General features: G+C 44.3%; 3 protein-coding genes across 6 annotated transcripts; 1 reads left to right on the forward strand and 2 right to left on the reverse strand.

The window, feature by feature from the left end:
- Positions 1–5567: 5567 nt before the first annotated feature.
- RPUSD2 (RNA pseudouridine synthase domain containing 2) lies at positions 5568–12218 on the reverse strand. Its single transcript, XM_066608661.1, has 3 exons — positions 11791–12218; positions 9506–9802; positions 5568–6435 (listed from the first exon to the last, which is right to left on the reverse strand). The coding sequence occupies exons 1-3, from the start codon at positions 12196–12198 to the stop codon at positions 5659–5661; spliced, it is 1482 nt and encodes a 493-aa protein (XP_066464758.1). The 5' UTR covers positions 12199–12218; the 3' UTR covers positions 5568–5658.
- A 21339-nt stretch (positions 12219–33557) lies between these two features.
- Positions 33558–65244, reverse strand: LOC136633149 (protein-L-isoaspartate(D-aspartate) O-methyltransferase-like). 2 transcript variants are annotated; one of them, XM_066608662.1, is made up of 9 exons: positions 65137–65244; positions 51704–51855; positions 48773–48877; positions 44430–44461; positions 41821–41925; positions 39768–39888; positions 38016–38101; positions 35203–35372; positions 33558–33924 (listed from the first exon to the last, which is right to left on the reverse strand). In XM_066608662.1, the coding sequence occupies exons 1-9, from the start codon at positions 65148–65150 to the stop codon at positions 33912–33914; spliced, it is 798 nt and encodes a 265-aa protein (XP_066464759.1). In that variant the 5' UTR covers positions 65151–65244; the 3' UTR covers positions 33558–33911. The 2 variants fall into 2 exon arrangements, with proteins under 2 accessions (XP_066464759.1, XP_066464760.1); XM_066608663.1 differs by having other exon boundaries at positions 51704–51850; positions 65137–65237.
- A 90-nt stretch (positions 65245–65334) lies between these two features.
- Positions 65335–96452, forward strand: CCDC32 (coiled-coil domain containing 32). Of its 3 annotated transcripts, none has more exons than XM_066608664.1 (4): positions 65335–65399; positions 90322–90565; positions 92942–93098; positions 96011–96452. In XM_066608664.1, exons 2-4 carry the CDS (start codon positions 90343–90345, stop codon positions 96141–96143), a joined length of 513 nt encoding a protein of 170 aa, XP_066464761.1. In that variant the 5' UTR covers positions 65335–65399; positions 90322–90342; the 3' UTR covers positions 96144–96452. The 3 variants fall into 3 exon arrangements, with proteins under 3 accessions (XP_066464761.1, XP_066464762.1, XP_066464763.1); XM_066608665.1 differs by lacking the exon at positions 65335–65399 and adding an exon at positions 81301–81394; XM_066608666.1 differs by lacking the exon at positions 65335–65399 and adding an exon at positions 82556–82576.
- The last annotated feature ends 47727 nt before the right edge of the window (positions 96453–144179 follow it).

Consider the following 144179-nt stretch of genomic DNA (forward strand, 5'->3'; position numbering starts at 1 on the left):
TCTTTTCTGAGTCAAGAGTAATTACCAAAACTACTTGTTCTTTCAAAGGGAACCTGTGACCAGAATACAGTATATGTATATATGGTAGCACCACAAATTAGCCAAAACCCCCAAATCTTACTCTTGCAGAAGTGTACCCAATATACAAATGCAGCACCTTGAGTCAAAAAGGCAGCGCCCTTGCAGCCCCAAGTCAGCACATCACTCATCTAAGGCCTCATTCACATGAGCGTTGCGATTTTACACCAACTGCACCGTGGCCTAAAATCGTGTCAATGAAGAATAGCCACTATTGAGTCATGAGATTAATTAGTATTTTCTCATCTATTTACATGGGCATATCACGTGAAAAATACACTGCAGCATGGAATTCCATCGGTTGGCAGAAATCCTTGGAATTACTTCTAATGCTTAAAGAGAGCTATCTGTCTATGGGAGACTCCAGCGATTTTTGTCAAAATAATGTACAAAAAAATAACCTTTTTCTCGTCGGTATAGACGTATTCGTAACGACAGGTACAATTATTTGCACGTGTTTTTTATCCTGCACGGCAAAACGTGTAAAAAAAAAACCCCGCTAAAAAACTTAGGCAACATGCTAATGTTTAGCATTTTGCCTCCCAAAAAATGCAATAAAAGTGATCATAAAAGCCGTGGGTACCAATAAAAACTACAGCTCGCCTCACAGAGCTCCGTCCATGAAAAAATAAAAAAGTTCTAGGACATTGAATGCAGCGATTTAGAAAAAAATAAGAATTTCAAAAAAGGGTTTTTATTGCAGAAAAGTGTAAAAACCTAAAAAAAAATAAGAATTTTGGTATCCTTGTAATCGTACCGGCCCACAAAAAAAAATGAATTGTGTCATTTATGTTGCATAATTAACGTTTAAAAAAAATCTATGCCAGAATTGTTTTCTCTCCCTGCGATCATAAAAAAATAATAAATAAGTTTTCCGTGTCGACGGAAAAATAAAAAAAGTTATGGCTTTTGAAAAATGGGAATTAAAATCCGCCAAAAATCGTTTTTGCGTTCTTAAGCCCAAAATAGGCCATGTCCTAAAGGGGTTTTCCTGGTAGAATACTATTGATGATCTATCCTCAGAATAGATCAATAGTTGATCGGTCAGGGTCCTGAGCGATGGCGCTCAGCCAATCAGCTGATTGTGCATTCAATGACAACACTGCAAATACACAGGCGTCAGAGCAGAAGTCACTTCTCCGACCTCTGTATAAGGGCGAGCACTTATAACTGCAGGCACGGCTCTTATGGATTTTAATGAGAACCATGCTTGCAGTTACAAGTGTTGGCCACTAGAAGGAGGCCAGAGCAGTGACTTTCGCTGCTTCCACTGTGATCTCTGTGCATTTGTAGTGCTGACAGCATGCGCACAATCAGCTGATCGGTCAGAGTCCTAAGCAACAGACCCCAGCCAATCAACTATTGATAACCTACCCCAAAGATAGATCATAGTATTCTCACTGGAAAACCCCTCTAAGCCTCTCAGGTTCCAGGGCCTGATAGCAACTGCTACCTCTGCATCTCCTATAGCTGCGCCCATGCCTCCCAGTGCAGTGTGCACCAGATTAATCCTCAAGGGGGTATTAGTGTATCTTGACGCCACCAGGGGGTCCTCATTGGCTGAGCTGCTGCCTTGCCTGCAGGTCCTGGCAGCCCACTAACGTTACGCTGCAGGTGGCACTGCTTAGCATGCAAGGGGGCCTGCAGGTAATTATGTTCACGTATCCATCTTCAGATGCGCATTGGGCCACCTGAAAGCCCGTTCCCCGGCGCTGGTTCAGAAGACAGCATCCCGCTCTGTGTAGAAGAGCAGAGTGGGGTCATTGCGCATTGGGCCACCTGAAAGGCCGTTCAGAAGACACCACCCCACTCTGTGTACAGCAGCAGAGCGGGGTCGGCATGACAGAGGCCACAATGGCCTGAAGCGGCTGTGCTGACGGCGCTCTCCACCACGTTCGGCGGCAGGGAGAACACAGCGAGGGGGGGGTGGTGTACCTGACAGACGGCGTGCAGGCACAGCAGGGACACAGTAGCGCCACGCTGCACTGCCTGAAATCGCTGCTCCCGACAGAGCATGAGGACAGCAGGAAACCTACAGGGATGGCGGAGCAGAAGGAGGAGAGTTCAGAGGCCACAGCGGCGGCCACGGGGAAGAGCCGGTAAGCTGCGCACAGCTGCTCACTTGCATTGCTTACGGCTCCCACAAATTCAGTCTCACAGCTTCAAGGACCCCTGTCAAACCACTAGTTTTCAGTGGCATCAAGATACACTAATACCCCTCAAGAGAGGGGCACTATCATAGTGAGAATTGATCTGTTTGAGAGACAATAGTGCCTATAATAGGGCCCTTGGTTTTATGGGGGAGGCGGGGGGGGGGGGTGTTGAACACACACTAAGCTATTTTTTCAGCATTTTGTAATGGAATCTCTGGCAAAGGCTGCGCTGGAGACTGTTCACACCGAACAGAATTGTTCCACAATATACTGTGGAAATCTGCACTAAAACCGAAATGTGTGTTTTGCTGCAGAATTGAGCAATTTTCAAATGAGGCAGACGGGTCTGTTATGCTGTGGTTGTCAAGAACACAACATCTGCTACAGCAATCCTAGCGGCTACTTTGGGACCCGTGCCATCGGGAGCACAGGCTGCCCAACATTTGGTCCTCAACTCACATGTAGCTTCACATAGTTAATCTATTCTTTACACATTGCTATGCTGGCACACGGTCTACTGTGTGCCCTGCAACCTCATCCCCATGCCCCTCCTTGCTAGTTACTCTAATACCATCTGAGGCATCAAAGATGGGTCCAGAGAAGACAGGGGAGGGCGATATGGGACGCACAGGATGCAGTGTGCCAGTGCAGCGATGTGGTAAGAAGAGATTAATGATGTCAAGGTACATGTATGTAGGAGACCCGCAGGTGGGCAGCCTGGACCCCATGATGCTGGGGGTCCCGTAACAGCCACTAGGGTTGTTATAGCAGAAGTTCTGCCATTGGCAATCACTATCAGAACCACAGCATAATAGACTTCATGGGTTATAGTGGAGACTATGGGATTGTATTGTGGTATTCAGATTTTTACAGAACCATCATCACATTTGATTGGACTGGTTAACATAAATGGAAACTGCCTTACCCCTTCAAAACTTAGGTAAACTTAAGTCTCTGGAATGCAATCTTTCATGCCGACAGCCGGTTTGGGCCCTTCTGAGCTTACTGTATTTGATCACTAATAGAGATGAGCGAGCGTACTCGGAAAAGCACTACTCGCTCGAGTAATTTGCTTTATCCGAGTATCGCTGTGCTCGTCCCTGAAGATTCAGGTGCCGGCACGGAGCGGGGAGCTGCAGGGGAGAGCGGGGAGGAACGGAGGTAAGATCTTTCTCTCCCTCTCTCCCGCCCGCTCTGCCCCGCTCCCCCTCACCTGTCAGCCGCAGCGGCACCCGAATCTTCAGGGACGAGCACAGCGATACTCGGATAAAGCAAATTACTCGAGCGAGTAGTGCTTTTCCGAGTACGCTCGCTCATCTCTAATCACTAGCTGTGTGTTGGCAGTTGAGCACTGTGGCCCAAACATTTAACCCTTTAAAAACAACAGTTACTTATTCCAATCAGTAAAAAAAGTGTCTGTCTACCCATTTTGATGGCATATTTTATACCCAGAATCACTTTCGGATAGGCTAGACTAAACTGTATTTGAGGCGGGGCATCACTATCTGTGTGTTGGCGGTGTTAGATCAGTGGGCCAAACTCAGGTTTAAAATAACACTCCTGGATTTCCAGTTTAAATCGGTTTTCCGAGTTGCACAATTTTCGGTAAATTCAGATCCCGAAGCAGTAAAATAACAAATGATATATTCCCCTCTCCCGCTGTGCTCCGTGCCTCTCCTCGGAAGTTACAGGCTTCATCAGGCTGTTTATGGGATATTACAAGCGTTGCAGCCAATAAGAGCTCAGACGTTATTGGTGGCAACCTGTAAACAAACAGGCACAGAGGACCTAGCACCGCTGCGGAGAGGCGAGCATATATTTATTTTACTGCATGGGGGGTTGGATTTACAGAAACTGTACAACTCAGAAAACCATTTTAATGCCCATTTTTGTACATTTTCCTTTCTTTATGCTGTTTCCAGCTGTGTTCCCTTCAGGGCTCCTCCCTGCGACATAACAGATTATTAAAATAAGTTCTCATTAACAGATAAAGAAAAAATTGCGTTTACACAGTTGATATGTAGGCAATAGGATGTAGTGAAATGCAGTGCAGGAGTAAGTAACCGGGTTTTTATGGAGGGGGGGGGGGGGGGGTTATTGCAGACACAAAATTTGGCTAAAAAAAAAAAAAAAACAAGTGTCCAAAAGGAACAGGACAGGATAGGGAGTGCCAGCCTATCGAGAGGTTCAGCGGTGTAAAATATATAAATAAATAAAAAATTATATATATGCCTGCACCATGTAAAAAAGAAACATATAAGCCATTCATGATTTTTAACAAATTTAAAAGTAGAAAAACAAAAACTAATGGAAGCTTTAGGCCGCCTGCAGACGGGACACGACCCGAGTGCCTGCAGGGACGAGCGCGTACTCACCTACGCCCGGCGGCCCCGGCTCTTTCATGTGCCGGCTGCTGGGCAGCCAGCGCATGCGCAGACCGGAGCCGGCGGCCTTAGAATATGTTCACAGCAGAATCTGATGTAGATTCTGCCTCTAAAACCGCAATAGAAATCTGTAGACTTGTGCCACGGATCTGCATGTGGATTTAGCCCTTGTGGATTAGTAATATTTACGGGCAAAATTTCCAAGGCAGATCCATGTTAAGGAGGGACACCACTTTTTTTTAACCCGCAATCCGGATTTTAAATTCAAAGCGGGTAAATCCAGATCCTCGCTCAAGTGAATGGGACATGAATTTTATACAAAATCTATGCCAAAATCCACCATTTGAACATATACTTAGTTTAGTTGCCCACAGTATTTTTTGTAAAAACACCACTGCAGTTTCAGTTCTCTTTTAACCAAAACTGGCCAGAAAAGGAATGATCAAAACTTGATCAAAAATTGTAATGGCATTTAAAAAAAAAAAAAAAAAATATGTGTTTGAACCCACACTTCTAGAGGACCCGACACAGGATGAAATCAGCGGGGCTGCCTGCACGGCTCTGCAGCCACAGCCCTGCTAACTAACCACAGGCTTTATTTCTTTTTCTATTTTCATACTTGCCTTCATTCGCCCAGATAGGCCCTTCTAAAGTCCAGCTCTTAACATTGCCAACGTGTCAAGTGGTTGGTCCTCACAGCTCACTCTCAATGGATGATGTCAGACTGTCAATCAAGTCTGATGTCCCCCACTGAGAGTAAATGGAGAGGACTGTCCAACTGATTGGGAGCCAAACCCATTGGGAACTGAAGGGGGAAACAAACACCAAAAAAACGCAGATAGTCAGCGTGGCGTGGTTCCAGAGCCGTGCAGCTAGCCGGCTGCTTCTATCTTGTGACATCTCCTCTTTAAGATTATATAGAATAACGACACTAAATAGGAGCTGGTTATACAAAATATATAGGATTTTGTTTTACATTGAATAAAAACTTTATTTTAGATCACCGACTATGAGCGATCATTCTATAATGAAAGTCTTTAGTCTTAGTCATCTATCCAGTTGTCTTCTGCCCATTCAGGTAATTCAGTAGAATAGTCAAAATCCTCCCCTTTATATCGCAAAGCATGAAGATACATAATCATATCTCTAGGAGAAGGGTCTGGCCTTATAATTTTACACTCTCCACACAGGGGGTCTACTAGCCCTTGAACCTTTCCCTCCGTATCGTCAATTGAGTTTTTTTTAATAAGTTCTTCCTCTTGATTGTTTTTATGGACATCGCAATCCGTAACGGACGAGTGGTCATTCTCTTGAGGAGTACCCGCTGGGTCTTTGTTAGCCGGCAGAGTATTTGGTGCAGACTGTGAACAGGGATTGGCATCTTTGGCACCTTCAATCAGATCACTTTTCAAGACTAGAAGATCATCTTCTGCCACATCCAAGATATCCAGGCTTTGCTTTGCTTTATGTTCCTCTATTAGAGTGTGCAAGAGTTCTTCATTGGTCTTATTAATCTCACCCTTTTTCCCTCTGTTGGGACCCCATGCATCAGTGTTATAGATGGGGTCATTGACAATAGGATGCCCTAAATACTGTAAGTGAACTCGGATTTGATGTGTACGCCCCGTGTATGGGAAGCATTTGACAACACTTGATTTCCCGTTGTAGCTAAGTCTCTGAAAAAGAGTTTTGGAGGGTTTGCCTTTTGGATGCACACGACATACACCAATCTTATAGGAGACGGTCATTATGGGCTCCTCGCAGGTCACGGTTTCCTCGGGAAATTCTCCGCAGACTCTACACACATATTCCTTTTCTACCTGTATATAAACATAAAATAAAACACAACAGATCATAACATCGGTCCTTCTACTCACAAACACTCTTTAATTACCATGTTGCAAGTTACCACAATTTGATTAACAGTCCAGTAATAGGACCAGAGGTAAGGATACTCGTTTTATACAACTGCCTTACAACACTGCAAGAAAATGGATTGTTTCACTATGAACACTAAAACCCATGATACTGTAGATCCCAGGAATTTTCAGCTTTCACAGCATGTTAGGTCTATTGCAGAAAAGCTGCGGCCTTCGGGTATGTTCTCATATGGTGGAACCGCTAATTTCCCTGTGCAATTTATTCAGCGCTTACAGTACCAGCCATGTGGATGAGATTTTGACAACCTAAAAAGATCTCTTGGGAATGATTTTTCCTCATTCCAGAGTCATCAAAAATGTTGGCGTTTGCCCTCATCATCTCCCATCTAGACTACTGCAGCAGCCTTGTCTGAACACCTCCAAACCATTCGGAATTCTGCTACGCGGAGAACCACCTCTTCCCTGTCTCTTCCTATCAATCCCTTCACTGGTAATCCATCATCTAGAGACTTCAGGTCAAGAAATTATCAGCCCTACAAGTCTGTTCACAACCTGTCCCATGCATGCATCTCTAGCCCGATATCCCAATACCTACCCATATGTAATCTCGGGTCCTTTGAACCATTATTTCACGTTATTTGCTGAACTTGAACTGCGTTAATGTCAAAAATAACTGGAAAAATTGAGGTGTTCTAAAACTTTTGACAAGTACCTCAAGTTTAGGCAAAGACTGAATATTTACAGTGCAGACCCTTATTTCCCAAGACTTCTGCAATTCTCCCTGGCATGCAGGATATCAGCTTCTGGGCCAAATCCTGACTGTTAGCAACCCATTCTTCCTAATCAGTGCTTGGAGTTTATCACAATTTCTGTGTTTTTGTTTGTTCTCCCACTTTTTGAGGATTGACCACAGGTTCTCAATGGGATTGAAATCTGGGGAGTTTCCTGGCCATGGATGCAAAATTTCAATGCTTTTTTTTCCCCTAGCTACTTAGTTATCACTTTTCCCTCTTGGAGAGAAGTGGCTTCTTGGCTGCCCTTCTTAACACCAGGCAGCCTCCAAAAGCCTTTGCCAGTTAGTGCAAATGCAGATACCCGCCTGCTGCCATTCCCAATAGGTCAGCAATAGTTGATCAGCTGGGGTCCATGGCTGAGGACCCTGACTGATCAGCTAAGCGGGCGCATGCTGTTAGCAGCCGCAAATATACAGAGGTAGGAGTGGAAGCCTCCGCGCCGACCTCCGTGTAGTGGCCGGCACTTGTAACTGCAGGCAGAGCTCTCCTTGAAATCAATGGGAGCTGTGCAGGCAGTTCCAAACACTATACAAAGGTCAGTGCGGAGGCCTCCGCTACAGCCTCTGTGTATTTGGAGCGGACATCTCCACATTGATTTTAATGAGAACCATGCCTGCAGTTACAAGCTGTGGCCACTACATGGGAGGACGGAACAGAGCTTTCCACTCCGACCTTTCTTTATTTGCGGCGCTGACAGCATGTACCGCTCAGCTAATCGTTCAGGGTCCCGGGCGATGGACCCCGGCCATTTAACTATTGATGGCCTATCCTAAGGATAGGTCATCAGTAGCATTTCCCTCGAAAACCCCTTTAAGTTAATTTTCATTTCAAGGAATGACTTTGCAAATTGTTATAATTCATCTGATCCTTCCTCAAAACAATCTAAATTTAATGCAAATTGCCACTTATAAATATACAGAAACTGCTAACTTTGTGAAAACCAAACATTTTGTCAGTCTCAAAACGTTTGACTACAACTGGAAACTCTGGAACTCGCTACACCCCAACACAGCAGACTCTCCACCACCTTGGAAAGCTTCTAGAAATACCTGAAAACCCACAATAACCCTGTTGCTACAACTATATGAAAACCTTTGACCCCTTACCTCTTTGGTAGATTGTAAGTCTTTACGGGCAAGGTCTCCTCTCCTTCTGGATCAATTTGTAAAAGTCATTCAGTCCAAGTTTATTGTTCCCTTCATTCTGTGGTTTACCATATTTTATGTAATTAAACCTCTGTTTTCATATGTACCGTGGCCTCAACGTGGGAGGCTTTTCAGGACCTCCAAACACCAATCGGAGAATTTAAATGCTGCTGTCAGAATGGACAGCGGCATTTAAAAGCTTAACAGTCACAATCAGCGTGAATGCCGACTGCATCTATTGCGGCTTCAAATACATCAATAGAAACCCCGTGCGCCCAAGACGTAACTCTCCGGGGTCATGGAGGGGTGTGCAACCTGAGAGGTCACATAGGATGCCTCACAGATAGCAGTTTTAATAAGAAATGTTATGGTGCAGACTATCGGTGGAGCTGTTATTTAGTCACAGTAAGGGTGTGTTTACACGGGGCAGAAATGCTGCGGAATATCCGTAGTGGAATATTCCGCTGCAAATTCCACAGCATGTATGCATCCAAAAACAGGCAAAATCTGCAGTATACCCGCAGCTGATTTCAAAAGAGACAACGATTCCCTCCGAAGTCTTCAGCTGTCAGCGCACTCCTGGTACCAGGTACCCGGCGGCCTGTACCGAGTGCAGTGCTACTAGTCAAGGGATGGCATTTCCGCATCACCTGACCAGCGGCGCTGCGCTCACTAGAGGCTGCTGGGTATCGGGTGAAGGTGTGCGCTGATAGCTGAAGTCTTCGGAGGTGAGCGCTGTCTCTTCTGACATTATTTGCGGGCGCACAGCTGATTTGGAGTCAAAATCTGCACCACTGGTGCAGATTTTGACTTTTTTAAATGCAGAAATGCTGCGGATTTTCTGCTGCATTTTTGCCCCATGTAAACAGACCTTTTGTTTGGAACACTGCATTTACTTAGCCACTGAACAATATATTATTTTTTGCAGTGTTTTTCAGGTTGCACACTGTATGGCACTTTTAAATAAGTAGTGTATGAACTTAGACCAGAAGGTACCACACAGGCCATCTTCCAAAGCAAGGCCAGCCTGCAAGGCAGCACTGCGATAGTCTCCCATTTCTTGTGGCTCACCTTCCTCTCTCGTACTAGTTCCGCCATCTTCTTGGACACCTCTGAGGTTTTGGCAAACATGAGTACTCCAGAGGTTAAACGATCCAAGCGGTGGATGGTATAAAGCTCTTTTATGTTCTTCTCCTTGCCCAAAATAAAAATAACAGTGTTGTGTCGGAAGCGACCGCAGGGATGGACTGGCAGAGATGAAGGTTTATCGATGACCACAAGGTCTTCACTTTCGGTCAGGATTTGCAGGGGCTGCGCAGTTACGGGAGGTTCGTGGCGATGCACAGTGTTCCTGAGGAAATCATTATCCTACGAGCAGAGGAAGAAAAGTTGGAAAAGTAACTGACTAAAAAGTGCAAGAAACGACATCAACCCAATAACATTCTGACCTGACACAACTAGGATTGTACTACAGAAGCAGCCAATACTACTCAAAGAAGTGTTTGCTACCAACAGCTAAGAGGTGCGCCGACTAGGCATCTGTAACATGTCAGAAACTGGAAGACCAAGCCGTGATGTGCACCAACATAAGGCTGTTCTGATACAACATCCAGATCAATGATCTCAACATCAAGAGGGCCGTTGTTGGACAGTTTGAATTGGTGCGGAATGCCGCGGATCATCCGCGTCGGAGACAATCACGGATTCCGCAGTTCAAACCCAGTCGTGTACAGTCGGCCGTGCAGATAAGGTCGACACTACAAGCTCCAGGAAAACTCTCCGACCAATTCTAACATTGGCACTGAGTCACAACTGCATGCTGGACAGTACGGTTCTAGAGGCAAGCCTACATTGCTCAGCGGGTATCATGCACTGGTTCTCATGACTAGAGTGGGAGCCATGCCCAATTCTGGCTGGGCTTCAGTTCAGCTTCCTCCACAACTATCCCACCATCGTGCAGTTCCATGTGTCTACGCCTGGTCCTTGGAGGTACGCTTGAAGGACGACACGCTGACTCTTGCACAATACCATCTCTTCAACGTGCGACTCTGATGTAACTCATATGCACTGTTCTCCCACTAGCAGTTAGCGGTATATACATTTTGATACAGCATAGCTGTGGGAACATGAACTTGGCAACTTTGTCAATTGCATGACCAAACTGAACATGCAGCCATAGCCTAAACTGACAAAAAAAAGTAACCAATAAGTCATGTGATATGATATACAAAGATGGAGTTCCTGGACTACTAGCCCATACAGAACTGCAATTCATGGGGTTCACCCAAAGAATCCCTGAAGTAAAGGTGGCTGCATGGAGTTGTTATAGAAGATTTTTGTTTTTTCCATCACCCTTGGCGCCAGAATTCTGGCATCGAAAAGTCACAACTTTGGTGCAAACAATGTTTTACACCCAATGTTGCAACTTTTTAAAGGTTTTACATGGGCTCCAGCTCGCGGAATCCAACCCGCCCGTGGACACGAGGCCACTTGAGCCAAACAACAAAAAAAAAAAAAAAAGACCCCAAGAATACTTATGGGCAAGTACTGTATAATATCAAATAGATTAAAGGGGTTGTCTAAGTTGCATCTCCTCTGTAACATCTGTCGCCCATGCACTAACATAGACACTAGAGTTCATGCCTTTCAATGCCCGCGTTTTGCCGCGGACGCCAATCGTGCAATTGGAATCAGTTTGTGTGAGGCCCCTCTTGTGGAAAAGTGAAAACAAAATGCAGTGTGAATGACCCCCAGAGGTCAAGGGAACATAAACGTTTAACAGAAAGTAACAGAAGAAAAATATGCATGAAGAACAGAAAGTGACCCACGGCCGACGCCGACATATATCGTCGCCATATCCGCCCTGTAAATTACATATTCATTTTCTTTTCCGCACGGATGTACTGGGTCCTCAACCCCACCTCACTAGTTGGCTTTAGCCTTCAAATCCGCAGTGCATCCACAATCTGGATGCACTGCGGATCGTCCGCAACCACAGACTTCTATTGAGTCCGTCTGCCCGCACGGAGTCCGCACTGAAATAGAGCCTGCTGCGAATTGTTTTCCGCACCAAACCAAATCCACATGATTAAATGCAGTTGCGATTGCCAATGCTTCCCTATGGGCACTTTGAGTTGCGGATCTTCTGCACAAATTCCACAAATCAAATATATATATATATATAAATAAATAAAAATACAGCCTCTGATGTAATGGGAAAAAAAAAAAAAAACAAACACAATTTTGCCAGGCAAAAAAAAAAATCGGGCAGTAAAAGCACCATGTGGGTAAATCCCTAAAAATGTGTTTAGAAATCGTGAAGGGGTTAATGACAGCCCCCTGCTGTCTCCGCTCACCTTCAGCACCACGCCCAGGTCCTGCACCGGCTCCTCGTTGAGCCGCAGCCTCCCGCAGGCGGCCGCCCGCCTGTAGTACTCCAGTGGCTCGGCGCGGAACTCCGCGGAGAACACCTCCAGCAGGCTTCTCCCCACCCAGCGGCCCTTGCAGTACGTCTCGAAGTCGAAGTAGTAAGGCCGAACCTTCCGGAGGCCGTTCTCTATGTACGACTCCGTCTCACCGAAGTGCTCGTCTCCGAAGCTGACCCCGGCTCTGCGCTTGGTGGGCGGCGGCACATAGCGCTCGTTATCCCCGCGGGCCTTCCTCTTCCTTGCCCGAGCACTACCTCTCGCAACCTCTCCCTCCGACATCGTACACGTGAGAACGGACAGCTGTCTGAGCCCAACCAAGAGGCGCCCAGCGAGCATACCCACGTGGTGAGCCACGGGAGGCGCCTGGTGATGACGTCACTAATGAAAGATGGCGCCTATAGTAACAGCATAACTACCTCCATGCTAATAGTAGTAGCTGCACCGTCCCCATATCACTCTATTCTACAAGCGTTTCCAGCAATGGCCCTTGTATTAGCATGGTTCCACACACAGTCTTCGTTCCACATAGTAACCAATCACAGCGCAGCTTTCATTTCAACTTCTGCTCTTGGAAAATTAAAGTTGTGTAATGATTGGTTGCTAGGGGTAACAAACAGTTTTTTTTTTGTTTTTTTTAATTTTCTTTTTTACCATGAGTGGATTCAAAGAAAGTGAAAAAATATAAAGGAAGAACTTAATATGTCTTCCTGGTGGATCCACATCTGGTTTTAGCTCAAACTACTGCTGTGTCAACTTTCGAACAATGGAAAAAAAGGGAGAACTTTTGAGGCGCCTAGAAAGTGCTGTGGCAATTTTTTTAACACCAGCCCAGGCCCCTTCTAGGCTAAGCCAGGCCCTGCTGTCACACGCTGGAGCAGAGAGACTGATACCTTGAACTGACCCTAACCCTGGTGTTATAGCAGTCTTACCACCCTCACAGTATTACTATACCTATAAATAATGCCAGATGCCTCTTCTACACAGTGATTAGAGTGCAGTTACCTCCAGCGATCATAGGTGGCATCATCTCTGATAGGGGACATCTGTTGTTCTTTATTTGGTCACAGACTGCCATAAAGACTTGACTTTCCACTCTCTCTTCAATAAACCTCTAAGTAACTCCCCCCTTCCTAAATTATACTAGTGCCCCCTCTTAATAATAATGCAACCTCTATGGCTCCATTTATTTATAGTGCAACTTCTATGGCCTCACATAGTTATATGTCAACCTCGATAACCCTATTTAGTTACAGTGCAACCTCTATAGCCCCACTTAGTTACAGTGCAACTTCTATGGCCCCACTTAGTTATAGTGCAACTTCTATGGCCCCACTTAGTTATAATGCAACCTCTATGGCCCCACTTAGTTATAGTGCAACCTCTATTGCCCACATAGTTATTGTGCAACCTCTATGGCCCCATTAGTTATAATGCAACCTCTATAGCCCCACTTAGTTATAGTGCAACCTCTATAGCCCCACATATTTATAGTGCAACCTCTATGGCCCCATTTAGTTATAAGGCAACCTCTATGACCCCATTTAGCTATAATAAAACCTCTATGGCCCCACTTTTCTATAATGCAACTTCTATGGGCTCTCTTAGTTATAATGCAACCTTTATGACCCCACCTAATTATAGTGCAATTTCTATAGGCCCCCGTACTTATAGTGCAACTTCTATGGCCCCACTTAATTATAATGAAACCTCTATGACCCCACTTAATTATAGTGCAATCTCTATGGCCCCACATAGTTATAGTGCAACCTCTATGGCCACACATAGTTATAGTGCAACCTCTATGGCCCCACTTAGTTATAGTGCAACCTCTATGCCGGCACTTAGTTACAGTGCAACCTCTATAGCCCCACTTAGTTATAGTGCAACTTCTGTGGCCCACTTAGTTATAATGCAACCTCTATGGCCCCACATACTTATAATGCAACCTCTATGGCCCCACATACTTATAATGCAACCTCTATGACCCCACATACTTATAATGCAACCTCTATGGCCTCACTTAGTTATAGTGCATCCTCTATGGCCCCACATAGTTATAGTGCAACCTCTATGGGCCCACATACTTATAATGCAACCTCTATGGCCCCACTTAGTTATAATGCAACATCTGTGGCCCCACATAATTATAGTGCAACCTCTATGGCCCCACTTAGTTATAATGCAACTTCTATGGGCTCTCTTAGTTATAATGCAACCTTTATGACCCCACCTAATTATAGTGCAATTTCTATGGCCCCCGTACTTATAGTGCAACTTCTATGGCCCCACTTAGTTATAATGAAACCTCTATGACCCCGACTTAATTATAGTCCAATCTCTATGGCCCCACGTAGTTATAGTGCAACCTCTATGGCTCCACTTAGTTATAGTGCAACCTCTATGGCCCCACGTAGTTATAGTGCAACCTCTATGCCGGCACTTAGTTACAGTGCAACCTCTATAGCCCCACTTAGTTATAGTGCAACTTCTGTGGCCCACTTAGTTATAATGCAACCTCTATGGCCCCACATACTTATAATGCAACCTCTATGGCCCCACATACTTATAATGCAACCTCTATGACCCCACATACTTATAATGCAACCTCTATGGCCTCACTTAGTTATAGTGTATCCTCTATGGCCCCACATAGTTATATGTCTCTGATAGGGGACATCCGTTGTTCTTCTTTATTTGGTCACAGACTGCCATAAAGACTTGACTTTCCACTCTCTCTTCAATAAACCTCTAAGTAACTCCCCCCTTCCTAAATTATACTAGTGCCCCCTCTTAATAATAATGCAACCTCTATGGCTCCATTTATTTATAGTGCAACTTCTATGGCCTCACATAGTTATATGTCAACCTCGATAACCCTATTTAGTTACAGTGCAACCTCTATAGCCCCACTTAGTTACAGTGCAACTTCTATGGCCCCACTTAGTTATAGTGCAACTTCTATGGCCCCACTTAGTTATAATGCAACCTCTATGGCCCCACTTAGTTATAGTGCAACCTCTATTGCCCACATAGTTATTGTGCAACCTCTATGGCCCCATTAGTTATAGTGCAACCTCCATGGCCTCACATAGTTATAGTGCAACCTCCATGGCCTCACATAGTTATAGTGCAACCTCCATGGCCTCACATAGTTATAGTGCAACCTCCATGGCCTCACATAGTTATAGTGCAACCTCCATGGCCTCATATAGTTATAGTGCAACCTCTCTGGCCCCACATAGTTATAGTGCAACCTCTGTGCCTGCACTTAGTTATAGTGCAACCTCTGTGCCTGTACTTAGTTATAGTGCAACCTCTGTGCCTGCAGTTATAGTGCAACCTCTATGCCTGCACTTAGTTATAGTGCAACCTCTATGCCTGCACTTAGTTATAGTGCAACCTCTATGCCTGCACTTAGTTATAGTGCAACCTCTATTGCCCACATAGTTATTGTGCAACCTCTATGGCCCCATTAGTTATAGTGCAACCTCCATGGCCTCACATAGTTATAGTGCAACCTCCATGGCCTCACATAGTTATAGTGCAACCTCCATGGCCTCACATAGTTATAGTGCAACCTCCATGGCCTCACATAGTTATAGTGCAACCTCCATGGCCTCATATAGTTATAGTGCAACCTCTCTGGCCCCACATAGTTATAGTGCAACCTCTGTGCCTGCACTTAGTTATAGTGCAACCTCTGTGCCTGTACTTAGTTATAGTGCAACCTCTGTGCCTGCAGTTATAGTGCAACCTCTATGCCTGCACTTAGTTATAGTGCAACCTCTATGCCTGCACTTAGTTATAGTGCAACCTCTATGCCTGCACTTAGTTATAGTGCAACCTCTATGCCTGCACTTAGTTATAGTGCAACCTCTATGCCTGCACTTAGTTATAGTGCAACCTCTATGCCTGCACTTAGTTATAGTGCAACCTCTATGCCTGCACTTAGTTACTGTGCAACCTCTATGCCTGCACTTAGTTACAGTGCAACCTCTATGCCTGCACTTAGTTATAGTGCAACCTCTATGCCTGCACTTAGTTATAGTGCAACCTCTATGCCTGCACTTATAGTGCAACCTCTATGCCTGCACTTAGTTATAGTGCAACCTCTATGCCTGCACTTAGTTATAGTGCAACCTCTATGCCTGCACTTAGTTATAGTGCAACCTCTATGTCTGCACTTAGTTATAGTGCAACCTCTATGCCTGCACTTAGTTATAGTGCAACCTCTATGCCTGCACTTAGTTATAGTGCAACCTCTATGCCTGCACTTAGTTATAGTGCAACCCCTATGCCTGCACTTAGTTATAGTGCAACCTCTATGCCTGCACTTAGTTATAGTGCAACCTCTATGCCTGCACTTAGTTATAGTGCAACCTCTATGCCTGCACTTAAAGTGCAACCCCTATGCCTGCACTTAGTTATAGTGCAACCTCTATGCCTGCACTTAGTTATAGTGCAACCTCTATGCCTGCACTTAGTTACTGTGCAACCTCTATGCCTGCACTTAAAGTGCAACCTCTATGCCTGCACTTAGTTACTGTGCAACCTCTATAGCCCCACTTAGTTACAGTGCAACCTCTATGCCCGCACTTAGTTATAGTGCAACCTCTATGCCTGCACTTAGTTATAGTGCAACCTCTATGCCTGCACTTAGTTACAGTGCAACCTCTATAGCCCCACTTAGTTACAGTGCAACTTCTGTGGCCCACTTAGTTATAATGCAACCTCTATGGCCCTACTTAGTTATATTGAGACCTATAAGCCTGCACTTGGTTATAATGTGCCCTCTTTGACCCCACCTACCTTAGTTATAGTTCCAACTCTATGGCCGCACTTAGCTATAGTGGACCCTCTGGAGTATAAGTAAGTAGTTGAACCATCATACAAACACTAACATAACGTGACATTGATTCACTGGGTGCTTGAATGTGGTTTTGGTGTTGTATTGATCATATCGTTCTAACCATTGTCTACAGTTCATCTTCATTGTGAGTTTGTGGAAGAGCAGTCACTCCACGTCCAGTTGTGACCCACACATTGTTGATTGGAGAAAGATCTGGGAATCGTGGTGGGGGCAAGGAATTACCTGGACGCCTTGCAATGCATGCACGCTGATGTTCATGGTTCTGTTCGTATCTGTGCACCACAATGATGCACTTTTAGTTCCGCTGAATGCAATCTCCCACAGTTGTGGCATCCCATTGAGTTTCTCACACAATATGACACAAACAGCAACCAGTTGCATGTAGCCCTATGAGGAAACTCTAGTAAACCCATCAGTTCTTTGAAAAAGCTCTCACCCGTGTCTCAGAGGTATCTTCACTCTTTAATTCTTATCTGGACACATTAAAACAATGTGGGCTTGAGAAGGTCTCCAGACGCAACCAAAGCTGCCATGCACACCTGCTACGGCCAAATGATGTGGAGTCTCTGCAGCAGATTATATGCTGCAGATCCATATCAAAATCAGCACTTGACATGTGGATTTGGACAGGTATTTCATTCCTACATGTGAATGGGTAAATGTTCTCACTCAAAATCTGCAGCATAAATGGACATGCTGCTGCTTTAAAATTGGCTCCAGGGATTCATTTACGCTGCAGATTTTCTCTGCAACCCTTGGATGTGATTTAGAAAAAAAAAAAGTTTTACAACAAAATGTGGGTTCATTTTCGCAGTATTTCTGAAACATGTCAACATACGTTAGCAGAATTACACTGTTGGGGCCTAGGTTCTTTCTAAATAGAAGGTGTTGGTTTTTTTTTTCTAGAAACCCTTAATGACATACATGCATGGCATTCGTCACCAGAGGGTGTGTTGTGAGGGTTTGGGAGCCGAGAAACTGTAAAACATCTGACAGCTGTGCACAATGGCTGCAATCAGAAACATCTACTACTTAGATGTCACTATCAATGCTGACCAGGATCTCTATCCTTGGCAGCCTGGGGCCTTGTGAAGGCTCCCAGGCTTGACATAAGTATTTCGTCCTATTAAGCCCTGCCTGTGGCAACAATGACAAGAACAATACAATGCAATATAGTTTTGTAGTGTATTTTAAAAGTGATCAGATGTTCAAGTTTCCATAGTGGAATAAAGAAAAAATTGTGTAATAACACTCTAAAAAATATATTTAAACAGTACTGACTGCTGGGAAAATCGCTGGGGGGGGGGGGCATTCTGACTGCTGGGAAAATCGCTGGGGGGGGGGGGCATTCTGACTGCTGGGAGAATCGCGCGGGGGGGGGGGGGGGGAAGCATTATGACTGCTGGGAGAATCACTAGCGGGGGAGGGGAGGCATGACTGCTGGGAGAATCGCTGGGGAGGGGGGGAGGCATTATGACTGCTGGGAGAATCGCTAGCGGGGGAGGGGAGGCATGACTGCTGGGAGAATCGCTGGGGGGGGGGGAGAGGAAGCATTATGACTGCTGGGAGAATCACTGTGGTGGGGAGTGGAGGCATTATGACTGCTGGGGGAACCGCTGGGGGGGAGGCATTAGGACTGCTGGGGGACCGCTGGGGGGCATTATGACTGCTGAGGGGACCGCTGGGGGGGCATTATGATTGCTGGGGGAACCGCTTAAGGGATGGGGGGCATTATTATTGCTGGCAGACAGCTGGGGGTGGCATTGTGACTGCTGGTGGACCACTGGGGGGGGGGGGGGGTAATATGACTGCTGTGGGAACCGCTGGGGGGGAAGCGGGCATTATTACTGCTGGGGGACCGCTGGGGTATGTCACTATTATTGCTAGGAGGGCCACTATTACCACTGGGGTATGTTTACATGCGGCAAAAACTGGCAGGGCTGTTTCAAAATAGACACGGTGCAGATTTTGACAACTTTTTGAATGCGAAAATGCTGCAGAATTTTCCACATCCAAAAAGCAGTCAAAATATGCACCCTGTCTATTTTGAAGCAGCCTTGTCCTTTTTAGAACGACGGGGGTAAAATCATGTCGTGATAAGCCGTCACTGCGCTAGAGGATTACCTTCTTCCCCAAAGTGATGTGAGGCTGTTTTGACATGAAAACGCCTCACATCCTCGGGAAATTCACATAGTAGGGAGTGCGATATGTGTGCGGGATACACGGCCCCATATCGCACTCACCTGTGTAAAGTTAGCCTAACCCAGCCCAGAAAAAAAGACTTTATGCTATGGCTTACATATAGAGAGAAACAGGGCCTCTGAAGGGCGAGGTTGTAGAGAGGAATTACCCTTTTAAGGGTAGTCACTCAGCAGTTAAGGACAATTGGTAGGGGGTGATAGAGCAAGACAAGACTGAAACCTGATGAATTCATAATGCGTTGATGAAATATTTGCTAGAATTTGCTATATTTCCTAGCATGTGGTATTTAAACATTTGTAGCTTTTCACAGTTAGGATATCAGATCAGTACTATTTTTTCTGGTAAAATGCCAGACACCATGATGGAAATCAGATGGACCACATTAACGGCTATAGGGTTAATTGGGCTAATGAAGGATCCAGCACTTTCGTTAATTACATTGACACGTTCCTAGGAGCCGAACAACAATAAAATCAAAGTGCCCAGCACATGGCAGATGGAGCCCATTTACTATACTAGGTCCCATCCGGCTGCCATTATGCACTTCAGCATTTTCCCAGGCAAAATGCAATTTCTTCCTCGATTTTAGCGGAAAACAGAGGCTCAAATGCAGATGTGAATGAAGCCTAAGCAGAGAGCCCCAAAAGCCGTGTGGCTGAAGGACAAAGTCTTAATCAAATCCTAGTGCTGGATTTAGAGCTTCTATGTGCAAGTGCAATCTGATTTATCAGCAGGGGTGTAACTATAGGGGTTGCAGAGATAGCAGTCACACCTTGGTCTTGATGCCTGTGGGGGCCTAAAGACCTGTCTACCACATCAGAAGACAGAGGTAATTGCACATGGTAGGTGATGGCCCCATTCAGTGTCAGACTGGGAGCTTAGAGTCTACCCGTAGGGTTGCCACACGGCCAGTAATTCACCCGCCTGGCCAGTATTTTTTTTACCGGCCATATTACAGGTCAGTATTTTTAAATACCAGCCCTGACCGCCCATCTGACACTGAGGCTGGTATTTAAAGTGATTCCCAACCAGGGTGCCGCAGCTCCCTGCTGGTAATCACATTGGGTGGGTCTAATGCTCATCTACCGCCGTCATTCCGGTGCGCTTGCAGATCCCCGTCGCTCCTGCAGGCTGCCATGATGTCCTCTGTGCTGGCAGAGCATTTCTTTCTGGAAGTGGGGCTTAAATTCCCCACCTCAAGCAAAGATAATGCTCTGGTTGGCGAGCCAGCGCCGGCGTCAGCCAATTAGAAGCCGGTGCTGGGTTAATTATGTCATTGAATGGCTATGATTGGTTAACCCAATGCTGGCACAACTGAGTTGAATGCAGTACTAACTCAAGTCAGTGCAATGTGGACAGAGCTGTCTGATTTTGTCTCTGTCTGTAATGACAGCAAGCTTAACATACAGCTGATAGGTGAGGATCTTAAATAGGTTTTGTAATAAAAAAAAAAAAAAATCAATACTTACCTATTCCTCCCCAGGCAGCCTTCTTCAAGCATCTTCTCCTCGCTGATCTTCTCCAGGCCCCGGCTCACCTCACCTCAAGCCGGTCAGATCCTTTTCTTGCTATGGAGCATTCTTTCCTCTTCCTGCAGGTCAGTGTAGGTTATGTCACTAGTGATGTAACGTTTACTGCCTAGGAAGGAATGCTGATCTATTGCTGAGACTGCACATGCGTGCTGTTTCACCGCGAGAGTTCATATATGATTGCTTCGAGACCCAGCGCATGTGCAGTCTCAGCAATAGATCGGCACTCCCTGCTCGGCTATAAACACTACGTCTCTAGTGACGTAGCGTACATTGCCCTGCAGGAAGGACATTGCAGAGAATGGATGCTTCGTCACTGGAAGAAGAATCAGGAGGCTTGCGGTGAGGTGACCTCGGGGGACTGCAGGATACAGGAGAAGATAGTCAGGTAGAAGATGCGGCAAGTAGACTGACAGGGGAGGAATAGGTAAGTATAGAATTTTTGTTTTCTTATGACAGAACCCCTTTAAGTGACAGAGGCCTGCCGATTAACTTTCAATGACCTATCCTGAGCATAGGTAATCTATAGCCAAGTCCAAAAAAAAATAAAAAACTCTGAGTTTCGAATGGTCCAGTTTTTGAGAAGAACTTATGTAACTTCACCAATTAAAACTTTTTATGAACAGACCTGCTTTCAGATTTTCCTAATGTTTCAATGTCAAGCTCTAATGCGTTGTAATGGACTGGAAGAAAGTGCCAGCTGAGATACCATCTCTTGTCATCTGTACTTTCCAGGAGTGAAAAGTGAAATTTCTTCTTCCCATTTACTAATTTTACAGTGTTACAGCTGGTAGATTTGTTTTTGACTGCTGAGACTTGATCCACTGTCACCTGTACTTTGCAGAATTGCAGATTTCCGTCTTATCTTCCTGTTAATTTCATTCTTCCATGCAAAGATTCAATGCGAGCTCATGGGGCGCTAAATGTCATCTTCCTGCACAACTATTCTATCAATAAATATTAAGCTTGCAGAAGATGCCCACCTGCTGGATCTGAAAGGAAGACTGCTGAGATTCTAACATTTTTAACTCTGCTTTCTTGAAGTACAAAGTTAAATGGCGTCATGATTTCCACAATTGAATATAAATGACCTATTTAACAATGGTTTCTGCAAGCGGCGAAATTCTGCACTTCTTATTCTAGTGCAGGATTTGTACATTTACCAGTTGAGGAGTCCTCTTTCCAGCAGTTGCTACACAGCATCTGTGATATTGGTCAGAAATACTTTAAAGGGGTTGTCCCGCGAAAGCAAGTGGGGGTAAGCACTTCTGTATGGCCATATTAATGCACTTTGTAATATACATCGTGCATTAATTATGAGCCATACAGAAGTTATTCACTTACCTGCTCCGTTGCTAGCGTCCCCGTCGCCATGGTGCCGTCTAATTTCAGCGTCTAATCGCCCGATTAGACGCGCTTGCGCAGTCCGGTCTTCTCCCTGGTGAATGGGCCCGCTCGTGCCGGAGAGCTGGTCCTCGTAGCTCCGCCCCGTCACGTGTGCCGATTCCAGCCAATCAGGAGGCTGGAATCGGCAATGGACCGCACAGAGCCCACGGTGCACCATGGGAGAAGACCCGCGGTGCATCGTGGGTGAAGATCCCGGTGGCCATCTTGGTAAGGTAAGTAAGAAGTCGCCGCAGCGCGGGGATTCGGGTAAGTACTAAACCTTTTTTTTTTTTAACCCATCCCTTGGGTTTGTCTCGCGCCGACCGGGGGGCCTATTGAAAAAAAAAAACCCAGTTTCGGCGCGGGACAACCCCTTTAAGGATGATGTAAAATAATTGTATTATATTACCTGGGGCTTACTTACTAGGAATAACGTACACAATAGTCATTGTTTCTTCGTAGTTGTGAATTCTGGAAATTATACAGGTATAGCTGTAAGTGCTTCTTCAGATGACCATACTTGTGCGCGTTTCATATACTCGCGCAATGCGCAGAGTATAGAACCAATTGATGTCAATGGGCTAGCTCTAATGAAAGGTTTTTTGCGTGCGCAAAAACATAGGCGCTGCTATATCTTTCTGTGTATTGCACAGCAAAAGCCGTCATAGAAGTTTAAGGAACTAGCGCAATACTCTGTACAATATCGTGAAACCAAAACACATCTGGGCCTCATTGGGCTAAGTAGCCTTTTAAATCAGGGCGGGGGTATTTTGCGTGCACATGTGAACAGGCCCTGTGTACGCAAAAAGTACAGTATTATGCGCCAATACACGCGCAAATCAACGTCATACACTGCGAAAAATGCGTGGCACTGAAGCGCGCACAATTGTGCATACACTCGTCAGAAGCAGCCCTAATGGTGGGACCCCACATAGTATTTTCTGTGCGGCTACAGTGCATAGGAGATGTCCACAGTGTAGCTTACTGATTTAACCCCTTAGTGACCAGCCTATTTTGTGCCTCAAGGACCAAGCAATTTTCATTGTTGCATTGCAAGAGCCATAACTTGTTGACATAGCCGTATGAGGGCTTGTTTATTGTGGGCAGAGTTGTATTTTTTTAATGCCACCACTCTGTGGTACATATAATGTGTTCACCACTAAACTAAGTAACACAATATTTTCATTGTGCGGGTCATTATGAGTACACTAATATCTATTATGTGTTGCCTTTTTAAAACCTTTGGTATTTTATCCATTTAAAAGGCTTTTGTGGGGAAAAAATGCACCTTTTTTTAGTCCCTCAAGGGTACTTAAAGGGGTTTTGTCATTAAAAAAAAAAAAAGAATTCTATACCCACCTATTACATCACCGTCAAAATCCTTACCACATCTTCTCATGACTGAGCTTTCCCTCTTGCAGAGGTCAGTAAAATGAGTATCCAGCTTGGTGGGGTGTAATAAATAAATTACTTGAAAGCTGTGAATTAAGTTTGCACTATACAAATAAGATTTATTTATTTATTTATTTGTGCTCTCTACTATACTGTCGCAGATGTTGCTGCCTGGACTCAGCCACTCCTCTCACAAGCAAAAGGATTCCACTGATCTAAAAAAAAAAAACTGAGCTGATCCTCCAAGGTTGCAGAAAGATGTTGGAAGAAAATTCCTTCCTACGAAGATTCACAGTATTTAATCAGGCCATCCTTAACTTCAAATCTGCACTTGCCTTTGCCAAACAGCAGTATTTCACAAAACTCTCATATCCTCCCTCTCGCTCAACCTCAGGCAGCTATTTAACACATTCAACTAATTTCTCCGTCCTGTCCACCAATGCTACCCCCATACCTCTCCTCTCTGCCAAAGACTTTGCAACACACTAAAAAGACAAGACTAACAGTGAAAGCTTCAAATTACAGTCCCTGCAACCCTTCTGCACAGCTCCTCCATCCTCTTCCCCTTTAATTTCCTTCCCCACCATTATTGAGTAGCTTTCCACCGCACACTACAAATCACACCTTACTACCTGTGTGCTTGACCCAATTCCGACCCAATTCCATCCCAACTCATCCCCAACCTTATCACTGTCTTTATCCCAGCCCTAACCCAACTGTTCAATCTCTCACTGACTACCAACATCTTTCCTTTGTCCTTCAAACATGAATCAATTACACCCATCCTCGAAAAACCATGCCTCAATCCTCGCTCCCCATAAAAATACCGCCCTACAGCAATGCTCCCTTTTGCATCAACACTTCTGGAACAACACATGCACTTTGAACTGTCCTCCTAGCTCTCCTCAAACTCACTGTTAATCCTATTTCAATCCGGTTTTTGATCCTTCAAACGGTACATGCAAGCTTTTGTTACCTCCTGCCACCTCCAGTTCAAAAACATCCCTCAGATATGATCTTTTCTCAGCCCTTAGGTCAGTTTCACACGGCCGAGAAACTCATGCGAGAATTGAAAGCGGCGTCGGAGGATCACTACTTCACAGAACTGATGGGAGGCGTTTGTGCCATAAAAATGCCTCTCACAGGTGTGAAAACTCAGCCCGAGATCGCACTCGCCCATGTGCACGTAGCTTTAGTCAACAAAAATGCCAGTGCGTTCCCTGATCATCTCCTGTCTAGGCTACTACAACATTCTCATCTGTGGCCTCCATTCCAATGCCCTGGTGCCCTTTCCAACCTATCCTCAACTCTGCTGCCCGGCTTAACCTTCTGCCAATTCTTTCACTGGCTATCCATTATCCAGAGAATCTAATTTGTTATTATCAATGACATATCCACATCACCTCCAAACATCTCTTACCTAATCTCCCGGCTTGGAACCTCTGGCCCTCGCAAGACCTCCACCACTACTCTCCCATATTGTGCTCCTCACATAATGGTCTCCAGGCGTTTTCCACATGTCACCTATACTCTTGAACTCACTACCTCAACCTATCAGGCTCTCAACCACCTAGGAAAGCTTTAAAAGGAACCTGAAAACCCACCTCTTCAGACAAGCCTACAACCTACAGTAACCCTGCTATCACAAAATAAGCACCTTCTACCCTCACCTACTGTCTCCTCTCCTTCCCCTGTACACTGTAAGTCCATGTGGCCAGGGTCCTCTCTCCCTCTGTATCATTTTATTACTCATGTTGTGGAGGTTACTGTTCCTGTTTTATATATATATGTAATGTGGTTATATATGTAATAATATATGTGGCTCATAAGTAATGCAATCTAGTTTAACCCTATTCTCCAGTTGCACAGTGCCTTGGAATTAAAAATAAATAATGATGATAATTTCTCTAGCCCTATGTCACTTTTCTCACCTTTTAGCAGTCAACGCGTCAAAATGCAGTCAGACAATGCAACAAGTGTCTATTATATCAACAAACAGGGTGATAAAAGTAGACCTCTATGAAGTCATCTGCGCCTGTACACTATAAAGATGGGATGAAACATATGGGTCAGCCTCAATTGGATGGGATGGCAATAAGCCAGAACACAAACTAAATAAATAAACCGCTGGCCGAAGATGCAACAGGTTTGTGCACATATTTTCCCCTCCAGTGATGATCCAGTAGGTACTTCACCAAATCAAAGAGGAATGACTGGATGCCATTTTAATTTCGTTCTAGCCCTGCAAAGCTTGGTTTCTCCTCCTCCAAATGTCAACTGTGGAGGTTCCTACTTTCACAAAGGCCTTAACAGAGTATTCTCAAATTTCCATTTGCTGCCATTAGTGCCTTCTCAGTGGATCAAGTTGTCAATTGTTTCTCCTGTGCTCTGAAAAATCTTAGACCATCAATTAGATATCAGTGTCTTTTATGACATCTTTCTGTTCTTTGTTGAGCCTCTGTCGGAGAGCTTCTTGAAATGGCTCTACGAGGCTATGCAGACAAATGATTTTTCACACCAATATAGCGCTGGGTGTTTTTACATCGGGCCCAAAAGAGAGTCCTGGAACTATCTTTTGGGCCGGAATACATCGGCTGCTGCATGAGCTAAGCTCCTGGTCCCTGCCCCTTGTCTGCAGCCAGCAATATGAGGAGGTGGGATGGGGCGGTGCTTAGCTCCACCCCCATCCCCTCCCATTGCATTTTTATGTTTAATATGTTTTTATTAAGACTTTTGTAGAAATTCTTTACATAAAAATAAACAATACAGACATAACAAGTAGCTAGTCTCGCAGGACTGCTTCATTAAACTAAGAGCTATAAAACTGTTCAATCATACCAAAGTCTATTGAAGCTCACATATACTCGGTGCCTGGCTGGCGCCCCATCAGTAGTTATACATTTGACATGGGTCTTTCCATAACCGGACCCGCCAATGTGCTTAGCCCTTGTAAACAAAAGAAAAAACAAAAACAAAAAAAAAAAAAAAAGGAAAACTAAGACAAAACACCACAGATTGAGTAGTTAAGACCGCAAAAAAAAAAAAAAGGGAAGAAAAAGCACCAAAAAGAAAAAACACAGGAGCGTACAGACCTAGAATACAAGCAGATGGGAAGGGAGATAGTATGGGGGATAGGGGGGAAAGAGGAAAGAGAAAAAAAACATTAATAAATAATGATAAAAATAAAAAGGGGGGTGGGGGGAGTTACCAAGGGTAGGTAACCAAACAAGCAGGGGGGTGGCCCTTACGTGGCATGCAGGATAAATGTATGACCGCTCTACTCCAATCAGCTGTCAACCCAGGAACCGTGTTTGCGGCCTGACTTCGTGGGAACCCTGGGGAGGCTTGTCTCCTCACCACCCTGTGATATTCTGAAACTCTGCTGAGTCGCGAAATTCGTTCCATATTGACCAGGCCCGCCTGCCTGTGCTCTCGACACCAGAGCCCTCATCTCCCAATTCCTCCATGTACATTAGCTGATTCAGCTCTTGTATAAATTCCAGAATCGAGGGGGTGATGCCGCTTCGCCAGTGGCGTGGAATAACGGCCCTGGCTGCAGTGAGGAAATGACGTAGGAGACCCTTCTTGATCGTAGCAAAGGGACCAGGAATAACAGAGAGCAGCGCCAGTTGTGGGGTGACCTCCACCGTGCTGTGGGACACCCCCTCAAACAGTTCAAAAACGGTCCTCCAAAAGGACTGGATGGGCGGGCACTCCCACCAGATGTGCAGCATGGTTCCACGCGCGAACCCGCATCTCCAGCAAGTGTCTGGCACTGATGGGAATATGCGATGGAGCAGATCTGGGCATCTATACCATCTGGAGAGTAGCTTGAAATTTTTCTCTTGCGCCACACAGGCCAGGGGTAGTTTGTGAGCGAATGTGAATGCTCTCTCCCAATCAGAGCCCTGCAGCTCCAGTGACAGGTCCCTCTCCCACCCCTTGGTGTATTGGGGAAGACCCTGGGTGAGCTTCCCCAGCATAATGCCGTGGATCCTTGAGAGGGCACGGGTGGGGGGGGGTAGTTTGTAGAAACAATTTTTCAATGGGTTCCATGGGATCCCGGAGGCGACACGACCCCATCCGAGTCCTCCAGAAGGAGGACAACTGGAGGTATTCCAACCATTGTAATTTTGTGTCAGGTTGGGACGCCTGTAGATCATTAAATGATGGGAGGCCCGCTGGTCCCATTATCTGACAGCACCGTGTATCCTCTTCCTCTCTCCAACAAAGGAAGCTCTGTTTGTCCTGCCCTGGGGGGAATGCGGGATTGTGGAACAGGGGGGTCATTGCTCCTCTACGGGTCACAACATCTCCTCTTGCCGTCAGTCTATCCCATACGTCAAGGCAGTTCATGGTCAGGGGTGTATGAGGAAGAGCCACGGGCCTGTCCTCTGAGGAGATCCATGGCAGCAGGTGTATGTGTGGCCATACCATCGCTTTTTCTAGGTCCACCCATTGTTTCGCACCGGCGTGATAATGCCAGTCCAGTAATCTAGTAAGAACTGCGGCTGAATAATAAATTTTAAGGTCGGGTAAGCCCACTCCCCCCCTCGCCTTTGGGCGAGACATGGTCCGATAGCTGATACGACTATTCCGGCCCCCCCACACAAATCTGCGAAACACCCGTTGAACCAGTTTGAAAAACTGTGCCGGGAGTTTAATTGGCAGAGCCTGGAAGAGGTATAAAAATTTGGGGGCCACATCCATCTTCAAGACGTTAACTCGTCCGAACCAACTCAATTGCTTGGCAGCGTAGCCATCCAGCTCACGTGTCACTTTCTCCAATAAGGGAACGTAGTTAAGGTGGTATAAGGAAGAGATATCTGCCGCAATATGTGCCCCTAAATACTTGATGGAGGATGCTCGCCATTTGAATTCGAATTGGTCAGCTAGATGGGCTACCTCAGTAGCCGGGAGGGATACATTCATAGCTTCAGATTTGTGGAAATTTACTTTAAAATTACTTAAACGCCCAAATTTAGAAAACTCCTGAAGGATCGCCGGGAACGAGATGCGTGGCTGAGAGACAAACAATAAGAGGTCATCTGCGTACAGAGCCGCCTTACAAGTCCGGGTCCCAACCTGCAAGCCGCGTATGTTGGGGTTGTCTCGCAGTGCCACAGCCAAGTGCTCCATAACGATGGCGTAGAGAAGGGGGGACAGCGGGCATCCCTGTCTCGTTCCGTTCCTAATAGGAACGGGATCGGACAGGAGGCCATTTACACGAATCTTTGCCGACGGGTTCCGGTACAATGCGAACACCCTGTTCAGGAACTTAGGCCCCAACCCCAACCCCGTCAGTGAGGAACGTAAGAAGTCCCAACTAACGCGGTCGAAGGCCTTCTCCGCGTCCACCGAGAGGAGGCAAAACGGCTGTGATAGTTGTTTGGCCTGACTAATCAGCAGGAGAGTCTTATTGGTGTTGTCTCTTGCTTCCCGACCTTTTATGAAACCCACTTGATCGTTATGTATATGGGCTGGCAAGATTGGAGTCAGCCTATTCGCCAGAATTTTGGAAAACAACTTAATGTCTAGATTAATGAGCGAGATAGGGCGGTAACTGGGGCATAGCCCCGGATCTTTGCCCGGTTTGGGAAGCACGGTAATATGGGCTGTGAGTGATTGTGCAGGGAATGGGGTCGACGGAGAAATTTGGTTGAATGTATCTCTCAGAATAGGAGTTAAGATTTCCCGAAACTGCTTAAAAAAACGGGAGGTAAACCCATCCGGTCCAGGGGCCTTCCCCGATGGCGAGGTCTTTATGGCTTCACTAATCTCCTCCGTGGTGAAGTCTGTCTCTAAAGCTTCCCTGTCCTCTTCTAATATGCTTGGTAGGGCCGTCTCGGCGATGTATTCGTCGATCTTATTTTCCCGGTTGTTATGGGCCATATCCGCCAAGTGACCTCTTATATTGTAGAGCCCGTGATAGTAATCCCGGAATGCCTCTGTAATCTCTTTGGGGTCGTGTTTCTTTTGGCCTGTACTGTCTAGGATGTGGGGGATGTATGTGTGATTCGACCTGCCGCGAAGATATCGCGCCAGGGAACGTCCACATTTGTTGGCATGTTCGTACGAGTACCGTTTCAAACAGTCACGAAATCGCATATATTTCTGGTCGAGGATGTGCCTCAACTCTTCTCTGGCATTTAACAGCTCGTTCTGAGTGGCTGCTGTGTTCGAACGTCGGAATGTCGTCTCTAGGGACTCGATCTTGGCCAGCAGGGAGACCTCCCATTGCATTTTGCTGGAGAGGAGGAGAGAGCAGGCGAGTCGGCGAGGGGGAGGGAAGGGGCGACGGAATGGTGGCCTCAGCGTATATGCATCGGGGCCCATGCCATATGAATGGGCGCACAAACATTAGATTTGTGCGCCCGTTCACGAACTTTTACGTCCCCAAGTGGTAGCGTATATCGGCTGGCCGTGAAAACTATTGGCCAAAAAATGGCTTAAATGAGCGATTTTTAGTGATAGTTGTCTTATGCGACCCAACAAGATAAAAAAAAATTTTTTACTTTATAAGTAGCCAGTTACTACCCACTTTGGTTCAGCTCACTAAATGACTAGTAAGCGACTTGCTCTCAGTGTAAACAGGCAATCGCTCATCTTTTGAACGACAGCCTGTTCACCGTGAATGGAGGTGGGCGGCCGGCAGAAATGTCCACCGCACTACACCTCCATTCACTGAATGATTATCACTCCTGTGTGAAAGCACAGGAACAATAGTCATTGGGACAACTGTCAAGTACTTATGGTCCCAACAGTCCTGTGTAAAGTAACACTAAATGCAATGTAAGCACTATCACTGTGTAGAGCTGGTGTCTAACTATTATATGGTGACCACACTATTTTCAGGTATCCTACATCTAAACCGCTGTATATAATTAAGCCCACTGTTATAAAAGTTGTTTTGTAGATATGGCACCCATGAGATAGATAGATTTCTTTTTTTTCTTCTTTGACTTGTGCAGGTGATGAGTTTTGGAGCTCATGCCCCTAATCTTACAGAATAACTGGACTGTGGCCGATGATCTCGCCTGGTCCTCAGGATAAAAAAAGGCGTGGTGGATCTGAAGTACATCAACCCTCTGCTCCCTGTGAGAACTTCAGCTTACAGCTCCAGTCATTTTTATAATTAGCAGGCATTTAGGCCTCATGTCCACGGGGAAAATCAGGCCCGCTCCGGATTCTACATGTAGAATCTGCAGCGGGTCCCTCCTGCCCCGCGGACATGAGCGCTAAAAATAGGAATTTAAAAGAATTAACTCACCCGCAGCGGGCCGGGAAGGTCTTCTCTTCCTCACGGCTGGATCTTCTTTTTCGGCCGGTGGATGAACTCGTGCCGTGCGCATGCGCCGGGCACATCCGCCGAACCGAAGCAAGAAAGATCCGGCCGTGAGGAAGAGAAGACCTTCCCGGCCCGCTGTGGGTGAGTTAATTCTTTTAAATTCCTATTTTAGGTCTCCCGCGGATCCGGATGGCTTCCATAGGCTTCAATAGAAGCCCGCGGGAGCCGTCCCCGCGGGAGACCAGCACGAAAATGGAGCATGGTCCAGATTTTTTCATGCTCCATTTTAAAAAAAATCCCTTTTATTGACCATCCGCGGGTATTTATCTACCCGCGCGTGGTCAATGCATCCCTATGGGGTGCGGATCCGAGTGCGGGAGAAGAATTAAAATCCGCTGCGGATTTTAATTCTTCTTTTGCCCGTGGACATGAGGCCTTAGGCTTGCATGAACAGAATAGCACAAAATGGTAAAGTAAAGTATCGTGTGCTTTTTCTTAAGTTGTAAATATGCATTAGGGCTCGGTCAGATGAGCGTGTTATATGTGCGCAGAAAATGAACGCTCCTAAAAGAACCAATGGGTTCTTATAGAAGCATTCACATGCGAGGAATTAGAAGCGCAAAATGGCGCACACCTAAAAAAAGATAGAACATGCACTATGTTAGGTGTGCGCTGGGCAGGAGTTGACTCCTATGGGAGCAGGAGTTAAGGGAAACTCCTGCGCTGGCAATACGAGCTTACAGCAGGGCATTTAAAAGGTGCTGCCCAGAAGCAACTTTTAAATGTTCCATTGTAAAATCCTGTTAATCTCCGTGGGAATTAACGGAACCCTGGGTGAGTCCCCTCATCCCCGCGGGGACTAACAGGAGTTAACACCAGGCCATTTAAGAGGGGCTTCTGGCCAGCACCTTTTAAATGCCCTGCTGTAAGCTCGTATTGCCAGCGCAGGAGTTTCCCTCAACTCCTGCTCCCATAGGAGTCAACTCTTGCCCAGCACGCAGAATATTCCTCTTGTACCCCTGCTGTGCAATTCCCCACAGCAGGGGGGAGGCAGGGTTTTGGGCTGCATTTATGAAACTTTGCCCGTTCACGCGTTTTCTGCATATGCTTGTCTGACCGAGGCCTTAGGAGGAAATGCTGAAATCTAACTTTGTCTCTTCAAGTAATGACATCTCAAAAGACTATTTAGATGGCACAATCAATAAATGCTATGTGTCTTCTAATATCTGTCAATTTCACTGCAGTCTGTCTTTAAGCCTTACCCAGTTAAGGAGACAATAATGGAAGGAGAAAACTTGGATCTGAGGAAACACAGCCAGAGTTATGTGATGTCACCATGTGGATTATTACATTTTATTAGCAATTCATTATTTCAAAAGATAAACCATTTACAATTAAACTTTTCCCTTAAAGTGTCCTATCAGCAAAAAAATATACAATTTAGAAGCTCCTGAACTCTTGAAGCTTAAAAGAGACTCTTTAAGCTAGTTTTAGACCAATAAGCTAAGCTTTTGGGCTGAAAGTAGGTGACCTGCTGAGTCCAGAGATGCAAGTGTTCTATAATTACCGCACCATTCGTTTCCCCGGTGTGAGCAATGAATGCATTGAGCGGCACGCAATCTAGTCCACCCATTCTAATATCACAATGGGTGGACTACTTAGCAGTGCCGCTCAATGCATGTATGATACTCACATCCCCAGAGTCCACAGGTCACCTACTTTCAGCCCATATGCTTAGCTCCGCTTATAGGGCTAAAACTAGCTGAAGGATTCTCTTTATAGGGGTTGTCAGGGACTTTGGGCATCAATAGATAATTGTCGGGGGGCCGCCACTTGGGATGACTGCAGATCAGCTGATGCCTGGCACTGCTGTCAGTGCAGGTTCATAGCGCAGACTCACCTCCTATTGAATTAAATGGAAGCTGTGCCTGCACCACCAATCCAGGGCACTGCAGTACAGATGGCACAATCTTCTTCCTGCATTGTCTGCACTGATAGTAGTGGTGGGAATCAGCTGCTCGATGGGGATCCTGAGAGGCAGACTCTTGCCAATCAGGATAGGTCATCAATAGATAATAATGCCCAAAGCGCCAGGCAACAGATTTAACTATGCAAGACATGAAAATTCAGATGTGACTGCAGTAAATCACACAGAAATGCTAAATTCACATACACCATGAGTTAACAAAGATTTTGCAGAGTTAGAGGGAACCTGTCACGTCCTCGCAGCACCAGAAACTAAGTTATGGTGCTGTTAGGGTACGTGACAGAGAGCCGAGTGATTTTCATTCTGTATTTTAAACTCACCCACTACTCCTTTGAAGTCCCAGTGGCACACGAAAATCTGACTCTTTTCAGAGTCTGCCCTCCTACACAATTTCTATGGGAGAGCACACGCACGGGACTCTGAAATGAGTCAGATTTCCGAAACTACAGAGGAGGTCAGCGCTGGATTGGGGAAGAAGAAGAAGGGGAGTATAAAAAAAATTACATAACCCAGCTTCCTGTCTTTTCCCTAACACCAGAATGTAGTTAATGGTGCTATGGGGACATGCCAGGTTTCCTTTAATCTCTTAAAGGGTAGTTCCACGTACACGTTTGCCAGTGTTTCCTGAGAGAAGTTTAAGGTATCCTTCAGAAATACATTTTGTTAGCATCTTTAAATGCTTGTAAATAACAAAAAAAATGGCAAGCATTTTTTCACAGTCTTTTTAATGACATTTTCTTTTTTAAACACTTAAAATGTGCTTTTTTCTGGCGTTTCTCATCTTGCAGAGAAGCCTATAGGGGCGTGCCAGAAAAAATGCTGTACCTAGAGAGTGCATTTTGGAAAAAAAACTGCCAAAAACATTTAGAGAAAAAAGCAAAAAAAAAAAACGCTAAGAAAAATGTTGACAAACAGTTGAAAACACTGTGTGAAACTACCCTGGCAGTGATAGCCAGAGATCAGTCGGCTTGCCCAAGCAGCTGTACAACACCTAAAGCCTCCTTCGCTTTTAAATTTCTAGCATGAAATGGAGTCAAATAGGAACTGGAACGACCCTTTAATTGAAGTGCACAAATAACGTCTGTGGATGGTTAAAAAAATGTGACATTTTTTAAACTACAGCAGTTGTTTCCCTTCTATCAAATATTATAGTGAAAGGCAGGAAAACTATTTTTTGCATTCTCTCCTAATCCCATATTTATACCTATTCTCCTGGCATCACATATAAATATTTGTTAGCCTGTCACTGAAGCCAATAAAGTAAATTAATAGCCCGACACCATTTCTGATCCAGAAGAGTGCTTTTGCAATAAAGCTGTCTCTTAAGATCCTGAAAACAATCTTTGATAACAAATTGCTCTGTGCTGCGTTGTCTTGTGCTGTACCAAAAACTTTTCACAGTTCATCCCTATGACAAAAGAAAAAAAATTAAACTAAATTCACAAGTTCAACATAAGTCTGTTCCAACTTTTGGCTGCCTGTCCATGTGCGGGTTTTCATTGCGTTCCCCGTAGCGATAATCCGGCTGCGGGAAACGCAGTGAAAGCTCTCCATAGCGTTGCTATGGAGAGCGCTTCCCCCCTGTCCACAAGTGGAGAATCATTGCGATTCTCCGCTCGCGTCCGGCAATTCACAGCATGCTGCGATTTGCCACGATTCTGTGCCGTCAGCCTATCTGTCAGATAGGCTGACCATAGGAGAACCGTCTGCTGGCTCCTGCTCCCGGGCAGCGGCCGCAGGATACGGCAACGCCCGTGGACAGGCAGCCTTCCTTTTCTAACAATTCTTATTTCCCTTTAAAAAATTGTAAAAGACAATGTACAAAACGTACAGCCAGTAAAGAGATTATCGGGTCTTCTTTTGGTGAGGAGTCTATTCATAATGCTCTGACACAGCGGGAAAAAAATACATGAGAAAGTGGCCTATTTATCAGAACAGTCACCAAGGGATTACAAATAGTTGAATCTACTACATCCACTTAATTCACCACTAAAATGTTGAAGCAGAATTTTATTGTGAGTATATGCCATAAATGTACGATACCGTGTTTCCCCGAAAATAAAATCCTGTTTTATATTAATTTTTGCCCCAAAAGAGGCACAGGGTCTGATTTTCAGGCATGTCTCATACTTACCTAGCAGGCGCCGTCCGGGTCCCTCCTGCTAGTCTCCCAAGCTCTGGCACTCTTGCTTCAGTCCTCAGCTGCCAACAGAACATGGATTCCTGGTAATGGAGTTTGCAAACTCCGCCTCCAGGAAGCAATGTCTCTGATTGGTTCTCGAGCTCTGCGGCTCAGCCAATCACAGCCATCGCATTACAATTCCAATAAAAGCCTGGCCGTGCCTCTTCCTCCTTATAAGATTATTATGCTTTTGGCTAAGTCCAGTTCATTCTGCTCAGCTGCCATCCTTCTGGACAGCTGCAACCATTATCTGTCCACTGATCTCCAGCTAGTTGTCTTTGTCTTACTCCTGCTAACAATATCTGGCTGATTACTGATCAAGCTTGTCTAATCCCTCTATAGCCGATACCCATGTGCTGAACTCTGATTTGTTTCTAACCTCTGCCCGTTACTACCCAGAAATGTTATTCTGGTCTCTCATCTTGACCCCAGACTTTACATCATGATTGTCTGAGATGGGAATACCCATTTAAGCTATTCATAAATATTTAAAGCTGTTCTTACTTTGGCCATTGCCTTTTCTTGTCCGTCAGTGGAACATACATCACACCCATTAAACGAACTTTTGTAATAGTCCCAGCACTATCTTTATCATACTGCTCAAGAACCTGGCTTCCACCTTCCGGTCCCACAGGTAGGATCAGTCTTCCTCCCGGCTTCAACTGATTGAGCAGCTGCTCAAAAGTAAAAGAATATAATAGTTAGTAAATGATTAAAATGAACAATAATATACAGTAAAACGTCTCCAAAACACCACCCATTTAAAAGTAGATCCTCTTTATCTTGACCATATTTCCTGTGACAGATTTTTAGTTCCATCATATAAAATCATTGGAGACAGGTCCTCAAAAAAGCCTGAAACAAGAACTAGGGAGTAGAATATGTCTATGAAGGATGGAAGAAAAAAAAAAAAAAAAAAGAAGAGGTAGATATATAATAAGGTGTTGCGAAGTCCCACGGCGAATCTCCGCCCAGGAGCAGGAGCTGGCAAACGGATTTCTGCAGTGAGCCTATCTGACAGATAGGCTCACTGCGGAGAATCGTGGCAATTTGCAGCATGCTGCGAATTGCCGTCCGCGAGCAGAGAATCGCAATGATACTCCGCTCGTGGACTGGGGGGCTGCGCTTTCTATAGCAACGCTATGAAAAGCGTTCTTTGCGTTCCCCGCGGCCAGATTATCGCCCCGGGGAACGCAGTGAAGATTCGCCCGTGGACAGGAGCCCTTAATTGAAAATAATCAAAAAGGGCCAAAGTTAGCAATGATGTATGATATATAATATTATATATTAGTGACGCACAACGGAAAGGTTATTGAGACAAAAATGAGTAAATTTGTCCCTATATAACTATTAACGGGGCTGCTTGATCTTTCACTTCAGTTGTTTGTTTACAACCTGCAGTCCTGCCTGTTTACGGAATGTCACAGACTGCTGCAGCCGATGACAGAGCTCAGCGATCGTTCGCTGAACCCCGTCATTGGCTGCAGCAGCCTTATTGTGCTGTAAATGGACTGGGGTAGCCTGTAAATGTGATGGCAGAGGGAAGACCCTGAGTGGCGGTACAAGACACATCAGAGCGTGGGGAAAGGCGAGTATATGCCAGTTAGTTATAGTAGTACATGGAAAAATGGGTTTCAACTTCTCTGACAACCCCCTTAGGCCGCATGGACACTGGTGAGTCGAGAGCCTGCAGCGGAATCTGACCCTGTGCCCAGCCAGCATCCACATGTATTTTATTTTCTTCTTTTCTGTCCTGCGGATGACCCATGCGGCTCACCATCGGACATGTGCAGTACACATTTTTTTTAACTCCTGCTTTTCCCATGGAATCTACGGCCATCCGCAATGTCAATTATGGACGAGCCGCGGACTGGACGGCTTCCAGTGACGTCAATTGAAGCAGTCTGTGCGGAATATGCCCGCTCCAGATTCCACAATTCGAATCCGCTTGTGTACATTCAGCCTTAAGGCCACAAGAGTCGGGGGGGGGGGGGGGGGGGGTGTACAGTTTCACTTTGTGGAGACCGCCTAGTAGGCATGAGAAATCTCAAAGCCATGCTATGCTCCTCTGACAAATTTGGAATGCACTGCACCATCTCCCATTTTCATACCTAATAAGACCACAACAAAGGAATGCAAAAAGAAAATGGGAATTGTCATTCTCACAACAAATACTGGTAATATTCATCATGCTCAAAAAGAAAAAAGGACACGGACAATATAAGATTAATGGCATGTGTGTTAAATCTCTAAAGGGGTTGTCAGCTCTCCACTGCTCTTTACAGTTTTCATTTGCTTAGGTCATTACAGAATAGGAAATCATACAATTTTCTAATATATGTATATTTAAAATTCTGCTCACATCCTATTCTTATACCAGTGCAGTGTCTTCTATGGTATAGCCCATGAACAGTACTATGGACAGACCTGGCCATAGGCGATACCATTCTACTATGCAGATAGGGCCCACTGCGCAGGTATAAGAAAGGTGTGTTATAAAGAATACGAATGGACATCATCTGATCTTCGGTGGACAAAGTGCTCTAAAGGGGTATACCAATCTCAGCTAAACATGGGTGAGATGGGAATAATAGTGTCTCTATAATGGAAACCAGGGACTGGGACTATGGGAGCATCAGAGTTACATCCTACAATGTTTCTGTAACTCTCATTCACTTCTATGGGAGTTACTGAAATAGTGTAGAAGAGTCAGTTGGTCTGTTTCCGTAATCCTGGCCACTGGTGGTTGCGGCAGAGGGCCGGGATGGGGTCAGGAGACCCCAATTATAGAGAACTGTATTTAATGGAGATATACCTTAAGTGTCTGAGATGGGAATAGCCCTTTAAGTATAGGTAAAGAAGAATTTAAGAGTCATGTCTTAAATATAGCAATATGATTTGTGTGGTAAAAGGAGAAAAATAAAAAGTTTCTGCACACAAATAAAAAGCATAAAACTGTATTTCATACAACCGCATTGAGGCTGCCTGTCCAAGGGTGATGATCCGCTGGTAATAAATCGCCCCCGGATCACACTCTGTAAAGCTTTCCATAGGGTTACTAGGGAAAGCGCAGCACTGGCGTCCATGAGTGGAGAATCATAGCGATTCTCCGCTCATGGGATTTAAATTGAGCCATGCTGCGATTCCCCGCGATATTCCACTGTGAGGCTATCTATTTGATAGGCTCATCTCGGAGACCTGTCAATGCTCCCCCCTCCTCCCACGTGGCGGAATCGCTATGTGTGAAGTTTTCAAGTGTTTTACAATTCATAACATAATCTGATTATTAGATTTGATATCCACTATTATTCACTTACTTCCTGTGGTACTATTGCAGCTGCTGCCCCAACATGGATTGCATCATAAGGACCTCCTTCAGGATAACCAAGCCTGCCATCACCAACTGCAAACACAAAGGATATAAACATTATATAACACATAAAACACTCACAGACAGCTACATTACTTGACAACATCGTATCAATTAACTCATCATCTCATCAACTCAACTAAGCATTTTGACGTTCAATAAGAATAAAAGTGAGATCAAAAGAGATCATTGACTATGTGAATATCCCAAAGTCTTGTGAAAGCTCCCAGAGCTGACATGTATTTCAACATATTAAGCAGTCAGCACAATTATAATATACTGCAATACTTATGTATTGCACTGTATTGTACAGAAAAAAAAGGTATTTTCTAATATTCCTTTTTGTTAAACTTAAGTAAAAAAAAAAATTCCAGTTTTCATGTGAAAAAGTAAATACAACAACAACAATACTTTTTATAGTGCCAACATATTCCACAGCGCTTACAGAGCAGTTGGAAACAAACAAAACCACGGTTAGACCCAGTTTCCCCAAAAGTAAGCCCTACCCCAAAAATAAGCCCTAGCCCAATTTTCAGGGAGGCTTGAAATATAAGCCCTACCCTGAAAATTACATTACCTAGCAGGCTTAGTCCAGGTCTTTCCCACTGCTCTCTAGAGGTTCGGCACGGTTCCCACAGACCTCAGACGCTCGTACAACATCACTTCCTGGTTACGGGATTCATAAATAAATCCCACCTCTAAGAATCACTGGATGAACCAATGCGATGGCTGTGGCTCAGCCAAATAATAAATCCCTACAATGCGGTTCTTCCACCACTGCTAAGCCAATCAATGCAGCACTGGATAAACCAATCACAGCCATCGCATTGGTTCATCCAGCGCTACAGTGATTGGCTGAGCAGCGGTCAAAGAAGCAATCACAGCCATCGCTTCCTGGAGGCAGGATTTATGCATACCTTAACCAGGAAGTGATGTATGAGCGGCCAAGAACTGCGTTGCAGCTGTGGAGAGCAGTGGGCAGGACCTGGACCAAGCCTGCCAGGTCAGTATAATAAGACCTCTCCCAAAAATAAGACCTAGTGCCTCTTTTGGGGCAAAAGCTAATATAAGACAAGGTCTTATTTTCAGCGAAACACAGTATGTAGTAATCAATTGAGCCTATAGTGGCAGAATTGGTATGGCTGATGGCGGCTAGCAGAGATTGCAGTCAGTAGGACAGGGAGCATGTTATCAGGCAGAGTAAAGAGGGGTTTGATTAAACACCTTAATGACACGGCCCCTGTTTTTTCCATTTTCACCCCCCCCCCCCTTTAAAAAAATCGTAACTCCTTTATTTATCCATCAACGGCACTGTATGAGGGCTTGCTTTTTGCGGGATGAGTTGTAGTCTTCAATGGTGCAACTTAATGTACCATATAATGTACTGAAAAACCTAACAACAATTCTAAGTGAAGAAAAATGAAAAAAAAAAACAAAAAAACATTCCGCCATCTTTCAGTGCGTCTTGTTTCTACGGCACACAAACTGCCACAAAAATGACATGATAACTTTATTCTATAAAGTCGTTTTTATAGAATGCGCTACTTTGATAGATTGGACTTTTATGGATGCAGCGATACCAAGATTTTTTTTTTCTATTATAGATATGGCAAAAGGGGGGGGGGAGTGATTTAAGTTTTTTCCCCTAATTTTACTGTGATTGTAGGGGTTAAATTACCCTGCCAAACAATGCACTTACCTACAAACTTTAAGCATCCACTACTCAGCAATTCAGGATCATCTTGCTGAACATTTTGAAGAGCATCAAAGACAAGTTGTTCAATGTGTTCTACGCCTACAACCTTCCCAGTGAGACCTACCTGAGGAGAATATACAAACACAATAGTTCAGACAGCGCCAACGGATATTGAGCAGGCTCCCCAATGTGCTTTTTTTCCTATCCTCCGTGAAGGAGGAGAGCTTCTTGTTTTATACACCCCCCTCCTTCCGAGTAAGTGCCATTCTACTTTATATCTCTTCCGTCCCTCACAGGACGGATTCTTTCTACATTCTGCTCGACCTAACTGCTTTTTCCACGAGCGCATAACCTTTTTACTTAAAACCTACTACCTGAGGAGAAAAGAATCATTTTAAAATTGGTAATATTTTTATTTTTTGTTTCCACAAAATATTACTGTTACTGGGGGATCAATTCTGCCTCTATTAGCATCTCTTCCTGCTTCTTAGGCCTCCCTCACACAGGGTGTTTGCAAAACGCTGCCTTTTCAGCTGCCTTTTGAGCCCAGCTGAAAACGCTGCCCATTCATTTCAATGAGAGACTCCGCTGAAAACGCCCAAGAATAGAACATGCAGCGCTTTCAAAACGCAGCGTTTTCAGCCCTGTGTGAGCAGATCACATTGAAATGAATGGGAGCCTGGCTCAGCGTTTAGAACAGGGCTGAAAACGCTGCTGAAAGCGCCCTGTGTGAGGGAGACCTTAAAGGGGTTGTCTCGCGGCAGCAAGTGGGGTTAAGCACTTCTGTATGGCCATATTAATGCACTTTGTAATGTACATCGTGCATTAAATATGAGCCATACAGAAGTTATTCACTTACCTGCTCTGTTGCTAGCATCCCCGTCGCCATGGTGCCGTCTAATTTCGCTGGCTTCTGGCTTTTTTTTTAGACGCGCTTGCGCTGTGCGGTCTTCTGCCTGGTGAATGGAGCCGCTCGTGCCGGAGAGCTGGTCACCGCGTCGTCATCGTAGCTCCGCCCCGTCACGTGTGCCGATTCCAGCCAATCAGGAGGCTGGAATCGGCAATGGAACGCACAGAGCCCATGGTGCACCATGGGAGAAGACCCGCAGTGCACCATGGGAGAAAACCGCAGTGCATCCCTGGGAAAGGACCGGCGGCCATCTTAGGGAGAAGATTTTTTAAAGTCCTTATTTCGTCGGACCGGTGAGTAGCAAGCGGTTTAAAAACGGCTTTAATTTGCTTTTTTATGCGAGGGGGGTGACAGGGGGAAAGGTAAAATTTTGAGGTTTGCCGCGAGACAACCCCTTTAACCTAATTCTATCCCGAAGATATAAAAAGTGTAACATTTTAAAGGGGTTGTTCCCTGAAGGATATTGTTAATAGTTAATATCTAGCACATAATACTAAACTTTTTTTTGTATTTATGCTTATTACAAAAGGCTTTTATCCCCAGATATTCCACGACTAATGTTAGAATAGATCCACCTGCTGTTTCTATTGAAGAGCCTGTGTCCAGGTCACCTCAGAAAATGTTCCAAAGGTACACCTACTTAGGCTTGCTTCCATCCTCCAGCAGCACTTCAGTCCGCTCTGTGCGTGTGCTCTCCCATAGAGATGAATGGGAGCATGCGCATAAAGAGCAGACTGAAGAGTCACTGCTGGAGCGCAGGCTTTAGGGGAACACAGCGCAGGAACAGGGCACGCAGGGAGTATAAAACAGCATTCCCTGACCATTGAGCTCCAAAATGTACTTTATCGAACTCAAAAGCTGCCTTTAAAAATTGTGCTGACTTTGTTTTCAGGGGCAATCAACAGAACTTTAAAGCAGTTCAGGGGTATGATGATGTAAATCAAACTATTGCTTGGCCTCCAGACCGACATATGACCCAACAGCTGAAGTTGTATCTGCCATCTAGTTGTACTGCAGTCTGGAAGAACACAGTAGGAGAAGATATTTAACTTTAGTTCGTGTGAACAGAGAAGAACCCATAATGTAATGAACTATAATAATAGTCATATATGCAAGTTGATATTGCTGTCATAATATCAGACTAACCATTCTAGCAAAGCACGCAGTGAGGTATCCGCTACCAGAGCCAACATCCAATGCCTTGGCTCCTTCTTGCAGCTTATCTTCTAATAACTCCAGTGCATGTGCATGCTGTAGAACAGAGATGTACTGTTAGTCTCATGAGGTTTTAGTAAATATCTAAACAAAAATATGAATTCTTGTGGATAGTACTAAACTGTGTAAAGTAATTAAAACAAGTGAGGACAGTATGCTATATACCAAGATTACTTACTAAATAGGAAACTCACATGAAAAGGACTTAGGCTTCATGCCCACGACAGGGTCGGATTCAGTCTGTGAAATCTTGCAGCGGAATCAGACCCGATGCCGGCCAGAGACCCTATACTCACCTGTCCAGATTCAGGTCTTCCCCGCGAGCGGAATATCACAGTTAATTTCCGCTCGTAGGCAGGGAAGAATCTTTTAACATGGCATGTCTATGGACAGACATTGCAGCGATAATCCATCTGTGGTCATTGGGCCTTAATCCTTTCCAATCCAATTTATATCCTGGTTTTCCTAGGGGGGGTTACTCTCTTTTTGCTTTGATACAATGGCGCTATATGCTGGCTAAAGCCAGTACTGCATGAGGTGACACGTTGGATAGGCGCCGACAGCAGAGAGGCTGGCAATATACAGTAAGAGAACCCCGACGGACGTCTTCCAACATCGGAGCTGTACAGCCTTTTAAATCATAATGTCTTCAGACGTCAGACAGTGGATTGGAAAGGGTTAAGTTTACTGTCCACTACAATTCCTAACTGTAGCAACCAGTGTCAGGCAGCTGCTGACAAAGCAAAGGGATCAGGGGATGCATCAAAAGTGGTATAGTTACACATAGGTCTTCCTCTACAAATCATTGGTCAGACCTCACATGGATTACTGTGTACAGTTGTGGGCACCAGTGCAAAAGAGACGTAGTAGAATTAGCGACAACTAAGTAACTAATGGGTGGACTACAACACTCAGGGTAGTGCTGCATGATATGTCCTAAAATTAAATTCTCGATTTTCTTATTTGCTGAACAAGCTAGAAGAATACCCAAATGCATTTTTTTTTTTTACATAAGGAAATTGCATGCGCAAAAATATGGTTAATCAGAACTGTCCGATACCATTTCAATCAGTACATATCAAACGGAAACTATCAGCACCTTTGAAGCCACTAAACCAGCAGCGTGCCATCATACATCCGGGTTTCTAGTTCTGTCCCTATACCAAGTGGCTATCGCAGCATTATCTAAAGTAGAGGGTTATAACTTAACAGAGAGGAGTCCAAGACTCATCTCCAGCAACGTGGGCATGCACAGTGAAGCAAGAGGTGTTGTCCTCAGCCTCACATACTGATGCTGGTTGAGGAGAATCCTGGACTTCTCCAGTAAGTTATAACTACCTATTCTAGATAAAGCTGTGACAGCCGCTTGTCACAGGGGCCTCTTTAGAAAGTTACACCCACATGTATGAAAACACGCTGGTATGTGTATGTATGAGAGCCAGAATTACCCTGGTTAGCCATTTTCTTTTCTACCTGAAACTCCTGGCCTACTACTCCTCCTCCTCCTCCTCCTCCTCCTCCGATGGTCATGTAATCTCACTTCTCATGTTTACTTTGCTTTGTGTTTTCAGTTTCTAGTCAAATGCACAGTCTGTTATGCCATTACATGGATCCTACCACAGTAACGGCCTAAAGAGGGACATACTCTACTAGCACAGTTATTGATGATGATCACACAGGACGGAATTGCCGTGGAATTTCTATGCAGACTTTCTGCACGGAAATTCCGCCTGCAATTTTAATCCTGGGATTAAGCAGCAAAGCTGCATCTCCGCTGTAGAAATTATGCGGCTTTTCCGTGCGGTCCCGCTGCGGTCATTCCGCCCTGTGTGAACCCAGCCTAGAGGGGATCACAGCTCATCCGCTGGCTGTATACTTATTGTTTGTAGCTAGAGATGAGCGAACGTACTCGGATAGGCACTACTCGTCCGAGTAATGTGCCTTATCCGAGTACCGCTGTACTCGTGCTGAAAGATTCGGCACGCGCTGCGGAGCGGGGAGCTGCAGGGGAGAGCGGGGAGGAACGGAGGGGAGATCTTTCTCTCCTTCTCTCCCGGCCGCTCTGCCCCGCTTTCCGCTGCGACTCACCTGTCAGCAGCGGAGCGCCCCGAATCTTTCAGCACGAACACAGCGGTACTCGGATAAGGCACATTACTCGGACGAGTAGTGCTTATCCGAGTACGTTCGCTCATCTCTTTTTGTAGCTTATTTAGTTGAATATAAAAAGGTAATTGTAAGCCTCTGGCTAATGCTGTACTGATGCAGCATGGTTTGATTTCTGCTTTCACATCAATCCATCAAGACGGGGACTGATAAGCATCAGACAGGTAACTGCACTGGATTGAAGTGACTGCAATACACAGACAAAACCTCCAAAAGATATGAGGTGAGGGGGACAGGGATGGAAAAATGTGTGGCTCTTTAAGGTGTTCAGCATTTTATTTTAGAAACACATTTTACAATCAATTCTTAAGTTCTAGTATTAAAAAGGGCACATGAAAGAATACTAAAGTACTATGTTAATGTCAGTAAGCGCTCACCATATGGGGTGCACTGATTGTAGCCTTGTACCCTGTAGAAAAAGCACATGGATGCAGTTAGAGTCTAGAAAATGTCTTGGAATTTATCTATTATGATTACCACTAGAGATGAGCGAACGTACTCGGTAAGGCCGATTTCGCAATCGAGCACCACGATTTTCGAGTACTTCACTACTCGGGTGAAAGGGAGGGAGAGAGAGCTCCCACCTGTTCCCCGCTGCTACCCCCCGCTCCACCACGCCCCGCAGCGCCCCCGAGTACTTTTCATCCGAGTAGTGAAGTACTCAAAAATCGTGGTGCTCGATTGCGAAATCGGCCTTACCGAGTACGTTCGCTGATCTCTAATTACCACCAAATTTTCATGTCCTTTTTTTTTTTTGGAAGTTGCATTAAAAAGTGCGAGAAATGTCATCCAAGTAAAATCCCTTTAATGTGGCAGCAAGGCGCCTGACAGATGCCAGATTATGAAAAGGCATATTAAAAGGAAACTTATTGTACTGTATTTGATATCTCGGTTTTGTTCCCCCAAATAAAATGTATGTATGTGTTGAATTCATGTGGAAAGCAGAAGAGAACAAGCTTGCTGCAAACTGTTGCCTTTGGTAAATACATAAGAGCGCACCAGATAAAGCAAATAGTAAGTCGACAATAGCAATGCAACAAGACTCCTCCAAAATATACTAAAGCTTAAAAAGGTCCTTTAAGGTTTCAGTGACGGCCAATACACCTTTATACTGAGCTCACTAATGGGCTTTTAACCTGCAAATACATCTTTTCATTTTGGTGGCTTAGCTGATTACTGACAGCCAGGCTTCTGCTCTAACCTCCAGATGTGGAGAAACCTCAGATTCTAGCAGTTCAACCCCCTACATGCCACAATCAACAATCACTGCAGCATTTAAGCAGATGACACAGGGAGGGGGATCCTTAGGTCACCCATCGGCATCCCGCAGTGTGATTGCAAGGTACCAATGGGTTCCCATGGCAGCTGGAAGCGCGACAAAGGCACTCATGTCTTCCACGTAGCTCAGCCTAATAGACCTTGCCTCCGGCAGAGTATAGCAGCCTGCTGTCGTTGGCTTATCACAGCTGTCAAACTAAAAATTAGAGCAAATCTTTTTTTTGGTGTAGTTTAAGGAAAAAAAAAAAAATAGTAAGCCGCACTGTAGATATCTTAGATGCACTGTAGTTGAAAACACTGTGTGGGCCCCCACCTTTACAGCGGCGTCAGACAAACATATGCGCAATTGCGCAAGCTTCAGTACAATGCATTTGCGCAATGAACGACTATGATTTGTGCGCATAATAATGTACTTTTTGCAGACTTGGGGGCCTTCTATGGGCGTCTTTGCTACGCAATACGTAGAAAGATAGAGTAGGTCCTATTTCTTTGTGTGCGCAAAACCGTTAATGAGAACTAACCTATTGACATCAATGGGTTCTATTCTCTGTGTATGTATATGTGCAAAAATACACGCAAATACGGTTGTAAATGGACAAAAAAAGTTTTTTTTTAAAAAAGCAACACTTACTAGGTGTATAATTTATCACACATGGTGAGCGCCATAAAAATAATTTTAAAAACTAACACTAGAAATTCTATTTTTATGTTCACAAAAAAAAAAACAAAAACAAAAACAAAAACACAATACAAAAGTTATATATACACACCTCAAAATGTTACCAACAAAAACTACAACTCTTCCCGCAAAAAAACGAGACTGCACACAGCTCCATTGGCAGAAGAAAAACAAATACTATGGATCTTAAAATGTGGCGATGCAGATTCAATTATTTTTCTTTAAAAATGTGTCTTTAGGGCTCACACACACTGGCATTTTATTCTCCCTTGCGCTGCGAGAGCAAGTGAAAACACTCGCCTCGCAGCGCAAGAAAAACACTCTGATATTGCCAGTGTTTTCAATGGGGCCAGCGGCAGCAACGCTATCCCCATTGAAAACATAGGGAGAATACCGCGGACTTTTGCCACAGCTGTCACAGCTGTGGCAGGAGTCCAGCATGCTATCCCATTGCTTTCAATGGGGTTGGCGCTGCTGCCGGCCCCATTGAAAGCAGTGGTTTGTGGCAACCTCTGCAGCATTATTTTCGGTGAAGGGCTTGAAATATAAGCTCTTCCCTGAAAATCATTATTAGCTGGTTAAAAAACAAAAAAAATTTACTCACCTCTCCGCCGCTCAGACGCGTCCTCCGGCTGGCTCCCCTGCACTGCTGTCCAGCACTTTAGCAGGTGGAGAGTTAAAAATCATGAATAGCTAAGAGCTGGCTGTAATTGGCTGAGCGCTCAGCCAATCAGCACAGCCTTTTCAGGAGGCGGGTATTTTTAAATCCCCGACTGCTGAAAGTGCTGGACAGCAGTGCAGGGGAGCCAGCCAGAGGACGCGTCTGAGCGGCAGAGAGGTAAGTAAAAATTTTTTTTTAACCAGCTAATGATGATTTTCAGGGAAGGGCTTATATTTCAAGCCCTTCCCTGAAAAATCATGCTGTGGGGGTTGCCACAAACCACTGCTTTCAATGAAGCGCCGACCCCATTGAAAGCAATGGGACAGCATGCCAGACTTCTGCCACAGCTGTGACAGCTGTGGCAGATGATTCTTTCATCCCCGCAGTCCCTGCAGGGATGAAGGAAACTCCTGCCACAGCTGTGACAGCTGTGGCAGAAGTCCTCTGGCATTCTCCCTATGTTTTCAATGGGGCTAGCACTGCTGCCGCTGGCCCCATTGAAAACACTGGCGATATCACAGCGTTTTTCTTGCGCTGCGAGGCGAGTTTTTTCACTTGCTCTCACAGTGCAAGAGAAAATAAAACGCCAGTGGGTGTGAGCCCTTATTGTGCAAATAAAAATGACAATTCCTTGGTCCTTAAGGCAAAAAATAGACTCATCACTACGGGGTTAACATGGACAGAGAATTGGACACAAATCTCTCTGTTGAGGATGCCTTCACACTTGTGAGAAAAATATATATATATTCGCACGTTTTTTGAGTGATGCGAGAGTGAGTAAAAATGCAGAATTATGAAACCACTGATTTTCAATGGTTTCCTTCACATTTGCAATGTTTTCACTCATGCGATGTTGCAAAAAAGAAAAATCGTGACATATCGTATTTTTCAGCATTTTTTAAAATCTCCCAGGTTTCCTATGGAGCCTCCTTTTTTATCACATCACAAAGCACAAACTTGCAGTTTTTGTGCGCTGTGATGCATTTTTACATTATAAACTCCTATTGACTTTCGCGCTAAAAATATTGCGGCAAAAATGCAAGTGGCAGTGAAAAAAAGCAGCACTAACGCTCAAAAATCGCAGGGAAAAAGTCACGATTTTGCCGTGATTTTCTCGTGGCGATATTGCAGTCGCCAGTGTGGAGGACTCGTGAATAATAATAATCTTTATTTGTATAGCGAATGTTCATTTGCCTGAATGTTGGCTGCACATTTCACCTTGTGAACAGGGGATGTGCTGCTGACAGTGATGATTCTGTATGTGGGATGAATGACCGTATGAACGATCATCTGTCCCACATACAATCTGAATGGGCCCACATAAAGACGGGGTAGATGAGCGTTGATTGGTGCAAGACGCTGTATGTAAAAGAGAGTAGCTCTATTGTTACTGACAGTTTCTGTGCAGAATGGCTACTACAATATGTGGTTCAGAGTAATAGCGTTCTTAATAAAAAAAAGAGACCAAAACCATACTGAAAAAAAATCTGACCCCTAGCTCTAACTACATTATTATATATTTGTATCGTAACTAGAGATGAGCGAACGTACTCGGTAAGGGCGATTTCGCAATCGAGCACCGCGATTTTCGAGTACTTCACTACTCGGGTGAAAAGTACTCGGGGGCGCTGTGGGGCGGGGGGGGGGGAGCCCTCTCTCTCTCCCCCACTCCCCTCTGCAACCCCCCGCTCACCCACAGCGCCCCCGAGTACTTTTCACCCGAGTAGTGAAGTACTCGAAAATCGCGGTGCTCGATTGCGAAATCGCCCTTACCGAGTACGTTCGCTCATCTCTAATCGTAACATACACTCAATAAACACAAGAGTACTTTTATAATTGCCTATAAATGGGACCAGATGACACTCGCTTAATTGCATTTATATATGTTTCAAGTATAAGGCTAGTTTTCATTTGTACGATTGCTTCTTCCCGTTCCCTATACAGTTTCCATCCCGTTTGCACAAATAATTGCTAGTTGAGCATAAAAGCTGTGCTGGAGAATTACTGGAAATGGACAGTCATACAGGATAATCAGCCCTTGTAAAAGGACTGCACAATATAATCACTAATGGACATACGCCACAATGTTGCTAATGTCATACCTATACTCTGGGGAGAATCCATATAGGGGAAATTTCTGATATAAAGTGCTCGATCCGTAGCCATGAGTATCTCGTGAACACGCTGAGATCGGATAACTCCATTTTCTTAAAGGAAAAGTTCAGACATCAGTAAGAAACTTTACGGTCTTGGCTGAAAACAGAACTAAAAAGCAAAATGGATTTATAACAATCCATACAAAAGAGATGACAGAAAGAAAAGTATCGGCTTGGCTGTAATGTATTGCATCAATGAATGTTGCTATAAGAATGGCTAACACAAGGTTCTTTTTACATTCTGAAATCAAGATTTTTCATGCACCCCGTTTGCAAATTTCTTTCCTGCTGAACTCAACAATCGCTGTAAATCCATTAAGAAGCCCAGCATGAAGGAGTTTTAGTTACAGACAGCAGAATAAACAGTAAACTAACGAATCTGAAGGGAAAATTACATTTTAGTGTCGGATTTAAGGAACCCTGGTTTTCACCCAATATTCCTACATGCAAATATTAGTGTTGGTCTAGGCAGCATCTACTTAAAGGGGTTGTCTCGCGGCAGCAAGTGGGGTTATACACTTCTGTATGGCCATATTAATGCACTTTGTAATATACATCGTGCATTAAATATGAGCCATACAGAAGTTATTCACTTACCTGCTCCGTTGCTGGCGTCCCCGTCTCCATGGTGCCGTCTAATTTCGCTGTCTTCTGGCGTTTTTAGACGCGCTTGCACTGTGCGGTCTTCTGCCTGGTGAATGGGGCCGCTCGTGCCGGAGAGCTGGTCACCGCGTCGTCATTGTAGCTCCGCCCCGTCACATGTGCCGATTCCAGCCAATCAGGAGGCTGGAATCGGCAATGGAACGCACAGAGCCCATGGTGCACCATGGGAGAAGACCTGCGGTGCACCATGGGAGAAAACCGCAGTGCATCCCTGGGAAAGGACCGGCGGCCATCTTAGGGAGAAGATTTTTATAACTCCATATTTCGTCGGATCGGTGAGTAGCAAGCGGTTTAAAAACCGCTTTAAATTGCTATTTTATGCCAGGGGGGTGACAGGGGGAATGGGGTAAGGTAAAATTTTGATGTTTGCCGCGAGACAACCCCTTTAAGAACAAAGAAGCCAATTTCACATCTGCTGGAGATCCGGCTGAAAATACTGGAAGAAAAAAGCACTGCATGCAGCGCTTTATCTGCGGTCTAAAATCCGGGTAGCTGGGCGGACCACATTATAGTCATTGGGGAGCACCCAGTGCTGTTCGGTTCTGTCCAAAGACAAAGTCATTTGTCTGTGGACAAACAGAGCAGGAAAGCGGAATCCCCAGCACAAGTGTGAAAGCAGCCTTACTAAAAGGTGTTGGTCAGTTTTATCTACTGTTGACAACCTTAGGATAGGCCTTCAATGGTAGATCAGTATGGGTCTGCCATATGGGACCCCTGCTGAACAGCTATTCCCAAAGCTTGGAGGTTTGTGCAATGAGCTGATTTCTGCAGGAAGCAGACAGCAATGGCCAAGCTTAGTACTGCAAGCAAAGTCAGCTCAGTGCATGAACACACCAGTCCATCAATCAACTGATTACCAGGAGGTCCTGAGCAGGGGATCCCCACTAATATACTTCCGATGGCCTAACCTAAGGCTGGGCCATCGATAGTTTATAACTGGACAACACCTTTAAGTCAAAATCAGAAACCGTGGAGAATGAATTAGAATTAACAGGCCACACAAGAGAAAACACATTTTACAGCACTGCATCCCTCACCTGATTGTCTGTCAAACGTCGTATAGACATCTGCTATGTATATTAATCTTATTCCATGCAGTGCAGACTCCTGTCTGATGCTTATCAGACATCATCTTGATGCTGAGATTTATCCCTGCTTTCTCTTCCTATATGCTGTGATAGCAATCCCATGATGCATCTGTACAGCATCACATGACCAGCTAGAGCCATTACAGTTTATGTCTGTTGGTACGACACAGTAATTATCATTACCCTCTATATTCGCCTAAATAAGCTAAAGACCATTAGTATATAGTCCGCAGGCTCAACTGCCATATTATTCATTATAGCTGTATTAGAGTCGTTCCCCCCCCGTGAAGAGCTTGTTTGGTACAGTATGTAAGCTCTCTCTTGAGAGAACAGAAGTTCCTACTGGCTCAGTAGTAGGCACCGTTGCCTTGCAATGCTGGAATCCTTGGTTCAATTCCCAACAAGGGTAACATCTGCACTGAGTTTGCATGGGTTTCCTCCGAGTACTTCGGTTTCCAAAAAATAACAAATATAAATTGAGAGAACCCAATATTAATTGATGTAAAGTCCTCATAATATTCACGCATTATTTAAATAAAAGGTGATTATTACTGTAAGTCGGTCACAATGAGATCACATGATCCACCTGAAGAGGAGGTGTCACAGCTCACCTCCTCCTGCAGCCATGGGTGGACCGCCATACTCTTGTTCCTTCCTTCTCTGCTCGCCCTCCCTGACATCTGCGTGTAAAGTCTGATCCCACCCAGTCTCTTAAAGGGCCAGCAAGTGCCCTTTGACTATTATGTCTTCTCTGTACTTTGTTATTGCCTGCTGTCTGCCCTGACCTCAGGTTGGACTTTGTACTGCACCCGTGCTGCCAGCCCTGACTTGAGCCGGTTTCTCTACTACACTCCTGTTCAGACCTTCAGGTACCGCGTTACCAGCCACATTACCTGATCTATCCATATTTGCAACAGCTTGGGGGTCCCGCAGCATAAAAAAAAACAAAAAAAAACAGATCCTACTAGGAAAGGTCAAGGATGAAAACCAGGGTTCCCCGTGTGTTGCAATGGTCCACTGCCTTTAAAGGGCCACTGATAAAAAATGCTCTTCTTCATTAAGTAACTAGTCACTTTATAGTAAAATGATAATATATGAGAAAAGAAGAGATGGGATTTGTTCTCACTTCGAAGATTATTGATGAGATCAGCATGTGTTTTTCCACTAGAAGTCCAAGCCATGACTCTTGAGAACAGGATCCCAAATGGTAGCGTAATGGTGGCCAGTTGTAAGAAAGAGCTCATGTCACAGGATCGGTGAGAGGGTCCACAGCCTACTCTGCCAACGAGAGAAAACACAAGACATGGCAAAGGATTATATAAAATAGAATAGAATAATCACCATGTGAAATGAAGACATATAGAAGCAAAAAAAGTCATTTTAGGAGTTAACCCCTTAGTGACCGGGTTATCGTGTTTTTACATCCTGCCGTTGTAGGACATGTATGAAGGGAGATACAACGCGGATGACGGATGTTTCTTACAGATGACACCCGCGGGCAACGGCTCCTCAATTCTGACAGCGGCATTTAAATCCCCCGAACGATTTTCAGGGGTCCTGTATGGCCCCGCGCAATGAGATGGCAGGGAGCCGTGTAGGTGTCATGGCAGCCAGAGGCCTTCTGAAAGGCCCCAGGGCTGCCATGGCAGAATGCCCATCGAACCATCCCTGTAAAAATGAGATCAATAAAGTTTTAGTAAAAAAAACAACAAAAACAAATAAAAGTAAAAAAAAAAAATAAAAACAAAAAATCTTTTGCCTTATTTATAATAAAATAATCTGCTAAAAACTAACATACATATTTGGTATCGCCACTTCTGTAAAAGTCTGATCTTTCAAAGTAACACATTATTTACCAAGCACGATGAATGTCATCCGAAAAAAAAAAAAAAAGAACGCCAGAAACGCCAGTGAGGGTGATCAATGAGTGGAACAGGTTACCACAGGAGGTAGTGAGTTCTCCTTTAATGGAAGTGTTCAAACAAAGGCTGGACAAATATCTGTCTGGGATAATTTAGTAAATCCTGCACTGAGCAGGGGATTGGACCCTATGACCCTGGAGGTCACTTCCAACTCTACCATTCTATGAAACGTGTTTTGGTCACCCTGTCTCCAAGAAAAAGGCAATAAAAAGCGATCAAAACTCATATGTATTCCAAAATGGTACCGATGCAAATCCTGCATGTTCTGTAAAAAATGAGCGGCAGAAAATAATTTGAAAAAATTAAATATCTTTGAAAAAAAATAGAAGTAGTACAGCAAAAAAAAAAGAAAAACTATATGTTTGGTATCATAGCAGTCTTACTGACCCATAGAATAAAGTTATAATATCATTTTCGTTGCACACTGTGCGCCGTAAAACAAGACACACCAAAAGATGGCAGAATTTAATTTTTTCCCCCATTTTCCGGCTCTTAAAATTTTTTTTTTACATTTTTCAGTACATTATATGGTACATTAAATAGTACAGTTGAAAAATACAACTCAACCAGCAAAAAAACAAGACCTCATATAGCTACGTCAAGGGATAACTAAAGGAGTTACGATTTTAAAAGGGTAGAGGAAAAAAAACGAAAATGTTCATCAGGATAGGTCGTCAATAGTTGATTGGCCGGGGGCCATCATTCGGGACAGGGTCTGTCAGCGCCACAATAACACAGAGGTCAAAGCTGAAGCTTCCGCGTCGATCTCCGTGTAGTGGCCGGCGCTTGTAACTGCAGGCACAGCTCTCATTGAAATTAATGGGAGCCGTGCTTGTAGTTAGAAGCGCCGTCCAGTATAAAAGGGCCGATGCGGAGACTTCTGCTCCGACCTCTGTGTATTTGGAACAGAAGTCTCTGCGCTGACCTAACATGTAGTGCCCGACGTTTGCAACTGCAGGCAACTATTGATGACCTATCTTGATGATAGATGATCAATAGTATTTCCATGGAAAACCCCTTTCTATCTTCTCTCAGCCTTCTTCTTTGCAAGCTAAAAACATTCCCAGATGCTTTAACCGTTCCTCATTAGGACATGTCTATTTCTTGTTTATGGAGGGGGTTCCATTTCCGCTTTTGGGGTACTAACCTCTGACTGTTGGGCAAAATCTTTTTTATAAGGATACCTGGTTGATAATTGTGCAAGAAAATCAAAACTGAAAGTAGTCCCAGTTTCACATAACTGACTGACCTCATCTCTTCCCTTGTACTGAAATGCTGTGTGTTAGAGATTGGAGTGAATTGAAGACCAAGTCTTTGATTTTTTTCTATTGGGCATGCACTGAATTATCTGTTTTATGGCAAAATACATATATCTGAGATGACATTCTGATCTGAAAATCTACATATTATGCAAATGTAGTTATTGATTTATTTATCTACGAGGACTTGGGAATTTGACATTTTGTTCTTTTTTTATGGTAACATCTATTTAGGGTGGAATTATGATCCAAGTTACTGTGACACTGGTCTACAGTTTGGGTCCACAAAGTCATTTTTCGGTGAAATGCGTAGATTACTACTTATAATTTGACTATAGATGAGTGTCATGGATTATCAGATGGCGTGTATTATGGTCATACGTGAATATTGTTTCTGCCTTCTATCAAGACCATTTAGAGACATTTCTGCATATTAGCTGATTCTATTCTGCGTAGGTTTGTTTTCAGCTATTCTCCAATAACCATCATTTATATATTCTTTTCTTTCTTTATTTACACTTCAAGTAATTTTTGTTGGTCATCTTAAGTTTATTTATTTTTTGTCTCTTAACTTAAGAGTTTATTAAAAATATATAGGGTGAGATTCCAGCATGGCCTTGCCCTTTTCTTGGGTGGGTGCTCCGTATTGTTAGTTACCATAAGACATAAGGGCCCTCCTAATTTTTACGCATACATTTTCCCCCCCTTTTTTGCCCCCCCCCCTGTCCTTGATGTAATTTAACAAATAAAAATATGTTTTATCTTCATAAAGCACAACAGTGATACCTGTGACTCATGCAGTTTGTGGCAACGGCTACTTTCACCTATACAGCAAGACACAGTTTACTGCTCTACCCTCTGCCTACATTAAAGGGGTTGTCCCGCGCCGAAACGGTTTTTTTTTTTTTTGCATAGGCCCCCCTGTTCAGCGCAGGACAAACCCAAGGGATGTGTTGAAATTTAAAAAAAAAAAATTTACTTACCCGAATCCCCTCTCTGCAACTTCTTCCTTCTTTTCCTCCAAAATAGCCGCCGGGATCTTCACCCACGATGCACCGCGGGCTCTGTGCGGTCCATTGCCGATTCCAGCCTCCTGATTGGCTGGAATCGGAACACGGGGCGGAGCTACGCGATGATGCGTAGAAGGGGGCGGAGCCAGAACGCCGCTCGTGCCCGGACCGACCAGAAGGGAGAAGACCCTTCTGCGCAAGCGCGTCTAATCGGGCGATTAGACGCTGAAATTAGACGGCACCATGGAGACGGGGACGCCAGCGCAGGGAAGGGGAGTATATAACTTCTGTATGGCTCATATTTAATGCACGATGTATATTACAAAGTGCATTAATATGGCCATACAGAAGTGTATAACCCCACTTGCTGCCGCGGGACAACCCCTTTAAAGAATCTAGTTTTGTAACAAGTAACGTTATATAGGAAATTAATGTAGAACAGCACACTGGATACACTAATTAAAACAGCTGTTAACTCCCCTTTGAACCCAAGTGCTTAATTTTTTCTCTTCCGTCAAACAAAGAAAGGAAGCGAGGGCCTCAGATTGACTTTCATAAATGAGACCTGAGTTATTGCACTCCTTGAATATGTATAAAATACAATAATTACTACCGAGAGGGGCTAATGTGCCTAGTATAAAAGAGTCATAAGTGTGCTATAGAACCCGTCATCTTCCTGAATCACTGCCCGTAAACGACAATTTTAAATACCAGGGAATACTAAACAGATCACAAATGTTAATACAGCTTCTCTTCATGGCGAAGACACCTTGCATGTGATTAAACTGGTTTACCTTATGATAGTCAAGGGAACAACAGCGTCACACATCAAACCTCAGAGAACATCTGGGAAGGTTATATCCTCTCTAATCTCTGACCCAAGAGACTGTGCACATAAACAAGAGCAAAATCACTTCACCCTTTCCCAAAATTCTGTAAGTGCTCAATGTAATCCCACGTGACCTTTATATAGGGATAAACAAGTGGTTATTGGAGGAGCCTAAATAACGACATCAATCAAGGAGCTATTTGACAGCCCCTTTCTGGCTTACAAACCAACGCTGCGATACAAAACTTCCAGTGATCTCGGAGATCTTGAAGTCTCATCCGAACTGCTTGTACTGTAATATATTGTGTCGTTTCCGAATGCAGATCCATAGCTATCCGATGAGGGAGCTGATAAATGGGCTCGCCCGTTCAGTATCTCAACTTCTGAAAACACGGGAATTTATCTCTAAGCATCAAGTCAGTGAATGCTTACTGGAAATGCTCAGAAACTGAGGGACTGCTATGCAGGCAGTAAGGATAAACTCTAGTCGGTGCTATCATCACCGGACCACCAATACTTTTATGGTAACCCGATGGCCTATTCTTCATGGAGTCCAGCATGTCTCCAGACCTTGTAAGAGAGCAGTACTTGTTTGTACTGTACCCATGCATACCGTAGTCAGAGCATCAGGGCTGTGCAGTCGGGGTCAAAGTCCTATTTTGGTGGAGACAGTAGAAGAGTACCAACTCAGACTTATGTATATGGTAAAATTAATTCAATGCAGAATTTGTTGCATATTTCCTTTCATAGGAATTTAGGAAAGTTTTAAAATGTCCTATAAATATATGTTCTAGTCATCTAAGCCTACCCTATTTATCGGAAACTTTGATAACTAGAACGTGGAAACAGCGATAGAAAAATCAGATATTGCCTTCCCTCTCCATTACACCAAGTATCCTTATGCTGCGGCTGTTGGTTGAGATGAATTGGTGCTACGCATGCTCAGTAGTGAAGCTGCTCGGAGGACGGTGGCACAAGGCAGCGGGCATGCCGCACTCATCTCCGAAATGCTAGAGAGAACCGGAATACAGTATTACATCAAGTAACAATACCTTTATACTTAGGATGATTTTGACACGATGGTGATGAAAAGCCTGATGTTACCATTTTAATATAGTAAATTTAATCACTTATAAAGGATAAAAGGAGTCATAGTCAGGGGTCGGGGTCTTGGAAAATTGAGGAGTCAGAGTTTTGGCTTACCAACTCCACAGCCCTGTTACCCATTCCACTTCTCCAGTAGTTACAGCATGAGACTCTTTAGTGATCACAATAGGGCCACCCCAGAAGGCAATAATACCACCCTCCTATAAGGCCATCTGCTCCCCAGTAGTCACAGCACCCCCCATGTACACACCTCGCACATTCTTATTTGCTAGCAGTAAACTACCTGGGTATTAGTGTATCTTGACGCCACCAGGAAGAACTGGTGGAGTCAAGATTGACAGAGGGGGGCGCCCCCTGATGCTGATTGGCTGCAGAGCTCGATGGGCTGCAGGTCCTGGCAGCCCACTAAGCTGATGGTGCAGCTGCAGTGATTACTGACAGGGATGGAGGGTTAGGGTGAGGGGTAAGTGTAACAGACTTATATTATAACAGTAAGGCTAACAGTTACACTTACCCCTCACCCTAACCCTCCATCCCTGTCAGTAATCACTGCAGCTGCACCATCAGCTTAGTGGGCTGCCAGGACCTGCAGCAAATCAGCATCAGGAGGCGTCACCCCCTGTCAATCTTGACTCCACCAGTTCTTCCAGGCAGGGCACAATGCCACTAAGATGCCAGGACTGTGAGAGCCTGGAGCCTAATGGATCACCAGAGATTGTGAATTGGCGCCATAGCCACAAAAGTTATCACCTTCATAATACACAGCCGCAGGGATGAGTGTCCAGTTGACCTTTTGTATGAGGGCTTAGGCCGGATTAACAAGGTCATATGCAAAAAAGAAGTACCCAAGAAACTCACATCGGACAGCACATTGATACCTGTCTGCACTGGTGTAACTATAGGGGGTGTGGCTGCACCCGGGCCCAGGTGCCTTAGGGGGCCCATTAGGCTTCTTCTCCATATACGGAGCTCAGTACTATGAACAAAGCATTAGTTGGGGGCCCTGTTACAGGTTTTGCATTGGGGCCCAGAAACTTCAAGTTACGCTCAAGGGTTTAAGAGAAGTTGGCCCCCCCCCCCTCCCCCCACAAGATTTAACTTTTGCACCTGGGCCCATAAGCCTTTAGCTATGCCACTGCCCATCTGTATGGCATCTTATCTTCATGGACACCGTAGAACACGTTCTATTCTCGCCCATGAAAATGAAGAAGAATGGGACATTTAACAATTCTTTTTACACAGACCATCAGTCTGTGTGAAACATTTTACTTGTGTACAAGCCTCACAGGCTATAACAGGGCCGTGTGCTGTCCGTGGAATGCACACGGCGCGAACATGAGGTCACGTGAAGCGACCCTTACTGAAATTGTTCCTACTTGTAAAGGAAATTAATCTGGAAGTTTAAATCCATAACAGAATTTCCAGCTTTAGGGGGGTGATCTCACACAAACAGATTCCAATTATGGAATCCACAATCGGAGTCAAAACTCAGGCATTGAAAGCTATGAACTTTGGATTTTTCCTTCACTCTCGCCATGTGAGCCCGGCCTTAGGCAATATGTGCCGACGTATGCAAAAAACAAAAGTCCACGCATCCAACAAATGAAATGCGCTGGTACACACCATGGCTGCAACAAATACAGAAACACACGCCTCGGCACTCATACACTGACTATCAGAATATTACAGAACTCTTTGCATCAACCGCATAAAAACACGAGATTCTTAGCGCATATCTTGGCCTTGATTTTTTACCTTGTTTGGAAACAACTAAGGCCTCATGTCCACGGGGAAAATCAGGCCCGCCGTGGATTCTTCATGGAGAATCCGTAGTGGGTCCCTCCTGCCCCGCGGACATGAGGCCAAAAAGTAAGAATAAACTTACCTCTCTGGATGCTGCGGTTCTTTCTCCCTTCCCGGCTGGATCTTCTTTCTTCGACCCGGCAGATGTGCTCGGCACGCCGGCAGCGTGCTGCGCGCATGCGCCGGGCCGAAGAAAGAAGATCCGTCCGGGAAGGAAGGGAGACCTGCAGCGTCCAGGACAGGGGAGTTTTAATTATGGTACGGGTGTTCCGCGGATCCGGATGGCTTCCATAGGCTTTAATAGAAGCTTGCGGGAGACCCGCACTAAAATGGAGCATGTCTGGATTTTTTCCCGCACGCGGATCCACGCCTGAAAGAAAAAATGAAATCTGCAGGTATTTAACTACTTACAGGTATCCCTATGGGGCGCCAATCCGCGTGCGGGAAAAACGCTGCGGATTTTAAATGTTAATTTACCCGTGGACATGAGGCCTAAATGGCCCAGAAGAATCGAGACTGTTCCACATCCTACACTGCAACGAACCGACTCTTCTGGCCAATATTCAGCTGATCTTAAAATATAGCCCTATATGTCACGGAAAAAAATGCAGCAAAAATAATTTTTGTAGCAGAATGAAAAAGAATCGGGCAGTAAAACCCCCACAGGGGTAAAATCCCTAAAAAGGGTCTGCTCCTTAAGGTACAACACAGCCTGGTCCTTAAGGGGTTAAGTGGTGTCAAAGAATGTGGAAACATGCTGCACTAATACAGAGGGGGTGTACGAAGAGGAAAACGGCCACACACCATCTACATGGTAACACAATAGGGCTTACGTGTTACTTTTACACCAAAAAAGGCGCCATGACAATAGAAAGCGTGACTCTTTATTGCTTTTTTCCCCTGTACTGAAAATCGATGAGTTTTTCTAGGGGGTTTGTTTAAAGGGGTTGTCCCGCGCCGAAACGGGTTTGTTTTTTTTTTCAATAGCCCCCCCGTTCGGCGCGAGACAAACCCGATGCAGGGATAAAAAAAAAAACCCGGGTAGTACTTACCCGAATCCCCGCGCTCCGGTGACTTCTTACTTACCTTGTGAAGATGGCCGCCGGGATCTTTACCCTCAGTGGACCGCAGGTCTTCTGTGCGGTCCATTGCCGATTCCAGCCTATTGATTGGCTGGAATCGGCACACGTGATGGGGCGGAGCTATGAGGAGCAGCTCTCTGGCACGAGCGGCCCCATTCAGAAGACAGGACTGCGCAAGCGCGTCTAATCGGGCGATTAGACGGCACCATGGAGACGTGGATGCTAGCAACGGAGCAGGTAAGTGTATAACTTCTGTATGGCTCATATTTAATGCACGATGTATATTACAAAGTGCATTAATATGGCCATACAGAAGTGTATACCCCCACTTGCTTTCGCAGGACAACCCCTTTAAGTTGTTCTCATGTGAGTTCCAGGCCTCTTCCACACAGGCGAGACATCGCATGTTTGTAAAGCCCATGCTTTCCTATGGCTTTTTCCATACGTGTGGTTTTGTAGTGTGCGAGATAGCGAGGTTATAAAATTGCGGCATGCTTTATACAGCCACGCTTTCCTTTTTTTTTGTAGCCCATGTTTCCTATGGAGCCTGCAACTTTCTAGCATCGCACAGCAGCCACTAACAACGTGAAAACTCTGCCTGCTATGGAGATCTATGCAAAAAGAGGGCCAGAGACAGTTCACTTCACACCTGTCTGATTTAATTCCCTCGCGCTATAAAAAAAAAAAAACGCATGTGAAAATTGGGACCACATGCGATATTAGAATTTTTGCGAGAAAATTGCATCTCTGAGGTGAGAAAATCGCAAACACATAGCAGCGACAGCGATGAGATTTTCTCGCATCCAAATCATTACCGCCCGTGCGGAAGAATCAATCTCAAAATATATATATATATATATATATATATATATATATATATATATATATACACACATACATACATATCAGCTGCATGGTTAGCCCTGATCCCAGCTCCATCAACACTGCACCCAGCACCTACTCACTATCTACGCTAGAACCAACGACAGAGGAAGAAGTCTCCAGGCTCCTTTCCACTGCCCGCCCTACCACCTGTGCCAGCGACCCTCTCCCCTCTCACCTCCTCCGCTCCCTTTCCCCAGCTCTCATTACTCACCTTACCACAATCTGCAACCTCTCCCTAACCTCTGGCACTTTTCCCTCCTCATTCAAACACTCCATTATATCCCCTCTGCTTAAAAAACCAACTCTGGACCCGACTAATGCTGCTAACTACCGACCCGTCTCAAACCTCCCCTTTATCTCCAAATTACTGGAACGCCTGGTCTACTCTCGGCTTACTCGCTTTCTCTCTGACAACTCACTCCTCGACCCCCTCCAGTCTGGTTTCCGCTCTCTACACTCGACCGAAACTGCCCTTACAAAAGTAACAAATGACCTGATGACTGCAAAGTCGAGAGGTGATTACTCTCTACTAATCCTCCTTGACCTGTCTGCTGCATTTGACACTGTCGACCATAATCTCCTTCTCACTATGCTCCACTCTATTGGTCTAAAGGATACTGCTCTCTCCTGGTTCTCTTCCTACCTCTCTGACCGCTCTTTCAGTGTTTCCTTTGCTGGTTCTATCTCTGCTCCACTTCCTCTCGCTGTTGGGGTACCCCAGGGCTCGGTCCTTGGTCCCCTTCTTTTCTCTATCTATACTGCCCCAATTGGACAAACAATCCACAGATTCGGTCTCCAATACCATCTCTATGCTGACGACACCCAACTATACACCTCCTCTCGTGAGATCTCTGGACCTTTCCTCCAAAATATCACCGACTGTCTGTCCGCTGTCTCTAACACTATGTCCTCCCTTTTTCTCAAACTAAACCTCTCTAAAACTGACCTCCTTGTCTTTCCACCTTCTAACCGACCTCCCCTCAACATCTCCATTCCAGTGTCTGGCACCATCATAACCCCCCGACGGCACGCCCGATGCCTTGGGGTCACACTGGACTCTGACCTCTCCTTTACCCCCCATATCCAATCTCTGGCCCAAACATGCCACATGCACCTCAGAAATATTGCTAAAATACGTCCGTTCCTAACCACGGACACGCTAAAGACGCTCGTGGTTGCGCTCATCCACTCCCGGCTTGACTACTGCAACTCGCTACTCATCGGCCTTCCCCGCACTAGACTCGCTCCACTCCAATCCATACTAAATGCAGCAGCTAGACTCATTTTTCTATCCAGTGGTTACTCAGACGCCTCTGCATTATGCCAGTCGCTGCATTGGCTGCCCATCCACTGCAGAACTAAATTTAAACTCCTCTACCTCACTCACAAAGCTCTGCATGGCACTGCGCCACCATACATCGCCTCCCTCCTGTCAGCACACCACCCAGCCCGCTCACTCCGATCGGCTAACACCCTCAGACTAAACACCCCTGTAATACGAACCTCTCATGCTCGCCTACAGGACTTCACCAGAGCAGCACCCATCCTCTGGAACGCTCTACCCCAAGGCATCCGGACAATTCCCGATGCACGAAATTTCAGACGTGCCTTAAAAACGCACCTCTTCAGGGAAGCATACCAAATCTCCTGACCTAGTCCCCCGCCCCTCCCTATGGTGCTCCACCCTGTTTGCCTTCTGATAAATGATCTGTACATAAAATTTCCTATTGCCTGTGTTCCCCACCCCCGGCACCTCCTGTACCACCCTCAACCCATTTGTGTCTAACCCAATGTACCTTATATTGTAATTGTTGTATTGTTTTGCATTTATCCATGCCTGAAAGCGCTGCGGAATAAGTTGGCGCTATACAAATAAAGATTATTATTATTATTATTATATACACACACACACACACACACACACAGCTCTGTAAATAATAATGCAGAGTCTACGGCCTGATTCAAATGAACGTATTAGGCCCAATGACGGATTTGATTTGCGGGAGATCCGCAAATCAAGCCGCTCATAAGGCCTCATGTCCACGGGGAAAATCAGGCCCGCTACGGATTCTCCATGGAGAATTCGTAGCGTGTCCCTCCTGCCCCGCGGACATGAGCGCTGAAAATAAGAATAAACTTACCCGCAGCGGACCGAGCAGGTCTTCTCTTCTTAATGGACGGATCTTCTTTCTTCGGCCGGTGGATGTACTCGGCACGCCGGCAGCGTGCCGCGCGCATGCGCCGTGCACATCTGCCGGGCTGAAGAAAGAAGATCCGGCCGTGAAGAAGAGAAGACCTGCCCGGTCCGCTGCGGGTAAGTTATTCTTATTTTAAGTCTCCTGCGGATCCGGACGGCTTCCATAGGCTTCAATAGAAGCCTGCGGGAGACGTCCCCACGGGAGACCCGCACGAAAATGGAGCATGTCACGTTTTTTTTCATGCTCCATTTTTTTTTAAAATTCACTTTTATTGACCATCTGCGGGTATTTATCTACCCGCGGGTGGTCAATGCATCCCTATGGGGTGCGGATCCGCGGGCAGGTGATCCGCTGCGGATTTAAAATCATATTTTGCCTGTGGACATGAGGCCTTAGGATGCATTAGCATCCGCAGACGATTTAAAAGCATGTGGATGTCATTTTCTCCTGGCATGTGGGTCGCATGCGCAGGAGAAAAGCGCAGCATGCTCCATTTTTCTGCAGATCCCACGGGAGGGCTTCCATTGAAGTCAATGGAAGCCGTCTGATCCGCGGCACACCCGCAGCTGACACTGTGGAAGTGCCGCGGGTCCCACGAGAAAGCAGGAAATTTAAAAAAGAAGTGCACTACGCATGCGCTGGGCGCGCCCGGACACAGCTGGGCGCTGAAGAAAGAAGATCCGGCCGCGACGGAGGAGACCCCCGCTGGATCCGGAGAGTTGAGAAAATGTCCCATGGCTGCGGGCACGGGCAGATCAGAATCCGTGCGTGCCGTAAACATTGGGCTCTACACATGACAAATTTGCATGTGCCATGCGCAGTGACTAGAACCCCTTGATCATACAAAAAAATACACAGCAAGCTCTATTTTCCTGCGTATTTACATATAGAACTAATTACACTAATTGCCCGTTGGGTTTTCTTGCACGCGCACAAAAAGAACAGTTAAACACACACACACACACACACACACACACACACACAAGCGCTCGCAAATACGCAATGCCCACTGCGCAAATATGCAGCGTGCGTGAGGCCATCTTCACACCAGCATACATGCATTTGTGGAATTCCGCTTTTTGTGCGCCTGCATTGGTGTATTTTCCTGTACTTTTTGCGCCCACAAGTCATGTTCATTTGCACGTGGCAAACAAAGACGCACTTATTTAAATGGCTAATGAGTTCCAGATGTCTTCTTTTTCCTGCGCAATTCCCCAGACATTCACACATCTCCTTGTGTATTTCGCACACATTTTTGCATCCCCATTGACTTCTATGGAGACTTTGGATACGCAAATATGCCGGAAAATCGAGCATGCTGCTTTCTTTTTTGCAAGCAGGAAAAATCTGTGCATCTGAATTAACCGATTGAAATCAATGAGTTCTATTCTCTGCTTATTGCATGCACAAATACGCCCATGTACCGGCGGCCAAAATGCGCTTATGCCCGTGTGAAGCTGGCCTAAGGCTGATTTCACACGGCTCAGAAAACCGCTCAAGATCTGTGCAATGTGAGCCGCACAAATCTCGCGCGGGTATGCACTCTATTCTTTTGAATGCAGTCAAACATGAGCAACTTCATACACGCGCATCGCGGCACGGGAAAATAATTCATCACTTGTCCTATCTTGGGGCATTCCATTGGAACGTCTCTCCCATTGTTTTCAATGGGGCCGGAAAAAACAGCGCATGGCGCACACGAGTGCGATACGACGCTTCCTATTAATTACTTCCCGGACACAAAACCGCCTCGCTTCCGCGAGGACATCACACGTTCTGGAGCGCGATATTGTGCAGAGTTTCACACCCCGATATGGCACTCGCCCCTTTTAGAATTAGCCTGAGGCTGCTGTCACACCCACGTTAGGGTCAGTTTGGGGTTGCCGGCTCTCTTCTGCCTTTTTTTTTTTCCAGAGATCCGTTTTCCCCCATTGATTTAAAAAAAAATATATATATTTCTGTTAAGTCATTTTCCCTTTTTTTGGAAGGGACGGAAAAATAACGCTACAGGCTGCGCTGCCGTCCCGACCAAAATAAAAACGGAAACGTGACGGAACGGTAGCGCTCTAAAGCGGTTATGTTTTTTTGAAACGCAAATTTAATGCAATGGGGGGAAAAACAGATTTTTTTCCCCAGGTTCTTTCTTTCAAGAGGGAACAGGAAGCCTAAACTGCCCCTAACGCCGGTGTGACCGCAAGCTGTGCTGTACACATCCACGGTATATAGTATATACATTGTGACCCTCAGCCTTATATAAGGATTACCCCCTCACTTCACGGCCAGCTGTGTGCAGCCTTAAAACTACAATCCCCATGCTGCCCTGTCAGCAGACAAGTACTGTGCACGGCAGAGCATGCTGGGAGTTGTATGCCCGCGCTCTATGGCCGACCCTTCCATAATGTCCCCATCCCGCAGCCTCCACCAGCTCACAGCGGCCAGGCCTGATCCCGCGCACCGCACTCACCTCCACCCCCACATGAGCCTTCACGGCGGCCGTATGTAAACACGCCAGCGCCGTTGCTATGACAAACTTAAAGGCCACGCCTCTTCCACGCTTCTTATCCCGCCGTCTCGTTCCTACTAAGGAAACAGCAATTGGCTCATCGTCCTATTGACTGACAGTTGACTTGACCAATCACCGCTCAGCATGGAGGACGAGGATTGGAGAGCGGCAGGACACGCCCACAGACGGGCGGAAGTATTGTGGTTGCTGCTAGGAGGTGAAGGGTGAGTAAATAGCGCCGTGAATGGCGCTCATTGTACTAGAGTGGGTAGAAGGTGAGGAGGGCAGCCATTGTATCCGCCTCCTCCCCTATGTAATGTATAGTCTGCTCGGCCATACACTGGCCCAATATCACTAGCTGTATGGTAATATCTGCCTCACGTTAGGGCCAACTTTAATGCCCATACAGCAGCGCCCACCGCATGACCACAGATGGCTAACCGTGCAAATACCAGGATTCATAGGAGCATATTTGCCCACGCAGTGAATGGAGCGCATTGATTTTAATGGCCTTGTTCACATAAGCGTATTTCGCCCACGCATTTGGTTCACGCAACATGCTCTATTTTCCTGCGCAGGGAAAGATCACATACCAAACTATTTACACTAATTGCCCGTTTCAATGAATGGGAGCATCAGTGCTTGTTTTCTTGCGTGTACAACTGCGCATGACTTGCAATAGTACAGTAAAATACGCAGATGCTCGTGGAAATACGCTGGAAGGGACCTCCACGGTCATCGGGTCCAACTCCCTGCTCAGTGCAGGATCACTAAATCATCCCAGACTGATATTTGTTCAGCCTTTGTTTGAACACTTCCATTGAAGGAGAACTCACCACCTCCTGTGGTAACCTGTTCCACTCATTGATCACCCTCACTGTCTAATATCTAATATGTGTCTCCTCCCTTTCAGTTTAATCCCATTGCTTCTAGTCTTTCCTTGTGTAGATGAGAATAGGGCTGATCCCTCTGCACTGTGAAAGCCCTTCAGATATTTGTAGACAGCTATTAAGTCTCCTCTCAGCCTACTTTTTTGCAAGCTAAACATTCCCAGATCCTTTACCCGTTCTTCATAGGACATGATTTGCAGACCGCTCGCCATCTTGGTAACTCTTCTCTGAGCTTGCTCCAGTTTGTCTATGTCTTTTTTAAAGTGGGGTGCCCAAAACTGGACACAGTATTCCAGATGAGGTCTGACTAAGGAAGAGTAGAGGGGGATAATGACCTCACGTGAGCTAGACTCTATGCTTCTCTTAATACATCCCAGAATTGTGTTTGCCTTTTTGGCTGCTGCATCACATTGTTGACTCATGTTCAGTCTATGATCTATTAGTATACCCAAGTCTTTTTCACATGTGCTGCTTAACCCAATTCCTCCCATTCTGTATGTGCTTTTTTTATTTTCCTTGCCCAGATGTAGGATTTTGCATTTCTCCTTGTTACATACCATTCTGTTAGTCATTGCCCACTGTTAATGCTTGTCCAGATCTTTTTGAATCCTCCCCCTCTTCCCTAGGGTTAGCTATCCCTCCTAGCTTTGCGTCGTCTGCAAATTTGATCAGTTTCCCATCATTTTCCTCTTCTAGACCATTTATAAAAGTGTTGAACAACACTGGGCCTAGGACAGAGCCTTGTGGTCCCCACCAGGCTATACAATGGTAACAGTGCCAAACTTGACAAAAAGGTTGCTCATAGCGACCAATCAGATCACTGATTTCCTCGTTTTCCCTGTGCATGGTATGTTCACATGACACTAATCAGTATGGGCCTTTTCCTACATGGATTTCAGTGAAAGTTATGGCAGAAGTCAGCGTGATTGCTGCGGATTTCTGATGCAGATTGTCATTGGTTACCTTTGTGGATCCTCAATTTAGCTGATTTCAATTAGAAACATCCATGTGTAGATTTTCAAATATGGATTCCACGTGGCATCTGTGTTAAAAATTAACATGTCACTTTTTTTTCCTGCAACGTGGATTCTACATTGCAGATTTCCATTAAAAACAATGAGAAACTTGTGATGCGGATTTTTCAGTGGATTTAATGCAGATTCTGTATGAAATGCTTGGTGGAATTCAGCATGTGAACATCAGATCCCCAGGACCCATTTGCTCTTCTAATCTCTGTTTTAGCAAAATACTTGGATTTCCCATGGAAAAAACACTTCTGAAGTATCTTTTAGAACACCTTGATTTGCTGTTCCATAAAACACTGTGTTTATGCCGCATGTATGGTTTGTGCAGTTTGTTTTGCCCTGTTACTTTACGCATGTGCCGGTCTTAAACAGTTTTACAAAGACAAAAGTCTGCACTTGCAACAAATTATGGGTGCATTCAGACGACTGTATATCGTCTGGGTTTTCACGCCCAGCCGATATACGGCGTCTCTCTCTGCAGCGAGAGGAGGCTGGAAGATCCGGGAGCAGTGCTCTGACCTCCCCTCCCCTCTCTGCCTCCTCTCCACCCCCATGCACTATTTTTAATGAGGCGGGACAGGGGTGGAGCTAATTCCTGAAATTTAGCTCCGCCCCTGTTCAGCCTCCTCTCATTGCAAATTGTGCAGAGGGGCGGAGAGGAGGCAGAGAGGGGGCGGGAGCTGAGAGCACTGCTCCTGGCTCTTCCAGCCTCCTCCCCCTGCAGCGAGAGATGCGGTATATCGCTGGGCGTGAAAACCCAGACGATATACGGTCGTGTGAATGCACCCTAAATGTGAAAGTGCAGATTAACTTTGACTGCAACAGTAAGGCCATCTGTGCAGAATCCGCGTAAAAATGGAGCATGCTGCGATTCCTCTGCTCACGGAAACCATAATTGGTTTCTGCAAGTGTGCAGGAAAAAGTGTTTTTCCATAGCATGCTTTGGAAGGTATTTGCTGCAGAGCCACGATGCGGACGTCCGCCATATATTCTGAAGCAAAAATCTGTTTGTGTGCAGGCGACCTTACAGTAATAAAAACACATACTTCAGCACTCAATCACATTTAATATCTGCAAAATTGTTATTTATACGAACCGGGTAGGAAATGCAAAGTTCTTAGTGCGCAATTTGATCAAGTTATGTGGGCCCATCCGCCCACATGTCATGCACTTCATTTTCCTGTCTATAATCAGGTGGTTCAGTGATAGTATATAGCCAGGTATCCTGCTTTCTTGTTCATGTGGGAGCTTTTTAGCCCAAAGAGAGGTGTCTGTAGAACTAGGAACCCATCCATTAACTTTCTCCTGCATGCGGCAGATGGGCCCACATAATTTGATCAAATTGTGCCTTAAGAACCTTGCATTTTTATTCTGTATAGTATCTTAAGGCATGTTCATCACTGTGCTCGGAAAATGGGAAACCAGGACTATAGTAACAGGCAGTGACTGCTGTCGGTTCTTTCTCTCTTGGTCATGGCCGGCTGTACTCTACCTCGCCCCTGACAGGTGTGATGGCTGGACTTGTGGGGAATAACCCTCTGATGGGTGTATTTATACAGGTCACAGAACTCAAAGGGCGTGTTTGCCATCAGAAAGTTAAACCCCAAAAGTCCAGTGCGCACACCTGTCAGTGGGAGTGTTGGGACTTCTTCATAAGACCGTATTTACGCAAACTTTTGTGCGTGTAAAATATGCGCACGCAAAACACAGAGGATAGAACCCATTGATTTCAATGGGTTCGTATCCATGAGCATGCTTTGTGCACGGAAACAAAGGACCTGCTTTATCTTTCTGGGTTTTGCGCAGAAAAGGCCCCCATATAAGTCTATGGGATAATAAGCAAGGCAAAGTATGAAACATTGCGCAAAACAAAGGGCTCCCACACACCTGCGTTTGCTTTTTTGGTAACGTGATTGTCAATGGGACTTTCTAATGTTAAAAACGCAGTGCAACTTGCGTTTTTGGTGCATTGCGTTGCGTTTTTAACATTAGAAAGTCCCATTGACAATCGCGTTAACAAAAAATGCAAGTGTGTGGGAGCGCTAAGGCCTCATGTCCACGGGGAAAATCAGGCCCGCTACGGATTCTCCATGGAGAATCCGTAGCGGGTCCCTCCTGCCCCGCGGACATGAGGCATAAAAATAAACATAAACTTACCTCTCGCCCGCTCCGGATCTTCCCTTCGCCGCGGCTTCATCTTCTCTGCGTCGCGGCCGGATCTTCTTACTTCGGCCCGGCGGATGCGCAGGATGACGTCGGTGACAAGCCCCGCGCATGCGCCGTCCCAAAGAAAAAAGATCGGAGAGAAGATGAAGCCGCGGCGAAGGGAAGATCCGGAGCAGGTGAGTAAATTCCTATTTTGGTCTCCCACGGATCCGGACGGCTTCCATGGGCTTCAATAGAAGCCCGCAGGAGCCGTCCCCGCGGGAGACCAGCACGAAAATGGAGCATGGTCCAGATTTTTTCATGCTCCATTTTAAAAAAAATCCCTTTTATTGACCATCCGCGGGTATTTATCTACCCGCGGGTGGTCAATGCATCCCTATGGGGTGCGGATCCGCGGGCAGGAGAAGAGTTAAAATCCGCTGCGGATTTTAATTCTTCTTTTGCCCGTGGACATGAGGCCTAAGAAGGAAAGAATACATCTGGACCTCATTAGGCTAATACCCTTTCCGTGGATTAAAAGGCTATATCGTGTGCTTGTGAACTAGGACACTGGTGTGAGTGGTTTTTGCGCCCCCGCCCTTAATGGTAGTGATGTCAGGGAAGAGGCAGAGTATAGTCAATGAAGAGTGGAGAGGAAGAGCATGTGCAGAGTGTACTAACACAATTATCGCAGTGTTTTGTGCGCCGTGGTACAACGCTCCTATTGATATCGCCGACCTGCTCTTGAATGCGGTGTTTTCTAGCTGCGATTTTTAACCGCCTTTGTAGCACCAGTTTCGTTGCGGGCTGCCTCTGCACTGGGAAGCATAGTCACCTATACTCTGTAGTACAACGGATAGAAGGTACGCCTGTGTGCCAACAGAACACTTCTGATATACATACAGTAGGGGAATTCCTATGGGATGCACCCTGTGAGCATCATCTTACAGCGCCATGGCTTACTACAGTCATAGATTACAGATGAACAGACTCTGAGGACTCGAAACATTCTGACACGGATTTCAATGAAAATATGCGTGAGAAATCTTCACTGTTAACCTGGATTTCCATTGAACTCGGAAATACGATGCTATAGATTTTTTACTGCATTATTGTTAAGGCCCTTTTAGACCCACCGATTCTCATTTAAAAATCGCTGAAAGCCATCTTTTGAGCGAGAATCGTTGGGTCTAACTGCACGGACACGTGCAGTATTCGATAACGAGTCGTTCATCATTGTCTTTCAGCTAGCTGAAAGAGAACGATGAGCCTTATCAGTGCCACGCGCAGAGTTCTCAGCGGGATACCGCTCAGAGAACACAGCTGGAGTATGAAGAAGACAGCGATGCAGCTATGTTCTGCATAACCTGCTCGGAGCGCTCAGCTGTATACCAGCTGAGCGCTCAGTGAACACAGCAGAAGTATGCAGAAAACAGCACTCCAGCTGTCTTCTGTATACTCCACTCAGAGTGCTCAGCTGTATACCAGCTGTGCGCTCCATGAACACAGCAGGAGTATGCAGAAGACCGTGCTCCAGCTGTGTTCTGTATACCCTGCTCGGAGCGCTCAGCTCTATACCAGCTGAGCGCTCCGAGAAGGCAAACTGTATGCAGAAGATAGCGGTCCCGCTTGTCTTTTGCATACAGCGTAAGCCTTCATTCACACACTTATGCAAAGTAAACGCTCAAAACTGTTACTCAAATTCCGGTTTGGGTCAGTTTTGAGTGATCATCTTGCCATGTAAATGCACACAATGGTTATCGCTCAAAAGATGACTTTTGAGCGAGATTCAGTGTCTAAATGGGCCTTTAGACTTGTAAACCCCTCACCCCCAAAATTTCATGTTATTTTTGGAAGCTTTTTTGAGTGACTATTTTAACATGCATTTTTTTCAAGTGTTCTGACGGAAAAACACTTGAAAATAATGTAACACCCAGAACAAGCTACATTTTGCAAAAAAATGCACCAAAGTTTGTACGAGTAGCTGGTTCCTTACTGACTTAAATGTAACATCTGGCCTGCCATTTTTTGCTTATAAACAATCTAGAGAAGACGTTACAAACAAAACATTACAATGTATCAGTCTGAAGCCCAGCCTGTTTCGTGCACAGGGGTCTGCATGCAGCGCTGTTTCTTTCATCCAAAAGCCAACAAGCTGGTCAGAAAGTGAGCAGACCCTACTACAGACGATGGGGTCCGCCCAGTGGTGTTCGGCTCCGTCCAGGGATAGGACCATTCGGACACAAGCATTCTGCTTTTCTGCTCCCCAAACTGAGAAGGAAAGTGGAATCCCCAGTGCAGATGTGAAAGCAGCCTAACTGGTGGCCCCCAGGTGCTGTCTCTGTGGCCCCCAGCGGTATTAGTGTTTCTTGACGCCACCGGAAGCTAGAGGTTTGACAGGAGTAACGCCCCTCTCACACCCCCAGCTCCCGATAGGATCAATGTAGTAAGGTCCTAGCAGCACAGTGTGCATTGATTTCTATATGCAGGCCACGCACAAATCAATCCCCCCCTGGCTGCAGCAGACAGCTTAATGCCGTCTGTCCCCGTTAGGGGGCCGACGGACTGCATTGTCTTGCATCGGGCGTCTCTCTGCTGGGTTCCGCGTGCTCCACCGGAGGCAGCTCCGAATACTGCGGCTGCCTCAGTGGTGGGTGAGGGCGGACACCTATGTGCGGGGGGCCACTGACTGCAGTGTATTGCGGCGGCCGGCTGTCTGCTGCCTGACAGAAGCTCCCCGGCGACACCTCAAAATACGCGGCAGCCTCTATGACCCCGGACAGCCGCTCCACATACAAAACATCAGAAAGACGGCGGCTGCCTCTGTCATGTGCTAGACGTTCAGTCGGCCAGGCAGGGAAATAAGTAGCACCCGGGCCTGTTATTAATTTAAGTGGCAGTAAGTACCACTGCAGCCAATTACGTTGAGGGGGCGTCACACCTCTGTCAATCTTGACTCCACCAGGAATTCCTGGTGGCATCAAGATACACTAATACCCCCCCCCCCCAGCTCCCCTGTTCTGCTGAGCACTTTACAAGTTATAGGAATTATTTGGAAAATTTGTTAGTTTGATACCGCTAGTTTACCCCTCATGGTTACTGTGGCGCAAGTTCTGCTCACATTCTCCAGCAGAAACCCTGTTCTGGCATCTGCTTGGCCCAGAGGGACAGCGGCCCAGAGGGTGCGTATGCTCGGCCACGCTCTTAAAGGGACAGTGTGTACATAACCACTTCTTCCTCAGTCAATGATCTGGTGCCCTTGGCTGTATTAAGTATCCTCCCTCTATGCAGGTGTGGTCATTTGGTCCTGCTTAAAACTTTTTGCTGATTCTCTGGTGCCTGACTTTGGCTACATTTAACTATGTTCCCATCTGTGCTCCTGACCCTGGCTAGCTATACTGACTGATGCTTCTGTCTGACTCAACCTTTGGCCTACTATACTGTGCTGAACCCACTCTGTGTTTCATCGCCTTTGATTTGTTCCTTGTCCTGACGTTGGGCTGCTTGTCCCAACCTGGATTGCCTGATTAAGTTCCTGTTCACACCTTTAGGTACCACACCATGGTCAGCTGCCACGTTACTGGGACTACTTCCAGAATAACAGCCATTGGACCCTGCAGCGAGGCCCACATCCTCAGGTGTTGCCTCTGGATTTGGCCCTAAGTTTAACCAATGTGGGGCACAGTGGATCTATGTCTGCTGATCCTGATAGAATTCATCATTTTTCTGGCATAAAAAGCCACACATTTTGGTGCAGTCACATATGAAATATTTGACTGTTTTTGCCACTTTTGAATAGTGGTGACAAAAGGGGATGGTCACATGCAGACCAGCAGACTTATTAAGTTTTATACAAGAAAATGGTGCAAACAACAGTGGAATTCCATTTTTTGGCACATGGGTAACTCAAGATTTATTAAGGGACATAGTAATATACTGTAGTATGCTAGGCTGAAAAAAGACAAATGTCCATCTAGTTCAGTCTGTTTCCACCTCCCATGTTGATCCAGAGGATGGCAAAAAAACCCAATGAGGCAGAAGCCAATTTACCCCATCCTTGGGGAATAAAAATCCTTCCTGAGTCCATAATGGCAGTCAGAATAATCCCTAGATCAACAACCATTTTGGTTAATGTCTATATCCTGTAATATCATAAAATGGCATCTAGTCCCCTCTTAAACTCCTCTATGGATTTTGCCATCACCACGTCCTCAGGCAGAGAGTTCCACAGTCTAACTGCTCTTACCATAAAGAACCCCCTTCTGTGTTAGTGATAAAAACTGCTTTCTTCTAGATGTAGAGGGCGCCCCCTTGTTACAGTCACAGTCCTGGGTATAAAAAGATCATGGGAGAGATCCATGTGTTGTCCCCTCATGTATTATACATAGTTATTTGATCGCCCCATAACCGTCTTTTTTCCAGGGTGAATAATCCTAATTTTGATAGCCTCTCTGGGTATTCCAGTCCTCCCATTTCGTTTATTAATTTAGTTGCCCTTCTTTGAACCCCCTCAAGCACCGCAACATCTTTCCTGAGTAGCTGAGTCCAGAACTGAAAGCAGTTTTCCATGTGAGGCTGACAAGTGCCTTATATAGTGGGAGGATAATGTTCTCGTCCCTCGCCCCTATACCTCTTTTAATGCACCCCAAGACTTTATTTGCCTTTGCAGCAGCTGACTGGCATTGATTGCTCCAGTTAAGTCTACAGTCCACTAATACCCCCAGGTCTTTTTCCATCTCACTTTTCCCTAGCAGTACCCCATTTAGTGTATATTGGTGACATCCGTTTCTCCTGCCCATGTGCATAACCTTACATTTATCAACATTGAACTTGATTTGCCATTTTTCTACCCAAGCCTCCAGCTTGTCTAGGTCCATTTGCAGCTGTATATGTGCCCTTTAATAAATTAAGTGCATTTTACTCCAGTGCACAAACAACAAATCTCCACCAAGGCCTTGCGTTTTAAGGTGCAACGTAAGTAAATATGGCCAGCAGATGGCAGCATCACACAGTGAAACTGCTTCCTGCTCATGCAAAGACTTGACAGTAGGAGCCACATGGTTGGGAACATGTGATTGAGCCAATTCTGGGGCGGAGGGGATTCTGATTGGGCAGAGACATCAAATGTAATGGGTGTAATGTTAAAGGGGTTGTCCCGCGCCGAAATGGTTTTTTTTTTTTTTCAATAGCCCCCCGTTCGGCGCGAGACAAACCCGATGCAGGGGTAAAAAAAAAAACAACGTCCAGTACTTACCCGAATCCCCGCGCTCCCGCGACTTCTTACTTACCTTAGTAAGATGGCCGCCGGGATCTTCACCCACGATGCACCGCGGGTCTTCTCCCATGGTGCACCGTGGGCTCTGTGCGGTCCATTGCCGATTCCAGCCTCTTGATTGGCTGGAATCGGCACACGTGACGGGGCGGAGCTACGAGGAGCAGCTCTCCGGCACGAGCTGCCCCATTCGGAAGGGAGAAGACCGGACTGCGCAAGCGCGTCTAATCGGGCGATTAGACGCTGAAATTAGACGGCACCATGGAGACGGGGACGCTAGCAACGGAACAGGTAAGTGAATAACTTCTGTATGGCTCATAATTAATGCACAATGTACATTACAAAGTGCATTAATATGGCCATACAGAAGTGTATAACTGCACTTGCTTTCGCGGGACAACCCCTTTAAGTCTTTAAATAATGTTAAAGGAGATGTCTCGAGGAAGCAGTGAATTTTTTTTTTTGCCCAGTCCCCCTAATTAAACATACATTACTAATTACCCCTGTAAATTACTTTCCTAGCTGGTTTGTACTTACCGTTCCAGCGTTTCAGCAACTTATAAAACTTTTTCCCAAGATGGCCGCCAGCTCTTTTCGCATCGCTTGCTGTAGCCCGACGTGCGCGCTCCCGAGACGCTACCAGCTGTGTCTCCATGGCAACCAGACGCCCCGAAGCCGCCGACCGGACCCCTGGAGTGAACACGGCCGACCTGTCACCCACCGCCAGGCAGAAGGTAACCGGCGCAGCCCCCCCCCCCATCACAGCGGCAGCCCCCCCGGCCCAGTGACAGCCCCCCCCCCAGCCCAGCGCTAGTTCCCCCATCACAGCGGCAGCCCCCCCGGCCCAGCGACAGCCCCCCCCGGCCCAGCGCTAGTTCCCCCGGCGCAGCGACAGCCCCCCCCATCACAGCGGCAGCCCCCCCGGCCTAGCGCTAGTTCCCCCATCACAGCGGCAGCCCCCCCGGCCCAGCGACAGCCCCCCCCGGCCCAGCGCTAGTTCCCCCGGCGCAGCGACAGCCCCCCCCCCGGCCCAGCGACAGCCCCCCCCCCGGCCCAGCGCTAGTTCCCCCGGCGCAGCGACAGCCCCCCCCATCGCAGCGGCAGCCCCCCCCCCGGCCCAGCGCAGCGGCAGCCCCCCCGGCCCATCACTTACCAGGACAGCTGGACGGCGGGACAGCTGGGCGGCTTCTCCGGACAGCTCGGCAGCTCTGCACCTTCCTCTAACAGAGGAAGGTACAGAATGGCCGCTCCAGCGCGCTCCCGAGCAGTGACAGCTCGTCTGCGCATGCGCAGAAGAGCTGTAGCGGGGAGCACACTGAAGCGGCTCGTGCTGAATGGAGAAGACCGGACTGCGCAAGCGCGTCTAAAAAAGCAAGCTGCCGGCGAATTTAGACGGAACCATGGAGACGAGGACGCTAGCAACGGAGCAGGTAAGTGAATAACTTCTGTATGGCTCATAATTAATGCACGATGTACATTACAAAGTGCATTAATATGGCCATACAGAAGTGTATAACCCCACTTTGTTTCGCGAGACCACCCCTTTAAGGTTTACATCTGAGGACCCTGTGATGTACCGGGTTGCCCTCAACTGGTCTAGAGATTGAAGAACTAAGGCTGCTTTCACATGTGCGTCAGGGATCAGGAATGGGTAACCCCCTGGCCGAACGGATCCATCTTATGAGGGAACCGTACGGACCAGATTGACTATAATGGGGTCCGTTTGGGTTCTGCTCAGCTGCCCGGTATTTTACTGGATTAAGATAGCTTTTGCTTTCAGTCTTTTGTGCAGGATCTGTGACAGAACGTCCGAATGGAGGTTCCAGCACAGATGTGAAAGGGGCCTAAGCTTTGAGAAGTATTAGCTCTCTGCAGGGTTTCAGTCTCTGGATGTAAACAAGAAGCAAATCTTCAAAACGTTGAGAAATGAAGACACAAAGTATATTTTCTGATACATAACATAGCGGGCATAGAGCTCCTAGGAGACCTTTCCCATCTACAATTGCGTTCTTCTGATCTATTGATCACATGACTTTTCCCCTGTTCCCAGTTCTCACATTTCGATGTTGCTACCCAAACAATGTTAGAAGTATTGAGTACCTCCATCCTTTTTCAATACTATGACATGCACAGAGTTCCTTGATGTGTATGTATATGCAACATATAGTAGTATTGTCTTGATGCTGTTCACAATGTATCCAATTACAGTACTATGTGTGTCATCACTATCATACTACTTATACTGTCCAAGTTAGGCTGGGTTCACATCACAGCGTTGCCTTCCATCACAAGTATACAGGAGGACTCCCAACATATACCTCTAATGGAAGGCTGCAATGTATCCCACTGTGTAGGCATATGGTAGGATACATTGCCTCTTTTCCATCTACACAGCCCCTACTGGACAAACTATCAGCTCATTTGGTTTTCAGTACCATCTCTATATTGACCCAAGTAGATATAACAACAAACCTCAGCGCTTGTTAGAAGAACAATGCCCGGACTCTCTCCGTAGTAAGTATCAAAATCTTTAAGGCAACGCGTTTCGTTGCTCTAAGGCGACTTTCTCAAGCATAATACATATAACCATTCTCTATGACTATTTATACAAATACATTTACTCACATGTATTCCCTTCACCGGCGTTCTACCGGTGCGGCAGGCTCTCCTTCCTAGTTCGGAGGACCGTGGGAGGAGAAACACTGCATCATTGCGTGCTCTGGAACGCTTCGTACCAGAGGTAACCTATGTGCGTTCCACTTTGACGTCACTGCCTATGTGCTGTTTCTCTTTCATAATGGAAAAAGCCGTTGTTATAACAAATAGACTATATGAAATCTTCTCATTATTTCTAAACCTTCTGCTAAACATAATTACCGTTCTCTATTAACCGAACATGTACTAAATTGTCGAAGAGACTATTTTTCTAATTAAAATCTATATTTTCCTATAGAATTCTATTCTATATATACCTAAAATTTTTACAATATATGTGTGTGTGTGTGTGTATATATATATGAGAGAGAGATAATAAATATAATCATCTACAATACATCTAAAATATCTAAAAACCCTACTTTATAGATAGTTTATCTGCCAGAGTGTATATATTATAAATAGCGTGTCAATATTACATAGGCAATCAACCATTTAAATTACATAATTAAAAAAACTTTATAGACACCATTTTTACATTAAAAACATTATACATGTTCTATGTGACATCATACAATCAGAACTACGAATTTCATACTAAAAGATGTACTTGTTGGTGCTTTAGTTTTCCAAGCACCTCATTTAGCCCATTTGGTATAAGAGTATTCAATATAAAAATCCAGTCCATTTCTTTGGCACATAAATCATTACATGAATGTACTAGAATGTCCAAGCATAGAAGGAAGATTAAAAGTTTTTTTTCCAAGCATACTGTATCTCGCCACTATAGTGTCTACCATGGATAGGATTTTTCTACTTTACTCGTGACCCCACTAAAATATATTTACTCTAAGGCCGCCTGCAGACGAGCTGGTCGGATCCGGTGGCGAGAATTCTCACCGCGGGACCCGACCCGAGCACCTGCAGAGACAAGCGCGTACTCACCCGCGCCCGGCGGCCCCGGCTCTTTCATGTGCCGGCGGCCGGGTGAGTGACGTTTTTGTGCGAGGCTCTGCGAGCCCCGCACAAAAATAGGACATGCCGCGGTTTGTTTGCCGCGCGAAATTTCGCGCGGCCAAACCGCGGCCGTCTGCATAGGAGTGCGTATTGTAATGCACTCCTATGCAGGCTTTCAGTGGCGGAAATCCCGCCGCGGGATTTCCGCCCGTGTGCAGGCGGCCTAAGTCTGTGAATGATTTACGTGCCAAAGAAATGTACTGGATTTTTACATTGAATACTCTTATACCAAACCCCCTCACAGTTATAGACAACTCTAAAATCACAAAGCTTTATTAACCTCAATTAAATTACAATCAGGGCTGACATGGACAGACTAATAGAAAATACATTAACAGAAATCTCTCTGGTGGTGCTGCTACCGTTAGGGCAAATCACAGCCCAAATAATTCTACTGCTCTTGCTGCTTAATGGATGGGTTTGCACGAATTAGATGTATCTGTTTCTGAAAAGTGCAAAAAACTCTATCGATCTTTATGGATGTTATATTGACATCTATTTATGTCAAATGTCAAAAAGAAGCGAGACCATATGTTTCAATTAATTATGTTCTTCCCAATTTCTAGTTGCAAGTGCATTAGCAAGGAACTCCTGGTCCTTGTTTAAGAGGTGTGCCATAATTGGACTTTGATAGTTCATGGTTTGACACGTTTCTATGTTGATTAGAGACATTTCATCAGGACACTAAGAGTAATTACACCAACTCTAGTGTTATTACTGCATGTTTTAACTTGCATATAGTAATAGCTGAACAGGAGAATTAACTCTCAGTAGTGATTAGATTGTTGATTTTATCATAGATGAGACGTCAGCCTAAAGGTGCGTTCACACGAGCGCATAAACGGCGCGTTTTTGCGCCCAATCGTATAAACGTGACCATCTAAGGCATTGGTTTCCAATGTATTCGTTCGCACGGGCGATTTTACGGCGCGTAAAAACGGCAACCCGAAAAAAAGACGGAACATACGCGACCGAAATCGGCGCCAACGCATATTCGATGGCCGAAAAGATAGTTTGCAAAGTAGGAACAAACTATAATACACTTTCTAGCTCTGGTCATGATTGCCGAAAAACGTTCTTTCCGGCGATTAAACGCTGCGCACGCGCGAACGTAAATACGCCTACGCTCGTGTGAACGCACCCTAAGGCTGCCTGTCCACGGTCGGGTTTTCATTGCATTCCCCGCGGCGATAATCCGGCCACGGGGAACGCAGTGAACGCTTTTAATAGCATTGGTATGGAGAGCGCTTCCCCCCTGTCCATGAGCGGAGAATCATTGCGATTCTCCGCTTGTGGCCGGCAAGTCGCAGCATGCTGCGATTTGCCGCGATTCTCTGCGGTTAGCCTATGTCAGGTAGGCTGACCGGAGGAGATCCCTCTGCCTGCTCCCGGGTGGCGGCTCACGTGGCGGAGATCCACTGCAGGATACTGCTACGCCTGTGAATAGGCAGCCTTAATGGGATTAGTGATTAGCCAAAACTGATTTTATATCAATCAATGCACGGACCGCTAAACAATAGTTTCAGTATAGCCACTTAGTTGTGGTTTGATAGACAACCAACAACTTTTAAAGAGGCTATATCCGCAGCAAGTCCAAGCTCCCCAAGCAAGTTACTTTATGCACCCATCTATGATAATAAGCTCCTATTTGAGAGACTATCTGTAAATTATCAGGGAATCCATTTGAATTAGGATTCCCTCCTAGAGTACCTAGCTTCCTAATTTTTCAGCTATGCAAAAAGACAGAAAATAAAAAAAGATGAGAGGAGAGATAGAGCCTCCGGCCTTGGTGGTACACCGGAGGTTATGACTAGAGATGAGCGAACCTACTCGGCCACGCCCCTTTTTCGCCTGAGCGCCGCGATTTTCGAGTACTTCCGTACTCGGGCGAAAAGATTCGGGGGGCGCCGTGGGTGAGTGGGTGGGGGGGGGGGGGGAAGAGGGAGAGAGAGAGAGAGGGCATGGGACATAGTCACAACTGAGGCACAAGGGACAACCGTATATATGTAAGATTGCTGACAGTATGCCAGATTTTTATAGAAAACAGCTAAAGGAAAAGGTTTTGTTTAGTCCACTCGGGGATAGAGAATCAAGGCGATAGATCCAGGAGGTTTCTGTTTGTAGTAGTCGATCAGTATTATCTCTTCGGCTTGAGGTTTGTAGAACCTCAACTCCCTGGAATTTCAGTTGCTCAGGATTCTCAGCATGTAGCTGCCGCAAATGATCTGACAGCGGTGTGGACTCATTTCTTCTATTGTTCCCTAAATGCGCCATTATTCTCCTGCGGAATTGTTGTACAGTCTTTCCAACATAATTTCATGGGCATGGACATGTATACGATATTTGGTGTTCGCCTCTTGATAAATTCACGATTCTGATAATTACAACTTGTTGAAGCACTCGTAAAGGTGTTACTTTTCAGAATAAATGGGCATGCAACACAGTTTGAGAATGGAAACGTCCCACATGGTTTAGAGGAATGGAACCAGGTTTGACCAGTGGATTGTGGATGAAAATGGCTTTTGACTAGATGGTCTCTCAAATTACATACTCTCCTGAATGTGATGGCTGGTTTATCTGGGAGAATATTTCTCAACTCCTCATAATTTCTTAGGATATCCCAGTATTGATAGAGTGTCTCCTTATATCAAAGGTCCCGAAATGTACGGTATGGAGCCCTTACCACGATTTTGGGGGATCAGGAGCTCTGACCTGTTTTGATGACACACAAAGTAGTGGGCTTTATTGACTGCTTCAAGCGGGTAACCTCTATCAAGAAAGCTTTTAGTCAGTTTTTTACATTCCTGCTCAAACATGGCTCCATCGAAACAGTTACGCCTTAGATGTAAAAACTGTCCCTTCGGGATTCCCATCCTAAAAGGCTTAGGATGAAAACTTTTCCAGATTAATAAATTATTGGTCGCAGTTGGTTTCTTAAATAATGTGGAAACCAGCGAACCGTCCAAATTTTTTTACGACCGTTATGTCCAAGAAAGGTACAGATATCCTACTCATGGCTGAGGTAAATCTGAGATTCAATGAATTGACATTGAGTTTGTCCATGAAAGATAGAAAAGTCATTTCATCTCTGTTCCACAGAATAAAGATGTCATCTATGAAACATAGCCATAGTGGGATCTTATCGGACACATCATTCAGTTCCGCAGGAAAGAACACCTTTTCCTCCCACCAGCCCAGGTACAGTTCTTTGGCAGGTAAATCATTACATGAATGTACTAGAATGTCCAAGCATAGAAGGAATATTAAAACAGTTTTTTTCCAAACATACTGTATCTCGCCACTATAGTGTCTACCATGGATAGGATTTTTCCACTTTACACGTGACCCCACTAAAATATATATATATACATTAAGTTTTGAATGATTTACGTGCCAAAGAAATGTACTGGATTTTTAAATTGAATACTATTATACCAATTGGGCTAAATGAGGTGCTTGAAAACTAAAGCACCAACAAGTACATCTTTAAGGCCGCCTGCAGACGAGCGGGTCGGATCCGGCGGCGAGAATTCTCGCTGCGGGACCCGACCCGAGCGCCTGCAGAGACGAGCGCGTACTCACCCGCGCCCGGCCGCCCCGGCTCTTTCATGTGCCGGCTGCCGGCGCATGCGCAGACCGGAGCCGGCGGCCGGTGAGTGACGTATCTGTGCGAGGCTCTGCGAGCCCCGCCCAAAAATAGGACATGCAGCGGTTTGTTTGCCGCGCGACATTTCGCGCGGCCGTCTGCATAGGAGTGCGTATTGTAATGCACTCCTATGCAGGCTTTGAGCGGCGGAAATCCCGCCGCGGGATTTCCGCCCGTGTGCAGGCGGCCTTAGTATGACAGTCATAGCGTTCTGATTGTATGATGTCACATATAACGTGTATAATGTTTTTAATGTAAAAATGGTGTCTATAAAGTTTTTAAATATTTATGTAATGTAAACGGTTGATTGCCTATGTAATATTGACACGCTATTTATAGTATATACACTCTGGCAGATAAACTATCTAAGCCGATCGATAGATAATATAATCATCTAAAATATATATATTTATAACAGAAACATTTTAGGTCTAAATGTTTATATTACAAGAATGGGTTCTTAATAATTTAGTACATGTCCGCTTAATAGAGAACGGTAATTATGTTTACCAGAAGGTTTAGAAATAATGAGAAGATTTGATATAGTCTTTGTTATAGCAACTGGTTTTTCCATTATGAAAGAGAAACAGCACATAGGCAGTGCAGTGACGTCAAAGTGGAACGCACATAGGTTACCTCTGGTACGAAGCGTTCCAGAGCACGCAATGACACAGGGTTTCTCCCCCCACGGTCCTCCGAACCCGGAAGGAGAGCCTGCCGCATCGGTAGAACGCCGGTGAAGGGAATACATGTGAGTAAATGTATTTGTAGAGAGAATGTCGTAGAGAATGGTTATATGTATTATGCTTGAGAAAGTCGCCTTAGAGCAATGAAACACGTTGCATTAAAGATTGTTACTTACCACAAAGAGAGCCCGGGCATTGTTCTTCTAACTGGCACTGAGGTTTTTTGTTATATCTACTTGGAGCATTCAATTTGGGCCCATTCAGTTCGAAAGGGCACAACAACTCAGCAGCTCTCCTGCTACCACAGGATAAGAAGGACGAGGACGTAGTACTATGTCCATAGATTGTCTCAATGCCTACAGGGACTTGGAGGTGCTAGTGGTGTCTCCCAGGAGGGAACCCCACTAGTCACCGGGTAAGTCCTTTTCCTTTGTTCTATTAATACAACATCCATTACAACTGTGGAGCACTGTCCTAACTTCCATATATTTTTTATCTCTACATTGATGACACCCAATTCTATGCTTTTTCCTGTGACAATACAGCCTTGCTTCTAGAAAACAGTGATTTTCCAAAATCTCTAACACTAGGTCATTTCTCCATCTAAAACTAAATCTTTCAAAAAGTGAACTTCTTTCGTTTTCACCATCTGCTAACCAACCTAATCTTGGTATCTCCCTCTCAGTCCGTGGTATCACCATAACTCCTCGGCAGCATATCCGCTGTCTTGGGGTCATATTTGACTTCTATCTTTCCTTCACTCCCTGTGTTCAATCACTTGTTCCTCAAACATGCCTCCAGAATAATTTCTTTGCACATTGTGGATACATCAAAAACTTATTGTTTCCCTGATTCATTCTCGGCTTGACTACAGCAACTTGTTACTCATTGGTCTTCGCCTTACTAAACTCTCCCTCTCCAATCTATGCTGAATGCAGCAGCCAGGCTCAGCTTTTTGTCTAATCGCTACCCTGATGCCCCCACCCTGTGCCAGTCACTGCACAGATTGTACTCTGTCGAAAGTTTTAGAACATCTCACTTTTTCAAGTTTTTATTTATATTTACCCAGTTTAATTTCTCAAATGTACTTTGAAATGAAAACACAGAACAAATAACCAAGATGAATAAAAATACTGGATTCATTTGTTTCACTAAATTAAATCTAAATTTTTGACTTTTCAAAGTAGCCCCTTTTAGCTGATATAACAGCCGTACCCAATTGAGGCATTCTTTCCACAATTGCATTCGGGTATTGTTCAGAACTTTTCTACCCAACATTCTTGCAGAAGTTCCCACAAATGTGCTGCACTTGTAGGTTGCTTTGCTTTCACCCTTCTGTCCAGTTCATTCAAAACAATCTCAATGGGGCTTAAGTCTGGAGACTGTGCAGACCATTCCATTCTTTGAAGCCTATTGGTTTCTTCTTGTCGTCTTAAGTAGTTCCGGATCATTGTCTTGCTGTAATATGAACCCCTGACCAACTACCATCCTTACACCTACTTGACAGCATATAAAAACCCTGCGTGATGTTCCAAATATGTCACATTATGATTCATTATCCATAAGACCTTCTTGCACTCTTCAGCAGTCCACTAGTAGTTCAGCAGTCCACTAGTAGTTCAGCAGTCCACTAGTAGTTCAGCAGTCCACTAGTAGTTCAGCAGTCCACTTCTCATCACAGTTTAAATAGAAAATGGTTTATTTCTTGCTGCATTAAGCTGTGCTTGAAGATTTTGTGCCGTGAGGCACTGATCATGCAAACTGTTGACTCTTAAAAGCCTGTATTCTGATTTTGTAGTGGCCTTTGGTCTGCCAGACCTCTTCCTGTCAGAGTTTCCTTCAATTTCCAAGTGTCTTTTGATGGTACAGGAAACTGTACAGACTACCAGCTTAGCTTTTTTGTAATTTCTCTGTAGGTCAGACCTACACATCTAAGAGTTATAATTGGAAGTCTGTCCGCTTTGGTTAATTGCCTTTTTCTTGCCATTATGATAGCAATGTGCTCTATCTTGAAGAGCAAAACTGTCCAAATCCTTCCCTAGAGAGTGTAATGCAGTCTGTTCCAACACTGGTTATATAGAATCAGAGGGTTTGAAAGTTATCTACAAAACCCAAGACATCTGTAGTAATAGTTTGCATCCAATTTCAAACAATAATCTTCTTTCTGTGCTGCACAGCAGCGGTCCTTAATGTGTTCTTTAAAAATAAAAAACCTTTGTTAAGATTATTCTAACAATTTTTCTTTCTCTCCTTCCTACCGAAGTTTTTAGTTGTTGCATTCTTAGAATATTTCCTATCTTGGCTCAAGTATTGGTTGGATTTCTCAGAGGGATGTGTACTTGTGTTATTCCTCGTTTTGATGCATACTATAGTCAGTTCATATCCCAGAATGTTGTCTAATTGTAACCCACGTGTACATGAGACATTACCTACTTATGCACATTGTTTGTTTGTGAATGCAAAAAATTCAATAAAATATTGATTTATAAAAAGAAAAAAAATAAAAATAAAAATTATTCTAACAATTTTAAACTGAAATGCAAAAATAGTCTAAATTTATGATTTTATTGTTCTTAACTTACTTTTCAACCTTTGAACCATTTCACGTTATTTGCTGGACTTCAACTGTGTGGATTTAAAAAGTAATTGGTAACTTTAAAAAGTAAAATTGAGGTGCTGTAAAACTCTTGACCAATAATGTATGTCCACTATAGAATACAATTTTTAAATTCATCACTCTCCTCTAGCTGGACTGCTGTGTTCTTCATACCCCGGGTGTTCACTGAGCGCTCAGCTGGTATACAGCTGTGCACTCCGTGCGGAGTATGAAAAACACAGCTGGACCGCTGTGTTCTTCGAACCCCAGCTGTGTTCATGGAGCGGGATACATCCGAAACAATAGTATCACCTGTATCCCGCTGTGAACTCCTGTCCGTGCAGTTAACCCAACGATTCTCGCTCAAAAGACCTTTTGAGCGATTTTAAGCGAGAATCTTCGGGTCTAAATGGGCCGTAACACCTTACCCGAGTTGCACCTCTTCTCTGGAATGCTCTACCCCAGACAATCAAGTTACTTCCCAATGCACACAGTTTTAAGCTTGCCCTAAAAACACATCTTTTTAGGGAGGCCTACTACCTAACCTCCACTTCTATATTCACCCCCTGGAAACCTGATCCCCTTCATCCCACAGTATCCCCACAAAGCAGTTGGGGTCCTCAGGAAACTCTGTGAATGCAGAAAGTACTATCCAGCCCCCGTCCCACATGGACCATTGCAGAAATGTACAAAACGCTTCAGGTACGGGATACCAGGGGACAGACAAGAGCTGCATGAAATGGAGACATCCAGAGAATCCTTCACCTTACTGCATATGGGCTCTGAGGCTGAAGGCATCACTGAGCAGGATCCCGAGCTCTGATTTGGTATTCGTTTCCCTTTCTTTTGTTATCACAAATGCAAGAAAGCATGATAAATAGGTACATTTTTACTGTTGGATGGCATAATGTAGCCTACTATGTTATTCCTTTTTTTTTTGCAGAATACTGCATATATTTTTCCACTCTTTTCCTCCGTCTGACTAATGGAGCCCTTTGGACACATTGTAGGATAAAATAGTCTGTACTTTTTTGGACATATGTCTTTTTTTTGGCTTTTGATGCTAAAAATACTTAGACATCTTCTTTAATATATTGCAGGAAAGGGACAAGTTTAATAGTACTTGTTAAGGAATTGCCATGCGTGCTATTTTCATTTGTAAAAGTATAGGGTATGAACTATAGTTATATACACATAAAGGATGGGGTTCCACACCCTGCAGTCATCCCAGCCCCCCATATACTAACCATACATTACTCCAATCATCCTAACCCCCATGTACTATGCAGCATGCTCTATTTTGCTGTTGACTCGGGCGGACGGCCTCTGTTGAAGTCAATGCAGATAGTTCGTACCGTCGCCCACCCGCAATGGACATTGCAGACGGGCCGCTGGTAACCACCTCAGTGGTAAACTACGGCGCAGGAAATACAATATTTTTTTTAAAAACTGTATTGCGTATGACCGACGGCGAGCCTCCACTGTCATCTGCAACCCTTGTTTCTTGTCTAATCAACCTGAGGTCAAGCAGAAAATAGGTTCAGCTGTAAACCCCGTGACAATATTGCTATATGGACTGTCTGATATTACAGCTCATCACCATTCAAGGGCTAAACTTATGGACAAGAATGGCGCTGTTCCTGGAATAAAGTAGATCCTTTACTTACTAATTCTGGACAATCCCTTTAAGCTTTACATGCATAAAAGCAGAAAAACCTTACGTGCTGGAAAAAACAGCGCTTTTGAATTTATGCAGCGCTGGGATGTTTTTTTTTGTGTAGTATGAAAGTAATGCTTTGTAGACTGATGCATGGAATTCAATGCATGCAACAAAGTGTCACTCCATTACAATATGTCTAATCAAACGCGGGCGTAGAGGTGCCAGCGAAGAAGGGACATTCATTGTGTTCTGCGAGACCTCGTGAAAATCACAGAATCCAATCCTCCAGCTCGCATGATTAGCAGTAATGTGTCCGGGTAGCCGGTGATACAGGGGAGGATGTTGGAGCCGTATAGGCCACAGCATACTCATGAGTCTACATGGCCAGCGCAATATGTTGTTTATCCTGGAGGCTGTGGGCAGTAATTGATGTTTTCTTTCTTTACATTAATGTGGATTATTTACGTTAATTGCTGCTCGGATTTGAGTACAATAATTGATGTTCAGGATGCAGATCATTATCCATCCACAATCTATTATAAGCAGCCATTCATTGTTACATTCTTTGTTTACAGCTTAAACACTGTCATATCTGCTTACATATTTCCAGAGGATTATTGTTTTCTTGTTATTGTTATTTAGTGTACATTGTTTGTTCTATTTCATTATTACAGGATATTGCCATGTATTAAAAGAAGCATGGACTCATTGGTCAAGGATTTAATATTACGACGTTATAAAGCATTAGTGCGGCCTCCTCTGCATATCGAGTTCAGTTCTGCTTCGTAACGCATTAATTGACAAGGGCCATGGAGTTAAAGGGGTTGTCCCGCGATGACAAGTTAAGTTAAACACTTCTGTACGGCCATATACATGCACTTTGTAATATACATCGTGCATGAAATATGTGCCATACAGAAGTTATATACTCACCTTCCCTGCGCTGGCGTCCCCGTCTCCATGGTGCCGTCTAATTTCAGCGTCTAATCGCCCGATTAGACGTGCTTGCGCAAAAGGGTCTTCTCCCTTCTGGTAGGTCCGGGCACGAGCAGCGTTCTGGCTCCGCCCCCTTCTACGCGTCATCGCGTAGCTTCGCCCCATCACATGTGCCGATTCCAGCCAATCAGGAGGTTGGAATCGGCAATGGACCGCACAGAGCCCACGGTGCACCATGGGAAAAGACCCGCGGTGCATCGTGGGTGAAGATCCCGGCGGCCATCTTGGAGGAAAAGAAGGAAGAAGTTGCAGAGAGGGGATTCGGGTAAGTAAAATTTTTTTTTTTAATTTCAACACATCCCTTGGGTTTGTCCTGCGCTGAACGGGGCCTATGCAAAAAAAAAACAAAACCCGTTTTGGCGCGGGACAACCCCTTTAAGAATTAACTACACCAATAGCCAAAATTGTGGAAAGCTTTTGAAAAAAGTGCATTTTTGAGGTTTGAGGACTCATGACTTCTTTTTTTGTAATAATACCATAGAATAATATATTGTTGGAAAAATACTTTAATGTAATGCAACATTTTATGAAAGAATTTGTAGAACAGCAGTTATAGACAAGGAAAGTGACACACATAGAAAAAGCAAAGATTTAGGATCTCTCAGCATGACAGTTAGTACTTAGTTGCGATACTTTTAAGCCTTAACCACTTAACAGTTACATTCTTCAGCTTCAGGGTATGTATGAAGGGGGATCGCGGGGCAACCTTGCTCCTTACAACGCGAGCGCCGGCTGTTTTTTCACAGCCGACTCCCGGGCGCAAGAGCTCCGATAAGCTGCATTGCTCATCGGAGGTCTTAACCGTTCAAATGGGATCGAGGGTTGCTGTATGGTTGTCATGGCAGCTGGGGGTCTTCTAAAAGGCCCCAGAGCTGCCAATGCAGAGTGCCTACCAAGCCATGCTTGTGGCATGGCTTGATAGATTGCCTGTCAGATCTTGATATGATGTAATGCTATGGCATTACATCATGCTGCAGGAGCGATCAAAGCATTGCAAGTTCTTGACCCTTATGGGAACTAAAAAAAAAAAAAGTACAAATCAGTTTTAAAAAGTGTTACTAATTATTAAAAAAATAAAAAGTATTAAGTTAAAAAAAAAAACTTTTGTCATGTTTATAATAAATCAAAAATACATATTTGGTATTGCTGCGTCCATAAAAGTCCTATGAAAGTAGCACATTATTTACAATGCACAGAATGTCATCAGAAAAATGGCACCAATGCAAATCACAGGGTATTTTGCAAAAAAATGAACCCTCACACAACTATGTTGATGGAAAAATAAAAAAGCTATTGCGTGTAGAAAATGGTAACAGAAAATAATTTTAAACAATTAAATATCTTTGAAAAAAAATGCAAGTAGTACAGCAAAAAAAAAAAAAAAACCTATATAAGTTTGGTATCGTAGTACTTGTACTCACCAATAGAATAACGTTACCATGTTATCTTTGTTGCAGTTTGTGCGCTGTAGAAACAAGATGCACCGAAAGATGGCAGAATTTCATTTTTTTTTTGCATTTCTTCCACTTGGAATTTTATAAAGGTTTTTCAGTACATTATATGGTACTGTAGCAACCCGGGGATCATTCGCTCACATCACAGGTAGACGCCAATGGGTTAAACTCCAAATTTCTATTTATTTTCAACTTCTCAGTAATATCAGCTTGCTTCAGCACAGCACTTTATGCAAGTAAATCAACCCTATATGTCCTTTTTCATTAGGTTCAATAAACAGTGCAACTGTGATTCTCACCCACTCTCCAGGGCAGCTTCATACAGTTGTCTTCAGGACTCACTGTTTTCCCTCAGGAAGGCTTCACCCCAATCTTCCTGAGGCACACGAACAGTCTCTTTCAGCGTCCAGGTCTCTCTCCAGACCTCTTGCTCCCAATCCAGGATTCCCCCTGGATCTGTCTTGGGCTCCCACAGCCCAGGTCCCTCTCACTGGACCTCTCTGGCTTGCAGCCCACTTCACCTCTCACTGCAGCAGGAACAAACACCTTTATCCTCCTTACTGACCACACCTGTAGGTGTTTTCCCCTTGCCTCAGGCAGCAGACTGTCTGTTGCCCCCTACAGGCCACTCTCTGCAGTGCACCCCTACAGGTACATTAAATAATACCATTAAATAATACAACTCGTCCTGCAGAAAACAAGCCCTCATACAGCTACATCAATGGATAAATAAAGGAGTTATTATTTTTTAAAGGGAGGGAGGAAAAAATGAAAATAGAAAAACGAAAAAAAAAAAAGATGAGTGTCGAAAACTGATCGCTACATAACTAGATGGTGCAGATCTGGCATGAAATCCCGGTGTAAATAGTGCGCTATTTCATCCCGAAAAATTCTGCCCGCATGCAGGAAGCCAGACGAACCCCCAGAGGGGTCTGTTGAACGCCGTTTGGGCAGACAAATACCGGATTCAGAACTTTCAGTTTTCTCTCATTCAGTTCTGAGGTTGGAGCCAAAGAGCGGAAAAAAAGGATAGTGTGAATTTAGCCTTAAACAATAGGTTATTTTCTGATGGCATATTCTTGCAATTTCTCTTTTTTCTTGTAGAGTAACCTAGCACCAATAAGGATGATCGAGAACCTGGATTCTGGGGACATGGTATCCAGCAAGGACATGTGGGCTGAGATTTGCCCAAGTACTCCAGACATCCAGGAAGTGAACCCATCAGACACCTTTTCAGATTCTTTCCTGTGTCCTCATCCTAGTGAGTCCCCTCCGCATGTCACTTCGTCTCACACCCCAAAACCTTGGGCTCCATTAGAAGATTCTGAAGTATACTTAGCAACTTTAGGTCAGTAAGCAAAATTCTTTTGTGTTTTTTGACATGCCTCTAATTATTCACTCAGCATGAAGTCAAGGTAAATCATTATTAATGTAATTGTTTCTTTTGAATTCCATACTTTTGCCTCTGTTTGTATTGAACATAAAAATTCCACCCACATTTTTCTGACTTTTCACTCTAAAGAAAATCCTGTCCGTACTTAATGTTGGATTTTATGAGAGCCGTGGGTGTAACTGAAGGGTACTGCTTGGGGGATAACAAAATTTTAGCTTTTTGTCCACATAGTCAGAGGTTCATAATTTCTATAATTCAAGGTTCTTAAGGTATAAATTTGCTTACACAATAAAGCAAGTTATTTCGTTGGACATCCTGATTAAATCATACCTTTTAAAATGAAGGCATTCACATCAAAGCAGCACATAAACTGTAGGTCTGGAAGTTGGGGAATAGCAGCACATGTGCAGTACAGTTGAACTACGCTTTTTTCTGCTCCTAGCGCTGCGCTGATGACGGACCTTTACACCAGATAGTAGCAGAGAGGGGTGACATTTCGGCAGGTATGCAGACCACCAGAGATGGATTAGTTGAATGCGAGAAATGTGAATACCTTTTTTTAAAGGGTAAGTTCATGCGTAGCAGATTTTGGATCATATCCACAGCATATTGCATACAGCATATTTTGGCACAGATCTGCACCAAAATCTGCAATTAGTACTGATTTTGACCCTGACCAGCAGCAGATTTCACCCTCTCAATTGAAGAGAAGACTTCTGTTGCAGTTACTTGTCAAAATCCGCACTAATGGTGCGGATTTTCTTCTGCAGAAAATCCGCACAAATTTCGCTACATGGCATTTGACCAGGATGTCTAATCAAATCACTTTGGAAATGTGCATTACGTCATTGTTTTATCGATGGAGGCTGTTTTATAGCTGCAGAACTGATGATGGGTTTCTTTTAAAATACTACATTTCACTCAATGTATTTTTGCATAGTGCATTTGTCAAACCCAAAGGACACATGCAGCCAGCCCTTCTGCTTCCATAAGTAACATCAAAGGCTCTCAAATGAGATATTAGCTATCCTATTTTAATAACATACATTTCGTATCTCAAGAACTATAAAATGATATACAATTCAGGTCATCCAACTTACACAATTACTATGTACTTCAAAAAGGCCTAAAAAACAAACCAAAAAGCCATGTACCTAAACCTAAAAATACTATTGCAGTCAGAATGCAGGGAGGGGCAAAATCAGGTGAATTCTGTTTATGTAGTGACTAATATGGTAACTAATAAAGTGTAAATTACTTTATTGAAAAGTATGTTTTTGTGTTGAGAATCCCCCTTGTAGTGCCAGCCTACAGGGGTCTTGCTTTCTACTAAATTGCTTTCCACTGTCAGTTATCATGTAAAGTCTGCCTCCTATCAGCAGAGACACAGAGATGGATTATAGGAAGGGAGGGTGGGTCTTTGCTTGCTACTGTGTCATACTGTCCATAGTTGTCTATAGAGTTGGGAGGGGCGAGAAGGAAGAAGCTGGTGGAGGGAGACGAAGGCAAAGAGACTTGGGGTGCTTTTAGACGGAAAGACTATTGTTCAAAAAATCATTCAAACAAGCGAAAGTGAACGATAATGGTTTAGTCTAAACGCGAGCCAATGACTGAATGACAAACGATAATCATTCTCTTTTCACTCGTTGTCCATTTTAGGCAGGCATAATAATCATTGTTGGCTCATGCACTTATTGTTCGGTTTAAACAGCACTCATTCAGACCCTCTCATTCACTTATACAGCAAATGTAAAAGACTGAACAATTCTCGTTTGAACAAACCAGTGATGTTATCTGCCTGAACAAGCGAACGAGTGAACTCTGACATCATTCATTTCTTCAAACAATAAATCAGCTCATCTAAAAGGGTCCTAACAAAGAGATGTGGCTTCAGCTTCAGGTTTTTTATCTCACCTTAGCTGTTACTTATGAGTGTGTGCTACAGAGAGATAGAGGAGAAGGATCTCCTCTTTCCTGTGTGCATTATATAAGATACCTCATAGCAACTAGTCTCCATCTATCAGCTCAGGAACACTGACAATTAGATATACAGCAAGCAAAAATAAATACTGCTAAAAAACGATACAAGTCATATAATGAGTAGAAATGGTCCTGCTCTTCATATACGCAAGACAGCTTATTCTGAAAAATCAACTGAAAAGTCTGATTCCTCACCCCAGTTTCTGTCCAGAATGTGGAACATAAAAGCTGAAGCATGTTATATCGTATCTTGGATATATCATTTTCAATTTAATCTGTATTTGTAGCCACTTCACAATAGAGACTAATTAAATTTTATGGTGTGTATATTATATATTTGTATCATTTCAGAACGCAGGTTGCAGAAAATTAAAGGTCAGACCTGTGAGGTGACATCAAAGGACATGTTACTTTCTCTAGGGCAAGCAAAAAAGGAATGTTGGGACAGATTTCTACAGGAATCCTTTGAAACCGAAGCTTATATTGGAACAAATGAAATTGACAATAGGTATGGAGAACAAGACATTATTTGAGTACATTATAGGCAACTACCAAAATAAAAAAAGCCCTTCTTTACAAGATCATTCTCAGTAGGCAATCCTGCAGTGTTGCCTTCTGTTTCCCTTTATGTCATCAGGTGTCTTTCTATACCTATTCCTATATTTGATCAGTAAAGATGTTCTACTGTTTGGCCCGGACTACATTCTCTGGCTGGGGGATAGAATGTTTCACCATTGGCACAATAAGGATATTTGTCAATTAGTTGATCTCCTACGCGACATGTGCCATACATGCACAGTGCATGTTAGGTATCATAGTATGAAGCGGACTCTGAAGCTGAGCCTATTCCACACATCGTGGGTGCTGGCCTTCTTTGAGAGCTAACACCTGCCAGAAACTGCTTTAAATGCTGCTGTCTGTTCTGACAGCGGCATTTAATTGTCCCAATTGGTACTGAGATGTGCCCCCTTGATGAGATCACAGGATGTCATCTGGGTGTCATGGCAGCTGCAGGGATGCTATAAACTATTGCTTATTAAAACATGCCTATGGCACATCTTAATAAGATGCCTGTCACAGTACACTATAAGGCCTCCGTCACACGGGCATTTTTCGGGCGATTTGCGGATCGCATTACGGATGCACATCCGCAAATCGCGTGACCGGGGCCGACGATTCGCCGAAAAATCTGCAGCTAGCAACGTTTTCGGCGAAACGGCCCAGCGATGCCCGCTATCCTCCACCACAGCTGTGGCAGAGGAGAACGCTGTTCGTCCATTGAAAGCAATAGGCTGCCGGCGAGCGCGGGATGAATTTTCGGGAAGGGATTAAAAATATAAGCCCTTCCCTGAAAACCATCCTAAAATGTGTAAAAATAAAAAAGGAAAGCATACTCCCCTTTTTCCTGCAGCCGTAGTTCAGCCGCGTCCGGCTGGCAGTTCTCCTGAACTGCTCTGTGTAGTATTCAGCAGGCGGGGATTTAAAACCAATCAGAGGCAGCACTCAGCTGTCATTCAATAGCTGAGAGCTGCCTCTAATTGGTCCCTGCGCTCAGCCAATCAGAGGCAGCACTCACTCACCCATTCATGAATTCATGAATGGGTGAGTGAGAGCTGCCTCTGATTGGTGAGGGCTGTGACCAATCAGAGGCAGCCCATTCAGCAGGCGGGGATTTTAAATCCTCGCCTGCTGAATACTACACAGAGCAGTTCAGGAGAGCTGCCGGAGGGACGCGGCTGAACTCCGGCTGCAGGAAAAAGGTGAGTATACTTTTTTTTTTACACATTTTAGGATGGTTTTCAGGGAAGGGCTAATATTTTTATAACTTGATCACAAGTTCCCCAAAGAAGAAAACTAAAAAAAGGTAAAATAAAGGTTTTTTTTTTTAAGTATCAGCAAAATGATAACTTTAAAAGCCTAAAAAGCCCCCCTTTTCCCAGTCATCACATAAAATCATAAAATTGGTATAGCTACATCTGTAAGAGTCCAGTTTATTAAAATATCACATTATTAATCCTGCATAGTTAACAACCTCGATGAAAATATACACAATGCCAGATTTTTGCTTTTTGGTCACTCTGTCTCCAAGACAAAAAAGCAATCGAAAAGTATCTCAGAATGGTATCAATAAAAACTAAACCTGGTGAAAAACAAGTCCTCACACAACCCCATTGATGGAAAAATAAAAAAGTTATGGAAGATAATAGATGGTGACTGAAACCTATTTCAAAAAATGATTTTTTGAAAGTTGGGAGGAAAAAAATGTAAGAAAATCAAAAATGGCTGGTACCATTTTTTGGTACATGTAATGTAAAACTTTTGTTATTTTTTTTTTAATAGAGCAGAGAAAAAGAAAACACATCAATTCTGTCATTTTTTTACAGCATTAATCAGACAGCATAAATGACACAATACATTTTTTTGGGTGGGTCAGTACAACTACGAGCTGTAGTTTTTATTTGTACCATTTTGAGGTACATACGGTTTTTTTAAATCACTTTTATTGCGCTTTTGGAAGGCAAAAAGCACAACATAAGACTTTTGCCTCCATTTTTAAGTCTTTTTTTTAAACCCCTTAATGACACTGTTATGTACTGCATCTTCGCGGTATGTATGAAGAGAGATCACTGGGCGATCCCGCTCCATACAAAGCAGGTGCCGGCTGTTTCTTACAGTCGACAAGCGCCCGCAACAGCTCCAATAAGCCATGCTGCTCATGGAAGCTGTTAACCTTTTAAATGCCCTGACCGATGTTTGGGTGTCCCGTACAGCCCCCTTCTCCCTTCCTCAATATCGCAATGGGCGATATCACAGAAAGATAGGACATGCTGCGATTTTTAATTCTTTTTCCCACACAACAACACGTGAGTGAAAACATCACAAATGGGAAGGAAACCATTAAAAATGATTGGTTTCATAATTTGCGTTTTCACTTAAACTCGCACTTTTGTGCGATTTTATAACAATTATAAAGACACCCTAAGTAATACAATTCCGAGTCTGGTAAGCATATGTCTTTTGTATGTAGGTCCAGCTTTGTATACTTCGAATAGTTTCCACTTCAAGTCAGGATCTGGCCTTGTATAGTCATCAGAGAGTTATTACATGGGACATTTACAACCACTTGTTCTCAAATGGATGCCAATATGTCAAAAATCATTTCCAGAAATACATTAAACTCTAGAATTTGTTTACACAATGGATATTAAGCCGGAAAAAGTGTCTATAATCCTAACAAAAGTGTAACATATTACAAGTTGTCTATCTCATACTGCCCAAAATCCATTCCCTCGGCATTACACCTCCTGACATAGTTAATCACAGCTCATTACCTTTGCTTGATCTCAGTGTTTGGGCTTTTATTTTGAACTGCCTACGCCTATTGATTTCTTTCCTTTTTTTCAATTTTCACATTTTCAGCAAGCTAGAACATTTGAAGAGGTGGCTGCAGCCGGAGAAAGTGGCTATAAACTCAGAGGAAGTGCAGTGTCTAATACCTTTACCTCCCTCGATGAACGGTGAGAATGAGCAGGACTCTTCTGTTGAACAGTGAGCTCTTCCGTGCTCCGGCCACCGAGCTGTGTATCTTCTGGTCCATATAATCAAGATGTTGGAGAGGAACAAAATATATTCACCAATTGAAACGTTCGGCTCAGACGATGTAATCAGCAAAAATGTGACACTATATAATTCAGTATAATAAAAATATGGATAATGTTATTTTTACACTTTATTTGTATTACACTTTATTTAAAATGGATTTCATTATAAAAAACAAACCCCTGAAATATGTTGCTTTAGGCTTGGGCCATACAGCCACGTGATGTTGCCCGAAATTCATAGTAAAAATACTCTAAAACTACAGTTTCATTCATTCCTTTATTCAATTCCTATTATTAAAGTGATTTTTGCAGTTTTTTTGACGGATGTAGATTTTTGCCATTTTTACCCACATTATCACAGAGCAGTCTTTTTTCTTTTTCAAGAGTGGAATATGAAATTAAAGCTGAGCTGTGATCGGTTTCTATGGGCAAGAAAGACAGTTTTTCATTTAAGACACTTTTTCATAAATCTTTTCCCTACTCCTTTTTTGTATGTAATTTGTTTTAAATATTTAATGTAAGCGTTTTAATCCAGTAATAAAAATAGTATGTACATCATGTGCCCTAGCTAGGGGAATCTGCATTGAGCTTGGTTGTTCTTCAGATACGGGGGGTATTGTGGAGATTTTAAATTACTAGTATTTTTTTCATCCTATTTTAAAAGGTCAGAAAAGTTGTTTGAGATATTATGATTTTGTATATTTTTGTTTGACACTACACTGCCATAAACAGACGCGATGATGTGATCTTGTGGCTTCTTCTATTGTATACACAGCGTTCATTGAGTACTGTGTAGTGGATAATTATGAAGGTAGAAACAGTTAAAAAGAAATAAAATAAATTTGCCTTCTCTACTGGCTATCTGCCCCACTGATCTGTGACTGTATGTATATTTGCTATTCTAATGTGCTCTAAAAAGACAGAAAGCATCTGAATAGTGATGAGCGAGTATACTCGCTAAGGGCAATTGCTCGAGCGAGCATTGCCCTTAGCGAGTACCTGCCCGCTTGAGACAAATGGTTCGGGTGCCGGCGGCAGGCAGGGAGCTGCGGGGAGGAACGGAGGGGAGATCTCTCTTTCCCTCTCTCCGCTCCCCTGTGCTGACTGCCGCTACTCACAGCTCCCCCGCGCCGGCACCCAAACCTTTTGTCTCGAGCGGGCAGGTACTCGCTAAGGGCAATGCTCGCTCGAGCAATTGCCCTTAGCGAGTATGCTCGCTCATCTGCACATCTGAACAGTTATGAGGTTCTTTAGGACCACAGATTTCTTTTTTTTCATTTTTTTGTCCCCGCTTTTCAAAAGCCATAGCTTTTTAATTTTTCCATTGACATAGCCATATTAAAGCTTGTTTTTTGGGGGGAACAAGTTATATTTTTTAATGGTACCATTTAATGTACAATATAATGTACAGAAAAACTTTTTAAAGTTTTTACGTGGGGAGAAATAAAAATACAATTGTGTAATTGTTTGAGTGGTGGGGTGGGTAATTTTTACAGTGTTCAAAGTACAGTAAAAATGACATGAACATTGTTTAATGGGTCGGTACGATTACACTTATCTCAAATTTATAGTTTTTAATATTTTTCTACTTTAAAAACCAAATGCATTTTTTTCTTGAAGAATATTTGCATATTCCCTGATGCGTTCTGGGAAGAGTTGATGGAAGCAGGAGGATCACTAGGTTTAGCTGGGTCTAGCTGCTTGGAATACATCACTAAACCAGGGATGGGAGCTCCAGGTGATAATTTGCTTATTTCCGAGGGAAGTTTTAGAAATTGAATAGTCACTGTGAGCGGTTGGATCACTGGGTTTAGCTGGGTCTAGCTACTTGAAGGACATCGCCACACTGCCTGCTGTTTATACACTTAGTAAAATCTTATAGGCTAAATATTATTCTGAGAATTCTTGACTATTAGAAGTTTGGAAGTGGACATCAACTGACTATGTGCAACATGGAAGAGGATAGTAGTCATACGGTGATCTGCAACGTATGCTATATATATGTTTACAGACCTACCAGAGAAAAAAACAAACTTTACCTGCTGGAAATGCAAGCTTGTGTCTCTATTGGAGGACAAGGTGTAAAGTCTTCAGGAGAGAATAGCTACATTAACATTAAGGAAGATGAGGATTTCCTTGCCAGAGTAGAAGTAACTCTTCAGAAAGAAAATAAATGTTCAGAGGAATGGAAGCATGTGACACAAAGCAGCAGGAGGATCAGGAGTCGGTCAGCACCCATACTGCACAGGAATCGGTACCAGGCTCACAGATAGGAGAACAACGAAGAGGTACATCAAGAATCTCAGAATCCTCTTGGATGGAGAAAAAGAAGTGCTGTTGTGTAGAAAAAAAGGAGAGCACTGGTTGTGGGAGATTTCCTACTGAGAGGAACAGAGGCCGCTGTCTGCAGACCTGACACCTCAGAGGTGTGCTGTCTTCAAGGTGTTCAAATCAAAGATGTGTCTGGTAGGCTATCAGGACTCTTCAGTCCTACAGACTACTACCCATTCATACTAATACATGTGGGGTCAAATGACACTGCAGATAGCTACAAGGTCCTTTTTTGCAAAGACTTTAAAGACCTCGAAAAGAAGGTGAAGGAACTAGGAGCACTGGTGGTCTTGTCATCCATCCTCCCAGTGGATGGCCATGGACTAAAGAAATTAAACAGGATTGTAGAGGTGAACAACTGGCTACATCAATAGTGGCGTCAGCAAGGATTTATAGACCATGGAGTGAATTAACTTTATGATGGACTCCTTGTTAGGTTCTCTTTCAGGATTTTTGCCCCTCATCAGTGTGCAGTAGGTTTCTGGCTTAGCTTGTGAGAGGTCTGTGATGTGGGTCAGGAGGGGAGGTCTGACATTGATTTGAAAGAATGCTGCCATCCAATAGGTGGCGCTGCAGAGGTATTGTTCCATCTTCTTTATTTGCATATTACCCAGAGGCGCATGGATGACCTTATAAATCTCACTCTCCTTCAAGGTGCGCTCCTTAAGGATAAATGATGCCCCTCCCAACCCACATCACAGGCCTCTCACTAGCCAAGTCGAAAACCTAGTGCAGCTGTCTGTGAATGGTTTTCTGGCTTGGTTTTCAATTCCCAATCATTGTCTTAAAGACTTGTTTAAAGGGTCTGACACTGATTCGAAGGAATGCTACCATCCAATAGGTGGCGCTGCAGAGGTATTGTTCCATCTTCTTTATTTTCAGGATAGCAACTGTAATGTATATTTTGTAGAAATGTGCAAGGGAAGGTACTAGAGGGAGTTTACATTTTACCCAAATGCTTAGCTTGGGCGAGATAAATCTCCAGTCCAGGTCTTTCTTCTGGATTTCAGTGAACCAAGCTGGGTCCACTGAGTTAATCTCTGGGACATAAAAGGCTGCAAGTTCAGGCAGTCAGGGTTAGAGCCTGGAGTAGGCACATTGACCACGATGGACTTCTGCTGTTTGCTGACCATTGCTGCACGTTAGCAGTAAGTGAGAGAACAACTGTTTAGTTAGCTCCTTGATGGGCAAGCGTTTGTTTTGTTGATTGCACAAAGTTTATGTTCAGCTAGTGGTGATTGTTTTCCACTGGGTTCTCTTATATTGCTGGACATTCAAAAAATAAAGTTCTTCGGACTTTTACATGGACTGAGTGTGCCGCTGTGTCGTCACTGACCTTCCCCCATCCAGCATGCAGACATTGCTACAATATATGTGTGTACACATTATATATATATATATCACACACATACACACTCAGGAAAATTGTTCAGTGAAATTACGAACAGTACTTATAATGCAAAAGCGTTGAATACTCAGGACAAACCAACGTGGAGGTCCCTTTGCATCTTGCCCCATTGCCCTACTTTTGAGGACACTGGCGGAATTTTTCAGAAGACTCCAAAGCTTTATTTCATTGTGCAGTGTGGCCATGATGATAACCCTGGCACCACACTGTTATAAAATCTGCAACAAAAAAACTCTTTGTTGCCCATAGCAACCAAGCACAGCACAGCTTTCATTTTACCTCAGCAGTATAAGAAATTAAAGCTGTGCTATGATTGGTTGCTATGGGCAACAAAGACAGATTTTCTTTTTTACAGCTTGCATATGAGTGTGGTGCCAGCCTATTTTTCCTAGGACTGCCCTGTAAATGCTATGGCGATGATGAGTGAGTGTGAGGGGTAGCATGTACTTACAGAATGTATACACGTGAGGTCAGTTTTAATAACAAACCGCACCACATCAGGCTTAAGTGTGTATATATATAGGATTATTTATATGAAAGCCGCTTTTTCCTGGCCTCATAGGAAATTAAGGATTTTTTGTAGATGCCAGTTGCTCATAAAGGAACAGACTCTTGCAAGGCCTACCTATCTACAAACAGCATTGGTTCATTAACTTAAGAGCCATTTAGACAGAACAATTATAGCTTAATATTCACTCAAAAGCCATCTTTTGAGTGATATTGTTGCGTGTAAATGTGCCCATCTTTCACTTTTCTGTCGAACGATGGATTTCAGTTCAGCATGAAATCCATCCTTAGGCAGAACAGTTGATAAGAGGGACCGCACGCTGTGCTCTGCCCGGGGAGCTCTGATTGCATTGTCTCAGCTGTCAGTCCTGTAGCAGAACAAACAGAATTCATTCAGAAAACAGCAGGTGGTCTGTTCCCTGAATACAGCTTCCAGTGGCTCACACGTTACTAATTGGTACTAATAGGCATTAATAACAGGTAGTTTTATTCAAAAATGATCACTCAAAAGCCATCTTTTGAGCGATCATCCTTGTGTCTAAATGCACCTTTATTCTGTTAAGGATTCAATGGAAAATTTAGTGCCATTGGTCTCAGTAAGGGCCCTTCTACACAGAATGGTTCCTTCACATAATAGTTCAATCATGTGAAAATGAACAATTGTTCAGTGTAAAAACGGCCAACAATTGAAAGATAATTTGTCTGCTTGTTATTCATCATTTAGTTTATGCAGACATGAAAAAATAATTATTCGTTGTTTGCCATTTCGTGTTTCGTGTAAAAAAAAAATTCAGTTGTTTGAAAAACATTTCCATGCATTTTCAGGCTCCTTTTAAAGAGGGTGGCTTCACACGAGCGTGTTTTTGTGTGTGCATACGCACGCACAAAAACATGCTTCTATTAGAACCAATGCATTCCCTATGGTGTGTTCACATCTCCGTGTTTTACAGGTGCGTGCCTGTAAAAATAGGACACGCGTGCACCATAGGGAATGCACGCATTGTTTTCAATGGAGCCATGGCTGCTGCTGGCGGCTTCATTGAAGACAATCGTCTGCCAGCATCCCATAATTGTTTTTTAGGGAAGGGCTTTACTTATAAGCTCTTCCCTGAAAAACAAGAATTTTAGTGTAATAAAATTTTTTTTAGAAATACTCACCTGTCCCCCGCTGCCGTATCCCCACGGGGATGAACACATCTGCCGTATGCGGCAGATGTTTCCTTCATCCCTGCGAGACAAAAGAATTCCCTGCTGCACCTGCCACATCTGTGACAGATGCAGCAAAGGAATTCTTGATCCCTGTGGGGAATAAAGAATTCCCTACCACAGCTGTGACAGATGACAGCTGTGGTAGGGGATCTTGCTGCCGGCAATCTGTAATTGTTTTTCAGTAAAGGGCTTTAAGTATAAGCCCTTCCCCAAAAACAACAAAAAATGGTGATAGAAATAAAAAAAACCCAAAACCTTTTTTCACCTGCCGGGGCTCAGCCGCGTCCAGCCGGCTTTTTCTCCTGCACTGCTCTGAGGAGTATTCAGCAGCCGGGGATTTAAAATCCCTGCCTGCTGATTGGGCTGCCTCTGATTGGCTGAGCACTGTGACCAATCAGAGGCAGCTCTCAGCTATTGAATGACAGCTAAGAGCTGCCTCTGATTGGTCCCTGCGCCCAGCCAATTAAAGGCAGCACTCACCCATTCATGAATTAATTTCAGGAGTAATAAGGACCTGCTAAAATTATCAGTGGCAGGGAGAGATTCATAGGAATGTAGGATTAAATATATATCCTGATCTAGAGGGCAGTGTGGATTTTTAGTGGGCTCTGTTAAAAAATGGAGACATTTGGCATAAGGAGAGACTGAGAGCTTCCTATATATTTTTACTAGCCCGGGTACTCGATACAGAACACGTGCAATAGAAAATATTGGCAACAGCTTTTAATCCTCTCAGTGCTGAGATAAAATGAAAGCTGTGCTGTGATTGGTTGCTGTGGGCAACAGTATTTAATCATCTTAGTGCTGAGTTAAAATGAAAGCTGCACTGTGATTAGTTGCTATGGGCAACAAAGCAGTTTTTTTTTACTATTTGTTGATTTACTATTAGACAGCTTTGATAAATGAGTGCCGGTGGTCATGAATTCATGAATGGGTGAGTGCTGCCTCTGATTGGCTGAGTGCAGCTGAGAGCTGCCAGTCAGAGGCAGCCCATTCAGCAGGCGGGGATTTTAAATCCCCGCCTGCTGAATACTCCTCAAAGCAGTGCAGGAGAAGAGCCGGCTGGACGCGGCTGAGCCCCAGCAGCTGAAAATAGATGAGGTTTTTTTTATTATTATTTTTGTCACCATTTTTTGCTGTTTCTCAGAGAGGGGGCTTATATTTAAAGCCCTTCTCTGAAAAACAATTACAGAATGTCGGCAGCAAGATCCCCTACCGCAACTGTCATCAGTGACAGCTGTGGTAGGGAATTCTTTATTCCCCGCAGGGATGAAGAATTCCTTTGCTGCACCTGTCACAGATGTGGCAGGTGCAGCAGGGAACTCTTTTTCCTTGCAGGGATGAAGGAAACATCTGCCACATGCGGAAGATGTGTTCTTCATCCCCGCGGGGACACCGCAGGGGCGGACAGGTAAGCATATAGATTTTTTTTTTTTTCACTAAAATTCTTGTTTTTTAGGGAACAGCTTATATGTTAAGCCCTTCCCTGAAAAACAATTCAGGGGTGCCAGCAGACCATTGCCTTCAATGGAGCCACCGGCAGCAGCTGCGGCCCCATCGAAGGCAATGCACGGACCTTTATACACGCGTGTTTTTGCGTGAACATAGGTGCGCACCTATGTATGCACAAAAACACGCTCGTGTGAAGCCACCCTAACAATGGACTTAACCAGCTGTGAAAAAAAAGGAAACAATTACCTGCATATAATAATAATCTTTATTTGTATAGTGCCAACTTATTCCGCAGCGCTTAAAAAACAGTATCGATTAAAAACATGCATATATAAAACAGTCATCTTTTGAAAACATACGACTTTTTTGCTCATTCACTCATTCTAACAATTAATTGTACTGCAAACAGAACTAAAAATTCTTCTTAAGAAACTGATTGACCAAGAAGAAAAGTACTGGATTAAACTTTTTAAAGTCATGATGACTACCAGGCAATATTGCTTAAAAAGAGCAGAAAAAAGTAAACAGCATGTTTGGTCCACATAACTGTAAAAATTGCAAATGAGGAATAAGGCAGGACTTCCAGCAAGGTCAGTCTAACCAGCTATAGAATACAAATGCAAGAACAAAGTGATGTCAGCATGTCCTCATTCCAGCTTTATTTGATACAGTATATGAAGAAAGTAACACTTTGGCTTATAAACCGAAATGTTGTATTATTCGCCTACTCCAGGCTGACATTTGAAATACAGACTCTGCTACAGAATGCTGTAAGGCTGAGATAAGCATAGGCAGGGATTTTCAGGAGTAATAAGGGACCTGCTAATATTATCAGTGGCAGGGAGAGCTTTATAGGAATGTAGGATTGAATATATATCCTGATCTAGAGGGTAGTGTGGATTTTGAGTGGGCGCTGTTAGAAAATTGAGACATTTGGCATAAGGAGAGACTGAGAGCTTCCTATATATTTTTACTAGCCCGGATACTTGATACAGAACGCGTGCAATACAAAATATTGGCAACAGCTTTTAATCCTCTCAGTTCTAAGATAAAATGAAAGCTGTGCTGTGTTTGGTTGCTATGGGCAACAGTATTTAATCATCTTAGTGCTGAGGTAAAATGAAAGCTGCGCTGTGATTGGTTGCTATGGGTAACAGTATTTAATCCTCTTAGTGCTGAGCTAAAATGAAAGCTGTGCTGTGATTGGTTGCTATGGGCAACAGTATTTAATCATCTTAGTGCTGAGGTAAAATGAAAGCTGGGCTGTGTTTGGTTGCCATGGGTTACAAAAGCAGTTTTTTTACTATTTGTTGATTTACTGTTAGACAGCTTTGATAAATGAAGGCCGGTGGTCATAAATTTGCTCCATGTATTCCTGTCTGAGGACATATAATTTGTGCAAACTGTTATCCACACAGACATTCAAGGCGGAATTAGGAAGGACAAAATGGGCAAATGATTGGTAGCCTCCGCGAGGGTTAGGCTGGGGCTTAAAAGCAGTCCTGAAACACAATTTGTCAACGCTCAGTATGGCTCTTCTAGTAGGAATTACTCGTTGTAAATAACCAGGAATACTAAATACCCCGTTTCCCTGAAAATAAGACATACCGTATATACCGGCGTATAAGATGACTTTTGAACCCCGAAAAATCTGCTCTGAAGTCGGGGGTCGTCTTATACGCCGGTAATACAAAAAAAAAAAGTGTAAAAAAAAAAATCATTACTCACCTCCCCCGGCGTTCTGTCGCGCTCCGGCAGGATGTCGCTCGCTCCTCGTCCCCGGCGCAGCATTGCTTTCTGAATGCGGGGCTTGAAATCCCCGCCTCCAGAAAGCTAATACACACGCCGTCAGCCAGTTACAGCCATTCAATGACAGCATTGAATGGCTGTGATTGGCTGAAGGCGCACGTGTGTTAGCAATCACACCCATTCAATGATGTCATTGAATAGTGTGATTGGCTGAAGCCACGTGTGTTTTAGCCAATCACAGCCATTCAATGCTGTCATTGAATGGCTGTAACTGGCTGACGGCGTGTGTATTAGCTTTCTGGAGGCGGGGATTTCAAGCCCCGCATTCAGAAAGCAATGCTGTGCCGGGGACGAGGAGCGAGCGACATCCTGCCAGAGCGAGCGACATCCTGCCGGAGCGCGACAGAACGCCGGGGGAGGTGAGTAATGATTTTTTTTTTTTACACTGTATTACCGGCGTATAAGGTGAAAGTTGGGGGGTCGTCTTATACGCCCCGTCGCCTTATACGCCGGTATATACGGTAGCATGATTTTCCAGAATTTTTGAGGATGCAAAATGATTTTTCAGGCTTTTTGAGGATGCTTGAAATATAAGCCCTACTCCAAAATTAAGCCCTGCTAACAGTTAATTTAAAAAAATCATTTTAAATAGTGTCCAGGCAGCTATACATGTAAAAAAAAGTTAAACCTTTTTGAACAAAAATTAATATAAGACACTGATTCTCGTTGAGGGATCTTTTTATCGTTGAGAATCATGCAGTTCCTGGGCACATATCATTCAGTGTTTCACATTCCTGCATGAAACACAGAACCATCAGTTTTTATGCTGGCAGAAACTGAACCACGAGCGAGATCCTTGTGTATAAAGTGAATGATTACACTGTGCAACAAATTTTTTACAAGTTTCATAACAGTAATTGATACGTTTCTGTAAAATTAAAATCTGCTGATTACACTGGTAACATTGAATACTAGCAGCACATCTCACTTTCAAGTTATGAACCATTTCCTCTATTTAAGATGATAACAGTTTGGACGTGCCGTAATATTACTATTCAAATGTTTTTGGTGGAAAATGATGCTTGGATCTTGACTTCCTGCTGTAAGAAACATTATTTTCACTCTGTAAGAACCAGCAAAAGTCGCCCATCATTTGTATTGTACCTCCCTTTGTAAAGGTCTTCAATGACTGAGATGTCTTGTGTGTGTAGTACGCAGTGAATAGAACCCATTGATTTCAGTGGGTTCATTCACATGAGAGTATTTTTTCACGTGATGTACAATTGCATGGAAAAATACACAGCATGACCTTGTTGGGGCGTATTACACACTGTAATAAGCCATTGAAGTGAATGGGCGAGCACAAATACGCTGTGAATATGCAGGAAACCTGCTTATTTGCGCACCATTTCAATTAGCCTGTTCAAATATGCAGTGTATTTGTGCACTTAAAAACATGCCAGAGCAGGGAAAAAATGTGGGTATAAACAATTTTTGGTCATGCAAATATGATATGTTTTATGGTCAAAATATGTTTTTATTCAAAGCAATACTTGTTACATACGTTGTGGTTCGTTCCAGAAGCGGACCATATAATTGACATAACATAATATAATATAACTATAACTACCAGTCTCATCTCAATGAAAAATGAAAAAGTTCTCAGGCAAAGATGGTCTTAACAGTGGTAGGGTTAACTAGTTTACCTATGTTTGAGTCAGTGCATGCCTGTCACCCTGAGCAATTATTACTACTGAGCTGACTTATCTGTGTTGTGTTCCTTGGTCGGCTCGGAAATGGTTAGATTGCTTCTTTTTCTGAGGAATCAAAATGAATATTTATAACTCAACTGTAATCAAAAACATGGGATCGTTCCAGACCGATCCCTAAACTGGGGTGGGTATAGAGGGGTTGGCGGGGTGGGGGTGGGGGGTCGGGTAGGTTGGGGCGTCCGGGTGGGGAGGGAAAGGGAGTTAGAGAAAGAAGAAGAAAAAGAGGGTGTCTCGTTCCTTGGAAGCTTCTGAAGGGGTCCCATTCTTCAGCTTCAGTCAGGTTGGCACTATTCCATTTTCGGTCCATAGGTCAAATCCGTTGGAGCTACGGAAGGAGATCCATACCTCCCATGTGGCGTAGTATGTTGTCCATTTGTCATTATCTTTGGCTCTCAGTTCCTCCATGTATCTAATTTCGTCTAAGGCCATTGCCCAGTTCAGGCGTGTCGGTGTCATCCTGGTTTTCCATAGTCTGGGGATCAGGGTCCGCATGGCTAGAAGGAAAAACCTAAGGACATCCTTTTTGTTAGCGGAAATGTTTCCTGGCAGGATTGACAGGAGGGCCATCTCTGCTGTAAGGGTTAAGCATTTTCTTTCCAAGGCATTGTATATGTCTTCTATTTCTACCCACAGTCTAGCGATACCCGGGCAGGACCACCAGATGTGTACAAACGTACCTAGCCCATTCAGGCATCTCCAGCATGCTGAGGAGGTACCAGGGTATATTTTGGCCAGTAGTGCCGGGGTACGGTACCATCTCATGATAAGTTTATAATTTATCTCGTGGTGCCTGCCCGCAACCGACATCTTGTGGGTCAAGACGACCCCTTTGGCCCAGTCTTCCTCTGACAGGGGCTGACCTAGCTCACCCTCCCAGGCTCCGCGAGCTCCTCGTTCCGGGTCCGGAGCCCCCCTGGCCACCTGTATGTTGTAGACCTTGGTGATCTCTCCCCTTGATTCTCGGGGATTAGCACATAACTCCTCGAAGGGAGTAGCTGGGACTGACAGCTCTGCAATTGAGCCTTGTGTTTTTATGTAATGGCATAATTGTAGGTATTGGAACCATGCACCCGTCTCCGGGCCCCTCTCCCCCGTGAGCTCGTCTAGGGTCTTAATTCCATTTTCTTGAAGACAGTCGTGTATCCTTGGGATGGGAGCCCCAAGGTTGGCTAGGAACGTCATTCCCCAGTCTCCCGCAGGGAAGTCCGGGTTGCCGACCAGGGGAGTCCAGGGTCCCGGCACGGATATCAGCCCACATCTGTGTGCGAAACTGTCCCAGATCCTTAATATAGTGTTCAGAAATGGCGACACCTTTATGCCCCGTCTGCCCAGTCCTCCTTTAAGCCAGAATAGGCCTTGTGCCCGGTGCGGGGCGGAGTTCTGTTCCAGTTCCACCCATAATTTAGAGTGTCCCCTGTGCATGAGGTCCAGAACTACTCTGCATATTGCGGATCTATAGTAGAGGAGCAAATCAGGTAAGCCCACTCCGCCCCTCTCTTTCTTTTGGGTGAGGAGCTTGTAGCTGTCGAGCCTTGGCCCCCCCCATACGAATCTCATCAAGGCTCTTCGTAGCTTAATGAAATAAGTGCGTGGAATTTGGATAGGCACCGCCTGGAAAAGATACAGGAATTTTGGGAGGGAATTCATTTTGATGGAGTTTATTCTGCCGAACCATGATAATGTTAATGGTCTCCATCTTTCGAGATCTTTAATCAGGGAGGAGTAGATGGGTTCGTAGTTTAGGTTAAACAGTTGGGCTGGGTTGGACGATATTTTTACTCCTAGATATTTGATGTTGTCTTCACGCCACGAGAGTGGGAATAGGGGTTTAAGTTGGGCCAGTTCAGCTTGCTGTATTGTTATGTTTAGGATTTATGACTTGCGCAGATTAATTTTAAAGTTGCTAACCTTGCTGTAATTGTCAAATTCTCGTAATATGGCTGGTAAGGCCTGTCTGGGGTTTGTGATATAGACTAGGAGATCGTCCGCAAATATCGCCACCTTGTGTTCGGTTTGTGCCATGCTGTATCCCTGGATTTCTGGGTTTGCTCTGATTGCATTAGCGAGTGACTCCATAACTAAAATATATAAGGTTGGGGATAGTGGGCATCCCTGGCGTGTCCCGTTTTTGATATTGATTGGGCGTGAGAGTTTCCCATTCACTCGTATTTGAGCCGTGGGGTTTTTGTAGAGGGCCATTATCCAGTTGCTTAATCTATTTCCCAGGCCGATTTTTTTGTAAGGTGGCTTCAAGGAATCTCCAGTTAACACGATCGAATGCCTTCTCGGCATCTACTGATAGAAGGCAAAGGGGGTGTTGGAGTCGCGTACCCTGTGTATCAAGGAGAGAGTTCTTATGGTGTTATCTCTTGCCTCTCGACCGCGGACGAAGCCCACCTGGTCTTTATGAATGATTCTAGGGATCAATGACCCAAGACGTGTGGCTAGTGTTCTGGCAAAGATTTTTGTGTCCACGTTTAGTAAGGATATGGGCCTATAGTTCCCACAAGAAAGGGGGTCCCTTCCGGGTTTTGGGATAACGGTGATTGTGGCTTGTAATGCCTGCCGAGGGAAGGGGCAATTTGCTGAGATCGCATTGAAAGCTTTGCATAGTATTGGCGTTAATTGGGTCCCGAGGGTTTTGTAAAAGCGGGGGGTGAAGCCGTCAGGCCCGGGGCTTTTGCCCACTTTTAGGTTCCGGATCTCCTCTAGGATTTCCTGTTCCATTAGATCATTTTCGAGCGTCTCAGCCTCCAGCGAGGAGATCTTTTGGGGGGCAAAGTTGTGTAAGTATGTCTCTATGCTGTCATGGTTATCGTTTGGGTTCGCCTCTGGGGGGGCCGGGATGTTGTATAGTTCTTCATAATATTTTCTGAAGCATTCTAGTATGTCTTCCGTGGCGTGTACCTTCCCCTCCTTAGGTGCATTCAGCGCAAATACGTAGGACTGGCTTTCCCGAGGGTTTAAGGCCTTTGCCAGCCAGCTGCTGCATTTGTTACCATATTCATAGTAGCCTCCTCTAATCCTGTTTCTCATGCACAGGTGGGCCTGGTCCAGTACCGCCAGTATCTGCTGGCGGAGGGAGGTTATCTCCGTATTTAAGTGGGAGGAGGCCTTAGTTTTATTGGCCTGTTCCGCTATCCCCAAACGGGTGTTGAGGTCTGTCAGTTTGCCTATTCTATCTTTTTTAAGCCTCGCCCCGTGAGATATGAAGACCCCTGTTAACACACACTTAAGTGCTTCCCATTGTGTTGGTGGGGATGTCGTGTCTCTACTGTGGGTTTCTACAAATGTCTCGATGGTTCTGTTGATCTCGTCACGACAGAGTGCGTCCGTCAGGAGGTTGTCGTTTAGGCGCCAGGTGTTGGCTCCGACCCTATGGTCGTGTTTCAGTAGAGCCCCGAAGACGGGCGCATGGTCCGACCAGATGATGTTGCCTATTGTGCTTCTTGGGGCCAGGTCTAGAAGACCGTGTGTGATAAATAGGTAGTCCAGTCTCCCGTAGCTGTTATGTGCTGTGGAGTGGTGACTGTAGTCCTTGACCCCTGGATGAAGAATCCTCCAGAGGTCAACGAGTCTCAGTCCTTGCAAACATCTCCTTAGTCTACGTATGGCGACCAGGGAAACCCCGGACTTACCCGAAGACGAGTCCAGATCAGGGTCCATCATCAGGTTGAAATCCCCACCGAGGATGATGCCGGTTCCTGCTGCGAATTGCTCTAGTTCTCTCAGGGCGATAATCCCGAAGCCGACTTGTCCTGTGTTGGGGAAATATAAGTTAGCTAACGTCAGGATACGGTGTCCAAGGTCAAGTTTGAGGAATATGTACCGTCCCTCTGGGTCCTCTTTTGTTGCCAGTACTTTGTGGGGGAGGTTCTTGTGGATCGCTATTGAGACTCCACAAGCCTTTTTTTCAGGGTGGGTGCTATGATACCACTTGGTGTAGTATTTGTTATTGCATTTGGGTGTGTGGCCTGTTTTAAAGTGCGTTTCCTGTAGGAAGGCAACTAGGGCCCGTTTTTTATGTAAGTGAGCCAAAATCTGGCCTCTTTTGGTGGGGTTATTGAGGCCTCTAGTATTATATGTACAAAATGAGATACCAGTCATGGTGGCTGTGTAGTGGTGGGCGATGGGTCCTTCAGGGCTTCCGAGACACTAGAGAGTGGGGGTGGATGGGTGAAAGGGGGGAGAGAGTTAGGTTGGGTTAGGAGGGATGGGTGACGGAAAGCGTGTGTTCTGTCGATTGGGGGGACAAGTCCCAATCTCCTGAGGTGGGTTTCGGACCAGAGGTCCGTGTCAGACGGCACCATGGTGGCGTCTACCCGTTGGGGAGGGGGGTGAGAGCCGGAAACACGGGAGTCAAGATCGCTCCCGGTCTCCCTCGTCTATGTCTGTAATTTTTCAAACAGTAAGAAACATATGTGAAAAGCCTGTATCTAAGGGGGATTAGAAAATATGGTTAAACGACCATTTGGGGGAGTATAGCTAAACAGAGGGGGTTGAAAGTGCACGTTGATACTTAGTGAGTTTGGCGGGGCCGGAGGGTTAGGCTGACTGGTGACCCGGTGCCCAGCGTGCTAATTGTGGGTAAATGCGGATCGATGCGGGGGCAAATAGTGCCGGGTCGGATTAGTCGGACCCGTCCGCTGATAGTTCGTTCACATATAGTCCGAGTGGTATCGGGTCTCGCAGGTGGCATCTTCAGCGTGTGGGACCCGGGAGCATGTGGGTGGGATGGTTCCTGCTCCTCTGGCGCCTTAGTCTAGCTTCTTGCCAGGCGGTTTTGGGTGCCGTAACGGGCAGTGTTGGGATGTGCGGCCAGTCCGGGATCGCGACCATCGGGAGTTCCAGGACACTGAGGAATTTAGGTAGGTCTGCGGGTGATTTGAAGACCGCCGTCTTTCCGTTTTTTGATGCTATGAGGATGAAGGGGTATCCCCATCTGTAGATTATGTTGTGGGCTCGGAGAGCTTCAAGGAGCGGTTTCACGGCTTTTCGGAGCTGAAGGGTGCGGCGGGCCAAATCAGGGAAGACCGCAATAGGGGAGCCATTGTGGGTGAGGGGATCTTTCCTGTCTCGGGCGCTTTTCAGTATGGCTTCCTTGTCCTTATAGAAATGTATGCGGCATATAATGTCTCGTGGTTTCCCTGGGTCATCGGGTCGGGGGCCCAGTGTTCTGTGTATGCGGTCTATCTCTATAGGTCGGTCTGGTGGGCGCTGAAGCAGGGAGCTGAAGAAGTTACGGGCCCAGTCTTCTAGCTGAGAAGGGGCGACCTCCTCAGATAGGCCTCTCAGGCGCAGGTTGTTGCGTCTATGGCGGTTTTCTAAGTCGTCAAGATGAGACAAAATGTCCGCCATTTGTTGGGCTTGCGCTTTGATGATTTGGCTGTGGGATTCTAGTGTAGTGAGGACTTCGTCTTGTGTCTCCTCTACCGCATTTATGCGGCTTCCCATCTCTTTAAGATCCTGATGTATGAGGGATAGCGCTTCTTTTTGGGAGGATTCTAGTCGTTGGAAGTCCCTTTTGGTCGGGAGGGCTCTCAAATGTGCCTTCCAGTCCCAGTCCTCATCTGATGACGACTCGTTATCGGTTGACGGGTTAGTTAGGGGTGCTGCTGCGGCTGCTGCGTGGCCCCTGTAGCTTTTCTGTTGGGAGGAACTACTACTCCTCTCGGACTGGGGGCTTCTGTTTTGTGCTGTTGTTTTGATGGGTGAGGTCTGTCTGCTGCTTGTGGGTCTTCTATCCCTCTGGCTTTGTATTTGGTCTGGGTTGCTACCCTCTTCATATACTGTGGGGCTCTGCTGTGTCCCAGGAACTAAGGTGGAGTGTGCTGCATGGGGAGAACGGTGCCTGGAGGGAGACTCTGCGCTGCCTGCTTGGGGGCTGTGTGTCCCTGGTGTGTGGAGGCACTTATCTGTTAGGCTGCTGTCTTCAGGTCTCTCCGTCTCCCGGTCTCTAGGTCCGCGGGTCTCCGCTCTGCTGCTGCTGCGGGGAGCTGATGCCGAGCGCACGTGGCCGGGCGCCATCTTAGGTGAAGGAGCTGCCGCGCTGTGTCTCCCGAAGAAGTGCTGGATGTTCGGCGGTTCACCTTCTCCCGCTGTCTCCTGTCTGCTGGGAGCCTTCTTCTTCCCCATCCTTGCTTTGGAGGTCGTTTAGTGCTGTTTAGGGGATGAGTAGCAGGCTTTTTGCTATGAGGGAGCCGGGAGCTCGGCAGGAGAGCGACTTATCCCGGCATTGGCAAGTCACACCCCTCATATGATATGTTTTAAATGCGCTTACATTCATGGGAATGGGCCCCAATAGGGACCACTGTAGTAGCCCCAGGAGTAATAGTGACCCCCACAGTCTCCTCAGTTGTAATAGTGACCCCAATAGTAGCCCAGTAGTAACAGTGACCCCCCAATAGCAGCCCAGTAGTAACAGTGACCCCCAATAGCAGCCCAGTAGTAATAGTGACCCCCCACAGTGACCTCAGTAGTAATAGTGACCCCTATAGTAGCCCCATTAGTAATAATGACCCCCCACAGTGGCCTCAGTAGTAATAGTGACCTCCATAGTAGCCACAGTAGTAACAGTGTCCCCTTTACTGGTCCCAGTAGTAATAGTGGCCCCATTAGTAACAGTGCCCCTATATCGGCCCGAGTAGTAATAGTGACCACCATAGTAGTCCAAGGGATGCTGCCCAGCCAGAGGCCAATAGCAACCCCTTCCATTGGATCAAGAATAGGTCATCTGGCATCATGAGGCGCAGGTTTTATCGCAGAAGGTATATCTGGATACAGAACGTTATCTTTCTGTTTACTGGAGAAACCTTTGGTATTTGTCGTGCAGAAATAACAGTCAGTATGGTGGTCTCTTTGTTTGTGTTACATGACACACAGATGTGTGGTGCCACTTCTAATCTTGGTCACCGAGCTTTATTCTGAGATACTTGTGATAGTATGAGAGGAAGAGCGTACTGATTTCTGACGGTTAATTTGTTGAGCTCTCTCAATACAGGGCCTGAGACCCCCGTCCTTCTTCTCGACGAAGAAAAACCCGGCACCAGTAGGAGACACAGAGGGGTCGGATGTGCCCCTTGGCCAAACTGTCCAGAATATAGTCCTTCATGGACTCCCTCTCAGGAACAGTTATTTTATAGATCCGACCCTTGGGAAGCTTGGCACCTGGGATCAGATCGCTCTTACAGTCAAAATCTCTATGGGGAGGCAAAACACTCAATAGCTGCTTGGAGAAAATGTCAGAAAATTTGGAGATATAGTCTGGTAACTCAACACCCTCACAAACAGAGGTATCTAAGTTCATAGGACACATGTGATTAGTACACCGGAGACCCCACTTGACCAGATCCAGAGTGTCCCAATTAATAACGGGATTGTGTTCTCTCAACCAAGGTAGCCCTAAGACTATGTCCACAGACAAGTCTTTCTTGACAAGGAAGGTACAAGACTCAGTATGCAAGGCTCCTACAGTAAATTTTAACCCTGGGGTAGCTAGACTGACAGGGCCAGAACGCAATGGAGTGGAGTCTGCCCCAGAAACCTGAATCAGAGGATCTAAACGTTCCAAGGAACCAGAAATCTGAGCCACAAAATCAAAATTAACAAAATTTGCTGTGGCCCCGGAATCAACAAAGGCTTGCCCTGCACGAGAGAAAGAAAGAAAATCTAAGGCCCTGGGCAAGAACATCTTAGATACAACTGGGAGTACCTTAGCCCCTAGATAGACCTCCCGACAACTGACTAGGAGCAGAGGTTTTTCCTGCCGAGGCTTCTTCCCGCAGATTGCGATCCGATGACGAGACTCTCCACAATACAAGCAAAGGTTCTTCTTCAGTCGGTATTCCCTTTGCTGTTTAGGTGACATTGTTCCCAATTCCATGGGTTCAGCGGAGGGAGGTTAAGTCGTCTGGTTAACAGGACGTGGATGGGCAGACCAGTCTGGTCCTAACAGACCATCTGGCCTTCAGTGGACGGTCAGCTGGAATAGCTAGCGACTTTGCTTGCTCCAGGGTATTAGGCTCGGAATGAGCAATCAGCAAATCTTTGAGGCTTTCAGAAAGGTCGGTCAGGAACAGGTCTTTGAGGGCTGAGTTGTTCCACCCTGACTCAGTGCAGTGCTGTCTCAATTGGGAGCAGTAGTCCTCTGCCATTTTCCGACCCTGACGCAAAGACAACAGCTGGGAGATAGTATAGGTAGACCGGTTGGGCTCATCATAGATTTGACCCAGAGCTGAAAAGAAGGCATCTAAAGACTGTCGTGTGGGGGAGTCAGAGGGTAAAGAGAAAGCCCAGTTTTGAGGGTCACCTCTTAGTCAGGAAATCACCATTCCCACCCTCTGGCACTCTGTGCCAGAAGAGTGGTGTTGCAGATCAAAATACAGCTTGCAGCCTTCCCGGAAGGCAAAAAACTGTTTCCTCTCACCAGAAAAGAAATCTGGAAAAGTAGCGTGAGGCTCAGGAGTTATCACCGGTACCGAGGGGGGCTGGCCAAGAGTCGTAGCCAACACCTGTTCTCATAGTCATAAACGGGTGGCCAGGTCCTGAACCAGGGTACTCAGGCCCTGGACTTTGTTTGCTAAGGCAGACACGGCCTCTATAGAAGGAGCAAACGTAGCTGGTCAGATAAATATCTGACCTGTAGTAGGCCAGTGTATCTGGCAGGGAGCTGGGGTCCGGGTAACTGGGAGTCTCTGAACTACCCGCAACCCCTGTCTCTACCTACTTGTCTAGGCCCTAGGGCGACAACTAGGCGACAGTCCCTAGGCTAGCTAGGTATGCGGGCAGGAGTCAGACTCACAGACAAATACGAGTAACACACAAACACAAAGGCAGGTCAGGCAATCCGAGTCGGCAACAAGAGAGAACAAGGTACAAGGGGTCTGGCGAAGACAAAGTCAGGTCCGGAGCAAGTAAGCCAAAACTGGGAATCAAATACAGGAAACGTGGGTGTAGCTGGAGACCAAACATACACTGGCAATGTATGGAGGAAACTGAGCAGTTTAAATGCTGTCAGAACTCCCGCCCCAGCAGCTGATTGGGGCAGGTAGCCTGACAGCAGCAGAATCCAATTACAGGACGCTGGGAGAAACAGCCCCCAGTGCCTGCTAAAGACAGGCAGAGACCCAGACATCAAGCAGCGAGTCCACAGCAGAGACCCAGACATCAAGCTGCGAGTACAGAGCAGAGACCCAGACATCAAGCAGCGAGTTCAGAGCAAGGACGCCCGGGTGTCATGGCAACGGGGACGTAGCGTGGAACGGCACCTGACACGTCCCCAGCAACCCGGCTACCTAGGCGCCCACTCCCTGAGCATGGGAGCACATGTTCGGATCTGGCGTCCAGAATTATGGCGGCCAGGGGAGGTCACAAAGACCAGGGCTCCCCTGCGCCGCATCCCCATAGCCGGGGTGATAGGACCGGCGGTGCGGGTACGGAGACCCCGAGAGTCACCGATTCTGACAGTTCATTAATTGCAACTTACTGATGGATGATCCGCAGCTTTTCCATCACTTTGAAGCACACCCAATTTGTTGTATAAACATTATCGATATCGTCCCTTTTAAACAGTGATTAACCAAGTTATTTCATTAACTAAAAAGGAGACCCCTGATTAAACCAATTATTGACAGAAACGCGTTGGTTCAAGAATATTTTATTTCATATTACCTTCTTTTTTCTCGGTCTATAAAACGGTCAGGTTTTATTTATGTTTAGTACCTTCTTCCTCCCCAATCTATGAACTGTATATACAGGCAACAATTAGGGCGATAGAAGACAAAGAACTACAAACTAAAAGAATACCTTCTCTCTTTTCAGTCTAATGATTGACTGAGGTGATAGAAGTGGAAGTATGTTGATAATGAGTACTTGTCAACATGTCTGTTAAGCAGATAGAATATCCAGCACTGCGTGTGCTAATATAATGGTAACCTGCCTAGGGCCTTCTACATAAGGAGCTCTTGTGAGCTCAGGGGAGGGATGTATATATAGAAATATTTTGTATTATTTCTTTTTTTTACCACATTCGTTTGTCCCACAAGAGGACTTGAAGATGTGATAGTTGATTGCTTAAATAATACACTGTACTACTATGCAGTACAGTCTACAACCCCAATTCCAAAATGTTGGAATGTTGTGTAAAACGTAAATAAATCTGAAGAGAAACAAAATACATTGATTTGGTAATGTCATATAAGCATATTTTATTCACAACAGAATATAGAACACATATCAGAAGGTGACAGGAAGACATTTTTTTCATTCCATTAAAAAAATTAACTCATTTAGAAATTGATGGCAGCAGTACTTCACAAAAAAGTTGGGACTGGAGTAACAAAAGGCTTGAAAAGTAAGTGGTACTAATGAAAAACTGCTGGAGAGTCAATTTTCTATAAGCAATGATTATCGCTCAAAATTCGTGCAAATGAACAAATGCCACTTTGGATGAAATACATTGCGACTTCCAGCATCTGGAGATCATGGGACTCACATTCATCAAACCTTTACTTACACCCTGTGAATATGTCATACATGTCCAAGGTGAGAATACACTTTTAATCTTAGAAAATAACATTACTGCTATCTTCCCTGTTAAGATCCGGGGAGCTTTGCATTGTTCCAGAATTCATTTGCACACTGTGCCAGCAGCAGGACTGAGCAGCTGGATTCTTTGACTAATCTTGTGCCATACAAAACAGTGAATTAAAACAAGAGAATGAGCGCGAATGATTAGAGCAAATATGTTAATCCATTTGGTGCATACATTTTCTTAGTTAATCCCGTTATGCTGTGCTCACTCTAAGCTTTAATACCAGCACTAACATGAGCTTTTCTGCACAGATAATTACATTTTACAAAAATATACATAAATGTAAAATTGTTGCCAGTCATAACTAATTAACTGCTAGGGGAACAGTCTCTAGTTATAGTTAAAATGTTTTGATCCTTCTTTAATCTAGAAATGATCAAAACATTTCTGCATTTACTATATTGTTCCATAAAGGTTATGTGTGGATTGTACCATGAACATTATTTTATATGAATAGTATTTTGTTTTGTTTTTATAGTGAACCTTGAAGTTTTGTTGGCATTTGCCATTTGTGTGCCTTATGAGTTCCCACAAACTGTATTCCATCCATTTCTGTTTTTGACCAAGAATATGCAACGGGTAAAAGAACTGTAATAATACTATATGTTCACCCTTTTAAGGTATTGGAAAGTTTTGATTTAATTTACATGTACTCATGGTCAAAACTGAAAGCAGAAAGACCCACAAACAACCAGCAACTAAAGGCGTGGTAGTAAAGGCCTGGTCATGCAGCACCCAGCATCACGTACTGTGGCAGTGCAAAAGCACATTGCATATGGTATTAGTGCTACATAAAAGACACCATAAATGCAGAATATGGCTAGCAATGACTGATTAGAGCTGCTAACCCTTTAAATGTTCTGCTCGATGTTTGAGGCTCCCGCACTCCTGTCTCGATGAGATCACGGGGTGCCATGCGGTTGTCATGGTAGTCGGAAGGCCTTCTGAAAGGCATCAGGGTTGCCATTGCAGATTGCCTACTAAGCCATGCCTGTAGCATGGCCTAATAGATTGCCTATCATATTGGGGTATAATGCAATGCTATGGTATTATATCATACTGCTGGAGCGATCAAACCATCATAGCTTCTTGTTGCCTATGGAGGCTGAAAAAGACATGCAAAAATGAGTTTAAAAAGTTTTATAAATTATTTAAAAAAAAAAAAAGGGTAAAGGTTTTAAAAAAGAAAATGACATTATCATAATAAAAAAAATCGAAGAAATAAAACCAAAAAGATATTTGGTATCATTGTGTCCATAAAAGTCCAATCTATCAAATAACACACAGTGAGGAAAAAAAAACAACAGAATTGCAATTTAATTGAATTGCAAAAAGTAATCAAAAGGTTGCATGTGTTCCAAAATTATATCATCAGAAACTATCGGACGTCCAGCAAAAAATGAGCCCTTGCACAACTATGTTTACGGAAAAGTAAAAACTTACGGCTGTCAGAAGATGACTGCAGAAAATAATTTAAAAAAAAATAGATGTCTTTGGAAAAAAATTAAAGTAATACAGCAAAAAAAAAAACATATAAGTTTGGTATCATAGTAATCGTACTGACCCATAAAATAAAGTTATCATGTCATTTTTGCTGCAGTTTGTACGCCGCAGGAACAGGACCCCTCCAAAGATTGCAGAATTTCATTTTTTTAAATTTCACTTTGAATTTTTTAAAAGTTTTTCAGTACATTATATGGTACATTAAATAGTACCATTTAAAAATACAACTCATCCTGCAAAAGAAAAGCCCACAGATATCTACATCGATGGATAAATAAAAGAGTGATCATTTTTTTAAAAGGGAGAGGATAAATCAAAAATGGAAAAACAAAAATGGGCGCTACCTTAAAGGGTTAAAGGTTACATTTTAAAGCTGACAATATTCACTCTCTTTTCTTGATGTATTTTGGGGAATTAATATTCTTGGATCCATACTAATTCTAAAGTTTCTTTGGGTTCCTCTCTATGCACTTCCACAGATTTTGGCTGGCAGTTTTGATCCAGGGAATTTAACTGGATTTCCTGGTGTGTCTGTACTGGCGCCAGTTCTGGACTTCTGGTGGCGTCCTTGGCATCCCTCTCACATTTAAAAGTCTGTGTATACAATCTGTGTATATCTATATATATAAATATATAGAGTGGCTGTATGGAATGGGGGGGGGGGTCGTCGAAGACTCAACTGCTCACTCAGTCAATAATATAAAAGTCCAACCAATTTTATTTTTCTTGATTCCAGTAATAGAAGAGAAAACCCAGTGGAAACACAGCAACCAGTGGCAGGACATACATTTAGTGCAGCAAACAAAATAAATGCTCACTAGGCACTAACTAGACAGTAGTATCTTACCTATATCTAATATGCAGCAATTGTCCAAGATGCTGTACCCAACCAGGTGTCAGTCTAGGGGCGTCCTTCCCTGTCAGACTCGTTAAACATTAAAGTTTGGTCCGCATCAGGTCACAGGCTGGCAGCCCTCTCAGCTCTTTCTGAGCTATCTTTGTCTCAGGTAGTAGCTCCCACCAGCAGTGTAGCTGAAGGTTTTAGCTCATCCAACCACACAGATGCAGCTGTTACTTCTAATCAGCAGTCAGTATGCCTGTTCTCAAGCCCAATGCAAGCTATTCTGTGTAGTTCTCCAGCCCCCTGTTGGCTATCTTTTGTACTGCATTACCACAATATATATATGACAACATGACACTGCATTGTAACTTATCTGCTTGAGAAAGGAGGAACCCCTGGCTATTGTAACAACCTCTGAAATGTGTTGCAGTACCTGTTACCTGTTTTAATGTGGCTTTTTTGTCTAAATAAACATTCCCTGAAGGGAAACATCACACCTGGCTTACATTTTCATTGAAGACTAATTTGGATATATGGAGGCACTGGAGAACCTTGTTTCCACCGTAATCCCTATAATTAAGCGCCCCATTTCTATCTTCAACATTAGTACAGGAGCTTCTGGGTTCAAGTCCTGAAACAAACCTGTGGAACCCCCATTCATGGGATTTGTGGAGGTCCCAGCCGTTAGACCCCGCTGATCATAAAGTTTTCCTCTATGACATGAATAGGGGATAACTTCATAACTTTGCACAACCTCTTAAAATCAATATCTTGTATTAAAGCTGAATGTCTACATTTCAATGATAAATTGATTGCATTGTTTCAAATCTAATGTGGCGTTGTGCCAAGGCTAAATTATTAAAATTCTGTCACTATCCAAATTCTTCTAGACCCAACTGTATTTTTCTCACTGATTCACATACATGTTCATAACCTGTCAATGGCACCCCCAGCGCAGTGTCAGTTTATACTGTACATCTGCGTATCTCTAATTTTACATAGAGGCACTCTAAGGGCTCATGTCCACGGGCAAAATAAGAATTAAAATCCACAGCGGATTTTAGCTCTTCTCCTGCCCGCGGATCCGCATCCCATAGGGATGCATTGACCACCCGCGGGGTAGATAAATACCCGCGGATCGTCAATAAAAGGAATTTAAAAAAAAATGGAGCATGAAAAAATCCGGACCATGCTCCATTTTCATGCGGGTCTCCCGCGGGGACGGCTCCCGCGGGCTTCTATTGAAGCCTATGGAAGCCGTCCGGATCCGCGGGAGACAAAAATCAGAGTTTACTCACACGCTCCGGTTCTTCTCTTCTCCGCGGCGCCATCTTCTCTCAGTCGCGGCCGGATCATTTTGCTTCGGGCCGGCGCATGCGCGGGGCACGTCACCGACGTCATCCTGCACATCCGCCGAGCCGAAGAAAGAAGATCCGGCCGCGACGCACAGAAGATGACGCCGCAGCGAAGAGAAGAAACGGAGCGGATGGGAGGTGAGTTTATTCTTATTTATTGTTATTTTCAGCGCTCATGTCCGCGGGGCAGGAGGGACCCGCTGCAGATTCTCCATGGAGAATCTGCAGCGGATCTGATTTTCCCCGTGGACATGAGGCCTAAAGCATAAATATTGAATCTCTGAGAATAAATGAAGATATTCAAATTCATGCCATATTATGGAGATTACATTGCTCCTAGGAGAGAATACAGTTGCTCATCGAGGCACCATATGGTGGTGTAGTGGCTCAGAGTTAATGGGGTCACCTCCAGAATGTTCTATATCTGTCTTGTGTCACTGTCTTGTTAGTGTCTTGTTTGTCGAGTGCATTAGAAGTATGTGTATTGGATGTTTGCAGGACTGAAAGAGTTAATGTCTGGTATGTTATGTCCTGTCTATAAAATTTTGTGTGTATCGTTTGTGGTCATGTGATGGTGTTATTTATATATGTGTTTGCAAGAATGCAAGAGTGGAGTCTGATGCCAGTCAGTCTGTCAGTCTTTGAGTTCTGAGAGTCAGACACACACTAGGGAGAGAGATTGGTGTGTGTGTGTGGAGTATGGAGGAGGCCAAGAGATTGCCGAATGCTCAGCCTTGGCCCGTTCAACCCAGAAATCATCTGTACTACTGCTGATTACTGAGAGAATAGAGCTGCTTATTAAGGAGAAGAAAACCAGAATGAGTGTTTTGCCGGTGGAAAAGGTGATTGCTGGGAGTGAAAGGACCTGCAGATAACTTGGACTGTGGACTATTCCAGTACCTGCGAGTTCCACCGAGATAGAAAGTCCTGTATGCTGTGACTACTGCTATTGTTATCAACTTTATTGAAAAGTTAAGTAAATGGACAAGATCGACTGTTCCTGGTTTTGTTCCAAAATATATCCTTCTGCTGTTGGACTATTTTATTAGTCTACGAGATCCACTGCTGAAGAAAGAACGGGGGCGTCACAATTGACAATCAGACTTAAGGTAACCCCCGATTACTATACCTGTGATCTCCCCCTGCAGCGACGGGGTCGGGTCCCGAGCTACCCTCAGGGGAGGAGAAGGTAGAGCCCCATGGCCCCATGACAAGGATAACATCTGTACACCACTATCTCCTCGGCTGTGGGCCTGCTCCTCAGATGCTGCAGTGGCACAGAGTGCCTACTAGTCAGTAATACAGTATGGACTGGTAAGGACTGTTTGTGCTGTTGTACGTACAAGGATTCTATTGATAGCTTTGCCATGTGCACAAGTTCTAAGAATGAACGCAAGACCTGTTAGTCCTGTTCAGTTTTCGGATGTTGCTATAGTTTTACATTATAATTAAATAAGAAGTGATGAAAACAACTGGCTTTTCAATTAAACACTTTATAGATTTTATTGCAAACTGTGCTGAAAACACCAGATCTTGTAATTCTAAACAAGAAATAATTGAATGTCTTTTAGTCATTTTCATTTGTGCAATTATTCTAAATGTTGAAAACAAGCAATAGAATGAATACTGGTATTAGTAGGATAAAATAAGACGTGATAGAAATAAATCACAGTTTATATATTTAACCCCTTAGTGACCAAGCCTGTTTGCGCCTTAATGACCAGGCCAAATTTTGCAAATCTGACACGTGTCACTTTAACATGGAAAAACACCAGAAAGGTTTTGCATATCCAAACGATTCTGACATTGTTTTTTTGCCACATGTTGTACTTCATTTAGGCGGAAAAAAAAGACCGATAGAATTTGTGTTTATTTATTAAAAGCGGCAAAATCGGGAAAATTCTGAAAAAAATCGTCATTTTTTCACATTTCCAACTGCAGTATCTCAAATATGTGCAAACATAATATAGAAATTTTTGCTAAGATATATATTTTCATCCGTTTATTTTGGGTGCACATTGGAAAAACTTTACTTTTTAAAAAAAATTATTTAGGAGATGTACAAATTTAACATTACTTTTCAGCATTTTGAGGAACACTTTGTTTTCCTACACCAAGCCAAGATTGGAAATGCTCATAGGAGTCAAAATAATAGATACCCCCACAAATGACCCCATTTTAAAAACTACACCCCTTAACATATTCACTGAGGGGTGTCCTGAGTATTTTAACCCAACAGTTTTTTTTAAGGAGTCAATGCAATTTAGAGGAGAAAAACTAAAATTTCATATTTTTGCAAATATGTCATTTTAAAGACAGGACTTTTTTCTATAGTACACATGAAAATGAGGATTTGCACCCCAGAATGGATACCCCTGTTTGTCCCGTGCTCAGAAACATACCCATTGTGGCCCTAGTATTACGTCTGTATGCACAATTGGGCCCAAAATGAAAGGAGCAACCGGTGGCTTTCGGAACAGAAATTTTGCTTGAAGGAGATTTAGGCCCTATTGCCCACTTGTAGTGCCATTGAGTGACGAAAACGATGGAGAACCCCCACAAGTGACCCCATTTTGAAAAGTAGACCCCTTAACGAATTTATCTAGGGGTACGATGACTTTTTTCACAGTTTTTGAATGAATCTAAGCCAAGCCGAAGGAAAAAAATTACGATTTTCATTTTTTTGGTAATTCTGTCATTTCAAAAGCAGTTTCTTTTGTACAGCACATATATGAATGTAGACTTGCACCCCAAAATGGGTACCCCTGTTTGTCCTGTGCTCAGAAACATACCCATTGTGGCTCTAGTATTACGTCTGTATGCACAATGGGGCCCAAAATGAAAGGAGCAACCGGTGGCTTTCGGAACAGAAATTTTGCTTGAAGGAGATATAGTCCCCATTGCCCACTTGTAGAGCCATTGAGTGACCAAAACGATGGAGAACCCCCACAAGTGACCCCATTTTGAAAAGTAGACCACTTAACAAATTTATTTAGGGGTACGATGACTTTTTTGACTTCACAGTTTTTGAATGAATCTAAGCCAAGCAGAAGGAAAAAATTACGATTTTCATTTTTTGGGCAATTTTGTCAATTTAAAAACTGTTTTTTTGTACAGTGTACATAGGAATGAAGACGTTCACCCCAAAATGGATACCCCCGTTTGTCCCGTGTTCAGAAACATACCCATTTTGGCCCTAATCTACTTACAGGACACATGGCAAGGCCTGTAATGGAGGGAATGCCCATTGGATTTCAGGGCACAACTGATAAATTCAAGGCCCCATTGCCCACTTATACAGAAAAAAAATTGACTTCCTAAAAATAATCCCCCCCATCCCCATTTTTTGGCATTCCCTAAATATTAGATAAAAGTAATAATATAAACTGCGTTTTATGTCCGAAGACAGGGTAATTATGGAGGCAGGCTGGGTTAGGCACATGGGGCAATAAAACCGGTATCCCCCCTCCTCTCATGCTTTTTGGGGGTCATTTCTTGACCTCAGCGGCGGGGATGGGGTGTAAAAAGTAGCGTTCTGTGAGTCTTCGTAATCTTGCTGAGGTGCAGCGGTCTCACACAGAAGGCGCTCAACAAGCTGCTCCTGGAACTGCAGGAAGGCAAGCGTTCCCTGGGCTTCTTGTAAATTGCGTATTACAGGTAGCGGTCTGAATAATGCCGGGCTCACACGTCCGGATGTGGGATCAGCTTGTGGAGGCCCGCAGCGGATCCCAGCTGTGAGCCCAGCCGTGACCCTGCGTACGGACGCGTAATGTACTGCGCATAACTGCTTACTCACGCAGGCAGTGATGCGCAGTACACCTTTTTTTGTTCGTATTTCCCGCGCCGTCGCTTAGCGATGACATAGGTACCCGCAGCCCGTATACAATGTAGTTGCCTATGGGCTGCGGGTATATCCACGACCATGGAGCACAATGGGCTCTATGCTGCGGATAGCAGCGGTAAAATAGAACCTGCTGCGTTCTCTTTTCTGCGAGTGGATTACACAATTCCAACCCGCTAATGTGAGCGGAATTGTGTAATCCAATGCAATTGATTTGCGTATTACCGCGGATCCGACGCATGCGGAATCCGTAAATCCTATCCGGTCATGTGAGAGCAACCTATGTTAGATCGCTACCTTTTTATCACATGACCGGGGACCGCTCAACGAGGCCACCCGTTACTGCTCCAGGCTCTCGGCTAAGTTTTGTAGCCAAGAGCAGGGAGATTTTAAGTTATCCTGGCAATCCACGGCTTTTGCGCATTGCCGCTTTGGCGACGGGCGCGTGCGCAGAAGCTGGGGTGAGGTCCGTGGATTAATCTGGGGGCCTTATGTACGTAATTTCATCCTCCCTCACGGATATGATCCGTGAGGGGAGATGAAATGTAAGCGTTTTAAACTTTTTTTTTTACTTTTTAAACTTTTTTCACACAATTTTTAATTACTTTTTTACACTTTTTTATACTTTAAATGATCACTGCTATCCATTGGATAATAGTGATCATCTTTGCAGTGACATCCCTCTGCTCTTGGCTACACATGGCAGCCATGAGCAGAGGAATTTTGAATTTCCCTGGTCCTGAGCCTCTCTGTGCAAGCGCTGGGACACCGCTGAGGACCGGAGATGAGTATTTTCACCTCCCCTCATGGATCCGATCCATGAGGGGAGGTGAAATTAACCTTATTTTTACTTTTTTAAAAACTTTTTCGCGATCGCCGCTATCCACTGGATAGCGGCGATCGTGGGCCTGGGAACCGCTCGCCGCAGACCCGGGGACATCCCCTGGTTCCCGGCTACCTTCAGGAGCCGGGAACCAGGAGATTTTAAACTCCCCGGGGCTGCCATTCTTCTGCGCACGCGCGTGACGTCATTCGTCTGGCGCACATGCGCAGAAGAGCCGCGCCGGGTCCCGGAGGACCCATTCTCCACGGCAGACATCAATGAAGCCGGGTAGGTACTTTCAGCTGCCCTGATGGATCCGATCCATCAGAGCAGCTGAATCTTTAACTTTTTTACAACTTTTATTTACTTTATTGCGATCGGCGCTATCCATTGGATAGCGCCGATCACAGGCCAGGATGACAGCTCCATGCTGTTGGCTACCTGCGGGCACCGACAGTATGGAGCTGTCACGTCCAGAGCCCACGGGGCTTTATTCTCTGCAGGGGGCGTGTTTTTACGTCCTCAGAGAATAAAGCCCAATTGGGCAGGACGTAAAAACACTATGGGCTGGTCGTTAAGGGGTTAAAGGGGTATAACACTCATGTAAAAGTGATCACAATGTGATACAACACTAGATAATACATTTGCATTGCATGGAATTTTTCTTTTTCTTTAGTTTTTTTTCATGCATTTTAGTGTCTGTTGGCTAAATCTATGTCCTAAAAAGACTGCAAAGCAAGCTGCCTACTGTACTGTATATTCTGCTTTGCTTACATAAGCAAATGCAGCAAGTGAGGAAGTAACATAGTATATTAGGCCGAGAAAAGAAATAGGTCCATCCAGTTCAGCCTATTACCCCCCAATGTTGATCCAGAGGAAGGCCAAAAAAAACTAACAAATGAGGTAGAAGCCAATTTTCCCAATTTAAGGGGAAAAAAATCCATCCCCACTCCAATCTGGCAATAGGAATAATCTGTCAGGACTGGGGTCCGGGATACTGGAGGTCCCTGCAAAAACCCGCAACCCCTGTCCCTACCTACTTGCCCCCCTGGGCTAAGCCCCAGGGCGACAACTGGGCAGCGGTCCCTACACTCACTAAGGAAGGGGGACACAGGGACTAACGAACAGACAGACACTGGGACAAACAACAGCAAGGCGAGGCAGACTATCCGGGTCAGCAACAAGAGGGTACGTGGTACAAGAGAGTCAGGCAAAGGCAACGTCAGGTCTAAGAAGCAGGGAGTCAAAACATGAAAGTACATGGGTGTAGCAGGAGGATCAAACTAACACTGGCATTGGTATGCAGACACAAGCAGGTTTAAATGCTGTCAGAGCTCCCGCCCTAGCAGCTAATTGGGGTGGGGAGTCTGACAGCAGCTGAGAACACCCAGCAGCACTGGGGAACCTGCCCTCAGCCCTGCAGGAGGCAGAGAAGGAGAAGCATGCCGGGTTGCCATGGTACCGAGGAAGCATAGTAACATAGTATGTAAGGCCGAATGAACACAATGTCCATCTAGTTCAGCCTGTTTATCCTCCTATGTTGTTAATCCAGAGGAAGGCAAAAAACCCCAAGAGGCAGAAGCCAATTAGCCCATTTGGGGGAAAGTTCCTTCCCGACTCCTGAATGGCAATCAGACTAATCCCTGGATCAACCTCTAATAGTTCCTACCTGCCTGTATACCTGGATTAGCCTAAGATTTAAATCCTGTAATATCCTTCCGCTCTAGAAAGACATCAAGTCCCCTTTTAAACTTCTCTATGGATTTTGCCATCACCACATCCTCAGGCAGAGACTTCCACAGTCTCACTGCTCTTACAGTAAAGAACCCTTTTCTGTGTTGGCGATGAAACCTGCTTTCTTCTAGACGTAGCGGATGCCCTCTTGTTACAGTCGCAGTCCTGGGTATAAACAGATCATGGGAGAGATCCTTGTATTGTCCCCTCATGTATTTATACATAGTTATTTGATTGCCTTTTAGCCGTCTTTTCTCTAGAGTAAATAATCCCAATTTGGATAGCCTCTCTGGGTATTTCATTCTCTTCATTCCATGTATTAGTTTAGTTGCCCTTCTTTGAACCCCCTCAAGCACTGTAATATCTTTCCTGAGCACTGGTGACCAGAACTGTACGCAGTATTCCATGTGGGGCCTAACAAGTGCCTTATATAGTGGTAGAATAATGTTTTCCTCCCTCTCCCCTATACCTCTTTTAATGCACCCCAAGACTTTATTAGCTTTTGCAGCAGCTGACTGGCATTGGTTACTCCAGTTTAGTCTGCAATGCACTAGTACCCCCAGGTCTTTTTCCATATCACTCTTCTCTAGCAGTACCCCATTTAGTGTATATTGGTGACACCCGTTTCTCCTGCCCACGTGCATAACCTTACATTTTTCAACATTGAACTTCATTTGCCATTTTCTGCCCAAGCCCCCAGCTTATCTAGGTCCGTTTGTAGTCGTACATTGTCCTCCGTTGCATTGATTATATTGTATAATTTTGTGTCATCTGCAAATATTGATATTTTAGTGTGCAGTCCCTCTATCAGGTCGTTGATAAATATATTGAACAGAATGGGGACCAATACCGAACCCTGTGGCACCCCACTAGCAACGGTGGCCTAATCAGAGTATGAACCATTTATTACCACCCTCTGCTTTCTATCATTGAGCCAATTCTTTACCCAGATACGCACGATTTCACCCAATCTGAGCTGTCTCATTTTATATATTAACCTATTATGCGGCACGGTGTCAAATGTTTTAGAGAAGTCCAGATATACGAGATCAATAGACTCTCCCAGGTCCAGCCTAGAGCTTACTTCATCGTAGAAGCTGATCAGATTTGTCTGACATGATCGACCCTTCATGAATCTATGCTGGTGAGGAGTTATTTCGTTGTTCTCCTTGAGGTATTCTTCGATGGCATCTCTCAGAAACCCCTTGAATATTTTTCCAGTTACTAGAGTGAGACTTACCGGCCTGTAGTTACCAGGCTCACTTTTGGCCCTTTTTTTGTAAATTGGAACCATGTTGGCAATGCGCCAATCCAATGGTACAACCCCGGTCTTGATAGTATCCATAAATATTAGATATAGCGGCCTAGCTATCACATCACTTAGTTCCCGTAGTACCATTGGGTGTGTTCCATCTGGGCCTGGCAATTTATCGCTTTTAATCTTCTTTAACGGGTTCCGCACTTCCTCAAGCGTTAGGTATGAGATATTTTGTGAGGGGTTCATTTTGGTCCCCTGCATCTCATGTGGCATTTCCTTTTCGTTCGTGAATACGCTTGAAAAGAAGCTATTTAATAGGTTTGCCTTCCCTCCATCATCTTCAATGATTTCTCCTGCATTATTTGTTAAAAGGTCAGTGCTCTCGGTGCAAATCTTGCTGTTAATATAGTTAAAAAATAGTTTTGGGTTGTTTTTGCTCTCTTTGGCAATCAGTTTTTCAGCCACTTTGATCTTATCTTTGCATATTTTGTTTTTTTCCCTGTACGATTTTAGCGCTTCTTCGCTGCCTTCTTGCTTTAGTAGTTTAAACGCTTTCTTTTTTTTGTTTATTGCCCCCCTTACTGGGGCAACACCTGCCGCGTCCCTAGCAGCCCAGCAACGAGGAGGAGCCCAACGACCAGGGAAGGTGACGAGGACCGGGGCTTCCCTGCGCCGCACTGCAGCCGCCCATGTGACAGGACCGACAGTGAGGACACGAGGGACTCGTGAGCCGCTGGTCCTGACATAATCCCTGGATTAACAAACCTTGGTGCTAAGCTACTGTCTGCATTGAGGTGTTTTTGACATGGGATCTACTTTTTGAATAATTTAGTGGGTTCTCCTAAGATGATATATATGCCCCAAATATGAAAAATATTGAATATTTGAAATTAGAACCAATTTTTATTACTGTTGAAATAACAACTTCTGACCCATACAGACACGCCATCCTCCTCATCTGTTTTTGTTATGGTTGCACATGGATACGTCCTGCCATTGTTCTCTGAAATTATAGATGAATGTGCACAGATCTTTTGCACCCTTATTGGGTCTCTTCTAGAGATGAGCGAACGTACTCGTTTCGAGTACTTACGCGCCCGAGTACCGCCATTTTCGAGTACTTCAGTACTCGGGTGAAAAGATTCGGGGGGCGCCGGGGGGTGGGGAGAGGCGTGGCGGTGCGGGGGGTAGCAGCGGGGAACAGGGGGGAGTCCTCTCTCTCTCCCTCTCCCCCCCACTCCCCACTGCTACCCCCCGTGCCGCCACGGTGCCCCCGAATTTTTTCGCCCGAGTACGGAAGTACTCGGAAATCGCGGTATTCAGGCGAAAAAGGGGCGTGGCCGAGCACGTTCGCTCATCTCTAGTCTCTTCCCTTTGCACAGTGAGAATGCAACATTCATATTCTCACTATTCTGGGTAAATGGGGTTTACATTGCATAATGTGATGGCAACTTTAGGTCTGCCCATTTATACATCTTGACCAAGGAAGAGTAACAAAGATGATGGGTGAACATACAGTTACTGGGCTTTCACAATATCCTAAAGGGACCCTGCTGTCCTGGACAAACAAAGATGGCCCCACCATTTTTATGACTTCATGATTTACACTGTGCATTAGGATGCATCGGTAGTCTACTCTAAGACACTCCATGTTGCTGTGACTAACCAGTGCTGCTCACATTGGCAGACCTAACCAATCAAAGTGCCATGCAGCGTCTTAGACTAATGATGGATACCAATGCACAGGGTATATCACAGATGCGGTGCAGCCATCTTTGTTTGTCCAGGACCAGAGGGTCACTTTAATGAATCTGGGAGTTTGGAAAAAAATTTGTATCTTCGCCAACCCCTTTCAATTCTGAACCAACTACTCTACTGGATTTAATTAAGCCAGAAAAATTAGGATATTTTCACATATGATCTTTGAAAAAGAAACGTAAGCAAAAAGATTTTGTCTATCATCCCAGAAAACCAAACAAAATCTATGCAACCTCCCTCCCAATAAACAGCCAAAAATATTACTAAAAACATTATAACATTGAAAGTAAAATGCAGATTAGAATTGTACAGATGGGAAAGAGAGAGGCATGTGCATAGCTGTCCACTTTCTTTAAAAAGAAAAGAGGTAAGGGTGGAGCTCCTTTACTTCTAGGATTAGTATTCTTAATAGGAAATGGAGTGAGGTGCTACCTGTCTACTAACCCCAACCATATATAGTCTCAGAGTTAGCCATTACTGCCCTGAAGCATTTCCAAATACCTCATGACGCTTGGCCGTCTTAACTTTGAGACGCTCGCGACAAGCCTTATGATTTTCCTTGTTAGTGATTTTAGACATTTTGGAAATTCTCAAAAACCGCTCTATCCTTTCAAATATGTTTTTGATGCAAATAAATAGCCACATGTTGCAATATTTTACGAAAATTTCTCAGATGTTCACTATTTGCTTTTTTCACTAAATACATATAGAACTCACTGAGACTAATCAAATGACACCTCACACAACATGATAGCACACTGGAGTCCAGAGCTACACCAATTTTTAGCTGCGTGGCACAGTGATTTTAGTACCTCAAGATGGCAGTGCTATTGCATTACCGAATATTGTTATACCGAGGTCAGACTTGGAACCTTGTTTCTTCCTCTTTACAAGGAGATATGTAACACTGTCATTGTTCGTGTTGTCTAAAAATTATTTTGATTTTAAAACTTTTGTATTTTTGTAATGCTCACCTTTCCGGGTATGGTTCCGAAACTACAGGCGTATTCTACATCAAAAATCTTCTCAATAATATTACTTCCACAACAATTGGCACCATATCCTGGTCAGAACATGCCTCTATAGCAATCTCAATGCAAGAAAAATTTAACTGGTCAACCACTAAGATTTGGCGTCTTAACAATTATATCTTACAAAACCCAAAATACGCCCTTCAGTCATCAGAATCCCTTATAGATTACTTTGAGTTTAATGATAACAACGAAGTAGCCAAGCCGACTCCATTTTACGGTGTGTTAAGAAAGTGTTTTTGAGAGGCCACTTTAGAAAACAGGCATTATACGATATAAAACATAGACATTCTTTATTATCATCATTACAAACGCAATTCTGTACACTTCACAGATTGAATAAAATGCCTTTTTCCTCAGATAGAGCCAAAGAAATATCTGCTCTGTGCCAACAGCTTAGAGAATATGAATATGACCTGGCCTTAAAAAATTAAAAAAGACTTACTATTGGCATGGTAACAAACCAGGGGCTATATTGGCGAAACAGGTGAAAGCTTGCATGTTCAGCTGAACTTCACAAACCCTTTAGTCTTGAATTGATATTAAAAATAAAGATTTTTGACCCCAAAGACATTGTTAATGTATTGGCACATTACTATAAGTCCTTAAAATACTTAATAGATGATCACTCCATTATTCAACATACACATACTGATATATCCTCTTTTTTAAGTAAATGAAATCTACCCATACTTTCTTTGACTGAACTGGATGCCATTATTCCAGTCATTTAATTCTGTTGAAGTTCTGAGTGCCATTAAGACTCTCAAATTTAATAAATCTCCAGGTCATGACGACCTCACAAACAAATGCTACAAGGTCCATAAATTTACCCTACTTAAATAAACTTTTTAACGAAATTGTCACAAAGTGATGTGCTCCCCTGGAGATGCCAAAGGCACTTATCATCACTTTACCTAAATCTTGTAAAATCCCAGACTGCCCCTTCAACATCAGACACATTTCCCTCCTGAATACCGACATAAAAATATATGCCAAGATCCTGTCCAGTACGCTTTAGGAGTTTATACCAAGTTTAATGAACAAGGATTAAGTGGGATTTATTAGAAGCCACCAATCACCTTCTCTGCTCGTTACTTTGGATGCAGGGAATGTGTTTGACCAAGTACATTGGGGTTATCTCAGGGAGGTGCTCTTGTAGTTTGGCTTTGGAGGCCCCTTGATCTCCACCATATGGATATTAGGAAAGCGCTCCTGGAGGGAACCAGATACCAAAAGGCAAAATGCCGGTGTATAAATTATGTTGGACTTACCCGGTGAAGAGTGGGGCCTGTATATACTCCACTATCACCTCCAGGTGCCTTTGAACGATATAGGTTCCAGAACCCAAGAATCATCTTGTATAAAAGGTATATTGACGACCTTCTAATAATTTGGGATGGGAACCAAGAAGATTTATTAACATTCATCTCAGATCTGATGCTCAATGAGTATAACTTTGTTTTCAGTCATAACATCAGCAACATCCGAATTGTCTATCTGGATTTGGAATTATAGGCTGAGGGTAACAGAGTCATCACTCGTACTTACTTCAAGCAAGTGGACACTAATAGTTACTTAAACTATAAAAGCTGACATTCAAAAAAATGGAGAACCAAAATACCATACGGACAGTTCCAAAGAATTCGGAGGAACTGCACGAAGGAAACGGATTTTGTCAAACAAGCAGAAATTGTGCAGAATAGATTTATTGCAAAAGGTTACCCCAAGAAGATCATTGAAGCTGCATACCATAAGACACTACAGGGGAAGAATGAAGTAAATTCCAATATTCAGAATGTTGATAACCAGACTCTTAAACCATCCTTTATTACCAAATACAGTACACAACATTCCATCATTGACAAAATCTTGAACAGAAACTGGGGTATCCTTAAAGAAGACCCTTTCCTCTCCAAGCAGATACCATCCAAACCACGTTGTATCTTTAGGAGAAATAAAAAACTTAAAAAAATTTATTAGCCCCATCCTGCCCTAAGAAGGAAAGGAAAGATTCACAATTGACACAAAAAAGAAAAAAAGTGGATAAAGATGTAGGGGTATACAAGTGTGGTAGAAATAAATGTAAATGCTGCTTCAACATATCCAAGGGTAGGAAGGAGGTGGTACTCCATAATGGAGAAACCCTGAGTATTAAACAACATTTAACATGTGAGACGAGATGTGTTATATATATGCTTGAATGTACTTGTGGGTTGAGATACGTTGGTAGAACCATTAATACACTCAGGGAAAGAATCAACAACCATCAAGACATTTTTCCACACATCATAATAAAAGTAGTAAGGATCTTAAAGTTACTCCATTAGAATATATTTATTCCAGGTCTATTGAACAACTTAGGGAAAAGGAGATGTATTACATCTTTAGAATGAATTCTCTGGTACCCAATGGCCTCAACGAAGTATTGGAAAAGTTATGAAGCTGCATTCTCATATATTTCTTGTTATTCTCTATACAGATTACTGAGTTTTGCCGTCTTCTCATGTAAGTAGTTACGTTATTGCAATGATCATATGCGTTAGTTCTCCAGCTGCTTTATCATTGCTTCACCAGTATTTTATTATAGGTTTATATATTGGCCTCAATCATTGCTCCAGTACTTTTGATACTGTATGTTATCTTATATATACAGTATATATTTTTATATTAGATTTTATGTGTACATATATATACTTTGTACATATTGTTTTATATATATGAAGTTGGCTCTACCCCTTTTAGATTTATGAAATTCATCATATTTATTCCCTTTTATATATAGGTTTACCTCCAAATGAGGATTAGGGTTCATCTATTTTCGATGAATTTTTATCCTACTATATATATACATATATACATATATATTTTTTATTTTATACATGTACAGTCATGCTAAGGGGCTATAGCGCAACCGTTACATCAGCCACATCATCTTTATGCATAATGAATGCTGATACTATAATGTCTATATATTATGCATCATTATATTATTTTATTCAGTCAATTATTTAATAATTTTTATCTATGCATTTTTAACTATGTAATATTCACATTTTATATATATATATATATATATATATATATATATATATATATATATATATATATATATATAATTAGAGATGAGCGAGCACCAAAATGCTCTGGTGCTCGTTACTCGAGTCGAACTTCTCGCGATGCTCGAGGGTTCGTTTCGAGTAACGAACCCCATTGAAGTCAATGGGCGACCCGAGCATTTTTGTATGGGACCTATGCTCCGCTAAGGTTTTCATTTGTGAAAATCTGGGAAATTCAAGAAAGTGATGGGAACGACGCAGAAATGGATAGGGCAGGCGAGGGGCTACATGTTGGGCTACATCTCAAGTTCCCAGGTCCCACTATTAAGCCACAATAGCGGCAAGAGTGGCCCCCTCCAACAATTTTTACTTCTGAAACACCCTCATTAGCAAGGCATACCTTAGCTAAGCACCACACTACCTCCAACAAAGCACAATCACTGCCTGCATGACACTCCGCTGCCACTTCTCCTGGGTAACATGCTGCCCAACCGCCCATTTCAGTAATAGTAGCAGTCAAGAAAGGCCCCAGTAACAATTCCAAAGCAGCAGTATAGGGGGAGCACAGTATTAGTTCCATTTCAGTAGTGGTAGCAGTCTGGACAGGCCCCAGTAACATATCACTAGCAGCAGTATAGGGGGAGCACAGTATTAGTTCCATTTCAGTAGTAGTAGCAGTCTGGACAGGCCCCAGTAACATATCACTAGTAGCAGTATAGGGGGAGCACAGTATTAGGTCCATTTCAGTAATAGTAGCAGTCTAGACAGGTCCCAGTAACATATCACTAGCAGCAGTATAGGGGGAGCACAGTATTAGTTCCATTTCAGTAGTAGTAGCAGTCAAGACAGGCCACAGTAACATTCCCGTTGCAGCAGTTTAGGGAGATAACAGTCTCTTTCACATTTCAGTAGTTGCAGTATAGACAAGGACCCAGTTACATTTATGTAGCAAAAGTGTAGGCCAACCCCACACACCTTGCTGTAGCATGAGTGCAGGCGAAGCCCATAAAAATTACTAGGATTACACTGTAGGCGAGGGCCCAAAAAAATTGGTGTACCAACAGTACTAATGTACCTCAGAAAAATTGCCCATGCCCAACCAAGAGGGCAGGTGAAATCCTTTAATCGCTTTAGTTACTGTGGCTTAATTTCTAACTAGGCCTGGAGGCAGCCCAGTTAAAATAAAAATTGGTTCAGGTGCAAGTTTCAACGCTTTAATGAGAATTGAAACGTATAAACATTGTTATAGGCCCTTGTGGGCCTAAGAAAAATTGCCCATTCGGCGTGATTATGTGAGGTTTCAGGAAGAGGAGCAGGAGGAGGAGGATGAATATAATACACAGATTGATGAAGCTAAAAGGTCCCCGTTTTTTATGGTGATAGAGAACGATGCTTCCATCCGCGGGTGCAGCCTATGTATTGTTTAGGTACCGCTGCTGTCCGCTGGTGGAGAAGAGAAGCCTGGGGAAATCCAGGCTTTGTTCATCTTTATGATTGTGAGCCTGTCGGCACTGTCAGTTGACGGGCAGGTACGCTTAGCCGTGATGATTCCCCCAGCCGCACTAAACCCCCTCTCTGACAAGATGCTAGCCGCAGGGCATACAGCGCGACACCCAGTAGTTGTACGAAGCAGAGGCATCACGGAGGACGGCCGTGCGATCCACTACGTACTCCCTCACCATCCTTTTACAGTGCTCCCGCCGACTCAGCCTTGACTGGGGAGTGGTGACATAGTCTTGCTGGAAAGCCATAAAGCTGGCAAAGGCCTTGGAGAGTGTTCCCCTGCCTGCGCTGTAGATGCTGCCTGATCTCCGTGCCTCCCCCGCTACCTTCTGCCACTAGCGCTGTCGGATGGGAATTTTACCTTCAGTTTGTCCACCAGAGTCCTGTGGTATAGCATCACTCTCGAACCCCTTTCCTCTTCAGGTATGAGAGTGGAAAGGTTCTCCTTATACCGTGGGTCGAGCAGTGTGTACACCCAGTAATCCGTAGTGGCCAGAATGCGTCTAACGCGAGGGTCACGAGAAAGGCATCCTAACATGAAGTCAGCCATGTGTGCCAGGGTACCTGTACGCAACACATGGCTGTCCTCACTAGGAAGATCACTTTCAGGATCCTCCTCCTCAGGCCATACACGCTGAAAGGATGACAGGCAAGCAGCATGGGCACCCTCTGCAGTGGGCCTGGCTGTCTCTTCCCCCTGCTCCTCCTCAGGCTCCCCCCCTGTAATTAAATGTGCCACTTTTCGGCCTGTGGTTGGAGGCTGACTTCGCTTACGGAATGCACAGCAGAGCCAGGAAACAGTTATGCGCAAGCCTGTAGTGAGACCTAGGTGCGTATGACTGAGCTACTGGAATTCACAGGGCAGAACCAGTCAAGTGGCCAAAGGCCAGTGATAGGCCTTAAGTATTTTGCTTCAATTTTTTAAAATGGTGAGGTGAAAAACCAGACAGACACCGTATGCAGCGTATATATGTATACTCTTTCCCTCTGGCGGGATGACGGCGATCATGTAACGGACACAGCAGAGCCAGGAAACAATTATGCGCAAGCCTGTAGTCAGACCTTGGTGCGTATGACTGAGCTACTGGAATTCACAGGCAGAACCAGTCAAGTGGCCAAAGGCCAGTGGTAGGCCTTAAGTATTTTGCTTCAATTTTTTAAAATGGTGAGGTGAAAAACCAGACAGACACCATATGCAGCGTATATCAGTATACTCTTTCCCACTGGCGGGATGACGGCGATCATGTATCGGTAATAATGAGTGACTACTACCCCCAGCAGACACGCAGTAAACTGTACACGGTCACAGGCTTGGCTGGGTAATAATGAGCGACTACTACCCCCAGCAGACACGCAGTAAACTGAAGACGGTCACAGGCAGCCCAAATATAGTATTTTTTTTCAATTTTTGGGAAAAAGCCCACTGCCTATATAGCGTGTATATGGATTTCCCTGTTGGAGGATGACTGTGGTTATTGAAAGCACAGTGCAGCCAGAAAAAATTATGCGCAAGGCTGGGTATTAATGAGCGACTACTACCCCCAGCAGACACGCAGTAAACTGAAGATGGTCACAGGCAGCCCAAATATAGTATTTTTTTCCAATTTTTGGGAAAAAGCCCACTGCCTATATAGCCTGTATATGGATTTCCCTGTTGGAGGATGACTGTGGTTATTGAAAGCACAGTGCAGCCAGAAAAAATTATGCACAAGGCTGGGTATTAATGAGCGACTACTACCCCCAGCAGACACGCAGTAAACTGTAGACGGTCACAGGCTGAGCTGGGTAATAATGAGCGACTACTACCCCCAGCACACACGCAGTAAACTGAAGATGGTCACAGGCAGCCCAAATATAGTATTTTTTTCCAATTTTTGGGAAAAAGCCCACTGCCTATATAGCTTGTATATGGATTTCCCTGTTGGAGGATGACTGTGGTTATTGAAAGCACAATGCAGCCAGAAAAAATTATGCACAAGGCTGGGTATTAATGAGCGACTACTACCCCCAGCAGACACGCAGTAAACTGTAGACGGTCACAGGCTTAGCTGGGTAATAATGAGTGACTACTACCCCCAGCACACACGCAGTAACCTGAAGATGGTCACAGGCAGCCCAAATATAGTATTTTTTCCAATTTTTGGGAAAAAGCCCACTGCCTATATAGCCTGTATATGGATATCCCTGTTGGAGGATGACTGTGGTTATTGAAAGCACAGTGCAGCCAGAAAAAATTATGCGCAAGGCTGCAGTAACACCTAACTGGGTAATAGTGAGAGACTACTACCCCCAGCAGACACGCAGTAAACTGAACACGGTCACAGGCAGCCCAAAGATTTTTTTTCCATTTTTTTGAAAAAGCCCACTGCCTATATAGCCAGTATATCTCTTTCTCTGTACCACTGTCCCTGCCTCACCAGTACTGCCCCTATACTCAGTAAAATGACTGCAGACTGAGGACACTATGGTCTGCACGCCCGATATACAAAAAAAAAATGTGCAAAACTGCTAAAAGCAGCCTCAACAGTACTGCATATGGTCAGATGTGGCCCTAAGAAGGACCGTTGGGGTTCTTGAAGGTGAAGATAACAGCCTAACACTCTCCCTATAGCAGCTACAGCAGGACGGGACTTTCCCTAATGTCCCTAATATATATATATACTTTTTTCGGTTTACGTTTTTTATTTGCATTTGCATTTATTTTTGTATCATTACTGCATCCATGTTTGCTCCAAACCGGGCCTTTTGTCCTTTCTCCCCTGTCCACGGTTTCATTTATTACTGCAGAGGCACACTTTCCATACTTACCTGCTTATTGTTTGAGATACAGATGATTAGTATCTTTTAGGAGGGGTACTATATGTCTCTACGACATTACCCCGGTCATGTGACTTACATATTAATTTATTTGTCCTCGTGACTTATCTTGGGCATACCTTCTAATACGTGCCCTCGGACAATTTGGGACCTGATATCGGCGGCACGCTAATTTAGCCCCCCCCCCCGCCCCAGTCACGTGACGAGTACGTCATCACGCTGACCCCCACCGTCTCCCACGTGATCCTTCTCGATAATTCACAGTCACCCACATGACTCTTCCACCATGGCGGACATTACATGCCTTAGGGCAGTCCGCAATAGGATATTGGCGGCACGGCATCATAACTCCGCCCCTGCCTCCGTCACGTGATGAGCGCATCATTACGTTGACACCCCTCCTCCCACTGTCTCCCACGTGATTCTTCACGGTGGCCTGCAGTCACCCATGTGACCTTTCCATCATGGCGGCCGTCATAGAAGGTTTGGAAGCAATATGGGCAGGTATATGTAATGTTTATAGACATATATATATAGAAGGGGATGTTGCTGTGTATGTTTTATGTGATCCATGTGCTTGATAAAGTCTTATTAGACAAAACGCGTTACACTGAGGAATCTATGTTACAATAAAGAAGCTATTATTTTGCTTGGAACCTATCTGTTCCCTGGAGCCATAATTTCCATAAGAAGCGCTGAGATTTTTTTGTTTTTTGCAGCTGGGTGCATATTTTTATTGATCTCCACCATAATAGCCCTGTATTCTTGCCCGTAAACTCAGATGTATATGTCTGGCTAAATTTCCATTTTTTTCAGTATTTCTAATGAACAAATGCTCAGAGGGACAGATCTCTTATTTAGGTATCACTTTGACCTTCCCTACTCACCAACTTGAAGCTGTTAATCTCAAAACCCCACTATCCCGTTTGGTAACAGATATCAAACGTTTCACTAAGGAGTTGATTTCGTGGATAGGTCACATCTCTATTGTTAAAATGTTGCTGCTATTTTTTCGGCAATCTTCCTGTGATTGTGTCAATTACTGTCTTGGCCAGAATACAGAACCTCCTGATGTGCTTTATTTGGCACAACCAAAAAGCAAGAATGTTTGGGATGCCCCTATATAAAGGATTACTATCATGCCTCACTACTAGATCAACTGAAAAGCTGGTGGTTGGACGATCCTTCCAAGCAAAAAGTGTCCTCGTCTTTGAATGTTCTCCCTCTCTGAATTTCCACTATACCTTTAGAGGTTATTCACTTACTAATTCCAGGCATAAATCTTGGTAATTGGTACACTCGGGTTATCTTCAAAGTAGAGAACTTATTTGAGGGATCGATTCAGAAATCCTTTATGCAACTATGCAAATCATTTCAATTGCCACATAAAGAATTTTACAAATATCTTTAATTATGACACTTTCTCTCCTAACCCCCTCCCCCCCACACCAAGTACAACCCGCCTTTTCTACGTATTAATCATTTCTTTACATTCCCAAGAAACAGACTAAAGGTATCACCATCGCATATACACATTCTCCTCCACCCCTTTTCAAAACCAACTGGGAAGAAGACCATCACAAATCTTTTAGTGCAGAACAGGGGTTATTAGCATATCAGCTTAATCTTAAAAGTTCCACCTGTGCAAACTGCTTGGAAATTAATATAAAACTTCTAAATAGATGGTATCTGACTCCATACAGTTTATCCAAAATTTGACCACAATATACTAACATATGCTGGAGATGTAACAAACAGACAGGTTCATTGCTATATATTTTGTGTTCATGTGAACCTCTCAAACTATTGTGGGATCAGGTTTACCATGCACTTTGTTCAATTCTGCACACTAATTTTAATTGGAGTCCAAGTAGCATTCTTATCATTATGTGTGAAAAATTGTGTCTTTTCCAACCTCCCTTCCCTTACCAAACTTTTTCTAACTGTTCAATTAAATTGTCTGATGGAAAACCTGATTGCCTCCAGACTGGGACAGTCAGAAAGCTTTAAAGACCTTTGGGAAAAATGTCTCAGATTCTCTGGATATGCTTGTTAAATTACTTCCCTTTTTATTGACCATTGGGTATAGAAAAAAGGAATGCTACAGGGGCTGTCAAAGTGTACGCACTGGCAACACTTTATTTACATACCCTACTCATACTCACAGCACATCCAACTTGCCATACTTGGTGCTCATCTCAGACCTTACTTTTTACTTTACTCCTCTTGCTTGTCCTTTGTTAGTTACGGTTTATTCTATATTTGCAACTAATACAAGATGACTACTACACTTAATTTATAGCTTGATTCATGCATAACAGGTATACCTGTACAATCTCGATTTACCTCATCTTGATTAATATGTTTAAATTTTTAGGTCTATTGTGGGATATGTTAAATATTAATTACTCTTAGGGCTCATGCCCATGGACAGAGTAGGATACGGCCGTTTATTTTCGCCACGGGAGTACCGTGGTGGTTAACAAAAAGTCCCCGCTGTGATCGCGGAAAAATGTGCGTTTTTCCGCCGTCTCCATTAATACTATATTAATGGAGATCTCCGCTGCGGAAAAAATGTGGTGAAATAGAACATGCCACGATTTTTTTCCCACAGCGGAAATCCGCGGCAAAATCACGCATGTGAGCACTGACTGGCAGAAAAGCTATTAGGTTCAATAGAACCGAATAGCTGCGTTATTCTGCCACCGGGAACGCGGAAGAAATCCATCTGTGGGCATTAGCCCTTATCCAATCTTTTTGGAAATATAACTTACTATCGACTGTCAAAGTTATACAACATATGATTAATGCAAAGTATAGCTGACCTACAGTATTAATCCTGACAATGTAGTCATCCTGCTATCTCCTCTCTTAATGTAGTTTTTTTTATTTTATAAAATCCATTAAAAATACTTGTTAAATAAAAAATGTTATGAAAATATCGGTATGGTGAGCTATACAGGCTGTTAATTACTTTTCATTCATCTGTTTTGTTTCCAAACTTTGTACAGTGGTCATGTTGTAGTGTTACAAGTGAAGCTGAACATTTGCAGAGCAACCGAAGTTGAAGCATATATAAATTCCCTATAGCCAGTACATGACTTACGTCTCAGGACCCTTTGAGCGAGCACGGGGCCCCCACGATCGTGACCAAGAGAGGTGCACGCACATGGGTTTTCTGACAACTAACCTTGTGCTACAGGGAGGATGACATGGCCCTACCTAAGCGGGGACATCACCCTAATAAAGGGAGGCGTAGCGGTCTTCAGATCTGGGCCCTAGCTGCTCCTAGGAACCACGCACCAGAACAGGATACATACACATGCCACGTGACAGGGACAGAACATAGAGACAGAAAACACAGCATACAGCAGCCAAAATGCAACCACTAATAGCAGATAGTAAGCTATATATAAATACCAGGTATTAGTTGACATTTTGATCAAAATGTGGAAGCCAGCAGGCCACTTCACGGCTGCTGGCTATACCGCTAGTCCCTACACTAACCAGAGGTCCAGCAGCACCAGACACAGTTCACATCGCAACACACTACCGTTAGCATGCAAGACACCCAACCAGATTGAACAGGACAATTCACTCCTCATGTCTAGCTACCTGCTCAGACATACAGAACTTGACACTGTTCACACCATATACTGCCTACAGGGCTATCCACACCTAATGTCTGGCCACTTGCCAAACACTGGACACCAGTCACACAGCAAGCTGCAACACAGAAGTAATATGACTGCTCACCCTGGACACCAGACAGACACTGAACAGGAGCAGGGTTTAAATGTGAGAAAAGACCCAGGGGATTGGCTAGCAGGAGATCACCACACCCAGCTAGCACAATCATTCACCACCTGTGGGCTGTCCTGGTAGAAACCCTACTACTACAGGTTCCAGCAGCACAATGTAACAGCAACGTTTATATGGTTCTTTAGGCTGAGCTCACACTAACAAGTCAGATTTCACATGCATATTTCTGCAGTGGAAGACCTGCGACCATTCCTCATTGCGAATCATAGCAGATGCGAGCAGTTTTCCAGGCATATCATCCATGTGAAAGAAAGATCTCTCTCTCCTCTCCCGCCAGAATTCCGTCTTTTCTGTCTATGTTAATTGCGTATGGGCTGCGGATCGCTCACATCCATTGACATCTATTGAGGCTGCTCGAGCGGAATTCACATTAAAATAGAGAATGCTGTGATTTTGCTTCTCCTCGTGTAATACGCAATTCTTACCTGCGACTGTGTAGAAAAATTCTAAAATATTTGCCTTTTTTAAAGCCTGCGTTTTACGGCGGATCTTCTGCGCGAATAGCAATTTCAGAATCTGCAATTCAAATCCGTTTGTGTGAGCCCAGCCTTAAACTCCTTCCACAACCTAAAGGGTATCAGGGTTGCATTGCCATTTCACGAATCAGCCACTAGCAGCCACTGTTTAATACTTAACAGGATTGTGCTGCATTTTTAAATCTGCATTATGGGAGGCTGCTATTTTGCCTTATACTTGCCCTTAACAAAGATGGCCAATATTACCTCTTGCAGAAGCCATCTTTCTTCCTGCTTCAGTCTTCTTAAAGGGCTATTCCAGTTGTAACAAGTTATCTTTTATCCATGGGATAGGGTATAACTAGCTGATTGGCGAGAGTTTGACAGCTGGGACCCCCACCCATCCCAAAAATGGGGATCTGGTTACTCAGAGAATGGTAGAGTTGGAAGAGTCCTTGGGTCCAACTCCATGCTCAATGCAGGTTTCACTAAATCATCCTAGACAAATGTCTGCCCAGCTTCTGTTTGAAGACTTTAATTAAAGGAGAACTCACCAACTCTAAAAAATGGAGACAAAATGCTTATTTTGCTCATTTTGCAATAAAGGTGATAAAATTCATATGTACCCCAGAATGGTACCAATAAAAAATTACAGCTCTTCATGCAAAAAAGATCTTACAAAACTCCATCCATGAAAAAAGAAGAATTATAGGACTTTGAATGAAGCTATATTAAAAATTTTAAAAAAGGGTTTTTATTGTGGAAGAATCAAAAAACATTTTGGGGGTATTCTTGCAAAATGCCAGGTTGCAGATTAAATTTATCATGACATTTATTGATGTGTTTTCTCTCCCTGCCCTCGAAAAAAAATGTATAAAGGTTTTGCAAAACATTATTTATACTAAGATGTTACCATTAGAATCTACAGTTTGCCATGCAAAAAAACAAAATCTCATATGGCCAAGTCAACGAAAAAATAAAAAGTTATTTTGAAAAGTGGAGATTAAAATTCCCCCAAAATTCTTGCATAGTTATGGCCAACATAGGCCATGTTTTAAGTGGTTGTAAAGGGATAGAACATAAATACTAAATAAAGTTAATCTAATTTAACATACTAGCCCGGGTACTTGATACAGGACCCGTGCAATACAAAACGTGACATTTTATA

This window comes from Eleutherodactylus coqui, chromosome 6 (assembly GCF_035609145.1).
Source record: "Eleutherodactylus coqui strain aEleCoq1 chromosome 6, aEleCoq1.hap1, whole genome shotgun sequence".
NCBI lineage: Eukaryota > Metazoa > Chordata > Amphibia > Anura > Eleutherodactylidae > Eleutherodactylus > Eleutherodactylus coqui.

Excerpts from the sequence above, each read along its gene's own strand:
- RPUSD2 (XM_066608661.1), bottom strand. The coding sequence starts at position 12,198 with ATGCTCGCTGGGCGCCTCTTGGTTGGGCTCAGACAGCTGTCCGTTCTC. Across the intron at positions 9,803-11,790 it reads ACCTGGGCGTGGTGCTGAAG|GATAATGATTTCCTCAGGAA; the intron begins GTGAGCGGAGAC and ends CTCTGCTCGTAG. Across the intron at positions 6,436-9,505 it reads AACTAGTACGAGAGAGGAAG|GTAGAAAAGGAATATGTGTG; the intron begins GTGAGCCACAAG and ends GTTTATATACAG.
- LOC136633149 (XM_066608662.1), bottom strand. Across the intron at positions 39,889-41,820 it reads CTGCGTGCTTTGCTAGAATG|GTAGGTCTCACTGGGAAGGT; the intron begins GTTAGTCTGATA and ends TATTCTCCTCAG. Across the intron at positions 35,373-38,015 it reads CTGCAATAGTACCACAGGAA|CTGCTCAATCAGTTGAAGCC; the intron begins GTAAGTGAATAA and ends ACTTTTGAGCAG.
- CCDC32 (XM_066608664.1), top strand. The coding sequence starts at position 90,343 with ATGATCGAGAACCTGGATTCTGGGGACATGGTATCCAGCAAGGACATG. Across the intron at positions 90,566-92,941 it reads AGTATACTTAGCAACTTTAG|AACGCAGGTTGCAGAAAATT; the intron begins GTCAGTAAGCAA and ends GTATCATTTCAG. Across the intron at positions 93,099-96,010 it reads ACAAATGAAATTGACAATAG|CAAGCTAGAACATTTGAAGA; the intron begins GTATGGAGAACA and ends TCACATTTTCAG.